General features: G+C 53.8%; 3 protein-coding genes across 4 annotated transcripts; 2 read left to right on the forward strand and 1 right to left on the reverse strand.

The window, feature by feature from the left end:
* Positions 1 to 5,114: 5,114 nt before the first annotated feature.
* Positions 5,115 to 37,612, forward strand: SIN3B (SIN3 transcription regulator family member B; the record flags this gene model as incomplete). 2 transcript variants are annotated; one of them, XM_080715817.1, is made up of 19 exons in its annotated part: positions 5,115 to 5,231; positions 5,379 to 5,485; positions 8,013 to 8,166; positions 15,214 to 15,414; positions 16,177 to 16,320; positions 21,698 to 21,820; positions 23,824 to 23,964; positions 24,270 to 24,388; positions 27,058 to 27,265; positions 27,986 to 28,102; positions 28,957 to 29,195; positions 30,481 to 30,664; positions 31,162 to 31,777; positions 32,250 to 32,419; positions 35,756 to 35,929; positions 36,003 to 36,095; positions 36,456 to 36,550; positions 37,081 to 37,285; positions 37,382 to 37,612. In XM_080715817.1, the coding sequence occupies 19 exons, from the start codon at positions 5,115 to 5,117 to the stop codon at positions 37,610 to 37,612; spliced, it is 3,438 nt and encodes a 1,145-aa protein (XP_080571943.1). The 2 variants fall into 2 exon arrangements, with proteins under 2 accessions (XP_080571943.1, XP_080571944.1); XM_080715818.1 differs by having other exon boundaries at positions 23,875 to 23,964.
* Positions 37,613 to 45,221: 7,609 nt separating this feature from the next.
* F2RL3 (F2R like thrombin or trypsin receptor 3) lies at positions 45,222 to 47,080 on the forward strand (the record flags this gene model as incomplete). The annotated part of the gene is made up of 2 exons (XM_080715415.1): positions 45,222 to 45,315; positions 46,020 to 47,080. The coding sequence occupies 2 exons, from the start codon at positions 45,222 to 45,224 to the stop codon at positions 47,078 to 47,080; spliced, it is 1,155 nt and encodes a 384-aa protein (XP_080571541.1).
* A 3,924-nt stretch (positions 47,081 to 51,004) lies between these two features.
* On the reverse strand, positions 51,005 to 121,656 carry CPAMD8 (C3 and PZP like alpha-2-macroglobulin domain containing 8; the record flags this gene model as incomplete). Its single annotated transcript, XM_080715416.1, has 45 exons — positions 51,005 to 51,107; positions 51,263 to 51,341; positions 51,725 to 51,967; positions 53,052 to 53,083; positions 53,198 to 53,306; positions 54,397 to 54,606; positions 55,916 to 56,026; positions 56,120 to 56,225; positions 56,977 to 57,051; positions 59,113 to 59,200; positions 61,712 to 61,929; positions 62,679 to 62,741; positions 62,819 to 62,974; positions 63,345 to 63,481; positions 63,570 to 63,656; positions 65,008 to 65,173; positions 65,493 to 65,567; positions 66,324 to 66,480; positions 67,477 to 67,558; positions 68,533 to 68,709; positions 69,881 to 70,106; positions 72,606 to 72,904; positions 73,550 to 73,601; positions 75,299 to 75,429; positions 76,583 to 76,736; positions 78,393 to 78,624; positions 80,236 to 80,298; positions 81,504 to 81,643; positions 82,487 to 82,648; positions 85,029 to 85,178; positions 86,200 to 86,372; positions 89,499 to 89,688; positions 93,351 to 93,479; positions 93,850 to 94,017; positions 97,288 to 97,515; positions 106,443 to 106,551; positions 108,461 to 108,545; positions 110,374 to 110,487; positions 111,362 to 111,416; positions 111,769 to 111,786; positions 113,026 to 113,078; positions 113,153 to 113,318; positions 116,738 to 116,760; positions 118,367 to 118,518; positions 121,568 to 121,656. The coding sequence occupies 45 exons, from the start codon at positions 121,654 to 121,656 to the stop codon at positions 51,005 to 51,007; spliced, it is 5,835 nt and encodes a 1,944-aa protein (XP_080571542.1).
* Between the last annotated feature and the right edge of the window lie 240 nt (positions 121,657 to 121,896).

Consider the following 121,896-nt stretch of genomic DNA (forward strand, 5'->3'; position numbering starts at 1 on the left):
GGCAATTCGAATGAAAATGCCAAAGAACTCCAGTTTATTGAGTTTTTATCCTGTTTAAGTCCAGCAGGTCCCTTTGATTTTTGGAGATCATGTTATACCTTATCGCCAGCCCCTGCTCTGCTTCTGTTATCTGTCCAGCTGGGTTTATGGCCTAAAGGGGGAGACATCTCTGTCTCCAAACACAGGCCCAGATTTATGGCCTGAGAGGCAGGCATCTCTGTCTTCAAACACAGGCCCCCAAACTGTGTTAAATTGTTCTTAGGAATGCAAGGACATGTTGGCTAACCCTGGCTTTCTTAGTAAAGAAGATATGTTTCAAGGTTGGACATCTTTCCCAGGATTGATACATTAATACTTTTTAAACTCTCTTCCCAATACCAGTACAACAACGATATTCCAGTTAACAGCCGACAGTGGGAACTTGGTGGTTGTGGTCCCCTAGGGTACGTCCCCTGGTGACTGTACAGCATCTTAGTTTGTGTAAGCACACACTATGACGTTCACACAACAAAACTGCCAGTGACACACCTCTCAAAGCTCAGCCTCATGGTGGTCATGACACTTGTAATCCCAGCACTTGGGAGGCTGAGACAGGAGAGTCTGGGTCCGCAGCCAGCCCTCAGCTACATAGTGAGGCCCTCTGTAACTTAGTGAGACCCTGTTTCAAGTAAAGAATAAAAAATGGGGCTGGGGGTGTAGCTCGGAGGTTGAATGCCCCTGGGTTCCATCCCCAGTTCTAAAAAAATAAAAAATAAAAATAAAAAAGTCAAAGCACAGCCTCGTCACAAAGAGACATATGGCCGTGTTATCATCTGCGCGGCGGTCACACGTACATATGTGTACACGTGTGAGCACAGCCCAAGAAGCACACGCCCCGGGGGGGAAGAGGCTTGTGGTTTCCTGTCCTGTGCCAGCCAGGGTTCACGTGGCCAACTGGGAGCGGACAGAAAGCTTTTCTTGGAGTCGGGAAGGACTGCACGTTTTTGCAGAGGAGGGGCATGGCTGCTGGCACGTCCAAAGAGGACACAGGCCACTGCTCCTCGAAGCCAGCAGGGCCTTGGTCTAAAGCGGACCGCTGTTCATCTGGCAGCCACACAGGGCCCCGCTGTCTTAACTGCTTTTCAGAAGAACTCAATGAAATTGAGCAGAAGCCCTTTCTGGGCTGGGAGCCACGCATCCTCGAAGCCTCTCCCTCCGGTTCTGCCTCCTCCATCCGGGCCCTCCCGCACCCTCTCCCGACCTCCACAGCCCCCAGGCAGGGGCTCAGCAGCCATCAGCCTCTGCCAAAATGATAACCCAGCCGCCCTCCCTCCCTCCCTCCAACTGGGACCCCTCCCACCAAGCCCCGCAGAGCAGCCAGACCAAGCGCAAATCCCCTCGCTCAGGGCCCGTGCGCAGAACCCCCAAGCAGAACCCCAAAGGTTTCCACCCCGTTAACGCCGAGACCCCACTCAGACTGTAAGATGCTGCGTGCTCTGCCCTCCTGCTCCCAGCGCCTCCGTTAATCTGCACTGTTTTTCTCCCCCCACCCCATCAGTGTGGGAACGCAGTCTTTTTCTTTTATCTGTGTGTGTGTGTGTGTGTGTGTGTGTGTGTGTGTGTGTGTGTGTGTGTGTCTTAAACCAAGGGAAGTTCTATCTCTGAGGTCTACTAGCCCTTTTTATTTTTATTTTGTTTTTATTTTGTTTTGTTTTTGGTTTTGGTGGTACTGGGGTGGAACCCAGAGGCTTTCTACCTCCGGGCTATACTCCCAGACCTTTTTTATATTTTATTTGGAAACAGGGTCTCACTAAGTTGCTGAGAGCCTCACTAAGTAGCTGAGGCTGGCTTCGAACCCGTGCGATCCTCCTGTCTCAGCCTCCCAAGCGCGGGGATTATAAGCGTGCGCCACCACGCCCCGCTTTTTATTTTTATTTTGCAACAAGGTCTCACAAGGTTGCTGAGAGTCTCAGTAAGTTGCTGAGGATGACCTTGAACCTGCGATCCTTTTGTTTCAGCTTCCCAAGTACTGGGATTAGAGGCATCTGCCACCATACCCAAGTCTTTTTGTTTGTTTTCTGAGGGGTGGCATTGAACCCGGGAATATTCTACCACTGAGTTATAACACCTCCAGCCCTATTTTGCTTTGTTTTGAAACAGGAGCGGCTAAGTTGCTAAGGCTGGCCTCGAACCAGTGATCTTCCTGTCTCAGCCTCCCAAGCACTATGGTTACAGGTGTGTGCCACGGGGCTGGCTCTGCTGTTAGAGAGCAAAGGCAGGCAGAGATATTAGAAAAGCAAGTAGGCTGTGCCTGTGTGCCAGTAAAACCTTATTTGCCAACCCCAAATTAGGAGTTTCACAGAATTTTCACTTTATGAAATAATATTTTTCTATTTCCTTTTTTTTTTTTTTTTTTTTGTGGGTCTGAGGGTGGAACCCAGGGACATTTGACCTCCGAGCCACATCCCCTGCCCTTTTTTTTTTTTTTTTTTTTTTTGGTGGTAATGGGGGTGGAACCCTTCTACCTCTGGGCTACACTCCCAGACCTATTTACTTATTTTATATTTTTTATTTGGAAACAGGGTCTCTTAAGCCAGTGAGGCTGGCTTCGAACCTGCGTGATCCTCCTGTCTGTGTCTCCCAAGTGCGGGGATTACAAGCGTGCGCCACCACGCCTGGCCTCCTCCCCTGCCCTATTTTTATTCTTTATTTGGGTCTCACTAAGTAGCTGAGGCTGTCCTCGAACTACGATCCTCCCGTCTCAGCCTCCCAAATGCTGGGATTACAAGCATGCGCCACCACGCCCGGCTTTCTAGTTCCTTTTTAAATTTTATTTATTTATTTATTTTGGTACTGAGATTGAACGCAAGGGTATTCTACCTCTGAGTTATTTCTATTTTTTTAAGCTATTCTCCACCTTAGAATAGCAGGTTTAAAGTCAGCCTCAGCAATTTAGCAAGGCTCTCAGCAACTTAGTGAGACTCTGTTTCAAAACAAAAAATTAAAAATAGAGCTGGGGGGGTACAGCTTGGAGGTCTTGCTAAATAAATAAATAAAAATAAATTTTAGGGTGGGAATTGGGTAAGGGCTAATTGAGGGATGTATGCATGTATGCCTCCACCATCTTGTACTCTATTAAGATGTATGATTACAATGCACCGATCAAAAATTTTAAAAATAAATATATATTTTTTGAAACAGGATCTGAGTTACTGAGATCCTAAGTTTCTGAGTCTCCCAAGTACTGCGATGGTGGGTATGCATCGCTAGGCCTGACACTAAAATATATTCTTTCCTTTTCTTCTTCCTTCCTCCCTCCCTCCCTCCCTCCCTCCCTCCATCTCACCCACCCTTCCTTTCTTTCTTTCTTTCTTTCTTCCTTTCTTTCTTTCTTTCTTTCTCTCTCTCTCTTTCTCTGAGGTGCTGGGGATTGCACCCAAGTGGAGCTCTACCCCTAAGCTACACCCCCAGCCTGCTATTATTTCTTTTGAGGCAGGCTCTTGCTACATTGCCCAGGCTGGCATAGAACCTGCAATCCTCCCGCCTCCCCCTTCAGAATGGCAAAGATTCTGCAGGTTTCTCCCCCATGTATGTACACATGTACAAACTATTCTCAGCTTGTGGGACTGTACAGAGAGAGGCAGTGGGTTTCGGTTGACCTGCCCTTCCTTTACGAATCCCTAGCTCTGGCTTGGTGTGGTGGTACATTGTAACCAAGTATGTGGGAGGCCAAGACAGGAGGATTGGGGTTCAAGGTCAGCCTCGGCAACTTAAAGAGAACCTCATAAACTTAGTGCGACTCTGTTTCAAAACAAAAGGGGAGCACGCACTCGTAATCCCCGCGCTCGGGAGGCGTAGACAGGAGGATCGCACAGGTTCAAAGCCAGCCTCAGCTATTTAGTGAGACCCTGCTTCCAAATAAAATATAAAATAGGTCTGAGAGTGTAGCTTGGAGGTACAGTGCCTCTGGGTTCCATCCCCTGGTACCGAAAAATAAATAAATAAATAAATAATAAAATAGGGCTAGGGGTATAGTTCCATTCCAAGGTAGAATGCCCCTGGGTTCAATCTCTAGTACCTCACATATAATTATAATTAATTTTTTTAATTAAATAGGGCTGGGCTTGGTGATGCATGCTTGTAATTCCAGTACTTGGGAGGCTGATACAGGAGGATCACAGGTTCTCTGCCAGCCTCAACTATTTAGTGAGGCCCCCCCACAACTTAGTGAGGCCCTGTTTTATTTATTTTTATATTATTATTATTATTATTATTATTATTATTATTATTATTATTATTATTTTGGTGGTACTGGGGTCCCTGGAAGCCCTTCTACCTTTGGGCTACACTCCCAAACCTATTTTTATTTTTTTTATTTATTTGGAAACAGGGTTTCTTAAGTCAGCGAGGCTAACTACAAACCTGAACCTGCGCGATCCTTCGGTCTCCACCTCCCAAATGCTGGGATTACAAGCGTGCGCCACCACGCCAGGTCTGTTTTAAATTAATGAGTAAGGCCGGGCGTGGTGGTGCACGCTTGTAATCCCAACATTCGGGAGACTGAGACCGGAGGATCGCGGGCAGAAGACAACCTCAGCTACTTAGTGAGGCCCTTTACAACTCAGTGAGGCCCGGTTTCAAAATAAAGAATAAAAAATAGGGCAGGGGGTGTAACTCAGAGGTCAAATGCCCCTGGGTTCCATCCCCAGACCCGCAAAAATAAATAAATAAATAAATAAATAAATAAATAAATAATAAATTAATTAATGAGTAAAAAACAGGGCTGGCTGTGTAGCTCAGAGGTAGAAAGCCCCTGGGTTCAACCCCCAGAACCACAAAAAATAAACAGGGCTCGTGTATAGCTTAGAGGTACAACGCTCCTGAGTTCAATCCCCAGTACCAGACACACACTTAAAAAAATAAATAAATAAAATAAAATCGCAAAACAACAACCCCCCCCCCAAAAAAAAACCCTAGTAATGATTCCAATGGTAGGATTAAAAAGGGCTTGGCACCAGCCCCTCCCCGCGCCCCGCCCTCGAGTGACGTCACTGGCCCCGCCCTGCGGGGCGCCACGCGCATGCGCGGTCCGGCCTCGGGCGGGGGCGGGGCGCGCCGCGGCTGCGACTCCCAACATGGCGCACGCTGGCGGCGGCGGCGGCGGCGGCGGCGGCGGCCCCGCGGGCCGGGGTCTGGGCAGCGCTCGGTGGGGTCGCTCCGGCTCCGCGGGCCACGAGAAGCTGCCGGTGCACGTGAGTGGCGCCCCGCGTCCCCCGCGACCCCGGCCCGGCGGCCCCGGCCTCTCCCCTGCGCACCCCGACCCTCGGCCCTCGAGGCCCGGGACCCCCGCCCGCCTCCCCGCGCCACCCCGGCCCGTCAGAACCGGCCCCTCCCCGCAGGTCGAGGACGCCCTCACCTACCTGGACCAGGTGAAGATCCGCTTCGGGAGCGACCCTGCCACCTACAACGGCTTCCTGGAGATCATGAAGGAGTTCAAGAGCCAGAGGTACCGCAGCCGCCCAGCCGAGCCCCCGGGCGGGACCCCTGCCGCCCCGGCCCCCGCAGGTGTCGGACCCCCCTGCAGCCTCCGCTCCTCGTAGTAAAGGAAAGCGGGAATGGGTGGCACCCATCCCGAGCTGATGTGGGGATTCCTGGAAGGAGCGCGAGGAATGGGGGAGGCGGGGAGGTGAGTCGCGCACAGCAGAGCGCGATCCTATCTTTTTTTAAAATTAATTTAAAATTTTTTCTTGTAGTACTAAGAGGTTGAACCCACGGACCTTCTACCTCGGAGCTACACCCCCAGCTGTTTTTATTTTTATTTATTTTGGTACAGGAGGTTGAACCCAGTGTTAATCCACCAGCGAGCTACCTATTCTCAGTCCTATTTTTTTTTTTTTAGTCTTGAAAACAGGGTCTAGTAGCTGAGGGAGGTAACTGTTACCTCTCAGCAACTTTAGCAAAACCCTGTTTCAAAATAAAAAACAAGGTCTGGGGTAGAACACCTAGGGGCTTGATCACCAGTAGAAAAGGGGCAGGAGCCGGGCACGCTGGCGCACACTTATAATCCCAGTACTTGACAATTGCAGGTTCGAGGCCAGTTTCCGTTACTTAAGCCCTCTGCGACTTAGTGAGACCCTGTTTCAAAATAAAGAATAAAAATTAACTGTTGAGGGACCTCACAGTTGCCAGAGCTGGCCTTGAACCTGCAGTCCTGTCTTGGCCTCCCCAATACTGGGATGTTCCACCACACCTGGTGAAATTTTTAATTTCAAGTAAGTCTTGATCAGAAAAAGATTTGAGGGAATTGTTTTGATTTGTTTTGCTTTGGGGAGCACTGCATTGAAATGTTTTATATCTTTTTTTTTTTTTTTTTTTTTTTTCTGGTACTGGGGATTGAGCCCAGGGGCATTGTACCTCCAAGCTACACCCCAGCCCTAATTTTTATTCTTTATTTTGAAACAGGGTCTCACTAAGTCGCAGAGGACTTAAGTAACGGAAACTGGCCTCGAACCTGCAATTGTCAAGTACTGGGATTATAAGTGTGCGCCAGCGTGCCTGGCTCCTGCCCCTTTTCTACTGGTGTTATCAAGCCCCTAGGTGTTCTACCCCAGACCTTGTTTTTTATTTTGAAACAGGGTTTTGCTAAAGTTGCTGAGAGACTTGCTAATTTGCTGAGGCTGGCCTAGAACCTGCCATCCTCCTGTCTAGGCCTCCTACGTACTGGTACGATAGGAGTATGCCACCATGCCCAGCTAAAATGTTACTTATCCTGATTGTGGCTTTTTGGCACAGTCTCCACCTTCAATCTTGTTCCCAAAGTGTCTTTTGGCTCCCCCTAAACTCAGGGCTACGTGGGAGTAAGTGGCATAAAGTGCTTAGTAAGGGGCCTGGCCTGAACAAACCGTTGAAATACAGAAGCTGCTCTGCAGAGCAAGAAATCAGAAGGGCTGGCGGTAGATAAGGTGCTTCAGGATCATGCCCTTGTTTTGTAGGATGGCCACAGGGGCCTGGAGCGGATATACTCACCATAATGGCAGGGATGGAGCTAGATTGCAAACCCTGAGACTCTTAGTGTTTTATTTTGTTTTGTTTTTGTATCTTGTAGTACTGGGGATTGAACCCAGGGATACTCCACCACTGAGCTATACCCTCAGCCTTTTTTATTTTTATTTTTTATTTTTTGGTACTAGAGGTTGAACCCAGGGGTGTTCTACCTCCAAGCTACATCCCAAGCCCTATTTTACTTTTTTATTTTGAAACAGGGTCTCAGTTGCTAAGATTCTCACTAAATTGCTGCAGCTGGCCTTGAACATGTAATCTTTCTGTCTCAGGCTCCCAAGTGCTAGGGTTACATGCCTGGCCTTTTTTTATTTTTTATTTTGAGATGGGCTCTCACTAAGTTGCCCAAGCGGGCCTGGAACTTACAATCCTCCTGCATTAGATTCCAGAGTCTCTGGGATAACATGTATGGACTTAGATTCTTACAGGCCATATTCCTGCCACATTGCTGTCCCCTCTTAAGAAGTGTGGCGGGACCATCCTGGTTTCCCTCCACAAATTCAAGGTGCTGAGGCCTGGGTGATGACAGCCAGAACAGAGGGAGCCCCCCAAACTTACTGACGTCCCACACTTGCAGGACCCTCGGTACTTATGCACCACAGTCAGTTTCTCAGATCAGAAATGTGTTTGTTTATCCCTAATTCATACAAAATGAGAGAATCTATCCTGGAATTTAGAGGACTCTTTGGCTTCCTGCTGTTTCCTGGACTCCTGGACTTAGATCCAAGTTAACGTGCTTGGAGTCTTTTGGGGAGCTGTGCCGTGTAGGTATTCTTTGGGTCTCACCAAGGGGGCACAAGGAGTCCAGGCCCTTAGGAAACAGATGGCTGTCTGCAGATGCCACCACGCGATGACATTTTAGGCAGTGTTGCTGGTGTGGCTTGTAGCACAGCGGTGTGGAGGGCATCGGGAATGCCTCGCTTCCCCTCTGCCTGCTGAGACCCTCTGCCCACTCAGCTTTTTCTTTCTTCCAGCATCGATACGCCCGGAGTCATCAGACGCGTCTCTCAGCTCTTCCATGAGCACCCTGACCTCATTGTGGGGTTTAACGCCTTCCTTCCCCTCGGATACAGAATAGACATTCCCAAGAACGGCAAGCTAAACATACAGTCGCCTCTGACGAGCCAGGTATGCTGGGCAGGGCTGGTTCTGATGGTCTGGGATCTGATGTCGTTGCCAGAGGTCTGTGTGAGGTCCATGCTTTCTCTAGAGGTGCTGATTGCTTCTAGTTGGGAATCAAAATAGATCCGAACACACAGGAGGCTGGAATTAATGTGTTTGGAAGGTTTAAGTAAAGAGGTCAAGGGTGTAGTCCAGTGACAGAGTATGTACCTAGAAAATGCGAGGCCGTGGGGTCTGTTCCTATTTCCACACACACTGGAGTGGGAGTTAGGGAGGCAGCCTCCTGACACAGAATTTTATGTAAAGTGAAAAGACACATTAACCAGGTATGGTGGCACACACCTGTGATCCCAGAACCTGGGAAGCTGAGACAGGACCACAGGTTCAAGCCCAGCCTCAGCCACTTAACAAGACCTTGTTTCAAAATAAAAAATAAAATAGGCTAAGGGTGTAGCTCAAAGGTAGAATTCCCCAGGGTCAGTCTCTAGTACCAAAAAGTAAATAGCCACAGCAGCCATCGGTAAGGGCTTGGCTTGCGGCTGTCCCCAGGAGCACACCAGGCCGGCTTACCCTCAAGCACGGTCATCTGCTTGTCTCCCTCTGTTGGCGCCAGTCTCTCTCGGTGCCACCAAAAAAGTATAGTATGTGTTGATGGACAGCTGTGACATCGCGTGCTTTCTTAATTGCTCAGAGCCCTTGGCCTGGCTCAGGCTTCCATGCCGTCCTTCTTGGGTGACAGGTCTAGCTCTTCTGGCCCTGCAGTTGTTCTTGCTAGAGTTCACCAGACTCTTTGAGAAAGAGAGAGCTCGTTTTTGTTTTGTTTTTTGTTTTTGTTTTTTTGGTTTGGGGTACTGGAGATTGAACCCAGAGGCATTCTGCCCTGAGCTACACCCCAAGCCTAATTTTATTTCTTATTTGGAAACAATCTCACTAGGTTACTGAGAGCCTTGCTGAGCTTCTGGGGCTAGCTTTTAACCTGTGATCCTCCTGTCTCCGCCTCCCAAGGACTGGGTTCACAAGCGTGCTCCACCACGCCCAGCCGAGAGCCCGTTTGAGCTTAACTTGTGTAAGTTAACAGTGTCTTCTCTGTCCATGTTTGCCTTTTAGGTTATGAGTCTTCCCGGGGGCAGGAGGCTGCTCAGTGAGTTGTCAGGTGTTAGGCAGTGTCTCTGGCCTCCTCCCACCAGACCATCACCCAGATGAGTCAGCCAGGCAGTGCATGCCGCTCCTGGGGGCAGAGTCACCCTGATTGCACACCTGTGGTCCAAGGGAGCCAGTCCTTCCCTCCTCCAGTGCCTGTCCCAGGAGTCATAGCAGAGAATGTAAAAATGTATCTTTGAGAGAGGAGATGGTGGCATGGGATGGATTGGGCACTTGGAATTGGGAAGGGAACAAGGAGAGGCGAGGTGGCAGTGACCGGTCCTGCTCTGAGGGTGGCTTCCCTGTGAATTCCGATCTTTCGCTGCGCAGCCAGCCCCATGGTCATGTTGTCTCAGGAAAGCATCTCAGTTCCAAAGAGCATTGAAAGTCTGTGGCTGTCAAATTCCAAAGAGCTTCTGGTTCACATTTGCAGGTGAGGATCCAGGGTAGGGCTCGTGCCTCCAGACCACCAAAGCCCTGGCAGGATTAAACTCGGGAACAGCCCCAGCTAGAGAGAAACCAGGCTGATCTGCAGCAGCAAGACCTGTGGGAGCATTTTGCAGCATCTGACCACAGTGTAGCTGAAACACTGCAATAAATTCTGCGTGCATCACCCTACCTGGCTCTCTAGGAAGGAGTGGGGCGGGGAGATGTGGCTTGGATGCTGCATGTGGAAATTGCCTTCCTGCTGTCCCTGCCCACGGGGGACCCCAGTCTCTAGGCTGAGTCTTTACAGATGCCACACTGTGCACATGTTCAGCATCGGGTCTTCCTGAAACCGGGGAGGGGCTCCTGCTGCTCGCGAGCTCTCTGGAGGGCTGTGACAGACAGTGAAGCAGAGGCCATCTTGCCCCGCCGTGGGTGGCTCGGGAAGGGTTCCGCAGGCACTGTCCTGAGTAGCTGCAGAACAGAGCTCTGGAGTCGCCTCTGGGAGCTCGTGCCCTGCAGGGTTCCCAGGCCCACTTGGTTTTAGTGGACAGCCTCGGGCTATCGAGAGCTGGGCCCCACTTCTCAGAAGTCCAGGCCATTACCTTCTTGGCCTTGTAAGAGGTACACACAGGACATTCTCCTAGCCCCCGGCCTCAGGGAGCCCAGAACATCCGGAAACCTTACAGGTTCCCCTGCACAGATGCCCCAGGGACTTTTTTCTTTGGATTAGTTTTTCTAGCTTAATTGTTAGAAACAACAGCTCTTCTTGTGTTTTTTTGTTTGCTTTATTTTTCATGAAGCTTGCCAACCAGGGATGAGGAAGAGGCAGCCCATGGGCACTGGGGGGACAGCCAGGAGTGTCCCTCTGAGGGAAGCTGTGGTGGGTGCATCTCCCCCAGGACCTGTGGTTGTAGCTCAGAGTTTAAAATGCCCTGGGTTCAATCCCTGGTACCACCACCCCCCCCCAAAAAAAAAATACACCATTTGAGGTGGATGGGTTTTATTGTGTCTGTGGTACTTGGGAGGCTGAGATAGGAAGGTTTCAGGTTCAAGACCAGCCTCAGCAACATAGACTCTCAAGAACCTGGCAAGACCCTGTTCCCAAGTAAAAAATTAAAAGCTGGGGGTATAGCTAGGAGGTAGAACGCCCCTGGTTTCAATCCCCAGTACTACCAAAAAAAAGTATAATCTGGTAGATTTTCGTATAGTCACAACATTGGGCCACCGTTACCACTAATTCCAGAACACTTACGTCTTCCTCCAACACAAAGCCTGTACTTCCTCATTTCCCCCTCGCCCCAGGCAGCCCCAGCCTGCTTTCTGCCTCCGGGTGGCCTCTGTGGGACAGCGCTCCTCCACACGGCCGCGCTGCGCGGCTCTGCGCTCGGCTCACCCGCGGTGTGCACGGATGCTGCCTGCGCCCAGCTCACCCGCGGTATGGCGCGGATGCTGCCCATATCTCCAGTGGCGTATTGTTCTCCACGCGATGCATTTTGTTCATCTGATGCACGCTTTGATTGTTGCCGCCTTTTGGTTACTGTGAATTCTGCTGCTGTGAATATTTGTGTATAAGGATTTATCCCAAGTCCCCAGTTCTTTTTCTGTTTTGTTTTGAGGGTTGCTGAAGATTGAACCCAGGGCGAAGCCACACTCCATGCCCTTGCTGAGGCTGGTCTCGAACCTGCGGTCCTCCTGTCCCAGCCTTTCGAGTATTGGGATTACAGGCGTGTGCCACCACACCCGGCTCTGTTTGCTTTTCGTTTTTTCCTTCACTTTTTATTGTTATGTTATAATCGTGTAGTAGTGGCCTGTTTTTAATTCTTTGGGGTACGTCCCGGCATTGCTGGGTTCTAGGGCAGTTCTGCATTAAATGTGTTGAGGAAGTGCCAGCTGCCCCCAGCCCCTCTGTCGCTGTCTGGCTCCCTTGCTGAGCCTGGTCTAGAGCGGTGGCTCTTTATCTTACTGTGGGCCTGGGATGCCTTCAGGGTAGGTGGGAGCTCCCAGTGAGCCCCTCTCTGGAGCAGCCACACCCTGCGTGGCCCCTGGCTCTGTCCCCGCCTGCCCAGCTGTGGCCAGGAAAGAACTCAGTGCCCACACAGGCAGCGGCTGCGCACACCAGGTCCCAGAACATTAGGAGTCGCCACAGCTCCCGGTCCCAGGCGGCTGCCTCTGCAGCTCGGGCCTCCTAGAACTGTCTGTACCCACTGTGTGGGCGCCGGTGGAAATACCCCATTCATCTGTTGGAGCCTTGGTACCAGTGCCTCAGAGCGTGGCTATACAGCCTATTTCACTCCCTCTTTGACCCCAGTCACATCAGATTTAACCAACCATCAGCTGAAAATACTCAGGAGGAAAAAAAAAAGTGCACTGTGCTAATCACACACAGATTTATTTTCTCCCTGGTGCTGGGACTGGAGCCCAGGGCCTTGTGCATGTTAGGAAAGCACTAACCACTGGGCTCACCCAGCCCCAGACCCTTTATACTGTCATGGCCCTAAACCTGCGGTGTGGCGTTTGTATCCTGGTAGGTATTCGAGTTACCTAGAGGTGGTTTAAAGTCCCTGGAGGGTGGTTGTGGGTTCTATGCAAGTGCTTCTCTCTTCCTCAGAAGGGCTCTGAGTGTTGGTGGATTTGGACACCTGAGGGGAGCCTTGCCTCATCCCCTGCAGTTACCAAAGGATGGCGGGATTCAGACACAGGGCCTCGGACAAGATCGCTGCGATCATTAGGGTGGCCCTAAGTAAATCTGACCCGTACCCTTATAAGAAGAGTTCGGCATATGCTTCTAATCCCGGCACTTGGGAAGCTGGGACAGGAGGATCAGTTTCAAGGACAGCCTCAGAAACTTAGCAAGACTATGTTTCAAAGTAAAAAATAAAATATGGCTGACTCAGACAGGCGTGGTGGTGCACACATGAAATCCCAGCACTTGGGAGGCTGAGACAGGAGGATCACACAGGTTCGAAGCCAGCCTCAGCTACTCAGTGACGCTCTCAGCAACTTAGACCCTGTTTCCCAAAAAAACATAAAATGGGTCTGGGAGTATAGCCTGGAGGTAGAAAAGCCCCTGGGTTCCACTCCTAGTACCACAAAAAAAAAAGGCTGACTGGCATAGAGCTCAGAGGTAGAATGCCCCTGGATTCAACCTCTAGTAACACACACACACACACACACACACACACACACACACTACACACACAGATGAGTTCAGGACAGACATAAACTGAAGAAAGACTGTGCAAGGGTGGTCACCAGGGAAGCCAAACCTTTTGACCTCAGCCTTGAACTCTACCTCTAGAACAACCAGGAAACTACATTTGTTGTTCAGACCACAAGGTCTGTGTGCTGTCAGGGCGGCCGGAGCTGGCGCGCCTGCCCAATGGGGTGCGGACTGCAGAGGTGCCGTTGCAGGGGCTGCCCGACCGTCCTGTCCAGCTGGTCCCCAGGCCAAGAGTTGGTGCTGGGGGTAGTGTCCAGTCCTCACGGCAGTAGAAGTGGTGAGCGGGTCCTCCTGTTCTTTCTAGATACCACCCTGCACTGGGGACACAAGTGCACCAACGGTAAAGTTTATCACATGTAGGCAGGTGCTAAGTGCTATGGAGAAAGAGCAAAAGAAGGTTTCTGCATCATTTTGCTTTGATGAAAGATGATGTTTCAGCTGGGCATGGTAGTCACACCTATAATCCTGGTACTTGGGAGGCTGATACAGGAGAATTGCTGGTTCTTGGCCAGCCTCAGCTACTTAGTAAGAACCTGTTTCAAAAACCCGGGTGTGGTGGTGCACGCTTGTAATCCCAGCATTTGGGATACTAAGACAGGAGGATCCCGGTTTGAGGACAGCTTCAGCTACTTAGCGAGGCCCTTTGCAACTCAGTGAGACCCTGTTTCAAAATAAAGAAAAAAAAAAATAGGGCTGAGGGTGTAGCTCAGAGGTAGAATGCCCCTGGGTTCCATCCCCAGTACCACAAGAAAATAATAAATAAAAATAAAATTTAAAAACAGTAGGGCTGAGGGTATATCTTGGAGGTAGAACACTCCTGGGTCTGGGTTCAATCTCCCATGCCACTAAAAAGAAAAGAAAGATGTGTCCAAAAGCTTCTCTGAGAACTTGCTCTCTGAGCCAGCACCCCAGCCAGGCTGGAGGGATCCTGGCCTGTGTGCCAGGGCTGAGCAGGGTAATTCTTCATTAGAAACATAAAATTTCCCTCATGTGCCACCATGAATCAGGATTCTGTATGTACTGGAGAGACATATTTGGTGTGTGTGTGTGTGTGTGTTCCTGGGGATTAAACCGGGGTGGGGGGCTCTACTTTCAAGCTACACCGCAGCCCTTTTGTGGGGGGAGTGAGTACTGGGGTTGGAACCCAGGGGCCTTCCACCTCTGGGCTATACCCCCAGTGCCATTTTATTTTTAAAGTAACAACTTAGGTCTCACCACTAAGTTTCTGAGAGCCTCACTAAATTGCTGAGGCTGGCTGCAAACCCGAGTGAGATCCTCTTGTCTTAGCCTCCCAAGTACTGGGATCACAGGCGTGCACCACCATGCCCAGCTTTATTTTTATTTTGAAATAGGGTCTCACTAAGTTGTGGAACATCTGCTAAATTGCTGCGGCTGGCTTCAAGAACCTGTAATCCTCCAGTCCGCCTCCCCCAAGTACCGGGATTACAGGGGAGCGCCACCTTGCCCAGCTCATTGTCTGTTTTTATCTGTAGCAACAGAAAAGTGAACAGATAAAAGATGTACTTGAGGAATGAACAAAGCCATCCTTTTCTCAAGCTACTGGTCACTGGCTCCCCACATCCCAAGTCCTGGGACTCCCCAAGGAAGCCAGAGCCCCCGGGTCTCACCTCGCACGTCTGACTTTCCCGCTGCTGGCAACAGAAGGCAGGCTCCCACCTGAAACCAGCCTCCAGCAGGCTGGGAAGGCGGGGGAGGCTTCCTTCACACACAGCCCGAGCTTGGCTCTGCAAAGATTAAACAGCCCTGTTTTGTAAATTGCCATGCATGCCAGTTTTGCAAATTGTACAGGGCTTGTTGAACTTGCATGTTCCTAAGCAGATCTGGGAGGTGGGGGTGAGTCGGTGAGGCTCCCTGGAGACTCGCAGAGCAGCCCCCAGTGAAGAGCCATTGGCAGGCTGTGGGTGAGCCCGCCCTGCTGCTCACACCAGGCCCCTCTGCAGCGATAAAAAACACAGCTCGTAACATTTCGTAATCCCAGCACTTAGGAGGTTGAGACAGGAGGGTCACAGGTTTGCGGCCAGCCTCAGCTACTTAGTGAAGCCCTAGTGAGACTCTGTTTCAAAATAATAAAAATAGGGCTGGAGTGTGGCTCTAGGTTCAATCCCCAGTACTGCCCAAAAAAACCCAGCGCCTGGCTGAAAGCGGGGTTTTGGCTGCTCTTGTGTGGCGCGTGGCCAGGCCCAGGGTTTGCAGTCTGTCCCCGGTGTCCCTCTGGTGATGATTCAGTATCGTGCCCTTGTCAGGAGAATTCCCACCACCACGGAGACTGTGCAGAGGACTTCAAGCAACAGATGCCATGCAAGGAGGACCGGCCGCAGGTGCCCCTGGAGTCGGACTCCGTGGAGTTCAACAATGCCATCAGCTATGTAAACAAGATCAAGACCCGCTTCCTGGACCACCCGGAAATCTACAGGTCATTCTTAGAGATACTTCACACTTACCAGGTAAAAGCCACAGCCGCTTGATGTGCATTTTCTGGTCTGACTTCCCATGAGAGTCTGCTTAGCTGTTTTTTCTCTTTTTGCATGCATGTGTGTGCGCGTGCGCGCATGCATGTGTGTTTTTTTTTACTGGGGATAGAATCCCCAGGGCGGTTTATCTCTGAGCTACACCCCCAGCCTGACTCTATTTTTTATTTTGAAATGGTCTCACTAAGTTACTGAGGCTGGCTTTGAACCTGCGATCCTGCTTCAGTCTCCCAAGTACTGGGATTACAGGTGTGTGCCACCATTTTTGTTTTTGAGGCGATCCACTGGGCTGCCCAGGCTGGCCTTGAACTCCCCGGATGGAGGTCTTCCTGCCTTGGGGCCATGTTTCTAAAGGCCTCAGGTCTGCAGCCAGCCCTGCCTTCCCACGCCCCCCCCCCTTGTCATTCTAAGCTGTAGCTTAGCTGCCCCTTCAGCAGCTCAGGGCTTGGTGCCATTGAGCCAGCAGGTCCCTCACTCCTCACCCCCTTCCTGTCAGCCCCAGCTCACTCTTCCCCGGCCTCCTGCACAGTCAGGCTCGTGCCTGCCTCGTTTCTTTGCTCGGACACTTGGTGTAACCCCCCACGTGCCCTCTCTCATCCCGGCCGAGCCCCATCCATGCTCTCAACAGACTTCAGGGGCAGGCACCCAGCCTGGCATCCACCGGTCTGTCCCTGCACCCGGGTGCCTCGGTCCTTGCCTCAAGTTTCCTCTTTCCCTTCCCCTTCCTGGTACCCGTAGAAGGAGCAGCTGCACACGAAGGGCCGGCCATTTCGGGGCATGTCTGAGGAGGAGGTCTTCACCGAGGTAGCCAACCTGTTCCGTGGCCAGGAGGACCTGCTCTCTGAGTTTGGACAGTTCCTGCCCGAGGCCAAGCGGTCCCTGGTGAGTGCAGGGTGCCAGGCCACAGAGAGGGGTGGCCCAACCCCATCATCCCCCAGGACACGCTGGTGACCCAGAGCTGTGCGTGCAGGCGTTCCACAGCACAGAATACTCGACTTGTCCCTTCCAGCAGGAACAGCTTCTTAGCACATTTTCCCTCGGGGATGAGGGGCTCAAGTGTGGGGCCTGGATGCCCTGCCTCCTGGGCCCGCCCTCCAGGCCGCCACCCTACCTGCACGAGGCCTATGGGGACCTGCAGGAGGGGTGGGTCACCTCTCCCTCGGCGGTGGGGCGCTGAGCTGCAGGGCGCGTGGAGGGTGGCTGAGGTGCTTCAGTGGCCCTGGATGAGGAAGGTCCTCGGATGGGGGTGCTGAGACCACACCTGGCTGCCCCGCACCAACTGTGACCAGGGCTGCCTTCTCCCTTCCTCCTTTATCTTTATGAACATAGGCTTTAAAAGAAATGGAGTTGAAATTCATGTAACGGAAAACTCATCATTAAGGTTCACGGTTTCAGCAGCATTTAGTCTTTTCACACGTTGTGCAGCCACTGCCTCTGTTCAGAACGTTTTCCTGACAGGCGGGAACCGTGCCCCCCTAGCTGTCGCTCCCCACCCTGCAGCCCCGCAGCTGCTGCTCTGCCTCGCTCTCTGGATTGCCGGTTCTGGACATTTTCTAGACAGGGAACGCACACTGTCGCTCGGTGCCACACTGTCTCGGTCCTTCCGTGCTGTAGCGTGAGCGGCGCTCTGTTCCTTCTGATGGCTGAATAATAACGTCCTGCTGCATGGGTGGGCCACATTTTGTTCCTTTAATCTGATGTACATTGGGGGTTTTCCACCTTTTTGCTATCGGGAATTGGGCTGCTGCAAACAATTGTGTAATATTGATTTGAACACCTGATTCCAGTTCTTTTGGACATCTAGAGTGGAATTGCTGGATCATACAGTAATCCATAACTTTTATTTTTTCTTTTTGTGGTACTGGGGATGGAGCCCAGGGGCATTCTACATCCAGGCTACGCCCCCAGCTCTATTTTTTATTCTTTATTTTGAAACTGAGTTGCAGAGGGCCTCACAAAGTAGCCAAGGCTGGCCAGGAACCTGCAATCCTGTCTCAGCATCTCAAATGCTGGGGCCCATTTAAAAGGACGCCCTACCTCTTTTCCACAGCGCCTGCACCATTTTGCATTCCCACTAGAAAGCTCCAGTTTCTTCACATCTCACTAGCACTTGCCATTCTCCATGTTTTGTTTTGTTTTATAGCTATTGCAGCTGGGCGTGGTGGCGCACACTTGTAATCCCCGCGCTTGGGAGGCGGAGACAGGAGGATGGCACAGGTTCGAAGCCAGCCTCAGCTACTTAGTGAGGCTCTCAGCAACTTACTGAGACTTTGTTTCCAAATAAAGTATAAAATAGGTCTGGGAGTGTAGCCCGGAGGTAGAAAAGCCCCTGGGTTCCACCCCCAGTATCAAAAAAAAAATTTTAAATGAATAAAAAATAAATATAGCTATTGCAGCCAGCATGGAGTTGTATCATGTGACTTTGACTGCATTTCCCCGATGACTAATTTTGTCCAGCATCCTTTGATGTGACTTTGTATATCTTCTTTGGAGAAATGTCTGTTCAAGTCTTTAAGTCTGTCTTTGTGCCGGGCATGGTGGCACACTTGTCATCCCAGCATTTGGGAGGCTGAGACAGGAGGATCCGGGTTCATGGCCAGCCTCAGCTACATAGTGAGGCCCTTTGCAACCCAGACCCTGTTTCAAAATAAGGAATTTTAAAAAAAATAGGGCTGTGGGTGTAGCTCGGAAGTAGAATGCCCCTGGGTTCCATCCCCAGTACTGTAAAAATAAATAAATAAAAATAAATCTTTGTTGCTAAGTTGTAAGAGTTCTTGATAGATTAGTGTGCACGTGTGTGAGAGAGCGGGGTCCTGGGAGATTGGATCCAGGGGTAGTCTACTACTGAGCTGCATCCCAGCTCTTTTTTTTTTTTTTTTTTTTTTTTGGTTTAAACAGGATCTTGTTCATTTGCTGAGAATCTCACTAAGTGGCTGAGGCTGTCCTTGAACCTGCCATCTCCCAAGTACTGGCGTTACAGGCGTGAGCCACCACTTCAGCATGTTGTTCTTTTAACGTCAACTCTAAGAAACCATTTCCAAAGTGAGGTCATAAAGATTTGCCCTTGGCCAGGCATGGGGACATATTCTTATAATCCTAGTACTTGGGAGGCCAAGACAGAAGGATTGCAGGTTCACAACCAGCCTCAGCTACTTAGTGAAGCCCTCCACAATTTAGTGAGGCCCTGTTTCGAATAAAGAATAAAAAAGGCTGGGATGTAGCTGGGAGGTAAAACGCCCCTGGGTTCAATACCCAGGACTGCCAAAAAAAAAAAAAAAAAAAAAAAAAAGAATTGCCCTTGTGCTTTTTCAGTAATTTTAAAGTTTTAGCTCTTATTTTTAGGCCATTTATCTATTTTGAGTTTAATTTTGTATATGCTATGAGGGTAGGGGTCCAGCCTCATTGTATTGTGTGTAGAAATCGGGTTGTCTCTGCACCATTTGTTGCAGAAACTGTTATTTCACCATTTATGGCCCTGGCACCTTATTAAAGGCGTGTGACTGCTTCCGGCGGGCTTGTTTCTGAGGCCTTGCTTCTCATCCATTGGTCCATGTGTCTGTCCCTGTGCCGGTCCCACACTGTTTTGGTCACTGTAGCTTCGTAATAAGGTTGAACGCAGAACTTGTGCGTCCTCCAGCTTTGTTCTTCTTTTCAGGATTATGTTGACATCCAGGGTCCCCTGCAGGGCACACGGATGTGGAGCTCTGCCTTCGCATGTGTGTGAACGAGGCCCTCGAGGTCGTGCTGGGGCTGCCCGGGGTCTGCAGCCATCGGGAGCGCGGCTGTCGGCCGTCCAGAGGTCGTCCCTCATTCTCTAGGCCAGTTTGTAGCTCGGTGGCTGAGGAGTCCTGCACCTCCGTGTTGAACTTGCTCCTAGGCGCCTTTCTGACGCATCATAAATGAGATTGTTTTCTTCCTTTCGGGATTGTACATCGCCAGCGGTAGAAGCACCACCGATTGGCCTTTGTTGCTCCTGCGTCTGCGCCTTTGCTGAGCGTTTTGACTCGCTTTAGTCACTTTTGTACACCCTAGGATTCTTTGTATCTGATAATGTCATCTGTGAACACACCTAGTTTTCCTTCCTCCTTCCTTTCCAGTGTGGACGCCTTTGGTTTCCTTTTTCTTCATTTTCTTCCCACTCATCAGAGACCGCCCTGACTTGTGTTTGGGGTCCATGTGTCTGCGCAGAGCGGAGAGTCTCGCCCTCCATGTGCCGGCTCAGCCCCAGGTCACAGGCTCGGGCTCCGGCCCAGCCGCCTCCCGCTCTGAGAGCCGCATCTGCCCTCACCACTCGGGGCTTGCCTTCAGTCTCATTATCTTGGGTCCAGGCTGTAACTGGGCCCTGGCCTCTGCTGAGCACCCGTGCCTGTGTGGAAGCAGTTATGTGTGTCGTCCTGGCCCTACCCGGCCATCACTGATGTTGGAGTGGTCAGGAGGGTGAGGAGAGAGTGACCCCGGGGCCTCCGGGCAGGCCTGGCCGAGTCTTGGGGCGGCTTCTGCTGCCCAGGAGGCAAAGGAGCTGGGGTGCCCTTTCTCGATGCCAGCCTTGAAGGACACAGTGGGTAAGGCTGCTCGAGCCGGGCTCTCGGTCGCACACCTGGCTCCTCTGTCCTGTCATTTCTGTGCACAGGATCCTGCGAGTCCCTTGCTCAAGCCCCACCCTCCTCATCCAGGAAGCAGCGATGTCGGTGCTCCCTGGGGTGAGCGGAGTGAGCCTCGGGGAGAAGCCAGCTGGCCAGCAGGGCCTCAGCGCCCGACTGGTCACAGGGTGGTCTGAGCGTCACTTGCACTGGGTACAGGCGGGACCCTCCTGCTGGTCACGGCCGTCCGCCCAGCAGATTTCAGTAACTGGAACCTGGGGGGTTAGTGGTGCGGGCAGCCGATGTCCATGAGTCCGTTTGGTGTAACTCTTCAGAGCTGCCAGGCTGGCCGGCCTCAAAGGAGGGTCTGCTGGAGACTGGCCCTCTGCGCTGTGACCCTTGTGCCCCTGGTGGACACGAATGGCATGACCAGGTTGGTCTCTTATTTCATAGAGGAAATAAGCAGTTCCCTCTGAAACGTGCCTGTGCAGGCTGGACGGAGTTCTGCACGCCTGTAATCCCAGTGCTAGGGAGGCTGAGACAGGAGGCTCACAGGTGTGAGGGTAGCCTTAGAAACTTAGCAAGTTATAGCTTAGAGATAGCTTAAGTGTCCTTCCAGAAATTTCCTCTCTCTATTCAATCAAATGCTTATCCCTTTCCAAAACATAACAGATGGCCAGGTGTGGTGGCCAAGTCTGCAATCCCAGTGCTTGGGAGGCCGAGACAGGAGGATTGTAGATTGGAGGACAGCCTCTGCAATTAGACTTTCATCAGCCTGGAGAGACCTTGTTTCAAAATTTACACACACACACACACACACACACACAGATGGCATCCCATGGGTCTATCCCGTGGGTTTGGGGTTTTTGCCTTTGTGTTCTTCTTTGCATGTAATAGTCCGGGACCTCCACTTGGCAGCACAGCGCCCACTCGTCGTGACGTGTCGCCTTCGCCCTGCCCTAGCTTTGAGCCGGCAGCGCCTCCTTCATGAGGCGTCTCTGCATCTGGCTCGTGGCACCTCAGACAGGGTGTGGCCCCTCCTGCCCTGCCCAGGTCCTGCAAGAAGGCTGCGGTCCGTCTGTCTTCCCCTGCCCACTGAGCTTCATGGAACAGTGCTGCGGGGCGAACCCTGAGCAGATTGCTCCGCAGTCACCTTTGTGAACACTTTGAGCTCCCTGCAGGTGCGGGCTCCGGCTGAGCCCCCGGCCATGGAGCCGGGAGTTGGGCCCAAGCCGTCCTGCCTCCGAAGTCTCCCCTTGCCCCAAGATGTGTGCGTGTCACCGCACACAGTAGCTGTCCGGGCCGGGCTGCGAGCCCATGCTGCCCGCCCCCGCTAGGCCACTCCTTGCAGCCAGGATTCCGCGCCAGCACGTGCGCGCGCCCCACCCTGCACTGCCGGGGCGCGCGCACGTGCGATGAGGACCCACGCAGGAGGTCCAGGTTTGGTGGCTCCTGTGCCAGGTGTCTCTTTCCTGAGCCCCTGGCCCTCCCCTCCTGGCATCCAGAGCCCCTCCTGCCTGTGGGACGATCTGACAGTTCAGGAGCATGAGTCTCTCCGCAGAGATCGTGCGCACCCATTTGTACGCAGAGCCCTGGCTTGGGGCAGACGGCAGCCAGGCCGCAGCCCAGCCGCACAGTGCCATAGGCCAGCGGAGACCGCTCACGCGCCGTGTCCTCAGTTCACAGGTGGCGGGCCGTGTGAAATGAACAGCGTGCAGAAGAACGGACACGACAAGAGCCTGGAACACAGCAAAAAGCGCTCCCGGCCCTCGCTCCTGCGCCCCGTGTCTGCGCCCACCAAGGTAACCTCGCCACGCGCATCCCGCCCTGCGGGGTCAGTCTAGGGGAGGTGGCCATTCTCCCTTTCTCCCGCCTCGTGAGTGGCTGAAGGAGGACGAGGAGCATCACTCCAGCCAGGGCTGGAGGGGGTGGGCGCGCCCCTCAGTCACTCCTCACCGCCCTGACTCAGTCAGGCTCAGGGCTGCCATGCACAGCCGTAGAGCTTGGGTGCCGCACCGCTGAGAAGCAGGGTGGCTGGCGTGCTGGGCACGGGCTCGCCTGTAACCCCAGGACTTGGGAGGGTGAGGAAGGAGGACCGCAGGTTCTCAAGGGCAGCCTCAGCAAGTAGTGAGACTCTCACCAACCTAGTGAGGCCCTGTTTCAAAATAAAATATTTTTTAGAAAGGGCCGAAGCTGGCTGGGCGTGGTGGCGCACACTTGTAATCTCTGCACTTGGGAGGCGGAGACAGGAGGATTGCACAGATTCGAAGTCAGCCACGCCGGCTTAAGAGACCCTGTTTCCAAATAAAAAGTATAAAGTAGGTCTGGGAGTGTAGCCTGGAGGTAGAAGGGCTTCCAGGAACCCCAGCACCACCACCAAAATAAAGAAACAAACGAAGGAAGGAAGGGAGGGCAGGTGGGCTAAAGCTGGGTGTGGTGGCGCACACTTGTAATCCCAGCATTTGGGAAGCTGAGACTGGAGGATCATGGCTCATGGACAGCCTCAGCTACTTACTCTGGCCTCCGCAACTCAGTGAGAGACTGTTTCAAACAATAAAGAATAAGGCTGGGCGTGGTGGTGCACACCTGTAATCCCCGCACTTGGGAGGCTGAGACGGAGGATCGCAAGCTTTGAAGCCAGCCTCAGCTACTTAGTGAGGCCTTCTGCAACTTAGTGAGGCCGTTTCCAAATAAAACAGAAAATAGGTCTGGAAGTGTAGCTCAAAGGTAGAGAGCCTCTGGGTTTCATGCCCAACACCACCAAAAAAAATTTTTTTAATGAAAAAATAAGGAATAAAAAATAAGGCTGGGGAGCTGGGCATGGTGGCACATACTTGTAATCCCAGCATTTGGGAGGCTGAAACCAGAGGATCACAGTTCATGGGCAACCTCAGCTACTTAGCGAGGCCCTCTGCAACTTAGTGAGACCCTGTTTCAAAATAAAGAATAAAAATAGGGCAGGGGGTGTGGCTTGGAGGTCAAATGCCCCTGGGTTCCATCCCCAAACCCACCAAAAAAATAAATAAAATAGGGCTTGGGGTATAGCTCGGGGGTAGGATGCCCCTGGGTTCCATCCCCAGCTGCAAACAGTAAGTAAAAAGGGCCAGGTATAGCACAGAAGTAGGATGTCCCTGGGTTCAGTCCCCAATACAAAAAAAAAAAGTGGCTGAGCTGCTGCCCCCATGACAGTTACCTAATTTCATCATTCTTGTCCATTTACTAGTTTCTACTCAAAAGAATTTGATCACTGTTGCTATTAAGCATCCCAGTACAGACTCCAGTTTATAATCTCTTGCCCGTCGCTGTTTCCCTTGATGCCCACGCGCTCGCTTTGGGCAGTGGGGCCTCTGCAGGCCAGCTCCTGTGTCCTCCTGACACACCCCCATTCTTCTCCAGCACACTCGTGCCCTTCAGACCCCCAAGGTCAGTGCTGCCCAGCATTCAGTCCAGCTTGCAGACGAGTATCTCCGTGAAGGTTAACCCTGACTGCTCCACGACCCTCCCAGCGCCATGCTGCCCGTCTGTTAGGCTCTAACCACAGAACACCGGAGCGGTGTCTAGTGTTGGTGTGTCCAGGCCAGGCGCCCCTTTCGACTCTGTGAGGCTGTCCGTCATCAAAAGCCCTGCTCTGGAGATTCAGATCCTGGACTAGGCGCGGTGTTGCTGTGGCTGCAGCACCCTAAGCAAACCGGCCCCTCCCTCAGGCGCTGGCCCTGAAGGTGCTGTAGGAGCTGTCTACGGGCCACCCATCGCCTCACTGAGCTCAAGTTAGCACTGCTGTCACTCGTGACCGTGAGGGACAGAGGACCGTGCACGGGCTGTAAGAGCACTAACCACACAGGGCTTCTCTCCACAGAAGAAGATGAAACTCCGCGGTACCAAAGACCTGTCCATTGCCGCCGTGGGGAAGTACGGGACCCTGCAGGAGTTCTCCTTCTTTGATAAGGTGAGGGTGGCTCCTGGCCTGTGCTCACCACGGGGGCGTGCGGGCCCCCTGGAGTGTATGGCGTGGCGGGCAGGAAAACCAGGGCTCAGGGACGTTCTCTGGCACCCTACCAGTAGGGTCTCCTCATCGGGGTGGTTCTGGGCTCCGGTAGGTCGGGTGGCCACGTGCACATGCAGACGCAGCCGCGCCCCACGCCGCATGCTGCCCCTGCTGCCGTTCACCCTCAGCCTGCAGCCGCTTCCTTCCTGTCGGGCTGCCGGTGCCGAGGAGCCGGGTTCCCAGTGGCCTGGACGCTCTTCCCGCAGGTGCGCAGGGTGCTCAAGAGCCAGGAGGTGTACGAGAACTTCCTGCGCTGCATCGCCCTCTTCAACCAAGAGCTCGTGTCTGGGTCCGAACTCCTGCAGCTCGTCAGCCCGTTCCTGGGGTGAGCCACTCACTGCAGGGCCTGGGGGCTGTGGATCCACCTTGGTTCTGAAATAGGGTGCATGCTTTCTCTGGTTTTACTTTTTGTTGAAGTTGTTATCAAGCTTATTGTAGATATGCGCACACTTGTGCCAAGAGCGTGGCTCTGGCGGCCTGCAGTCTCGGGGAGCGGCCGTGCTCCGCAGGGCTCAGCGTGTTGGGTGCAGCCCGTGTTTCCAGGCAGCGATGCCCCTGCGCCCCGTGGTTTCCCAGACACCACCGTCACAACCGAGGGCCTTCCTCACCACGGAGCATTGTGAAGCAACACTAGACGGTCTCGATGTGAAGCCACTGCTGTACCCCGAGGGTCTTTGTGTTGGCCTTACCTGCTCATACCCACATCTCTCCTGCTCCCCAGTCCTGGGCCCTTTCACTCACCTGTTCTCCAAGTCTAAAAAATATTTAGTGTCGCTCTGTGTTGCCCAGGCTGGCCTTGAACTCTTGGGCTCCGGCCACCCGAGGACCGCCTCGGCCTTCCGAGTCACCAGATCACAGGTGCAGGCCCGCCCTGGTTGCCATCCCTAAAGTTAGCTGCCGCACACAGTACAAGCTTCCAAGGTGGGCTTTTTTTCTTCAAACCCAACATAATTCCTGGACATTCAAATTAACACTTTAAAAAATTCTCACAATCCGAGATCACACCTCTGCTCCCACGGAGAGAGGCCGTCAGCGAGATGGGGGAGGAGCGGCTTCCAGCACTAGGGCCAACAGTTAGGCCCATGGGGCACGTGTGCCTGCCCCAGAGAGTCTCAGAATCAGCTGGGCCGAGCATGGCTTCCCACCCTCCAGGCCTGCCGCACATGGAGGGGCCGACCCCTCGGCCTGCGCCTCGCTTTGCTCATTGTGCAGGGGTGCAGGGTTTCTAGAGAGCTCCGAGTTGGTTGTGCATGGGCACCCCTTAAATAGCGTCTTCCAAAAACATTTCTTCTGTCAGAAGGAAAATGTGTCACAAATTGTATCTAGATAAGCTATCAGAATAATATGAAATATGTGAATATAAAAATTTAAGTAAAGAAAGTGTTAAGCTAGATGCGTGGCCGCACCTGTGAGGCAGAAGGACTGCGGAGTTTGAGACCAGCCTGAGCCACATACCATGCCCTAGCCAGAAAGCCCTGGGTTTCAGGCAGGGCAGAATGCCTTGATGTGAACATGTTCCACGTTCCTCTGAAGCCGGCGTCCTTCCAGTGGAAACGGCTCCACCCCCCACTCTGGGCTGTGCTCCTGAGTACTGATGGAGCCGTGGCCACTTGCAAAAGACAGTGGAGGGAAAAGGCACCTAGCACTGGGGCTCCCTGGGGCACCTGCGGAGGTTCAGGCTCAGCCACACAAGCTCGAGAAGGGATGCCGTGCTGCGGTGGCTGCAGCGGGAAGGTCCCCGGGCTGCGGTTACGACCACAGCGTGGCAGCAGAGGGGCACGTGGCCAGCCCTGGGTCCAAGGCACACCCTGCCTCCCCCCTTCTCTGTGGGCCTGTTTTTACGCTGGGCCAGTGGCCAGAGTGCCCTCTCCTGGGCTCACCGGGGTTACAGTAGAAGCACAGGGTGGAGGTGTGCGGGCTGGAGCAAGTGCAGAATTGGCGGGGTCACCTGCTGGGTTTCAATGTCCCGGCAGTGGGGGAAGACTGAGGTGGGCCTGGGTGCGCATGGCGCAGGCCCCATTGCCTGCTCAGGGCTCAGCACCCCTCTGTGATGTCGGCATCCTCCTCACTGCACCTCCTCCCCGCATTGCACCTGCCATGGTTTATCCGTGATCGCCGGCCAGGGTGTTCACAGGCTGCCGCGGCAGCACCAAATCACCAGGGGGCCGCTGGCAGGTCATGCGAGACCACCAGCCAGCAAAGCTGCACCTTCTCGGTTGGGCGTGATAGTTGAACAGAACTCTGGGCATCGTTGAGGTCAGCTGTAGGAAAATCCTCCTGCACCCACCAGCCACTATTCACGGTTATCTGAGAACTTCCACGAACACTCCATGCGGGGCAAGGTCTCCCCAGCTGAGGCGGGCTGTAGCTCAGGGTCCAGCAGGCTTGTGGAAGAGTCGCAGGGTCCCTGTGGAAACGACTGAGCTGGACTCTTGTCCTGCAGAAGCAGTGTAGGCCGGGGTTAGAAGTGAATGTCACTGTGTACCAATAAAACTTTACTTACAAAAGCAGGAGGTGGCGGGTAGGCTGGCCGCAGGAGGTTGGTCCCTGGCCTAATTCCTGACCTTTTCCACCCAAGGACAGTCTCTGACCCTAGGCTCCGGCCTCCTGGAACCCTGGCTTCTGTCCCGTTAGATCATTGTCTTGTCCTCCCAGACCTCAAAGCAGCAGTGGTGGGGGTCAATGGGAGAGGCCCCCAGGAGCACCCAGACATGGAAGGCTGGGGTTGCAAAGAGGAAAGCCCTTGCCAGCAGAGTGGCCAGTGCACAGAGATAGCCAGGGAGTCCCCGGGTGCCGTAGTGAGGGGAGCTGGATGAGGTCTGTGCGCGCCTGAGGTCGGCGAGGGCCCAGGGGCGTGGGGCGAGGGCCAGGCTCTCCAGCACTGAGTCCTGACCATCTCTGGCCTCAGCTGTCCATGTGAGGCCATCCCCAATCTCTGCTTTCAGAAGGCCTCGGGGATACCAGCTTAAGTACGGTCCATTTTTATCTTTGAAGGAAATTTCCAGAGCTCTTCGCACAGTTCAAGTCCTTCCTGGGAGTAAAAGAACTGTCATTCGCACCGCCCATGAGTGACAGATCCGGGGATGGGATCAGCCGGGAAATTGACTATGCATCTTGCAAGCGGATCGGATCCAGCTACCGGGCACTCCCCAAAACCTACCAGCAGCCACGGTGCAGCGGGAGGACAGCCATCTGCAAGGAGGTAGCGATCCTGGGCCAAGGTCAGCTTGACAGGGCGGCCCAGGCCTCTCAAACACACCATGTCCCAGCCACAGTGGAGACCATGCACTCGGCCCGAGGTGTGGGATAGCAGGTGGCTCTGGGATGTGCCCCACATTCCGCAGGAGCGGAGGGGACATTTCCTTCTTACCCTAGGGTGGTTTGGGCAGGACACAGTGTGGGTTGATGTCAGGGGCTCTCCCTTAAATATACTTATTGCTGCCAGGTTCCTGCGCTGTCCCCAGGTCTCTGGCCTCATTGTGATTTAATGTGAGCCTTGGACACTTGCCCGAGGTTCTTTGCAGACGATTGCTGCAGCTCCAGAATTCAGGAGTACCTGCTGGGTTCTAGGTTCTTCATAGTCCAGGATCTAGCCCATTGCCTGTGTTTGTGGGTAATGTTTTATTGGTACACGACCATGCCCGTTTATGGACACGTTGCCCATGGCTCCTTCCTCAGGACAGAGACCCCAGCGGTCCTCAAAATCTGAAATATCATCAGGCCCTTTACACAGAAAGTTGCTGACCCCCCAAAACAGTTATAAAGTGTTCCTTTAACCAAAGTCCTGTTTTCCCTTAAAATGACTCTAAAATCCTTTTTACTGTTTGCACAGTTCAGTGGTAGCCTGTAAGGTCAGGGTAATGTTTCGCACCTCCGTGCCCTCTGCGGCAGCTGCAGGGTTAACTCGCGGCCTCCCGTGCAGGTTTTGAATGACACCTGGGTCTCCTTCCCCTCCTGGTCAGAGGACTCCACCTTCGTCAGCTCCAAGAAGACGCCGTATGAAGAGCAGCTGCACCGCTGCGAGGACGAGCGATTCGAGGTGCGTGTGCCAGGCCGAGTCTCCACCTCCTCTGCTGCCTGCCACTCCCTCATGCCCTCTCCAGTAGCACCACGGAGGCCGCGCCCTCGTCCTTCACACCCAGTCTCCGGCGAGGAGTGGAGTGCATGCCCCAGTTCATTTTCCACTGCAGTCACATTTCTGCAGGCAGCGTCCTTCATAATGCACAGAAGCTTACTGGCTCATGGGTATAGGCCAAGGAGTCCAGTATGGAGGTATCAGCCTTTGGTGAGGGTTCTGCAGTGTCACGTGGCAGAAGGGAAGCAGGGCCGAGCTGGCCTTGTATGGCAAGCCCTCCTGCGTCACTCCACCCAGGAGGGGAGGGCGGGCGCTGCTCCTCACCCCGTGGCGTCCCACCACCACACACTGTTATACTGGAGTTAGCTTTCAGAATGGGTTTGGGAGGGACATTCAGACAGCAGAAATGACGTGTGCACATACACGTGAGTGGATGTACGTTGTGCGTATGCAGTGTTCTTGCCTGTGAACGTGCCTAGGCCCTGAACACTTCCAGTCCTGCCTGGATCCCTCGTGCTGCCCAAACTTGGACCACGCCTGCCTGCTTCCCATCCCCGCCCGTCCCTAACCCCTGGCACCCGCTCACCTGTCATTTCAAACGTTATCTGAATGGGATCACAGTGTGCCACCGCAGCCCTGGTGTGCACGTGGCCCGTGGCTTTGTGTTGCTGAGTAACAAGGCATCATGCCCGTCCATCTCTGCTGCAATTAGCTGAGCTCGCCTGTCCTCTTCAGGGCCACAGCTCCTGGCTCCTGGACCCCTCCCAGAAGCCTCCGAGTCCTTGCCAGCTGATACCTTCCCTCCTTGTTCTCCATAGTTAGACGTCGTCCTGGAGACCAACCTGGCCACGATCCGGGTGCTGGAGAGTGTGCAAAAGAAGCTGTCGCGCATGGCGCCAGAGGACCAGGAGAAGTTCCGGCTCGATGACTCCCTGGGCGGCACATCCGAGGTGATCCAGCGCCGCGCCATCCACCGCATCTATGGCGACAAGGCCCCCGAGATCATTGAGAGCCTCAAGAAGAACCCCGTCACTGCCGTCCCTGTCGTCCTGAAAAGGTGCCGTGGGCTTCCCACACTCCTCCCTGGGCAGGGACCCCTTGTGCAGCTTGTCGGCAGGTTCATCCCATGCCAGCGCCCTGGGACGGCATGGTTCATATGGTCACACCTAGACCTCCCTATGCCAGGGTACCAGAATCTCCGGATGCTCAAGTCCCTTACGTTATCAAACAGCATAGCAGGTGGGTGTGGTGGTGCACTCCTGTATCCCCAGTTCTCGCGAGGCTGAGACTGGCGGGTCACAGGTTCAAAGCTAGCCTCAGCAACTTAAGCCCTCTGTGACTTAGTGAGATCCTTTTCAAATAGAAAATAGAAGCCAAGTGTGCTGGCACGTGCCTGTAATCCCAGTACTTGGGAGGCTGAGATGGGAGGATTGGAGGTTCAAGGGCAGCCTCAGCAGTGGTGAGATTCTCAGCAACCTAGTAAGATCCTGTTTTAAAACAAAACAAAAAGGTCTGGGGATATATAGCTCAGAGGTAGAATGCTGAGTGCAATGCCCAGTACAAAAAAATAGGATTAGGAATGCAGCCCCAGGTTCAATCCCCAGTACCTAAAAAGCAAGCAAGAGCATAGCACATCCATAGAACTTACACAGCCTGCCCTGGACTGTAGACCATCTTTAGGTGTGCCTGACACAGTGTACGCGCTGTGTACAGAGTTGTTACACCAAATAATTCAAGAACTGGGACCTGACATGATGCAGATACTGTGGGCAGAGTTGTTACACTGTGTAGTTCATAGACTGGAGGTCCCACACAGTGTAAACCTCTGTATACAGTTGTACTGTGTCATTTAGGAAATCAGCTTAAGAAAAAAAGTTTGTATGTATTCAATTAGGGGCACAGATTTTTTTCCTTCAAATATATACAGCCGCCATTGGTTGAGTCTGCAGGTACAGGTACAGGACCTGCCAGTGCGGACAGCTGGCGGTGACCATGTCAAGCACAGGTGGCTGCTCTGTGGCACAGCCTGCTTCTGCAGCAGTGTGCCTTGAACACCGCCCCTTGCCAGCCAGAGTTCTGCTGTGGCCACTCAGGCAGGCGCGGCCCTGGGTTCTAGAGCAGTCGGGCCAGTGCAGCCACTTCTGCGAGGGCTCCGTGACCATGAGCCAGCCAGGCTGGCTCTGTGAGACCTCGCGCCCTCCCGACCTGTCCTCAGCATAGGTTAGGCTGTGTCTGGCCGTCCACCCTCAGGTCCTCCCAGGAGGAAGCTGGGCTTGTCCCCTGCAAGGTGGTCTCAGGGAAGGTGGCGGGTGCCCATGGGGCTGAGCCCCTCTCGCCTGCAGGCTGAAGGCCAAGGAGGAGGAGTGGCGGGAGGCGCAGCAGGGCTTCAACAAGATCTGGCGAGAGCAATACGAGAAGGCCTATCTCAAGTCCCTGGACCACCAGGCCGTGAACTTCAAGCAGAACGACACCAAGGCGCTGCGCTCCAAGAGCCTGCTCAACGAGATCGAGAGCGTCTACGACGAGGTGAGGCGGGCGGCGGGGGGCGGGGCTAGGCTCCTGGTATCCCAGCTGCGCTCCAAGAGCCTTCTCAACGAGATCGAGGGTGGGCGGGCGGCTGTGTGGGGCAGGGTTAGGTTCCGGGTATCCCAGGAGGAGAGGGGAACGCTGCCATTGCTGGAGCGGAGGTCCCACAGGTGGCCAGAGTGAGCAGCTCCTGCCTGGAGCCTCACACCCGCTTGTCACTCTGTGCACCCTGCGGTTTGCCCCGGCCTTGGCTGTGGAGGGTGGCCTTGTTGTGAACGTGCTGTGTGCAGAGCCTCGGGGCTGTCTGTCCCCAAGTGTGGCACTTGGCACCCTGCAGCTCTGAGACCACCATGGACTCCCCCAGCCCCACCACCTGGGGCCTGCCACTCTCTGGCCACGGCAGCACAGAAGCTGGGGCGAAAGCCCCTTCGCAGTAACTGCAGGTAGCTGTATCCGCTGGTGCTGGGCCGCTCCCCTGATGGCGCCTGTCTCCGCAGCACCAGGAGCAGCACTCGGAGGGCCGCAGCGCCCCGTCCAGCGAGCCGCACCTCATCTTCGTGTACGAGGACCGGCAGATCCTGGAGGACGCGGCCGCGCTCATCAGCTACTATGTGAAGCGGCAGCCGGCCATCCAGAAGGAGGACCAGGCCACCATCCACCAGCTGCTGCAGCGCTTCCTGCCCAGCCTCTTCTTCTCCCAGCAGCTGGACCTGGCAGCGTCCGAGGAGTCAGGGGATGAAGACCGGGACGGGCCGCCGGGGCAGGGCGCAGAGCCCGGCGAGCGGAAGAAGCCGACTGCCGGGCCGCAGAGCAGCCCGCCAGAGGAGAAGGGGGCCTCTGGAGATGCGCCGGCCGCCGCACAGCCGCCCCTGCCGCCGCCGCCGCCCCCGCGGCCACTGGACGATGTGTACAGCCTCTTCTTCGCCAACAACAACTGGTACTTCTTCCTGCGCCTGCACCAGACCCTGTGCTCCCGGCTCCTGCGCATCTACCGGCAGGCGCAGAAGCAGCTACTGGAGCACCGTGCGGAGCGGGAGCGGGAGCAGCTGCTCTGCGATGGGCGGCGCGAGAAGGGCAGCGACCCTGCCATGGAGCTGCGCCTGAAGCAGCCCAGTAAGCCCCGCCCCGCCCCACCGGGGATTGGTCCTCAGCGGCCCAGGGAGCCCCACTAGTCATCTGATGATGACTTGTTCACGGAGATCCACGTCTGCCGAGTCAGCCAGTTGCAGGCTGAAAATGCTTATATACCAAACACATACAGACTAATTATCCTGAATCTAGACAGTAACCACGCACATGCCATGTGCGTGAAGTTAGGTGATTTAAAGTCTACTAGAGGGTGGATAGTAGGTTCTCTGCAAACACTGAGTCATTTTATAGAGGAAACTGAGCATCTGCCAGTTTGGGGCCCGAGCTTCATCTGGGTGGCAGCTGTATGCATGTCAGGTCCTTGCTGGGGCTGGGGCCCCATGGTGAGCGTCCTGGGGCTCCCCGGGCTCCCAGGGACACTGGTGCAGGTGTTTTTGTTACCCCGGAGAGAGGCCCTGGCCTGGCCTGGGAGTGAGCCCCTTGCCCGTCTCCCCAGGTGAGGTGGAGCTGGAGGAGTACTACCCAGCCTTCCTAGACATGGTGCGGAGCCTGCTGGAGGGGAGCATCGACCCCGCGCAGTACGAGGACACACTGCGGGAAATGTTCACCATCCACGCCTACATCGGCTTCACCATGGACAAGCTGGTGCAGAACATCGCACGGCAGGTGAGGCTCCACCCTAGCTGGGGTTGGGGACATCGGTCCTTCCCCACTCCCATCCCAGGAGGCTGCCCCAGGGTCAGCACAGCAAACCTTCCCTTTTTAAAAATTAAGATGAAGGCCAGGCGTGGTGGCGCACGCTTGTAATCCCAGCGCTTGGGAGGCTGAGGCAGAAGGATCGCACAGGTTCAAAGCCAGCCTCAGCTACTTAGTGAGGCTCGAAACTTAGTGAAACCTTGTTTCCAAATAAAAGTATAAAATAGGTCTGGGAGTATAGCACAGAGGTAGAAAAGTCTCTGGGTTCCACCCCCAATACCACAAAAAAAAAAATTTTTTTTTGAGATGAAATTCAATTAAGAAGGCTAATCATTTTGAAGTACACAGTTGTATAACACTTAGTACGAGCGGCCCAAAAAAACTAACCCAGAAATCCGAAATTCTGAATGCTCCAAAGTCTAAAACTCAGCATCAACTTGACACTAGAAGTAAAAATTTTCAACTAGGTGTGGTGGCACACACAATCCCAGTACTTGGGAGGCTAAGACAGGAAAATCACAGGTTCGAGGATAGTCTAAGCAAATAGACTTTCATCGACCTAGTGAAACTGTTTCAAAATAAGAATTAAATAGGGCTGGGGATATAGCTCGGAAGTAGAATGCCCCAAGCAAGGCTCAGTGGCACATACCTACAAACCCCGTACTTGGGAGGCTAAGGCAGGAGGATCAAAGGTTCAAGGTTACCCTCAGCAACTTAAGCAAGACTATGTCTCAAAATAAGAAACACATAGGGCTGCGGGTTTAGCTCAGAGGTAGAATGCCCCTGGGTTCAATCTTCAGCATATCCCCCCCCCCCAAAAAAATTAAAAATCCACACCATGAAAATTTTTGTGTGTGTCTAGGGGTAGAACCCAGGAGTATTCAACCTCCAAGCTACACCCCCTTTCATTCATATATATATATACATATACATATACACACACACATAAATATATATACACACACACATATATACACACACATACACACACACACACACACACACATATATATATATATATTTTTTTTTTTTTTTTTTTTTTTGTAGTACTGTGGGTGGAACCCAGGGGCTTTTCTACCTCCAGGCTATACTCCCAGACCTTTTTATACTTTATTTGGAAACAGGGCCTCACTAATTTGCTGAGAGCCTCACTAAGTAACTGAGGCTGGCTTCGAACCCGTGCGATCCTCCTGTCTCGGCCTCTTAAGTACCGGGATTACAAGCGTGCACCACCACGCCCGGCTTACTCTTTATTTTGAAACAGGGTCTCACTGAGTTGCAGAGGGCCTCACTAAGTAGCTGACGCTGTCCGCGAATCGTGATCCTCCAACCTCAGTCTCCCAAATGCTGGGATGGGTTACAAGCGTGCGCCACCACGCCCGGCCCCCAGGACACTTTTTGTTCCATGCACAAGATTATTTAAAACATAGGAAATTGTCTTTAGCTATGCATATAAGTTACATTGAAAACAAATGAATTTGTGTCTAGACCTGAATTCCATCCCCAAACACCTCCTTACGCATATGCAATACTGGAGCATATGCATACTCCAGACTGAAAGCCCCACATCCAAAGCACTTCTGGTTGAAGCGTTTCAGGTGAGAGACACAGCCCGCACGTGCGTGGCGTGTCTGACTCCATTTCATCCCCTAGAAGGAGACCTGACCCACGGCAGCGGTCTCCCAGCCCTGGCAGCCGCTGCTCAGCGCGCTCCCCGGATGGCCCTTCCTGGACAGTCGGTGTCAGTGCACTCTTACTGTGGCCTTCGGGGCCGGCTTGTGTCACTCAGTCTCGCGTTTCCAGGTTGCCACAGCGCACGCGTCGCTGCTTGGTTCCTTTTATGCCCGAGTGATAGTCCGCTGTGGAGACCGCTGTGTTCTGTTTACCCTAATCCACCGTGGACACAGGTCATTGCTGCCGCGTGGGGTCGTGTGCTGTAGCAGACCTGTGCGCGTTCCGGGGCAGACTGACAGCGTGGCCCCCACGCGTCCTTGGCGGGACGTCAGTGACGGTCACCAACATTTTATTCCTGGCACGGAGCTGGCCACAGCCAAATGTCAGCCAGAGGAAGTGAGTTTTATAAAGGTAAACAGCAGAAACCCCAGCCTGTTGGATATGGCCCTGGGATGCAGGTCCTGCCTGGGCCGTGACCTGTCTCGTGGTCATTGAGCAAGGCTGTTCTTGTGAAGAACAGAAGCTGGGGACCCTGCTTCACGCCCCTCCCACCCAATCACAAGGAGCGTCTTAGAAAAGGTGGCCCTTTGGGCTTAGGAGACTTTTTTTTTTCCTTTTGTGGTGCTGGAGATGGCGGCCAGGGCCTTGCTCCTGCCAGACAAGCTCTAAGCACCAAGCTGTAACCCCAGCCCCAGGCACCTTATTAAAGTACACCTCCAGAAAAGTGCCCGGGCCCGCAGCAGACAGCACAGCGGGCTTCATGAGTGGGACTTCATACCCCGTGTCTCCACGGCCACCGCCGGACCACGGCACCCCACCTCATTTCTGTCCTGAAGCCTTGGGCCACGTGTTGGGGAAGCATGGCCAGCCCTGTCCTGGAGCCTCATTCTGTGAGACTCCTCCCTGCCGGGTACTGTCCTGTGCTCCCGGCTCCAGCCGCCTCCACTTTCCCTCCTTCCCGCCCTATCCACGTGGCAACTGCCTTGGCCGGTGCCGGGGAGAGCGGCGTGGGCATGCTGGGACCCCGGCCTGGGGGCTGCAGCCTTGTCTGCAGCGCCAGAGGGCTGCATCGGATGGGGCGTTTCAACTGTTGCTTAAGAAAAACCTCTCTCCATGGACATCTTTTGTTGAGCCTGTTAAAATCCCTAACAGCAAGCAATATGAACTGCTGCTGGCGCTGCAGTGGGGGCCGGCTGGCCTCTCGCTGCCCCGACCAGCGCCCCTGCTCCTCGCGTCTCAGCAAGGCAGCTCCGTGTGCTTAGCAGTAACTGCATCTCCTCGGTGCCTGTAACGGACCGCGCTCCTCGGGAGGCCTGCGCGGGCGCGGTCTCGTGTGGGTCCTCCGCCCAGCAAAGCGTCAGGAGGGTCGGGAGGGCGACACCTGTAGTGGCCTCGGGCTGCGTGCTCAGCCGGCGCCCGGCCCAGCTGTCTTCATTATTTCTTTCTTCATAAACATAAAGGTGGGATGAGATGTGCAGGTGCCCGAAGGTGTCGGGAGCGGAGCCCCGCAGCACACTCCAGCGCAGCCCGTCTGTCCTGGCACGCCGTCCCCCGCATCCTCTGGAGGGTGTGGTGGCCGCTGGGCCTGGCCACCCTGCCTTGCCACGGCGTCACACTGCTGTCCCTCCACAGCTGCACCACCTGGTGAGCGACGACATCTGCCTGAAGGTGGTGGACCTCTACCTGAACGAGAGGAAGCGGGGGGCTGCCGGCGGGAACCTCTCCTCCCGCTGCGTCCGCGCGGCCAGGGAAAGCAGCTACCAGTGGAAGGCGGAGCGCTGCATGGCAGACGAGAACTGCTTCAAGGTGAGGCATGCCCCGTGGACGGCAGGGGGCGGCCTGCGCCCTCCCCCTGCTCAGGCTGCGTGCCCTGCCACAGGTGATGTTCCTCCAGCGCAAAGGGCAGGTGATCATGACCATCGAGCTGCTGGACACTGAGGAGGCCCAGACGGAGGACCCCGTGGAGGTCCAGGTCAGGACCCCAGCCCAGAGACCAGAGGCTCCGAGTCCCCGGTGGCCCCAGGAGCCCTGGCCTCGCCCGCCGGTGACTGGGGGCCGAAGGTTCTGGGCTCGGGCTTGTGCGGGGCGGGGTGGAGGGAAGGTCACACGGGCTGCAGGCCCTGCCTGCCTCCGCTCGCTGCTCCTGTTCCCCTGTGAGGATCCCCTGTGGCCAGCACGGCTCCTCACGTATCCTGGGCTTGTCTGGTGGCCACGTCCTGGGTCATGGACTGCTGTCTGGCGGTCCCAGTTACAGATGAGGGCCCTGGAGAGCTGCTGGCCTTAGGCACCAGGTGGGGTCTGTGGCCGGCGGTCACGGTGTCTCCATCCCCAGCACCTGGCTCGCTACGTGGAGCAGTACGTGGGGACCGAGGGTGCATCCAGCTCGCCCGCCGAGGGCTTCCTGCTGAAACCCGTGTTCCTGCAGAGGTGAGGGGCTGCCCAGGGTGCCTGCCCCGCCGAGCGCTTCTTGAGTGCCTGGTGTGTGCTGGGTGTGGGTTGAGCGCAGCAGAGGAGTGGACAGGAGGCCCCGTGGCGTCCTGGTGGCCCTGGCTGCGGGGTTGAGTGCAGCAGCACGGTGGACAGGAGGCCCCGTGGCGTCCTGGTGGCCCTGGCTGTGGGGTTGAGTGCAGCAGCACGGTGGACAGGAGGCCCCGTGGCGTCCTGGTGGCCCTGGCTGTGGGGTTGAGCGCAGCAGCATGGTGGACAGGAGGCCCTGTGGCGTCCTGGTGGCCCTGGCTATGGGGTTGAGTGCAGCAGCACGGTGGACAGGAGGCCCCGTGGCGTCCTGGTGACCCTGTCTGTGGGGTTGAGCGCAGCAGCACGGTGGACAGGAGGCCCCGTGGGGTCCTGGTGGCCCTGTTCTCCTCGCCCCCCTGGGAGCAGCACAGCACACGCTGAACAGGTTGCTGGTCCACAACCCCTCTCCTTCCCGGGCATCCCCGATGCACCTGCTCCAGGAACCTCAAGAAGTTCCGGCGCTGGCAGTGTGAGCAGGCGCGGGCCCTGCGTGGGGAGGCCAAGAGCTCGTGGAAGCGGCTGGTGGGCGTGGAGAGCGCGTGCGACGTGGACTGCCGCTTCAAGCTTGGCACCCACAAGATGGTCTTCATCGTCAACTCCGAGGACTACATGTACCGCCGCGGGACCCTCTGCCGGGCCAAGCAGGTGCGAGGGTCTGGGCCCCTGACGTCCTGATGTCCCTCCTCGCATCGGGGTCCCGGGGGCGCCCTCGTGCACCTGGCCTGACGCCCCTCCCCACAGGTGCAGCCCCTGGTGCTGCGCCGCCATCACCAGCACTTTGAGGAGTGGCACAGCCGCTGGCTGGAGGACAACGTGACGGCGCAGGCGGCCGGCCTGGTGCAGGACTGGCTGATGGGCGAGGAGGACGAGGACATGGTGCCCTGCAAGACGCTCTGCGAGACGGCACACGTGCACGGCCTGCCCGTCACCCGCTACCGTGTGCAGTACAGCCGCCGCCCAGCCTCGCCCTGAGCCCTGAGGACCAGGCCATCCTGTGCCAAACCCGAGCCCTGCGCGCCCTGCCCTGCGCTCAGCCCGCCACAGGGCAGCGGCCAAGTGCCGAGGAGCAGGGACCTGCCCTCGCCCGCCAGTGCCAAATCCCTGACAGCGGTGGGCGCCACCTCCGCCCTTGGCTCAGATCGCTGGGGTGAGAGTGATGGGGTCCCCACCCCAATGAGAGAGGAGCTGGCCTGGGGCCGCTTGAAAAGCGAGCTCCGCCTGCGTCCGAGCCTTGTCTCGGCTTGGGTGTCGCCCGGCGAGCCCTCCAGCAGCCCCGCTCTGATTGTGCCCAGAGCTGGAGGCGGGCAGTCAGAAACGCACATGTATGCACACATATTTATTTCTGTACGCTCCGTAGTGGTCCTTGCCTTCTGCAGCAGCCAAGTCCCAGGCTTCTGGGGGTGAGTGCTCTTCTCGTGGAACCCCGCAAATCCCCGTTCCCTCCGCTGTCGCCAGGAACCACCTGCCTATCCAGGGGCCGGCCAGCTGCTCCAGGGTGCCTCTGCCTTCAGGAGCGGCCCTGCCGGAGCCAGAATCCCAGTGACTGGAGCAGGCACCAGTTCCTGACCCCTCCCACCGAGACCACGCTCCACCGGAGCTGGCAGGAGCCGCCCCACGGCCTCGCTGCAGCAGAGCTGTGCCAAACTTGAGATCCCAGGAAGGAAAGACTTGTTCTAGAAGTTTCCTGGGGACCACGGCCTGGCGCCCTTGACCCAGGCTGAGGATTCTGACCTGATGTGCACACCTGGGCCCTTCTGTGAACTCTGGATGCCTCCGTTTGCCAAGAAGGGAACTGGGCACAGGCCCCCGCTCCAGGCCCTCTGCCTCAGGGCTCTGGGGACACCCTGTGCCCGCCCAGGCCTCCCGTGACCCGCCCTCCCGCATGCATCTAGAGCGGCTCTTTCCGTTTTTGAGGACTTTCTGTTCTGGGGCTTGTCCTTTCTTCGCAGCTGTTTTGAATGTAGTTTTCCTTTTCTATTTATTTGCACATTAAACTTAAAAATTAAATATCAATGTAAAGCTAAAAGGCTCCATCGGGCATTTCTTATGAGGTGCCAGTGGCTTCTAGGGTGGGAACCTTTTTGGGGTTTTTTTGGTTTTTTTCTTTTGGTGGTACTGGGGATTGAACCTGAGGCATATCGCCAGCCCTCTGTGTGTGTGCGTGCGTGTGTGTGTGTGCATTTTTTTTTAAGGTCTTGCTAAGTTGCAGAGGCTGGCCTTGAATCTGAGTGTCCTGTCTCAAGCCACGTACTGGTATTACAGGTGTGTGCCTCTGTGCCTGGGTCCGGGGCCCCATTTCTGAAATCTAGAAGAATTAAAACAGTACCTCAAATGGCAAAACCCTCTGCCATTAATGTTCCCATTACGTTTCCATACTCATTTGAAATGAGAGCGTCTGCCTGAGTGTTCCTGCAAACCCAGTTCAAAGACCACACAGGAGCCAGGTGTGCTGCTCCGCCTTGACCCAGCCACTCAGGAGGCAGACAGGAGGATGGCAGGTTTAAGGCCAGCCTCAGCAAAGTAGCAAGACTGTTTACCAACGAAATTAAACAAGCTGGGCGTGGTGGTGCACACCTGTAATCCTTGTACTCAGAAGGCTGAGACAGGAGGGCCATGGGTTCAAAGCTAACCTCAACATCTTGACTCTGTAGCTTAGACCCTGTCTCAAAAAATGGGCTGGAGGTGCAGCATGGGGGTCCAATCCCCAGCATCACAAAAGATTTAAAAAAACCTTGCACCAGGCGTGGTGGCACACGCTTGTCATCCCCGCGCTTGGGAGGCAGAGACAAGAGGATCGCGCAGGTTCAAAGCCAGCCGCGTGCGCTGGCTTAGGAGACCCTGTTTCCAAATAAAAATGTAAAAATAGGTCTGGGAGTGTAGCCCGGAGGTAGAAGGGCTTCCAGGAACCCCAGTACCACCAAAAAAAAAAACCTTGCGACCACGATGCCTGCTCCACTCTGCCCCCACCTTTGTGTCCAGCGGCTCCTGGGCCCACGTACAGAGGCCGACGCCAATACCCACAAAGCCACGTCTGTGCTCCGTGCGCCCCTGCCTGCTGGTCTCCAGCCATGTGACCCTCTGCCCCACCCTACCCCGCCTCCCCTCGCCTAGCGCCACCCTCTTCCAGTGACACCCAGCCCCACTGTTACACAGAAACTGCCCAGCTGCCGCCTCGGCCCAGGGCACCCCGTGTGCAGCTGCCCTCCCCCACGTACCTCGGGGTCAGCGCCCCGGGAGTCTGCTGAGAGATGCTGGACACCGTCCTGTCTCCCAGCTGTAGCGCTCGTTGTTGGGGGGATCCTGGAGCCCCCCGGGCTGGCCCTCAGAAGAGCAGCTGGTCTCAGGTGGCCCCGGGCTCTGGCCCCAGCGTTTCACGCCCAGAGAAGCCCTCACAGCGGGTGGGGGGAGGCTGACACCTGGACAGTCAGCCTCCTGCTGGCCCTGACGTCTAGCAAGGGACAGCAGGGCCAGGAATGTCAGGTGGCCTCTGGCTGCTGACAACCAAGACCCCAGAGCACCCAGCGCCCAGATCCAAACCGCCCGCAGCTAAGGGGCCCTGCACACCCTAGTCAGCCTCGTGACGCCACAGCAAGGATCCAGCCACCCGTGTGTGACCCCGACACGCAGGAACAGGAGGCCATAAGGCTTGTTACCAAGCCACTGCGTTGCTGGAATTGTGCAGTGGAAGCTCGGCTGCAACGAAGGAAGCACCTGCGTGTCCTCACCACCACCCTTAAATACCCGGCAGGCGAGCTCCCTGGGGCACCTTGGGCTTGAGGTGTAGCTTGGAGGTGCAATGTTCCTGGGTTCCATTTCCAGTGTCGCAAAAATAATTTTTTTATTTTGTGTTTGTTTTGGGGGTCCGGGGGTGGAACCCAGGGGCTTTCTACCTCTGAGCTACACTCCCAGACCTATTTTATATTTTATTTGGAAACAGGGTCTCACTAAGTCGCCGAGAGCCTCACTAAGTAGCTGAGGCTGGCGTCAAACCTGGCCATCCTCCTGTCTCAGTCTCCCAAGCGCTGGTATTACAAGCGTGGGCCACCACGCCTGGCTACAAAAAAGAAAAAATTCTTAAAAGAGCTGGGGAGGCCTAGCTGGTGGCACACACTTTGTAACCGCAGCTCCGAAGGCTGAGACCAGAGGATCATGGTTAGCTACTTAGTACTTAGGACCAACTTAGTGAGACCTTGTTTCAAAAATAAATAGGGCTGGGGTGTAGCTTGGACGTAGAATGCCCCTGGGTTCCATCCCTAGTACCGCAAAAAATAAAAACTAAAAAAGAGCTGGAAGTTGCTCAGAGGTTGAGTGCCTCTGAATCCAATCCCTAGAACCACAAGAGGAGGAGGAGGGGGAGGAGGAGGAGGAGAAACTAGGCATGATGATGAACACCTGTAATTCCAGTACCTGGGAGACTGAGACAGGAGGATCACAAGTTCATAGCCAACCTCAGCAACAGAGCAAGACCCTATTTTTTTTATTATTATTATTTTTTTTTTTTTTTGGTGGTACTGGGGATAGAACCCTTCTACCTCTGGGCTACACTCCCAGACCTATTTTATATTTTATTTGGAAACAGGGTCTCTTAAGCCAGTGAGACTGGCTTTGAACCTGCGCATCCTCCTGTCTCCGCCTCCCAAGCACGGGGATTACAAGCGTGTGCCACCATGCCCGGCAGGCGTGGTGGCACTTGCTTGTAATCCCAGCATTTGGGAGGCTGAGACAGGAGGATCGATCGTGGTTCATGGACAGCCTCGGCTACTTAGTGAGGCCCTCCACAACTCAGTGAGACCCTGTTTCAAAATAAAAAATCAAAAATAGGGCAGGGGGTGTAGCTCAGAGGTAGAATGCCCCTGGGTTCCATTCCCAGTACTACAAAAAAAAAAAAAAATGGCTAGAGATGTAGCTTGGAGTTGGAATGCCTGAGTTCCATTCCCAGTATATATACAGTCTCAGCCTCCCAAGTATTTTTTTTTTGGGGGGGTGGTACTGGGGTTCCTGGAAACCCTTCTACCTTCGGGCTACACTCCCAGACCCTATTTTATATTTTTATTGGGAAACAGGGCCTCTTAAGCCAGCGTGGCTGGCTTTGAACCTGCGCGATCCTCCTGTCTCCGCCTCCCAAGAGCGGGGATTACAAGCGTGCGCCACCACGCCCGGCTTGTTATGTTTTTTGTTTGGTACCGGGGATTGAACCCAGGGACATTCTACCTTCAGACTATACTCCCAACTCTTTTTATTTTTTATTTTGAAACAGGGTCTCACTAAGTTGCTGAGGCTCTCACTGTCTTGGACTCCCCAAGATTAATTTTTCTCTCTTTTTTTTGTGTGATACTAAGTATTGAACACAGAGGCATTCTACCTCTGAGCTACACCACTACACCCTATTTTATTATTTTGAAACAGGATCTCACTAATTTGCTGAGTGCCTTGCTAAATTGCCAAGGCTGGCTTTAAACCTGCGGTCCTCCTGTCTTATTCTCCCAAGTACTGGAATTACAAGTGTGTGCCACCACGCCTGGCTTATTTCCTTCCTTTTTAAGGCTAATACAGTCTGCCTTTAAAAAAAATTTTTTTTTAAAGTAAGGTTTTTGTTTTGTTTTTGTGGTACTGGGAACAAAACCCAGGGGCATTCTACCTCCATTCTACACCCCGGCCAGCCCTATTTTTAATTTAATTTTATTTATTTCTTTATTTTGCAGTACTGGGGATGGAACCCAGAGGCATTCTACCTTCAGGCTGCACCCCAGCCCCATTTTTTTATTCTTTATTTTGAAACCAGGTCTCACTGAGTTTCAAAGGGCCTCACTAAGTAGCTGAGGCTGTCTGTGAACAGCAATCCTCCTGTCTCAGCCTCCTGAATGCTGGGATTACAAGCGTGCGCCACCACGCCCGGCTTTTTTTTTTTTTTTTTTTTTTTTTTTTTTTTTTTTTGTGATACTGGGGTTTCTCGAAACCCTTCTACTTCCGGGCTACACTCCCAGACCTTTTTTATATTTTCATTTGGAAACAGGGTCTCTTAAGCCAGCACGGCTGGCTTCGAACCTGCGCGATCCTCCTGTCTCCACCTCCCAAGCGCAGGGATTACAAGCATGCGCCACCACGCCCAGCTGCCCGGCTTTATTTTTATTTTAAAACAGGGTCTCACTAAGTTGATGAAAGCCTACTTGCTGAGGCTGTTCTCAAACTTGTGATCTTCCTGTCTCATCTTTCAAGTACTGGGATTACAGGCGTGAGCCACCACACTCAGCTAAAAATATGTTTTTATGACAATACACAGTACGGGAAATTCCAACAGCAAAAAGACGTGTGTGTGTGTGGAGAAAAGGTGGACCCTGGCTCCTCCTCCAAGGCAGTGGTACTCCAAGGTGGCCAGGCACAGCCTGTCACCATGGTGACCGTATCTTGGTTCTTACGGGTCGCTTTTGCTCCACTTTATTGGCCCTGGGGGACTGCTGACCCCTGCCCCCACTGTGCCGCCCTGAGCATCCTGGTCCCGACCTCTTCCTGTGCATGTGATTCCGAGACAGAAACTCTTGAGTCTTAGGGGATGTGTGTGTCACCGTTTCCATACACAATTCCCAGGCCTCCCTGCCGGGCAACGGAACTGTGGAGGCCCCTGGGTTCCCCTGCATGGATTCTTGCCTGTCCACATCCTCCAGCGCCGCCCTGCTACGGGAGGATTTTCCTGCATCACGCACTGGGGAGACAGGGGCATGGGGCTGAATTTGTCTTCGGTGCTGGTCAAGAACTAGAAGCCAGGCACAATGGCGCACACCTGCCATCTCAGTACTTGGGAGGCTGAGACAGGAGGATCGCAGGTTCGCAGCCAGCCTAAGAGTATACGTACATACATACATACATACATATATATATATATGGTTTTTTTAAAGGGCCAGGGGCATCACTCAGAGAAGACTGCCCCTGGGTTCAATCCCCAAGAGGAGAACGGAGAGGAGGAGAAGCTCAGAAATGTCAGGGAGCCCCTGGCCCCAGCAGAGCCCTCTGGGCCTTGGGCTGGCTCTGTCCAGAGCTCTGCTCAGTCACTTCCTGGCTGGTCCGAGTGTCCTCTATAGATTAAGACAGGAAATGGCCACGCAGGACCCTCCCACACCCCTGGTTAAGTTCATCCTCCTCGACCCCAATCAGCCCCTGGCTGGATCCTCCTGTTCCCAGACCCAACCGCACCCCACCCCTGAGGCCGGGCCAAGGACCCCAGGGTGAGCTCCCTGGGCGAGTCAGGTACAGGCCTCTTGCACTGAGGGATGCCGCTGAGGGGTTGTGTACCTGCCCCCGGAGCATCCATCAGCAGTGCTGCTGGGGTCCCGCAGAGCACCCGGAGCAGGGATGGAGGGGCTGGAAGAGGGGGGGCCTCCTAGGAAGTGTCACCCAGAGTCACCCCTCAGGTGCGAGCGGGCCAGGAAGGAGCAGAGGGGCCTTGGGGGCCGGGGGCCAGGGACCCCAATGGGGCCCAGTTAGGGTCCCCCAGGAGAAGGTGTTCTGGCTGAGGTGGGGGACCCCTTCCCCAGCTTCCTCTGCAGGACCCAGACCCGCCAAGGGGCCCTCTCCCCCTCCCTCCCTCCCTCCCTCCCTTCCTTTTATTAGGGATTGAACCCAGGGGCATTCTACCTCTGAGCTAACATCCCAGCCCTTTTTACCTTTCATTTGGAGACGGGGTCTCACTAAGTTGCTGAGGCCTCGAACCTGCCATCTCCCGCGTCACCTCCTGGGCAGCTGGGATTGCAGGCCTGCCCACTGCACCCAGCTAGATCCACCCCCTTATTTTTGCAGTACTGGGGATGGAACTCAGGAGCATTCTATTCTACCTCTGAGCTACACCCCCAGCCCTATTTTTTATTCTTTATTTTGAAACAGCGTCTCACTAAGTTGCAGAGGACCTCACTAAGAAGCTGAGGCTGTCCGCGAACCAGGATCCTCCTGTCCCAGCCTCCTGAATGCTGGGATGACAAGCCTGCGCCACCACGCCCGGCTTTCCCGCTTTCCTTGATCTCATTGCTTCTTTCCCAGGAGCAGAGGAGCTGGGGTATCCAGCCATAAGGCAGGGCTGTCCCCCAAGAGGATTTGGGGGTACTTTGGGGAAAGAGTCGCCCACCTGCTCTTGACCTCTGGCCGGGAAGGAGGCCTGGGCTCTTGTGGGGATGGCTTTGGGAAGGACTAGGAGCCCCGTGGGGGTCACAGAGGGCTGACCTGTCGTGAAAGCAGGAGCTAGGGACGTGACTGCCCAGCAGGAAGTGGCCACTCAGCCCCAGATGCTTCCTGGGCTGGATGGGACTGGGGGAGGGGGCTGCAGCCCAAGACCCTCCCCCTCCAGCTCAGGGCATGATGGCTCTTGGCCCCTGTGATGTGCCTCCGTGGGGCAGAGCGGCCTGGGGCTGCCAGGTTCCCACGGGCTCGCAGGCCAGCAGCTGGGCCCTGGTGGGTTCTCAGGGGCCGACCTGTCCTGGTTTATCTCCCCGTGGCCACCCCGCCTGCTCCTCCACCAGGCTCCTCCGGAAGCGGGCGTGGGGGCGGCCAGGCAGGAAGCTGCAGGCGACAGCAGGCACAGCATCGCGGGAGCAGCATGCAGCCGCTGGCGCTCTGGCCCCTGCTGCTGGGACTCAGCCTGGCGGGTGACACACAGACCCTCAGCACCTACGACGAGGGCGGAGGCGTGGGTGAGCGGCCTGGCCCCTGGTGGGGCACGGCATCCATCGGGATGGAGCGGGGACACGCGGTGGGGGGGGGACAGGGCACTGGGGGGCTTTGGGCTGGTCCACCTTCTACCCCAGCCCCCACCCCATGGGACTCGGCTTTTTTTTTTTTTTTTTTTTTTTGCGGGTCTGGGGATGGAACCCAGGGGCATTTGACCTTTGAGCTACAGCCCCTGCCCTATTTTTTTATTCTTTATTTTGAAACAGGGTCTCACTGAGTTGCGGAGGGCCTCACTAAGTAGCTGAGGCTGTCCGTGAACCGTGATCCTCAGGTCTCAACCTCCAGAATACTGGGATTGCAAGCGTGCGCCACCATGCCCGGTACCTGCCCTGTTTTTTATTCTTTATTTTGAAACAGGGTCTCGCTGGATTGCGGAGGGCCTCACTAAGTAGCTGAGGCTGTCCGTGAACCGTGATCCTCATGTCTCAGCCTCCAGAATGCTGGGATTACAAGCGTACGCCACCGTGCCCGGCTCTCAGCCATTTCTTTCTATGTCTTGTCCAGGGGTCCTCAGGGCTGGGGCTGGGACTATGAAGATCCCCCAGCTGGCACACACAGTACCAGGGGCCAGCTGGGGGATCTCAGGCAGACGGGGCTCCCCAGGCCTACCTGGCCCGCTCCATCCCTCGGGGCGGCCATGTCTGACCGAGGCTCCTCTCTTCCCTAGAAGGCACAGTGGGGCCCTCAGCCCGGCCCACGGAGAGGAGGCTGGACCGCACCGTGGGCCCCCGCGCCTACCCTGGCCACCCCCGCGCCAATGACAGCGGCACGCTGGACCTTCCGGCCAGCTCCCAGGAGCTGCTGCTGGGCTGGGTGCCCACCAGGCTGGTGCCCGCCTTGTACGGGCTGGCTCTGGCCGTGGGGCTGCCCGCCAACGGGCTGGCGCTGTGGGTGCTGGCCACCCAGATGCCTCGGCTGCCGTCCACCGTGCTGCTCATGAACCTGGCCGCCGCGGACCTGCTGCTGGGCCTGGCGCTGCCGCCGCGGCTGATCTACCACCTGCGCGGCCAGCGCTGGCCCTTCGGGGAAGCCGCCTGCCGCCTGGCCACAGCCACGCTCTACGGCCACATGTACGGCTCGGTGCTGCTGCTGGGCGCCATCAGCCTGGACCGCTACCTGGCCCTGGCGCGGCCCCTGCGAGCCCGGGCCCTGCGCGGCCACCGCCTGGCCGCCGGCCTCTGCGCCACCTCCTGGCTGGCCGCGGCCACCCTGGCCACGCCGCTGGCCCTGCAGCCGCAGACCTTCCGGCTGGGCGACACGGGCCGCGTGCTGTGCCTGGACGCGCTGCCCCTGGCCGCGCAGGCGGCGCACTGGCGGCCGGCCTTCGCCTGCCTGGCCGTGCTGGGCTGCTTCCTGCCGCTGCTGGCCATGGCGCTGAGCCACGGGGCCACGCTGCGCGCGCTGGCGGCCAGTGGCCAGCGCTGCAGACACGCGCGCAGGCTGACCGCGCTCGTGCTGGCCTCGGCGCTGGCCTTCTTCGCGCCCAGCAACGTGCTGCTGCTGCTGCACTACTCGGACCCCAGCCCCGGCGCCTGGGGCGACCTCTACGCCGCCTACGTGCCCAGCCTGGCGCTCAGCACCCTCAACAGCTGCGTGGACCCCTTCGTGTACTACTACGCGTCCGCCGAGTTCAGGGACAAGGTGCGGGCCAGGCTGGGCCGCCGGCCGCCGGGCTCGGGCCAGCCGGGCAGCCCCGGGCCGGCCACGCGGTCCTCCTCGGGGCTGTGATGGGACTGGGCCGGCCGCGGGACCTCCTTCCTGCGGCTGAGCGACTTTTATTTGGACTGTCATTTGCTAAGGCGAGGTCGCTTGGAAGTGGGGTGGGCCTTACAGCCAAGGCTGGTGTCCTTAGAAGAAGAGGAGGCACCAGGTGAGACTGGGGCACGAGGAGGATGACAGGTTCGAGGCCAGCCTCGGCCACTTAGTGAGACCCTCAGCGACTTACTAAGACCCTATTTTAAAATAAAATAGAAAGCCGGGCGTGGCGGCGCACGCTTGTAATCCCCGCGCTTGGGAGGCGGAGACGGGAGGATCGCGCAGGTTCGAAGCCAGCCGCGCGCGCTGGTTTAGGAGACCCTGTTTCCAAATAAAAATGTAAAAATAGGTCTGGGAGTGTAGCCCGGAGGTAGAAGGGCTTCCAGTAACCCCAGTACCACCAAATAAATAAATAAATAAATAAAAATAAAATAAAAAGGGCTGGGGACAGGCGTGGTGGTACATGCTTGTAATCTCAGCATTTGGGAGGCTGAGACCGGAGGATCACAGTTCGCAGATGGCTTCGGCTACTACTTAGTGAGGCCCTCTGCAACTCAGTGAGACCCTGTCTCAAAATAAAGAATAAAATATAGGACTAGGAAGCCGGGCGTGGTGGTACACGCTTGTAACCCCAGTATTTGGGAGGCTGAGACCAGAGGATCGTGATTCGCGGACATCCTCAGCTACTTAGTGAGGCCCTCTGCAACTCAGTGAGACCCAGTTTCAAAATAAAGAATAAAAAATAGGGCAAGGGGTGTAGCTCGGAGGTCGAATGCCCCTGGGCTCCATCCCCAGACACACACACACACACACACACACACACACACACACACACACCAAAAAAAAAAAAAAATAGGGCTAGGGGTGTAGCTTGGTGGTACAATGCCCCTGGGTTCAATCCCAGGACTACAAAAAAAGAAAAAAGGAAAAAAAAAAAAAGAAAGAATAAGCCGAGCATGGTGGTGCACGCTTGTAATTCCAGCATTTTGGAGGCTGAGTCAGGAGGATCAAGGTTAGACAGCCTCCGCTAATTAGTGAGACCCTTTGCAACTCAGTGAGACCCTGTTTCCAAATAAAGAATAAAAAATAGGGATGGGGTGTAGCTCGGAGACAAAATGCCCCTGGGTTTTATCCTCAGTACCACAAAAAAATTAAATAATAAAAAATAAAAAGATAGAATAAAATATAGGGCTAGGGCTGTAGCTTGGAGGCAGAATGCCCCTGGGTCCCTTCCTTAGTATCGCCAAAAAAAAAAAAAAAAAAAAAAAAAAAGAAGAAAGAAAAATTAGGGCTGCTCAGAGGTAGCTGGGTTCAAGCCCAATACTGCAAAAATAAAATAAAGTAAAAATAAAAATAAAACCCACAAGTGGCGCTGCCATCGCCTGGACACCAAAGCCCTCCCCGTTTCCCCAGTCCCCGGTCTCATGGTCCTCATTTTATGCGAACGTCACGTGGACAGAGAGGGGCCACTGGAGGGCGGACACGATGGCTCGGGGACTGCAGCCTTGGGACCCCACCCCAATCACTGCAGCCTCCTCAGCTGTGCTGTCAGGGACGCAGGCGTGTGCGCATGCGGAGCCGCACCCCCCCCCCCAGCACTGCAGCACCGGCCAATCAGGAGCCACCAAGGTGTGTGTGTGTGGGGGGGGGCTGGACCTGCCTGGGCAGGGAGGTGTGGCGCCATAGCTTGGCACCCAACTACACCTGTCTGATGAGCTGAGGCTTTGGGTACCTGGAAAAGAGGGAACCAAGCCAGGCGTGGTGGCACACTCTTGCAATCCCAGTCCTTGGGAGGCCAAGACGGGAGGCTCACAAGTTTGAGACTGGCCTCAGCAACGTAGCAAGAGCCTGTGCACAATAAAAAATAAAAAGGGCTGGGGGTGTAGCTCAGAGGTAGAAAGTCCTTGGGTTTAATCCTCAGTACAAGAAAATAAAAAAAAAAAAGAATTTTCTTCATCAACAAAAAGATTTATGTTCTGTGAAGTTTTCCTGGGAGGGAGGGGTGGGGAATCTCAGTCCTCCCTTGAATTCGAAGGAAGGAAGTGCCCGGGAGCAGGTGGGTGAGGTTCTGGGCAGCTCCTGTGAGCAGAGCTGGGATTCCCACAGACTCACGGGTGGGGAGGGGCGGCTGGAGCGCGGGTCTGTGGTCCAGATGGAGGGAGGAGGTCTCCCCGTGCTCAGCCCTGGCCACAGCTCAGCCGAGGAGCTGGAATTAGAGATGGAGCCGGCGTGATGGCGCACGCCTGCGATGCCAGGATTGGGAGCCTGAGACAGGAGGACCATGGGTGTGAGCGCGGCCTCAGCACTGTGTCTCTCAGCAACCTGGTGAGACCCTGCTTCAAAAGCAAGCCGAAAGCCGGGCGTGGTGGCGCACGCTCGCAATCCCAGCATTCGGGAGGCTGAGACAGGAGGATTGTGCAGGTTCGAAGCCAGCCTCGGCCACTTAGTGAGGTCCTTTGCAACTCAGTGAGACCCGGTTTCAAAATAAAGAATAAAAAATAGGGCTGGGGGTGTACCTCAGAAGTAAGAATGTCCCTGGATTCCATCCCCCAAAAAATTACCGCAAAAAAATTAGAAAATAAAAAAATCAAATAAAAATGGTTGGCCATATGGCCCCTGGGATCAATCCCCAGTACCCACCCCCCACAAAAGTAATAAGGGAGCCGGGTGTGGTGACACATGCGTGCTTGGGAGGCTGAGACAGGAGGATCACACAGGTTCAAAACCAGCCTCAGCTACTTAGTGAGGCTCTCAGCAACTTAGTGAGACCCTGTTTCCAAATAAAATATAAAATAGGTCTGGGAGTATAGCCTGGAGGTAGAAAAGCCCCTGGGTTCCACCCCCAGTACTACCAAAAAAAAAAAAAAAAAAGAAGAAGAAGAAGAAGAAGAAGAAGAAGAAGAAGAAGAAGAAGAAGAAGGAAGAAAAATAATAAGGGAGCGACCATGATGGCACATACTTGTAATCCCAGCATTCGGGAGGCTGAAACAGGAGGATCATGGTTCGTGGCCAGCCTCAGCTACTTAGTGAGGCCCTCTGCAACTCAGTGAGACCCTGTTTCAAAAAATAAAGAATAAAACATAGGGCTGGGGTGTAGCTTGGAGGTCGAATGCTCCTGGGTTCCATCCCCAGTGCTGCAAAAAAAGAGGCAAGGGGTCCTGGAAGGGCTGAGGACGGGAGAGCCTTCTTCCTCTGGGAGAAAACAGCGCACCGTGAGGCGTGGCGCTGAGCTGACGGCGCTCGGCCCCGGCTCTGCCCTCCAGCTGTGGAGCGTAGGTCACACTGCTGAGCCTCTGTGAGCCTCAGTTTCCTCATGCGGAAAATGGGGATACTGGTAAGTATACGCTGGAAACTCCTTACCTGAAACGATTGGCATTGGAGACACTTCAGATTTGGATATTTCTGGGTTGAGGAATATGTGTGTGTGTGTGTGTGTGTGTGTTACTAGGGATTGACCTCAGGGATAGTCTGCCTCCAAGCTACACCCCCACCCGTTCTTCTTTTTTCTTTTTTTGCGGTACTGGGGATGGAACCCAGGGGCATTCTACCTCCAGGCTACACCCCCATCCCTAGTTTATATTTTTTATTTTGTTTTATTTGTGTGTGTGTGTGTGTGTGTGTGTGTGTGTGTGTGTGTGTTACTGGAGATGGAACCCAGGGGCATTCTATCTCCAGGCTACACTCCCAGACCTATTTTATATTTTATTTGGAAACAGGGTCAGCTGGCTTCAAACCTGCACGATGCTCCTGTCTCAGCCTCCCAACCGCGGAGAATACAAGCGTGCGCCACCACTCCCAGCTCCTTCTTAATTTTTTATTTGGAGTCAGAGGCTCACTCAACTGGCCAGGCTGGCCTTGAACCTGTGATCCTCCTGCCTCTGCCTCGCAGTTGCTGGACTAATAGGCAGGAGCCGCTGGGCGGCGCCGGCTCCGGCTCCGCTGCGTCTTTGAATGGTGGGTGCAGGTTCCGCTGAAGGAGCTCGCTCTGCCCCGCCTCCTGCTGCCCACAGGACGCAGAGCCAGTGAGTGCGGAGCTGCGCTTTTATTCTCTAGGGCGAGTGCGGACCCAGGCTTCGGCTAGGGTTGAAGACTTGGGGTCTGTCCCTTCCGGTCTGGTCCTCAGAGGTGGCCCTTGCCAACAGCCAAGGACCCCACAGACGGAACTTTTTTATTGGGGAGGGGTCTTCGTGCTGCCGCAGGGTGGAGACCACAGAAGAGCTGAAATAAATAGCACCTGGGAGAAGACAAAAGGCTGGAGGGACAAGAAACAGGCGTTTCCTCTGAGGCTGCTTGCGGTGGCGGAGGGCCTGGGAAGACCCTGGGAGCCAGGAGCGCCGGCCTCCGCTCTGGGGCTGCTGGGAGGAGCAAGGCTCCAGGTGCCAGGGCCTGGGGCGTCGGGGCAGGGAGGCCCAGGGACTCCTCAGCCCAGGGCCCAGGTGGCTTGGGCGGGGGCCCAGGGTCTCCATGCCAGGACAGAGGACAGGAGACGGCACGGTCCTGAGGCAGCTCGGTGGCTTGAGAACCGATGAGTCCAGGGCTTGGTGTCGCAGAGAGAGAGGGCCTGTCGGTCTCAAGGGATGCAATGTGTCCCTAATTTGGTCTGACGCATCCTCTCACACAGGCCTTTGGTGGCCACGGACCCTTCCCCAGAATGCTCCTTCTCCGGGGAAGTCAGGCTGCGGATCTGCCAGGCCCCAGGAGGGGGTGCCCAGCCCTGAGCCGAGCTGGGGTGCCGGGCATCCACCTGTGGTGCAGAGGTGGGGCCACTGAGACGCGCCCCTCGGCGCTCCCTCCAGCGGCCAGCCTGGGGCAGGGCAGCCTCCGTGTGACTGTTCATGGGACATTTCGAGGCAGGCGTCACTGGGGGTGGGGTCTGTCACCCCGCTAGGCAGTCACCAACCGACAGGGCCGGGAGGCAGCCAGATGCTGTCATCCTGCTCGGAGCAGGTGGTGATCAGGAGGAGAAGCCGCTCTGACTGGCCAGGAGACAGAAGGAGCATCCATGAGAGCCAGCTCCCAGGACCCCCCCCACCCCAGCATGAGGCTCAGACCTGGCTCTCAGCTCCGCCTTCCTTGGGGGGAGGGGGTTCTGGGGACTGAACCCAGGGTCATTCTACCTCGGAGCAATACCCCGGCCCTTTTTTTTTTTTTTTTTTTTTTTGTGAGACTGGAGGTAGAATCCAGGGCATTCTACCTCCAAGCTATACCCCCCAGCCCTATTTTTTAGTCTTTATCTTGAAACAAGGTCTTAGTAAATTATAGAGGGCCTAAGTAGCTGATACTGGCCGTGAACCTGCAATCCTCTGGGTACTGGGATTACAAGCATGCACCACCATGCCTGGCTTATTTTTTAATTTTAAAACAGTCTCACTGAGCTGTGCATGATGGCCTGCGCTTGTAATCCCAGTACTTGGGAGACTGAGACAGGAGGATCACAGCTCACGGTGAAGCTACTTAGTGAAGCCCTCAGCAAACTGGTGAGACCTTGTTTCAAAATAAAGAATTAAAAATAGGGCTAGGGGTATATCTAGCTTGGACATAGAACGCCCCTGGGTTCTATTCCCAATATTGCCAAAAAAATGAAATAAAATGCTTTGTGTATGTCAAGCAAACCACTGTGCCATGTCCCAGCCCCAAAGCCCCCCTTTTTTGGGGGGTGGGTGGGTGCTGGGAATTGAACTCAAAGTCATTCTACTTCTGAACTACACTCCCAACCCTATTTTATTTTTATTTTGAAACAGGATCTCACCAGGTTGCTAAGAGCCTCACTGTTTGCCTATGCCGCCTTCAAACCTCCAAGCCTCGCAAATCCTTGGATTACAGGCGCGGGCCACCCCATCTGCCCCCTACAAGCCTCTTCTGAGTGTTCCATGACTTCTACCCAAGGACTCCTCTTCCAGGAAGCCCCCAGCCTTGCCCCTGACCACCCAGGGCACCTACTCACCTTCACCTCCTGTGCCCACATGGGGTCGCTGTCTGTGTGTTGGGCGGATGGAGTTCAGGAACAATGTACCCCACAGTCCCCAGAGCCCATTGGGCTGAGCCCCGTGAGCCCCGGGCAGGGGCGGGAGGTGGGGGCCCGGCTCTCACCTGTCCTCGGCCTCCCCCTCGGGATCCGAGTCCTCGGCCTCAAGGCCGGAGGGGTGCAGGTCCTCGTCCCGGGGCCGGTGCTCAGGATCCACGGAGGCCGCAACACCGTCTGGAATTACAGCCCATTTAGTCAGGGAGGGTGCTGCAGGAGGGACCTGGCTGGACGCGGGGACTCAGGGCTAGAGACGGGAAGGAGATACACACCCGGCTCAGAGCAACGGGGAGGGAGGAGAGAAGTCCCCAGACCAGGGGAAGGCGCACGGCACTAGACACCTAGACATGCCGCGGGGAGTGGAGAGGAGGGGGGCTTAGCAAGAATGAGAAAGACGAGGGGCACGACAGAAGGACAGAAGGACAGAGGGCATCCACTGGAATCAAAAGTGGGGGCAATGAAGAGCCGGCGTGGAGACGCGTGCCTGCGATCCAGGGCTGGGGAGGCTGAGACAGGAGAGTCCCGGGGTCCAAGCAGCCTTAGCAACTTATTGACACCACCACCCCCCCCCCCAGTGTAGTGAGACACTTTCAAAATTGGGCTGGAAGTGGAGCTCAGGGGTAGAGCTTGCTTGGGTTCAATCCCCAGCATCCCGAGGCAAAAGAAAAGGACTGGGTGTGGTTCAGAGGTAGAATATCCCTGGGTTCTATCCCGAGTTCTTAAATAAATAAATAGACAGATAGATGGGGTAGAGGTATGAGACGCTGGGGGGATCTGGGGAGCGGGAAGATACAAAGGGAGTCTACTCTGGGGCTGGGATGGAGGAATACCAATAGGGGAGGGCTTGGAAGCCAGGGACTGAGTCAGACTGCTGTAGAAAGAGGAAGCCGGGCGTGGGGGCCCACGCTGGTAATCCCGGCATTCCCGAGGCTGAGCCAGCCTCAGCTACTGAGTGAGGCCCTCTGCAACTCAGTGAGACCCTGCTTCAAAATGAAGAATCAAAAATAAGGCTGGGGGTGTAGCTCGGAGGTAGAATGCCCCTGGGTTTCATTCCCAGGAGACAGACAGACAGACAAACGCCTTAAGGGAGGTGGGTGGACACAAGTGTGTGTGAGCAGCAAGGAATCGGTAGACCCGGGCAGCCAGGACCCCTAAGTAGGGGAGGAGGGGAGGGGAGGAGCTGGAGAAGAGGGGGCAGGTAACAAGCAAGGTGGGCGATGCATCGGGATCGGGGCCCAAGGTGGGGTCCCCGAATCCAGGTCCTCACCGGGCGTGCAGCGCCCCCGGGACGCGGGCTCCAGGCGCCCGCGCCGGCGGCAGGCCGCCCCCCGCAGGTGACAGGCGCTGGGGTAGACCACTCGGTCGGAGCCGCACACCGGGTCGCCGTGGGGGCCGCAGTCTCGGGCGCAGCCGCAGCGCGCCATCCCCGCGCCCTCCTCCGGGGTTGCCCCGAGGCCCGGGTCGCCGGGGGACCAGCCTGGGGGACGGAGAGGGCTCGGCAGGGCATGGTGGACCCCACCCAAACTTTGCCCGCTCCCCTTCAGGGCATGGGTAGGGGAGAAGACCCTGGGTCAGGCCGCTCCTCCGCTGGGGTGGGGTGAGCGTCTGCGCCCGACACCGTGAAAGTCCATGTAGGTGCTGACCCAGTACTTACAAAAGTTGTTGTTGTTATTGTTATTGGTGGTGCTGGGATTTGAACCCAGAGGCCTTCTTTCTCTGAGCTATACCCCCAGCCCCATTTTATGTACAGCGTCTCACTAAGTTATGGAGGACCTCAAAATGTCGCTCAGGCTGGTCTCAAACCTGCAACCCTCTTGTCCCAGCCTCCGAAGTACAGGGATCACAAGCCTGCGCCACTATGCCCGGCTTAGATAAATGTTTTTAAACTTAACTTTAAATTGAAAACATCTGAATCCATTTTAAGAAATTTGGAAAGGTTTAAATATGTACCACAGCATCTGGGAGGCTGAGACCGGAGGATCGCGGTTCGCGGACAGCCTCAGCTACTTAGTGAGGGCCTCTGTAACTCAGCGAGACCCGACTTCAAAATAAAGAATAAAAGATAGGGCTGGGGGGTGTAGCTCGGAGGTAGAATGTCCCTGGGTACCGTCCCTTAGTACCGCAAATAAATAAATACGTGCTCTAAAGGGACCCTCAGCCCTACTCAGTCTTTGGCTGCAAATACTCTTTGCCCCCCCAAAATCTAGAAGCTGTGGGTAAGAAAGGCTCCCCCTGGGTTGCCCCCTCACCCCCCCAGTCCACATCTTCTCCTTAATCCCCTCCCCTCGGCCACGCCCCTGCACGCAAGCCCAGCTCATCCCCCCCTCCTCTAGGCCACGCCCACCAAGCTCAGCCCGCCCCCTCATGCAAATAACATCCACGCTGCTCGGCCCGCCCCTCCGCTCAGCCCCGCCCCCTCCGCCTGGGCTGCCCCGTTTAGTCTGTTTCCCGCCCCCCCTTTCCCTAAGCACCCCTCCCCTGAACACGCCCCTTCTCACAGGCCAACCCCGCCCCGCTCGGCCCCGCCTTCCACACCCCACCTGGATCAGCAGCTCCTCCACAGGGTCACCCCGCCCTCCTCGGCCCCGCCCCTCGCCCCGCCCCCTGCAGGCCCCGCCCCGCCCCTGCTCCGGCCGCCCCCGAGCTCCTGGCCGCGGGTCTGCGGGTGCTGCGCCTCCCCGGGCTGCGCTCCTTCGCGTGCCTGGCGACCCCCTCCTCTTTCTGATCCCAAGAAGACCCTTTTCGGGGCCCTCTGGGGGCGGGGCGACCGCGGCCCGCGGACTCACCGGGCGCCCGCGCCGGGGAGGGCTCCACCTCGTTGCAGGCGGGGCCGGTGCACAGCGCGCGGGCCAGGGGGCTGCGCGCGCTCACGTTGTAGAAGCGCGTGGCCTGGAAGGCTGCGGGCGGGGGGGTGCGGGCGTGAGCGTGAGCGCGCGCGGGGCTGCGGGGCGGGGGGGGCGGGCGTGAGCGCGCGCGGGGGGGGGGCCCACCCGGCTCGTAGTAGTCGTACACCGAGACCGGCAGCGCCGCCGTCCTGCCCACCACGAACTCGCGGAGCGCCTGGAACCTCACGCACGTCAGGCACTGGCTGGGGATCTGCGGGGGTCCAGAACTAGATGATCTGGGGGTACCCAGAAGGCGTGCCACCCCGAAACGCCGTGCTCTCTGTCCTCGGGGTCTCCAGCTTTGCTTATGTGCGTGGGCATTAATACGTCCACAGTGCTGTGCCACCTGTCTCCAGAAACGTCTATCCCTGCAAGGGCCCCCCCATTGATAGTCACACCCCTCTCCTCTCTCCCAGCAGTTGGCGATCACTGACTGGCTGCCGACTTCTGTGGATTCGCCTGTTCTGGACGTTGTGTGTCCGTGGAGTCACACTGTGCGGCTGTGTGTGTGTGTGTAGGGGGGGTACAGGGGATGGAACCCAGGGGCCTTCCACCTCCGGGCTACACTCCCACACCTATCTTATATTTTATTTGGAAGCAGGGTTTCATTAAATTGCCGAGAGCCTCACTAAGCTGCAAGGCTGGCCTCGAACCTTCGTGATCCTCCCGTGTCAGCCTCCCAAGTACTGGGATTACAGGCGTGCGCCACCACGTCCAGCTCTGTGTGACCTTTTCTGTCCGACTTTTCAGTCTGTCATGTTTTCAAGGTTCATCTATGTTACAGCCTGCATCTGTCCATTGTGCCTTTTGGTGGTTGACTAATATTCCACTGCACTCCCTCAGCCCCTTTCCCCAAGATCCTCTGCACCAGCTGAGGCTGGAATGTATCTCCCTGCGTCCCTGCCGTGCCCATCCACCCTCACCAACATGGGAACAGCGTCCCCCTCCTCCACCAGCAGTACCTCGTCAAAATAGAAGAGGACCCTGCGACCGGCCACCTCGTACCTCTTCATCCCCATGTGCTTGTCCAGAAGCAGCTAGAGATGAGACCAGGAGTGGAGGTTCATGTGATGGGCCCTCTGCCCCCCCTGTCCATCCCCTCCCGATCTCGGGGGCCGAGTGGAAACTGAGGCCCTGAGGCTTTCTGGGGCTCAGCCGTGGTCGGCCAGCCAGTCCCCATGGGCCAGGGTCCAGGTGATGGTCAGCGCACCCTTGGCCATGTCGACCCCCCACGCAGGAGAGGGTGCTAAAGACTGAGTACCCCTGCCCAGAGCACCCCCTCCTGCCCCTGAAGCCTCCCCCAACCCAGCCCCGGGCTCACCCAGGTCTCTGGGGCACCACCTGAGTCCTAACACCCCTTCCGGTCTCTCCTGCACCATTCAATCTGTCCCCAAAGCCCCACTCCTGCAGCACAAGGCCTCAGCGCTGACCCTGGCCCTCCACCAATCCTCACTCAGCCCCTCTCCACGCACAGACCTCCCACACCCAGCACTTGCTGCTTCTCCTCTTCCCCCAGCCTGAGCTCATCTGCGGCCTTGGGCAACAATGGCTAACCCCTGTGCGTCTCTTTCTTCCCCTACAAAACGGGTGTGTGGTGCTAATCTATCTTGAGTTTGTGAGGGTAAGAATCTCACACCTCCCCTTCCATCCCAAAACCCACACATCTTTGCCAAAGCCCTCCATGGTTTAATATGGTGGAGGTGAGCCAGGCATGGCGGTGCACGCTTGTAATCCCAGTCCTTGGGATGCTGAGACAGAAGGATTGCAGGTTCAAGGCCAGCCTCAACTACATAGTGAGGCCCTCCCCAATTTATTGAGACCCTGTTTCAAAATAAAGTATAAAAAACAGGGCTGCAGGTATGGCTCAGAAGTAGAATATCCCTGGGTTCAATCCCCAGTATCAATCAATAAATAAAATTAAAGGATGAAAGCGAAGCCGGGCATGGTGGCGCACGCTTATAATCCCAGTGCTTGGGAGCCTGAGACAGGAGGATCTCACAGGTTCGAAGCCAGCCTCAGCTACTTAGTGAGGCTCTCAGCAACTTAGTGAGACCCTGTTTCCAATAATTATATATATATAATATATATATATTATATATGTAGTATATATATATATACACACACATATATATATGTATACACACACACACACACACACACACACACACACACACACACACACACACACACACAATAGATCTGGGAGTGTAGCCCAGAGGTAGAAAGTCCCTGGGTTCCACCTCCAGTACCACAAATAAATAAATAAATAAATAAATAAATAAATAAATAAATGTCAAAGGTGGCCCAAGGGGTTATTTCCCTGCAGTTTTGAAAAGACCTCTTTCTGGTCCACCTGGCCCTGAAGAGGTACATGGCCCATTTTTCTCAGAAAGCTAAAACAAGTAAGAGACAAGCCAGGTGTGGTGCCACACGCTTGGAATCCCAGTATTCGGGAGGCTGAGACAGGAGGATTGCAGGTTCACGGCCAGCCTCAGCAGCTTGTGAGGCCCTCTACAACTCAGTGAGACCCTGTTTAAAAATAAAAGAATAAAACAGGGCTGGAGGGTGTAGCTCAGAGGCAGAATGCCCCTGGGTTCCATCCCCAGTATCACAAAACAAACAAACAGGCACCCCTTCCTTTGGGAGGTACTGGGGCTTGAACCCAGGAGCATTCTGCCTCCAAGTTACACCCAGCCCTATTTTATTTTTTATTTAGAAATAGGGTCTTGCTAAGTTACTGAGTAGATGTGGCCGCCTTCCTGTGATCCTCCTGTCTCAGTCTCCCGAGTACTGGGGTTACCAGTAAGCACCACCATGCCCAGCTTGCTCAGAATTCCTCCCCCTCCTTTTTTTTTAAACAGGGTCCTGCTAAGTTGCTGAGAGCCTCACTAAGTAGCTGAGGCCGGCTCTGAATCTGAATCTAATTCTCCTGTCTCAGCCTCCCAAGTACTGGGGTTACAGGTGTGCACCTCCATATCCCACTGCACCCACGCATTATACAGAGGGCTGAGCTGGACCCTCAGTGCCCAAACCCCCCACTCACTCACTGTTCACAGACCCCACCTGGCCCTGCACCCCACCCGGCAGCATGGCCTCACCTGCTCCAGGCTCTCGGTGTTGGCCCTAAAGCCAGACAGCAGCGGCACCTCCAGGACAGCCATGTTGGAAGACCCGGCATGCAGCCACCTACCAAGGAGAGGAGAGCGGGACTGGGGCACCCGCACTCAGGCCCCAAGGCGCACTGCACAGTCCCACTCGTCCCGTGTGGCCCCCTTGGCTGGCATCCTGGGGAAGTCTGCCAGGCCTGGCCAGCAGGACATTGCTCCCAACATCTTTGACCTGCTCATCTCCTAAACGCTTTTTTTGTTTTGTTTTGTTTTTTTGTTTTTCAGTACTGGGGATGGACCCCAGAGGCATTCTACCTCTGAGTCACACCCCAGCCCTATTTCTTAAAATTTATTTTGGAAGGCTTTTTTTGTGTGTGTGGTTCTGTTAATGGAACCCAGGGGAATTCTACCTCTGAGCTACACCCCAGCCCTATATATTTTTTTTGTTGTTGTTGTTATTTTGAAACAGGGTCTCATTGAGTTGCAAAGGGCCTCACTAAGTAGTTGAGGCTGTCCGCGAACCGCTGTCTTCCTGTCTTAACCTCCCAAATGCTAGGATTACAAGCGTGTGACACCACATCCAACCTGAGACCATTTTATAGCCCGGACCTGAAGGCCACAAGGAGAAACCTCACCCAAGTCTCTCGATGGGGGCCGTGTTCTATCCAGCACCCCATGCTGCCCTATGAGGGGCGATCCATGGCACCCAGTAGGTCTGAAGCAGCCAGACTGTGGGGCCCCATCCGCTGCGTCCCTCTTCCCCTGCCCAGTTCAACAGTGGCCACTGCCCTGCATCTTGAACCTCACTGTGAAGCAGAGAAACATGGATGGTGGGTCAGGGCAGCCACATGACCCAGGACGCAGGGCTCCGGGGCTTGGACCCGTCTGCCCTTTCTTCTCCAGAGCTTCTTAAGACAGGGACCTTGGACACATGTGGGCTAAGGGTTCAGGTCAGGGCTGGTGCTTCGGCAGCTCTGATGGCTGCAGGTACCATGACAACCACTTGCCCACCCACTATGGGCTCCCAGATCTTTGCTGTGGCAACAAGCATCCTTGTCACCATGGCTACAAGCAACCTCTTCAGGGCAAGGGCTCAACCTTGGAAACCAAGGGACCCGATGCCAGGCACATTCAGGAGTTTCCACCCAGCCACCCACTCCTGATCCTTGCTAGGGGCTGCTGTCTTTAATCAAAAGTATTTCCTTAGAGCCGGCCTGGTGGCGCACGCTTGTAATCCCCATGCTTGGGAGGCGGAGACAGGAGGATCGCGCAGGTTCGAAGCCAGCCTCAGCTACTTAGTGAGGCTCTCAGCAACTTAGCGAGACCCTGTTTCCAAATAAAAATAGGTCTGGGAGTATAGCCCGGAGGTAGAAAGGCCCCTGGATTCCACCTCCAGTGCCACACACACACACACACACACACACACACACACATACAAATAGGGCTGGGGGTGTAGCTCAGAGGTAGAAAGCCCCTGGATTCCATCCCCAGTACTGCAAAAAAAAAAAAAAAATGTATTTCCTTTATTCTCATTCATGTCAAAACCCATCACTGGGCTGGGGTAGTGGTGCATGCCTGTGATTCCAGGACTTGGGAGGCTGAGACAAGGAGAAGGGCAAGTTTAAGGATAGCCTCAGCAACCTGGCAAGACTCAGCAACCTAGCAAGATCCTGTTTTATTTAATTAATTAATTTATTTATTTATTTATTTTGCGGGTCTGGGGATGGAACCCAGGGGTATCTGACCTCCAAGCTACACCCCCTGCCCTATTTTTTATTCTTTATTTTGAAACAGGGTCTCACTGAGTTGCAGAGGGCCTCACTAAGTAGCTGAGGCTGTCTGTGAACCGCGAGCCTCCGGTCTCAGCCTCTCAAATGCTGGGATTACAAGCGTGCACCACCACGCCCGGCTGCAAGATCCTATTTTATTTTATTTTATTATTATCATTATTATTTGGTAGTACTGGGGTTCCTGGAAGCCCTTCTACCTCTGGGCTACACTCCCAGACCTATTTTTACATTTTTTAAAATTTGGAAACAGGGTCTCCTAAGCCAGCGCTCGCGGCTGGCTTTGAACCTGCGGGATCCTCCTGTCTCTGCCTCCCAAGCGCGGGGATTACAAGCGTGCGCCACCACGCCCGGCTGCAAGATCCTATTTTAAAACAAAAAATTTAGCGGGGTGTGGTGGCGCACGCTTGTAATCCCAGTCCTTGGGAGGCTGAGATAGGAGGATCACAGGTTTGCAGCCAGCCTCGGCTACTTAGTGAAGCCTTCTGCAACTAAGTGAGACCTTGATTCCATATAAAGAATAAAAAGAATAGGGCTGAGGAGTAGTATAGCTTGGGGGTAGAATACCTAGTACCTAAAAAAAAAAATTTTTTTTTAAGGGCTGGGAATGTAGCTCAGAGGTAGAATGCCCCTGGGCTCAGTTTCCAATACCAGAAATAAAGCAACACAGAAACCAAAAATATTACTGAGCATCTGTCTGATGAGAGCCGGGAGTGCACAGGTCTAGGGGGGTTGTTTCCTTCCACATGGTCCCCTTGGGCCCCCAGGTCAGCAGTGCCTGCCAGCGGGGCAAGTGGCCTTACCTGGTGCATACCTCCAGCGTCACCTTGTATTCCTGGTGATGCGCTTCAGCCTCTGGGTCGTCCTCATCAGCTGGGTACCAGGCGCCACCTCGGGGGCCCTCTGCTGAGGAGGTGGGTGCGGGGGACGGATGCTTCTTGACCCTGAGTTCCTGGAGGTTCACCAGCAGCTGGAAGGCCGGCTTGGCCACTGGGTCGGGCACATTGTAGGTGACGTCAATCTGGGGGTGTTGGAGGTCTGAATCTTAGGGGCCCCCAGCCCTGCCCAACAGGGGTTGGGTGGGGAAGGCAGAGATGGCCCAAACTAGGGTGACAATTCCAAGGACGACCCTCGCTCTTTCAGCCTCGGAGCCACGGCAGCGGGTGTAGATACAGCCGTCAGCCCAGTTTCCCACTTCTTGGGTGCAGAGCCGGGCTCCAATCCACACCTCCGTCCAGGGTCTCCCTCTTACCCACGGTGTAATCTGGGCTTCCATTTTAGAGCTGGGGATACTGAGGCTAGCGAGAGTCATGGCGTACAGCTTACTCCTGACCACTCCTCAGAACTTGTGGATACTCCTCTGCACCGGCCCACTTTAGGGCTAAATCTTGGCGGGTGATGAGGGCCGGCTGGATTCCAGGCTGAGTTTCCTGCCCAGGCCACCACAGGGGTGGGGGGTAACCCTGAGCCGGTGGGCAAAGCCTACAGTGGGTGGGTTGGGTCTGCTTATGAACACAGGCCACTAGATTGAGGGTCGAATGGATTTTCCTAGGAGAATTGCCAAAGAATATATACAAAGGGACCCACGCCACTTGCCCGGGCAGGGCGGGCTGCGGTATCGCTGGGCTGACAGCCCTTCCTGGAGTCTTGCCCACAGACATCTGCTTCATATGGCCAGGCCTGAGGTGAAGCTGGGAGCCCCCTCCCCGGCCACTGCCTTCCCCTCCAGGGGCCCCCGGGTTCCAGATGCTGCTCACCCCAAAGCCTTACCTGCAGCAAGCAGCAGCCATCCCCCTTGGCACTCACAAACAGCCCCGTGGGGAGGCTGGGGATCTGGAGAGAGAAGACCCGTGAGGCCCTGCCCGCCCCTCTGCTGAGACACATCCACCTGCCCGTCCTCAGGCACGCACCGCCGTCGTCCACAGGACCTTCTGGTTGGCTGCGTGCAGCTTGAAGGTCTCCTGGTAGTCCAGGTTGGTGGAAGCCAAGGAGACCGTGAGGTTGATGCCGCCGGCGTACGACAAGATGGCATATTCTGCCAAAGCCTGCAGAGCCACGCAGGTGTCCTGGGGACACCGAGGAGAAACTGCTGGGAGCCCCTGGAGGAGCCAGATGGCTGGCCAGCCCCTGTCTAGGGAAGCCTGGTGGGAGATGGGGCAGCCTCGGGGCTGGGTTGGAGAGCGAACCAGGTACAAGCAAATAGGTGTCTCCAAAGAGACCAGGGACGGGCTCCAGCCAAGGGTCCAGGAGCACCTGTCCTTCACACACACACACACACACACACACACACACACACACACACACACTCGTTCACTCACTCTTGGGCCCTGTCACCCCGAAGGCTACAGGAGAGCCCGGCCAGCTCAGAGCCACACAGCTGGACTCCAGTGACCCTACGCAGACCTAAGGCCCTCTGTCCGGTTCCACTTGGCTCACCTGGGTGGAGGAGAAGCCCCCAAGCGCGTTCCGCTGCTGGGAGAGCCACTTCACCACCGGCAGAGCCGCAGCCGCATCCCCCACAAGGGTGTAGGTCAACAGGGCATAGGCTGTCATCTCCACCTCCGCTGAAACCACTGCAGTGGAAAAGGCCATCTGGACCCAGGGCTCAGGGATACGGGGCCAGCACCAAGTTGGGCTCCGGGGGCTGGGGCAGGCCGGTACCTGACTGAGAGGCCCCGTCGCTGAAGCTCAGGAATCCATCCTTGTCCACACCCTGGGAGCCCGTCAAGCTCCAGTGGGTGACCCCATCTACAAGGACAATGCTGGTCAGGGGCCACCATCCCACCAGTGCCCCGTCTGCATCCCACAGTAGTGTCTGTGCACCCGGCATCAAGAAGGGATACTGAGGGGCTAAACCTCAGTGGGAGGAAGGTGCCAAGACAAAAACAGCTGGGACAGGAAGGGCCTCTGGCTACATTTTATATTTTCAAACACATAACAGCCCAGTCGTTCCTGTGCCCATGACATCATTAATCAATGGCTGCCTGCCCATGGCCCTGGCAGACATCACTAATCAATAGTTGCCTATCTGTGCACCTAACAGACACTACTGATAAATAGTGTCCTTCCTATGCCTCCAGCAGACATCACTAATCAATAGTTGCTCTCCAGCTAGACATGTTGGTGCATGCCTGTAATCCTAGTACTTAGGAGGCTGAGACAAGAGGATTCTAGGACAGCCTCAGCAGCATAACAAGACTCTCAGCAACCTAGTGAGACCCTGTTTCAAAACAAAAACTAAAATAGGGCTGGGGGTATTGTTCAGAGGTAGAATATCCCCCAGTACCACATATGCACACAAAAAAAGTTGTCTCCCCCCAGGCATGGTGGCACACACTTGTAATCCCAGCATTTGGGAGGCTGAGACAGGAGACTCATGGTTCACAGACAGCCTCAGTTACTTAGTGAGGCCCTTTGCAACTCAGTGAGACCCTGTTTCAAAGTAAAGAATAAAAAACAGGGCTCGGGGTTGAGCTTGGAGGTATAGTGCCCCTGGGTTCATCCCCCAGTACTGCAAAAGAAAAATAATTTGCCTTTCTATGTCCCTGGCAAACATTATCACTTATTAATAGCTTCCTTCTTGTGCCCCTGGAAGACATCATTATTCAATAGATGCTTTTTTGTACTCATGGAAGACATTGATCAACGGCTGCTTACCTATACCTACGAGAGACATCATTAATCAATAACTGCCTTCCTGTGCCCATGGAACAGATCATTGATCAAGAGCTGCCTTCTTATGCCCATGGCAGGTATCACTAATCGATAGTCACCTTCCTGTGCCCCTGCAGACATTACTAATCAAGAGTTGCTTTTGTGTTCCAAGCAGACATCACCAATTGATGACTATTTTTGCAAGCACCCCCTGGGCATCAGAGTCCCCTGTTTCACAGGTGGGGAAGATGCTCGGGCAGCTAAGACCTTAGACAAGTTCTTTCTAAAATGAAGTCACCAGTAGACGTAGAAACAAACGGCTCATACGATACACAAAAAATCAACCAGTGAGCTAGGTTTCCCCACAGGCTGGCAGGTGTCGCTGTGGGCCCCGGGGCGGCAGCCCCAACCCCGTGGCCTCCGCACCTCCGGCCGGGGCACCTACCCTGCGTGACGGCGAGGCCGCGGAGCTTGCGCAGTGCTGCGGGGGCTGCGGGGCTGCGGAGCAGGGTCAGCGCGTAGGCCGCGAGCGCGCAGCTGTAGGGGTCTGTGGCCAGGGGCCCTTCTGACTCCAGGAAGCACCTCGCTTTTGCAATGGTAGCCCTCTCCTCCTACAGGGTGGGCGACACAGAGCTCCTGAAGGCTGCTGGGCCCCATTCCAGCCACACCGCCACAGGCTCCTAGATGGCTCGCAGCCGCCCCCTTTGCATCCTTCTGTGGCTCCCACCGTCTGCCACTCTCACTTTTAAACTCCTCTCGTTTTATTTTCACTCAGTGCCCCTTTTTCCAAATGCAGCCCGGGAATATAACAGATCAATGCAGAAACACCGGGGAAGGCAGGATAAACTCTGCAATTAGGGGAGGACTGTCCCCCTGCTCCTCCAGCCCCGACCACTGGCCCCGAGCTCCCTGGCCTCCGCCTCCACTCACCTCCGATGCTGTGTCGGTCTCCAGGAGAGCAGCCACCACGTAGGCCGTCAGCGGGACTGCGCCATGCATGCCGCCCTGCAAGAGGAGAAGGGCTTTGACTGGCCCAAGGGAGACAGGCAGCTTCTCCCCGCGGTCCTGCCCCTCCTTGGCCCATCACCCAACACCAGCCTTGCCCCTCGCTGCTAGCCCAGCTTCCAGACCGAGCCACGCCCACCTCCAGCCGTGGCCCCGCCCCTCCCGCCCTGCTGCCCAGGCTCCGCCCATCACCAGCACTGGCCCTCCCTCTGCCCAGCCCTGTCTCCAGCCTTAGCCACGCCCACCTCCCCGCCCTGCTGCCCAGGCCCCGCCCATCACTAACACTGGCCCTTCCCTCCTTCTGCCCAGCCTTGGCTCCAGCCTCAGACCCTCCCCATCCCACACTGGCCCCGCCCTCCCAGGCCCCGCCCCTCCTCCAGCACTGGCCGCGCCTCCTCCAGTTGCAAAGCCTTTCCTCCAGCTCTGGCCCCGCCCTATCACAACCCCACCCACCACCCAACTCTGACCACCCTCTCGCTGCCTGCACTCCCTCCAGCCTTAGCCCCGCCCTTTTACTAGCTCTGGCCCCTCCCCTCCCTGCATCTCTGCGGTCCAGACCTCTTCCTATTAAGCCATGCCCCTGCCCACACCCACTACTAGCCACCCCCTACCATCCTTAGCCCCGCCCTGCCTCCGCCCCCCTCTGCTCAGCCTGTCCAGGCCCCACCTCCTGCCACTGGCCGGTCTCTTGGGGCCCATTCTGCCTCCAGGCTCAGCCCAGCCCTCCCTCCAGCTCTCCGGCAGGAGGTCGTCCACCTGGATGTCCTTGTTCAGGAGCCTGCCCACTGGCGGGAAGGAGCCATCAGCAAGCTGCTGCTGGATGATCCAGCCCTTGGCGGCCTCCAGCTCCTGGGGGTCGATGAAAATGAAGCTTCGAGCCTGGGCGAAGGACTTCAGGACAAAAGCCGTGAGCCTGAAAGAGGACCAGGCAAGGGGCAGCGTGAGGACAGGGCGAGACACGGCCGCACCCTGCGCAGAAGCGGGGAGGACGCGCATCTTCAAGGCACTAGAGGCTGAGCTAGCCCGGGCCGGCACCCCGCCCTGTGAGAGGCCACTGGTGTATGGTGAGAGAGGGAGCCCCGCGCTGGGCGCCAGAACTGCTCCCGCCGACATCTCGCACCTTACGCCGGGTTGCCCGAGCCCCGATCTTGTTCAGGATCCAGCAGCCACTCACGTGTGGTCCTTGGATCGCAGGAACCAACTGCAGGGATCCTGACTTTTGTTTGTTGTTGGCTGCAGTACCAAGGAGTGAGCCTAGGGGCACTCTACCTTTGAGCTACATCCCCAGCCCTATTTTTTATTCTTATTTATTTATTTTGGTGGTACTGGGGTTTCTGGAAGCCCAACTACCTCTGGGCTACACTCCCAGACCTATTTTTACATTTTTATTTGGGAAACAGGGTCTCCTAAGCCAGCACACGTGGCTGGCTTCGAACTTGCGCGATCCTCCCGTCTCTGCCTCCCAAGTGCAGGGATGACAAGCGTGCGCCACCACGCCCGGCTTACTCTTTATTTTGAAACAGGGTCTCCCCAAGTTGTGGAGGGCCTAAGTAGCTGAGGCTGGCTGCAAACCTGTGATCCTCCTGTCTCCGCCTCCCAAGCGCTGGGATTACAAGCGTGGGCCACAAGTTTTAAAGCTTCCAGGTTGGATTCTTGGATTCTGGACCTCTCAGGAACCCCACACAGGAGAGTTTCCAGGTCTCCTGGTACCAGCGGTCTGATCCACGCGCCTCCCTGGGGTCACCCTCCCCGCAGACAGTGGGCCCCGAAGCTGGGCTCTTGGTCGCCATAGTAACAACCATCAGCCCTGGCCAAGCCCGGCTGGCCCCTGCCTCCCTTCCTCTGAACCTCCGGGGAAGGGGATAGGAACCCCACCCCAGTTCCACATGCCTGGGGACGTGGGACTCACCACAAACTCCCAGAGGAATCCCGCTCCCCAAACGCGCTGTAGGAGCCGTCCTGACGCCTGTAGGTCAGCTGTCGCTGATAACCTACGGAGCCAGGAGAGGGGACCATGTGCTGCTGAATAGCCCATGCCAGACCCTCTGCCAGGTCCTTCAGCAGGGACTTCCCAGCAATGGTACGTCACAACTGGGGTCCTTGAAACTGCTTTATACCACATCTGGGCTCCTCGAACGGCCCCACACCAACATTTGGAGTCCTTGAAACCGCCCCACATCACATGTGAGTTCCTTAAAACTGACCACACACACTTGTTTTGTTTTGTTTTGCGGTACTGGGGATGGAACCCAGGGGCATTGCACCTCCAAGCTACACCCTCAGTCTCACCATGCCCAGCTTGTTTTGTTTTTTAATGGTACTGGAGATTGAACCCAGAGACGTTCTACCTCTGAGCTATTTTATTTTTATTTTTAAATAGGGTCTTTCTCAGTTGATGAGTCTCACTACTTTCTTTTTCTTTTTTTTTTTTTTTTTCTTTTGCAGGTCTGGGGATGGAACCCAGGGGCATTCGACCTCCGAGCTACACCCCCTGCCCTATTTTTATTCTTTATTTTGAAACCGGGTCTCACTGAGTTGCAGAGGGCCTCACTAAGTAGCTGAGACTGTCCTCGAACCGCGATCCTCCTGTCTCAGCCTCCAAATGCTGGGATTACAAGCGTGCGCCACCACGCCCGGCTTAGTCTCATTACTTTCTGAGGCTGGCTGTGAACCTAAGATCCTCCCGACCCAGTCTCCCAAGTACTGGGATGACAAGTGTGCGCCGCCACATGCGGCTCAGAGCCCCTGTGAAGATGCTCCTCCTCTCCCCAGGATGAGCACCAACATTCTGGTCTCATCCGAACCGCTGAGATCCCGAGCTCCCGCAGACAGTGACCAGAGTGGGGAGCCCGAGCAGCCTCTTCTGTCCACTTCCTCCCCGACTCCTGCGCCCATCCTGTGTCCACCCGAGCGGGTCAGAGAGCCGAGGCTGCCCCCCCCAACACCTGCACAGCTCCCCGCACACCTTGAACCAGGTACTCAGCTGTGTCCCTCTCCACCTCGGGGCTGAGCTGCCGGGTTTTCTGAAGATATTTCAGGACGAAGACATTGGGAGCAAAGTGGACCATGTTCTGCTCTCCACAGCCAAAGGGCAGCCGCAGGAGGCTGCTCAGATGATTCAGCGTTGGCCCCATGACGTCTCCTGGTGGGAAGGAGGGGCAGGTGGGGTGGGGGCTGTCCCTACCCCACAGAGCCTGGAACAGTTTTCTCTAGATATGGGAACCCCCGCGATCTTACCCCAGGCACCTGACCGCGGACCCCTGGTGCTGCCCTCTGGGACCAGACTGTACCCTCTGCCCACTCGGACCACCTCTGGACCAGCTCTGGTGACCATCTGCTCACCTCTCCTATATGCTGCCTTCTGTGTGCTGTGGTTTTAACATAGATGCTAGCATTTCATTATATTGAATTCATCTTTCTTTCAATTTTTTTTTTTTTTTTTTTTTTTGGTGGTACAGGAGTTCCTGGAAGCCCTTCTACCCCCAGGCTACACTCCCAGACCTACTTTATATTTCTTTTATTTGGAAACAGGGTCTCTTAAGCCAGCGAGGCTGGCTCCGAACCAGCGCGATCTCCGCCTCCCGAGCGCGGGGATGACAAGCCCGGCCCTTTCAAGGTTTTAAAGTTAACGCATTTTTCAGGCTATACATTGTCCTCTAAGTACAACTTTAGCTGCACCCCGCCAAAGTCAGGATGTCGATATAGCCATTCTTATTCTAGTCTAAATAATTTTTTCTAATTTCCAATATTAAATGTGATTTTCTCTGTAACCATGAGTATTTAGATTTTTTTAAAAAGTTTCCACACATATGGGATATTGTTTGTGCACTTTAATGGTCTCTCCTCCCTCTCCTTCCTGCGCGCGCGCTCTCTCTCTCTCTCTCTCTCTTTCATTTACTTATTTATTTTTGTGGTACTGGGGATGGAACCCAGAAGCATTCTATCTCTGAGCTATACCCCAAGCCCTATTTTTTTTTAATTTGGAAACAAGGTCTCACTAAGTCGCAGAGGACCTCACTAAGTAGCTGAGGCTGCCTACAGACCTGCAATCCTCCTGTCCCAGCCTCCCAAGGACTGGGGTTACAAGCGTGCGCCACCACGCCCAGCCTTTTTCCCTTGAAATTTCAACTCTTCTGTTTTTTTTTGTCCCTTTGGCACTCTGTCCTTTTCTCCTTGGCCTCCTGCTCCCAATTTTGTCAGGTGAGTGTATGAGAGGGTGGAGAACTCAAGAGCATGAGTCCCTAGGAAAACCCACGAGGCCGAGCCAGGGATGGACCTGGGCTGCTGCCCGTCCTCCTCTGGGCCAGATGTACCTATGACAGAGGCGGTGGCCCGCTGGGACCCGGGAATGGCGCCGTGCGGGATGCTCAGGGTGAAGGCCTCGCCATAGCTCTCGTCCACCTCCGTCTTTCTCCAGATGCGGAACTCGCCTGCAGAGCCCCAGCCCGTAGAGAAGCCGATGAACTTGACCTCCAGTGGCCTCTGGAGGGCCCAGGCCAGGATGACAGTGTCATTGGAGGGCTCTGGACCATGGCCAACCTGGAGGAAGAGACCAGGGCTCCTGGACACCAGCAGGTTGCACTGGCGGTACACCAGCTATCAAGTGATGGTCAGAGGCCTCAGCCACTCATAGTGCTGGCTGGGCAGGACCCTCAGGGCGTCAGAGGCAAGAGGAAGGTACTAGAGGTAGTCCTGTCCACTAAATGGTCAATGGAAATGCAAATGAGATGTCTGCAGGTTCCAAAGCGCCAGGCTCCTCATATCTAGAATATCATTCCTATTTGACCAAGTGACCTCCTACTCACACTTCAAAACCCAGTTTGGCTATGCCCTTCCTTTACGATGCTGTACATGTGATTCCTTTTTCTAGGTTCCCTTTCTTTGGCCCAGAAAGAACCACTGGCCCCCCTTTGCACACTCATATCTACTCTTTCTCCTGGACCAACCATCACCCCCTCTCCACGGCCAGATATTTGGACACTTCCTCTTTAGCACTCCTGCTACATCACCCCCCCCCCTTGATTACTGGGGATTAAACCTGGGGGCATTCTACCTCCAAGCTACACACCCTCCCCTATTTTATTTTTATTTTTGAGACGAGATCTCACTAAGTTGCTGAGGCTGCCCTCAAACATGCAATCCTCCTTTCTTAGCCCCCCAAGTACCGAGATCATAGGCATGTGCCACAATGCCCGGCTCTTGTTACATCTTTTCAAAGAAACTCCAGTTGGGTACGGTGGCGCACACTTGTAATCCCAGCACTTGGGAGGCTGAGACAGGAGGATCGTGGGTTTGCAGCCAGCCTCAGCTACGCAATGAGGACCTCTGCAACTTCGTGAGACTCTGTTTCAAAGTCAACAATAAAAAAAAAAAAAATTAGAAGCCGGGCCCTCTGCAATTCAGGGAGACCCTGTTTTAAAATAAAAAATTAAAAAAAAAGGCTGGGGGTGCAGCTCAGAGATAGAATGTCCCTGGGTTCCAGCCCCAGTACTGAAGAGAGAGAGAGAGAGAGAGAGAGAGAGAGAGAGAGAGAGAGAGAGAGAGAGAAGTGTAGCTCAGAAGTAGAATGTCTCTGGGTTCCATCTCCAGAAGAAAGGGGGGAAGGAGGGAGGAAGGGAGGGAGGAAGGAAAGAAGAGAGAGAAACTCTAGTGCCGGGTGTGGTGGTGCACACCTGTAATCCTGTAACTTGGGAGGCTGAGACTGGAAAATCACAGGTTTGAAGCCAGCCTCTGCAATTTAGAGAGGCACTCAGCAACCTAGCAAGACCCTATTTCCAAATTAAAAAAAAAAAAGCCGGGCGTGGTGGCGCACACTTGTAATCCCCGCGCTTGGGAGGCTGAGACAGGAGGATCGCGCAGGTTCGAAGCCAGCCTCAGCTACTGAGTGAGGCTCTCAGTAACTTAGTGAGAACCTGTTTCCAAATAAAGTATAAAATAGGTCTGGGAGTGCCGCGATTACTTCCTCTTCCTTGGCATCTGCATGAAGGATTTCCCATGCAGGAAATTGGCTGGCTTAAAGTAAGTGAAGCCCCTAGGGGAAGTGTTGTCTCTGGCCAAAGTACTCCCCCACTCTTAGATATTCTTTCATAACTATTATTCTTTTGGTAATGATTCTTTTAATTTTCCACACGAATTGCTCCGGTGATGTAAGATCAGGACTGTGAGAGAAACTGAGTCCGTGTAAAATAAATTTTCTAGTAATTTGTCTAAGCCTCTAAACGCCCTCGGCTTTGCTCAAATGGTAATAAAACCTAGTCAGAATTCAGATGCTGTGGAAGCCAGTCACAGCAATTACAAACGCAGATTTCCCCTCTATCTCTGACCTTCATTCTAATCATTAACCTATAGTAAAAGCCTTAAGAGTCAGCTGAAACCATTAGCCCTAAAAACTTGCAAGGGAGGCAACCGGTGCCTCTGTTTACCCCTCTCCTTGTGATCCGGTCTAGATACAGAGAAGAAAAACTTTGTGTATGACATCAAAGCAGCCTCGTTGATGAGCAGCTAATACTGCCCAAAACAATAGAGCCGAAGGCTAGGAAGATTCTAGACCTTTATACCCAGTGTGTGCGCTGCCCGAGACAGGGAGGCGCCACGTGGCTAAGAAATGAAAAAAAAAAAAAAAAAAGCCGGGCGTGGTTGCGCACACTTGTAATCCCCGTGCTTGGGAGGCTGAGACAGGAGGATCGCGCAGGTTCGAAGCCAGCCTCACTCAGCTACTTAGTGAGGCTCACAGCAACTTAGTGAGACCCTGTTTCCAAATAAAGTATAAAATAGGTCTGGGAGTTTAGGCCACCCCCAGTACGACACACACACACACAAAAGCCACCAGTCTGTGAGTGTAGTTGGAGGTAGAATGCCTGTAGGTTTGATCCCCTATATGAGAGAGAGAGAGAGAGAGAGAGAGGATGGAGGAAGGAAGGGCCAGCAGACTCCAGACAGACAGTGCGCCGCTGAGGCGCTCCACACTTCTCCCGTCCCCTTCTGCTCACAGATGAGGAAGCAGCACACCCCAGGGAGCCCGAGGCTCCCAGGCGGTACCTGGACGAGCCCGCCACGCCAGCTGATCCAGAAGGCTCTGAACTCCTCCCAGGAGAGGACCTTGGCTGTGGGCGCGCTGGCCGCGGGCTCGCCCATCTTGCTGGTGGAGATCCAGGACCTGGTGTTCTGGCGGCCCCCCAGGACGATCTCGACCATGCCGGCCGTGTCCCGGGGCCCAGGGGACAAGGCCACCCGAGCATCGTTGTGGGCTCGCACGGCCACGTCGAAATGGCTGAGGCGCCGCGGCGTCTGCACGTACTGGAACTCGTACTTGTTGGGTGTGGAGATGTGGATTCTCTCTGGGTGGAGGAAGAGAGGCGCAGCGTCGGGAGGCGCCCGGCACCTGCCTGGCCTGCGTCCAACGCAGGGGCAGGTCTCACCATGACAGGGAGGGCCGCGCTGGCTTAACGGAAACACCGACCGGGGTGCAAGAGAAACAAAATGCTAAGGGACAGATTCTGAGACAGGGTCTCACTACGTTTGTGAGGCTGGCCTCAGTCCTGCGACCCTCCTGTCTCAGCCTCCCAAGTACTGGGATTACAGGAGAATGCTACCACGCACAGCTCCATTGTTCTTTCTCCTCTTCCTTCTTTCTTTCTTTCTTTCTTTCTTTCTTTCTTTCTTTCTTTCTTTCTTTCTTTCTTCTTTCTTTTGTGGTACTGGAGATGGAACCCAGGGCATTCTACCTCCAAGTTACACCCCCTGCCCTATTTTTTATTCTTTATTTTGAAACAGGGTCTCACTGAGTTGCAAAAGGCCTCACTAAGTAGCTGAGGCTGTCCGCGAACCGCGATCCTCCTGTCTCAGCCTCGAGTACAGGATGACAGGTGTGTGACATGACCAGCTGAGTCCTGTCTTTGCAGCTGTCACACTGAGGTGGGGGGGCCCCAAGTCCTGACCCAGCCAGGTGGCCCCCACATGCAGAGCGGGGTCAGGGGACTCACCGCTGGGACAGAAGAAAGCGCTGTAGGTGTATGATCTGGGAGCTCCTTCAGGCTGAAACGGAAAAGCAGAAAACTGAGTGCAGGACGGGGGTCCACTCAGGGGGAGCCTCCGGGCCCACGGGGGCGGCGGCTCTGAGTCAGGACCACACACAGCGCTGCCCGGCCCAGGTGGAGCCCGCAGGGTGGCGCCCAGGTCACAGGTGCACAGAGGACCAGGTCACTCGCCTCCCAGGTCCAGGCAGGGATGCTGAGGACACGCCCTTGCTCCCCAAGCAAAACTCACTGACTACTTGGAGACTTACCCGGCTTCCCGCGGCACGCCCTGTCCTCCTGGCCACCCCCCACCCCGCCATTTCACGACCCCTCTAGATGCCCACAAGCACCCGGAAAAGGGCCCAGGTCTGCCGTGGCGAGCCTCGCCCACTGTCTGCACACGGCACCCTTTGTTCTTAACTCATCCACTGGGACTCCTGCACCTGAGTCTTCTGTGCAAGTCCGCTGGTGCTTAGAAAGGCTGCCATCTCATAATGAGAGAGAGAGAGAGAGAGAGAGAGAGAGAGAGAGAGAGAGAGAGAGAGAGAGAGAGATCCTCTCTCAATCTGGGGATTGAATCCAGGGACATCCTACCTCTGACCTACACCCTCAGCCCCATTCTGTTTTTTATTTTGAAACACGGTCTCACTAAGTTGCTGAGGCTGGCCTTGAATCTGTGATCCTCCTGTCTCAGCCTCCCAAGTACTGGGATTTTAGGCATGTGCCTCCAGGCCCAGCTGTCTTGTTCCTTAAAAGAGAACATGGCTGTCATCCCGGTACTTAGGAGGCTGAGACAGGAGGATTACAGGTCTGTGGCCAGTCTTGGCAGCTTAGTGAGGCTCTCAGCTACTTTGTGAGACCCTGTTTCCAAATAAGATATAAAATTGGGCTTAGAAGAGCCAGTTTCAAAATGAAAAAGTAAAAAAGCCTGTGGGTGTAGGTCAGAAGTAGAATACCCCTGGCTTCATTTCCCAATACGAAACAAAAAGGAAGAGAGAGAAAAGGAGAGAGAGACAGAGACAGACAGAGGCAGAGACAGACAAACAGACACCTAGGCAGGGAAGACAGCCAGGACCCCAGACTTCCTCGCCTGCAGTCAGGGCCGCCAGGGGGCTCCGCCTTTCCCGTTAGAGCCGCCCCATCGCGGGGCTCCCGGTGACACCGGTGTGCACAGCGCTCAGGACACGGGACGTCGGCGGGGTCTGGGGAGGGGCAGCTGGGCGCTCCGCTGGGCATCCCTGCACCCGAGGGCTGAACCGAGTTCTGAAGCATCCCAGCAGCCCTGCAGAGGGCGGCACGGTGGCCTGGCATACCCAGCCTCGTCCCCCTCTGGGGCACAGAGTGAGCCCCAATTTTCTGCGGGCCTGGAAAAGCCGAGCCCGCGGGTAAGCAGCAGACCCTGGGTAAGAGGCCCGGAGCTGCCCCGCTGCGGCCTCTGCGCCCCAAACGCAAGTCACAGCCCCCCAGCATGGCTCCGGACACGCACGCGAGGCACGGGGCCCTCCGCAATGGTCAGCCGGCCGGGACGCCCCTTCGGCCGCTCTGCCTGGCATCTCAGCTCTGCGAGGCGCAACCGGACCCCGGTTCTCCAGCCAGAGGGACCCCAACCCCAGCCGTTCCCGCGTCGACCCAGCCCCCGCCCCCACGCGGCTCCCCATCACCAGGTGCCCCGGGATGGCGCCTCAGGCCCAGCCCCGAGGCGAAGGCGAGGCTGACCTCCACCTGGACGCTGCGCCGGACGTGGTCCGTGCCCGCCGGCAGCTTGCGGTCCGGGGGGCTCTCCTCCGGGGGTCTGCTGGGCCTCCGGTCCCCGCAGCAGCTCGAGTCTCCGTACGCCAGGGCTTTGGCTGTGAAGATCTGATGGCTGGTCTCGAGCACGTGTCCGGAGCAGGGGGAGTGGACGCCCTGCCCTACCTCATCCCGGCGTCAGTGGGCGTGCATACATGCATCTGCCCGTGTGCATATATGCGCGTGTGTGTCCGTGTGTGTGTACCAGTGTGTGCACATGTGAGCATATGTTCCCATGAGTGGACATGAGGGGTAGTGTGCATGTATGTTTGTGCAGTTTTACATTTTTTGACACTGGGGATTGAGCCCAGGGACATTCTACCTTCAAGCTATATCCAGGCCCTATTTATTCTTTTTTCTTCCTTCCATTCTCTCTTCTTCTTCTTCTTCTTCTTCTTCTCTCTCTCTCTCTCTCTCTCTCTCTCTCTCTCTCTCTCTCTCTCTCTCTCTCTCTGTGGTACTGGGGTTCCTGGAAACCCTTCTACCTCCAGGCTACACTCCCAGACCTATATATATATATTTTTTAAGTGGTACTGGGGGTGGAACCCAGAGGCTTTCTACCTCCAGGCTATACTCCCAGACCCGTTTTTTTTAAATATTTTATTTGGAAACAGGGTCTCACTAAGTTGCTGAGAGCCTCACTAAGTAGCTGAGGCTGACTTCGAACCCATGTGATCCTCCTGTCTCAGCCTCCCAAGCGCGGGGATTACAAGCGTGCGCCACCACGCCCGGCTTATTCTTTATTTTGAAACCGAGCCTTACTAAGTTTCAGAGGACATATATTCCCAAGTGTGCAAGTAGCTGAGGCTGGCTGCAAAACTGCCATCCTCCTGTCTCACCCTCCCAAGTACTGGGATTACAAGCATAAGCCACCATGCCCAGCTTTATTTTTTTTATTTTTGAAACCAGGTCTAGCAAAGTTGCTGAGGCTGGCCTCGAACCTATGATCTTCCTGACTTAGCCTTCCAAGTACTGAGACTACAGGTGAGCGCCACCAGGCCTGGCTCCGCGCATGGGTTTCTTCGTGCATATGTCTGCGCACATGTACCTGTCCTAAATGCACTGGGCACCTTATCCTGGCACCGTCCAACCCTCCCCACCTCTGTCCTGCTGGCCCCAGCTGGTCCTCACCTTACCTGCTGCTCCACCCACCCCTCCCCCAAGTGGCATCAGAGCCTGGAGCCCTGGTGGCGGGGGAGGGGGCGTTCTCACCTGTGATGTTGATGAGCCCCAGGTCACTGAAGGACAGAGCGACCCAGGTGGGCTCTGTCTCCCTGGAAGCCACACATGTCTTCTTGGTCAGGTGGCGCTTGCCGGGGTGCCCCACGAACCAGACGCCCTGGGGGACAGAAATCTTCAGGTATACCTGCAGAAGACAGCATCTGCTCCTGGGGCGCAGCCTCCAGCACCCGCAGCGCCCCGCGCCCGCCAGCCGGGCGGGCCTCTCCAGAGGCCACGCTCCCCACTCCCCGCACAGAACAGACAACCCGCCTCGGCCAGCTGCCCGGTCCTGGGCCTTCCCTGACCCCACTGCATCCCAAGTGGGGATGGCACCCACCCTGGTGCCTTCCGGTCTGAGGGCGGCCTCTCTGCTGCCCCCCAACCCCACACGGACCCTCTCACCCTCGCACTAACACACCCATTCAGGCACAGAAAAATTTTCAGCTACTTTTGAACAACAAAAGCTAAGTTCAGTTGCTGGGACAGAGACCCTGTGCCTGGCCAAGACTGAAATATTTACTCTCTGGCCCTTTATAAAAAGCTCGGTTGCACCTGGGTACCTCCACCCCCTGCCCCAGGCCACAGAAGGCCACGAAGTCAGAGATGGCAGCTCCATTAACTCACCCTCCTGCTCCACTCCAGCCCACGTGCCTCTGCCCCCACCCCTTCCCGCTTAGTGCTTAGATGGCGAGTCCCACCCCTGCCTCCCCCGAGCCCAGGGCAGCCCCCTGCTGCGGTCTGAATGTGTCTCTTATGTGTGTCTATGGGCTCCATGTGTTGAAAAATTTTTTTCTCTTTTAGTGGTACTGGAGATTGAGCCCAGGGGCATTCTACCTCTGAGCTACACCCCTAGCCCTATTTTTTATTCTTTATTTTGAAACAATCTTGCTAAATTGCTGGATGTCTCCCTAAACTGCTGAGTCTCAGCCTCCCAAATGCTGGGATTACAGACTGCACCATCACACCCAGCTTCATGTGTTGAATTTTTTTTTTTTTTTTTTTTTTTTTTTTTTGGTGGTACTGGGGGTGGAACCCAGAGGCTTTCTACCTCCGGGCTATACTCCCAGACCTTTTTTTTTTTTTTAAACAGGGTCTCACTACGTTGCTGAGAGCCTCACTAAGTAGCTGAGGCTGGCTTCAACCTGCACGATCCTCCCATCTCAGCCTCCCAAGCGCGGGGATGACAAGCGTGCGCCACCACGCCTGGCCATGTGTTGAAATTTAGTTCCCACTGTGAGGTATTACCAGGGTGAAAATGTAATTCACCCGTGGTGTTTAGTGGGGATGAGGGTCAGATGTAGCTGTTGGAGTGGAGCCAGTACTGGTAGCATTCTAAGAAGACAAGAGAGAGTAGAGAACACACACACACACGCGCGCACACACGCACGCATGCACATGCACATACACACATGCATCTCTGGCTCTCACCGTGTGACACCCCACACCACCATCCCCAGATACCCACCCTGGAGCTTGGATCTCCAGAGCCATGGGCTGAACAACCCTCCGGGGCTGGAAGTATAGCTCAAACACAGAGCTCATGCTCCATATGTGGGAGGCCCAGAGTTCTACCCCCAGTGCCAAAACAAATAGATAAGTAAACCTTTTTTCTTTTCAAAGTTACCCTCAGGTGTTTTGTTACAGTAATGCAAAACAGACTAAGACACCATCGCACCCATATTTTCTTGATCACAGAGACGCTATCCCCCCCACCGCACCCTACCCTTTCTGCCCCATACCACCCTCGAAGGCCCAGCCCCACTCCAGCAACGGGGAAGGCCACATGTTCAGGGCGTGGTACCTCGGCGCAGGTGCTCATGTAGTTGTAGACGCTGAGTGGGATCTTGACCTGCTCCCCACGGATGACGAGGGGCGGGAGCGAGAAATCCACAAAGAAGGGCTTGAAGGCCGTCAGCAGGGCAGGCTCCGCGACGCCCAGGCCCCTCGAGGCGGACAGCCCCACGGCCTCGCCCACCCAGCTGGTGACAGAGTCGGGCACCTGCAGGCGGAGCGTCTCCTCCCCAGACGGGTCGCTGCGGAGAGACAGCCGACGCTGTGGGCCCTCTCCAGGGCCCGGCGGGAATGGACACTGACACCCCAGGAGGAGCCCGGGGTGGGGGGGGGCTCAGAAAAAAGCTCTTCAGGAACAGCAGAGTCCAGTGTAAGAGAGGACCACCATCCCAGGGACAGGGAGGCTGGGGAAGGAGGATCGCAGGCTGGCAGTGTGGACAACTTAGCGAGACCTTGTCTCAGGATGAAAAATAAAATGGGCTGGAGTGTAGTTCAGTCATGGAGTGCCCCTGGGATCCTTCCCTAATACAGGGGAAGAAGAGAAATAGAATAAATACAAATTTTAGCCGGGCGTGGTGGCTCATGCTTGGAATCCCAGTACTTGGGAGGCTGAGACGGGAGGATCGCGGTTCATGGACAGCCTCCGCTACTTGGTGAGGACCTTTGCAATTTAGTGAGACCTTGTTTCAAAATAAAGAATAAAAAAATCAGGCTGGTATAGCTCGGAGGTAGAATGCCCTGGGTTTAATCCCCAGCACCAAAAAAGAAAAAAGAAAAAAAGAAAAAGAATTTTAGCTTTTTCTTTTAATTTTTGTGCTACTTTATTTATTTATCTATTTATTATGGTCCTGGAGATTGAACCCAAGGACATTCTAACTCCCAGCTACCCCCCCCAGCCCTTTTATGTTTTTTTATTTTTAGTTAGGGTCTCATTAAGTTGCTGAGGTTGGCCTCAAACCTGCAATCCTCCTGTCTCAGCCTCCCAAGTATTGGGATTATAGGCGCAAGCCATTACATCCAGCTTTTTCTGCTACTTAAACAAACACCCAGCACGAAGTTGAGATCGATGCTGCATGCCTATAATCCCAGCCCTTGGGAGGCTGAGACAGGAGGATGGCAGGTTCCAGGTCCACCTCAGCCCTTAGAGTCATAGCAATTTAGTGCAGCCTCTTCTCAAACTAAAAGATAAAAAGGGCTGAGGGCGGCCGGGCGCGGCGGCGCACGCTTGTCATCCCCGCACTTGGGAGGCGGAGACAGGAGGATCACACAGGTTCGAAGTCAGCCGCGCTGGCTTAGGAAACCCTGTTTCCAAATAAAAATATAAAAAGTAAGTCTGGGAGTGTAGCCCGGAGTTAGAAGGGCTTCCAGGAACCCCAGTACCACCACCAAAAGAAAAAAAATTAAAAAACAGGCTCAGGGTATAGCTCAGAGGGACAATTCTCCTGGGTTCAATCTCTACTACCAAGAAAAAAGAAAGAAAAGCCGCTCGTTCTGTCTGGCGGGGGTGCGCAGAGTCCTGGCGGAGGGAACAGGGAGGTGAGAGGCGGGCAGGTTCAAGTTGACCGTCCAGGGAACCCCAGTCTTTCCAAAGAGCCCAATATGCACACAGAGCGGAGAGCTACCCCGGGAGCTGTGAGAAACACCGGCCCTCAAATGTCATTTTCGTGGGTAGGTAGCCAAGGCCACAGCGGGACTCCAAACTGACTTCACAGCTTTGAGTTTTCCACGTTAGAAAAGGATGCGCCACCGGGTCCCACTCAGATCTCGGAGGCGGGTCCACAGGCGACCCGGCGGGCAGCTCTCCCAGGGCCTGGAGGCCACCGCAAAGACAGGAGGGGAGGGAGTCTACCCACCTGATGCTGAGGCATCGCCAGACCCACGTCTCAGGGAAGAAGGTCCTTGTTCTCTTTTCTGCCCTGTGGAAAGAAAGGAAAAAAGGAAGGGAGGGAGGGAAAGGGGAGAGGAGAAAGAAGATGAAGAATGCAGAGAAGAAAGGAAGGGAGGATTAAATTTTCATGGATAAAGCCGGACGTGGTGATGCACACTTGTAATCCCAGCATTCGGGAGGCTGAGGCAGGAAGATCATGGTTCGCGGCCAGCCTCAGCTACTACTTAGTGAGGCCCTTTGCAACTCAGTGAGACCCTGTTTCAAAATAAAGAATATAAAATTAGGGCTGGGGATGTAGCTCAGAGGTAGAATGCCCCTGGGTTCCATCCCCAGTACTGCAAAAAAAAAAAAAAAAGGAAAAAAATTTTTGTGCATATAATCCCAGGAAGCTGGGGCAGGAGAATTGCAGGTTCAAGGACAGCCTGGGAAACTAAGCAAGACTGTTTCAAAAAAAAAAAAAAAAAAAAGCCAGGCACGGTAGTGCACACCAGTAATTCCAGTACATAGGTTCGAAGCCAATCGCATCCATCAACTTAGCAAGACCCTGCTTCAAAATAAAAAATAACGCTGGGCGTGGTGGCGCACGCTTGTAATCCCAGCATTTGGGAGGCTGAGCAGGAGGATCGTGGTTCGCGGACAGCCTCGGCTACTTAGTGAGGCCCTCTGCAACTCAGTGAGACCCTGTTACAAAATAAGAAATAAGCCGGGCATGGTGGCGCACGCCTGTAATCCCCACGCTTAAGAGGCTGAGACAGGAAGATTGCAAAGGTTCGAAGCCAGCCTCAGCTACTTAGTGAGGCTCTCAACAACTTAGTGAGACCCTGCTTCCAAATAAAAAATATAAAATAGGTCTGGGAGTATAGCCTGGAGGTAGAAAGCCCCTGGGTTCCACACAAAAAATAATAATAATAAGGAATAAAAAATAGGGCAGGGGGTATAGCTCGTAGGTCAAATGCCCCTGGGTTCCATTCCCAAACCCGCAAAAATAAATAAATAAATAAATAAATAAATAAATAAATAAATAAATAAAAACAATAGGCTGGAAGCCAGACATGGTGTCCCAAGCATGTGTCACCACACCTGGCAGAGGCCCTGTGTTCAAATAAAAAATAAAAATAAAATAGAGCTGAAAGTTTTCAATTCCCAGAAACACATACCCAGCCAAACACACACACACACACACACACACACACACACACACACACACACACACACCACAGCCCAGACTGTTACCTGGGGGGGTGCCTGGCAGGCGTCACTGCGGGCAGACTCCCCATGTGGGGCTGGAAGGCGGGGCCGGCCTCGTCGTACAGGCTGCCGTCCTGCCGGTGGTTCAGGCTCACTCTATCTGTCATCACCACCAGTCCCGTTTCCTAGGCAACAGATACCCAAAGCAGCACTGGGGGAGGAGGAGGAGGGAAGGATGCTGCTGCCGCCTCCTGCTCACTCTGGGGCTGCTCCCTGGACCAGCTCTCGGCTGGTGGCATCGGCTCGGAGGTGCTGAAACCCAGTGACCATCCAGCACAGAGCAGAGCAAATTGTAGTGACACGTTTGAATTGCGGGTCAGAAGCCGTGGGCTCTGTCATAAAAGGCTACATTTTGTGCGACTCCATTGATAGGAAGCGTGGGTGCCGGAGCAGGGGTATGGCTGCTCTTGGGGACGGTCTCCTTTGGGGAGGATGGAAATGTGCTGGGTCTAGATAGACACGTATCTGAGGACGAAGCCGTGCCGTGGAGCCCTGCAGGCTGTACAGAATTCGGTTCTCCTCTGTTTTGACATCAGAGGGGGACACTCTGCTTATCTTCAGGGTAAAAGGAAATAGAATTATGAAAGTAAAGAAAATTGAGAAACTCATGCTGGGCGTGGTGGCGCACACTTGTAATCCCCGCGCTTGGGAGGCTGAGACAGGAGGATTGTGCAGGTTCGAAGCCAGCCTCAGCTTCTTAGTGAGGCTCTTAGCAACTTAGTGAGACCCTGTTTCCAAATTAAAAAAATATAAAATGGGTCTGGGGGTATAGCCCGGAAGTAGAAAGCCTCTGGGTTCCACTCCCAGTACCACCAAAAAAAAATTTTTTTTTTAATTAAAAAAAAACAAAGAAAAAGAAAATTGAGAAACTTGTGCTCCAGCCCATCTCTGTCCCCCAGGCCCTTCACTTCCAGGCAAGAGGGGCTGAAGGTGGGAGGAAGGATCAGAGACCATCCATCTCTCCTTACGGTGAAGGCGAACCCAGAGTCCTTGGTGAGGGCCCAGGACCATGGGAAGACTGGAGAGCGCCGGCGACGTCGGGTCGACGGCCCAGCCCACCAGAAGGGGCCATCCTCCCTGGACACCCCGAAGGCCTCAGAAACATCATAGCGTTCCAGTTCCCGGGAAACCTGCAGCAAGAGGGGGTCAGCAGAAATTCTCAATCCATCCAGCAAAAGGGCTCCAGCAAGCTCCAGCCCAGCCTCTTCACAGCCCGGCTCACCACTGATTCTTGATTTTTTTCATATTTCTTTTCTGGTTCTCGGGATTGAACCCAGGGGCATTCTACCCCCAAGCTGCGCACACAGCCCTTTTTATTCTTTATTTTGAAACAGGATCTAAGTGGCAGAGGGTCTTGCTAAGTTGCCGAGGCTGGTCTTGAACCTGCCATCCTCCGTCTCAGCTTCCCTAGTACTGGGATCACAGGCGTGCGCCACCGAGTCCGGCTGCTTGCTGACTTTCAATGGGGTCGCAGTCCTACAAACCCACTAACGGTTGGAAACATCATATATCAAACCACATGGACTTCTTATAATCTACGGAGCATCCCGGCTCAGCCTCCAGGCATGCTGTGGAGTGCCAAGGGTTTCTCTCTAGACTCTCTAGTCTACAGAGTCTAAAGTCTAGTCTAGAGTCTAGTCTAAAGTCTAGTCTAGAGTCTAGTCTAGAGTCTAGTCTAAAGTCTAGTCTAGAGTCTAGTCTAAAGTCTAGTCTAGAGGCTAGTCTAAAGTTTAATCTAGAGTCTAGTCTAGAGTCTAGTCTAAAGTCTAGTCTAGAGAGTTTAGTCTAAAGTCTAGTCTAGAGTCTAGTCTAGTCTAGAGTCTAGTCTAGAGTCTAGTCTAAAGTCTAGTCTAAAGTCTAGTCTAGTCTAGAGTCTAGTCTAAAGTCTAGTCTAGAGAGTCTAGTCTAAAGTCGAGTCTAGAGTCAAGTCTAGAGTCTAGTCTAAAGTCTAGTCTAGAGTCTAGTCTAGAGTCTAGTCTAGAGTCTAGTCTAAAGTCTAATCTAGTCTAGAGTCTAGTCTAGAGTTTAATCTAGAGTCTAGTCTAGAGTCGAGTCTAGAGTCTAGTCTAAAGTCTAGTCTAGAGAGTCTAGTCTAAAGTCGAGTCTAGAGTCGAGTCTAGAGTCTAGTCTAAAGCTGCTTCTGCTTCTGCTCAGCCCTAAGAGCATGGAACCGCACATCGCTAGAGGAGGAAAGAATCCAAATTTGCAATGCCAAGTCCACTCTCTACTGGATGTATATTGCTTCCACACCAGCATAGAATTGAAGACATTCAAGCTCAATTCTCGTAAGGGAGGAACCTCTGAGTGTGGAGGCGCAAACCTGTCATCCCAGGACTTGGGAGGCTGAGACAGGAGGATTGAAAGGTTTAAGGCCAGCCTCAGCAACTGAGGGAGACTCTCCCTAAGTAGAGAGAGAAAGAAAGAAAGAGATCTTTTTTCAAAACAAACAAAGAGCCGGAATGGTGGCGCACACTTGTAATCCCTGCACTTGGGAGGCGGAGACAGGAGGATCGCGCTGGCTTAAGAGACTCTGTTTCCACATAAAAATGTTAAAAAATAGGTCTGGGAGTGTAGCCCGTGGGAGTGTAGCCCGGAGGTAGAAGGGCTTCCAGGAACCCCAGTACCACCAAAAAACAAACAAACAAAAAAAAAAACAAAGAAATTTTAAAAGGGTTGGAAGTGTAGCTAAGAGGTGGAATGCCCTAGGCTCCTTCTTTAGTACCACCAAAAAAAAGCCCCAAACAAATAATATAATTTTATTTATTTATTTATTGGTGGTACTGGGGTTCCTGGAAACCCTTCTACCTTCAGGCTACACTCCCAGACACCTATTTTTTATATTTTTATTTGGAAACAGGGTCTCTAAAGCCAGTGAAGCTGGCTTTGAACCTGCATGATCCTCCTGTTTCCGCCTCCCAAGCACGGGAATTACAAGCATGCGCCACCGGCTAAATAGTATAATTTTAAAAATAGACAATGAGAGATCACTTGTCTATCACATCGTGACAGCCTTAGGCAAGAGGCACTGACAGTACTGGTTCATTGGAAGACAGGCGAATGGGGCCAGACATTGGACCTGCTCTAATGTTCATTTTGCACAGGCCCGATGACCTCAACCCCACCATCTGTCCACGCACAGAAACAGTGACAGGGAGCCGGATGCAGCGGCCCGTGCCTGTGATCCCAGCTCTTGGTGGGTTGAGACAGGAGGATCAGAGGTTTGAGGCCAGTCTCATCAATTTAATGAGGCCATCAGTGACTTTATTTGGAAAGAAAAAGATACAATAGGGCTGGGGTTGTTGCTCAGAGGTAGAACACGCCTGAGTTTAATCCCCAATACCAGAGGAAAACAGGGTTGAGGATTTATTAGACACCCAGCAGGTCGCCCGAGAAATGGATCCCGTGGAAAGAGCAAATCTCCACTCACACCCAGATCCTGGTTTACTGGAAAGGGGGAAATAGAAAGGAAAAGCTAGAGGGCCACCCCCACAGAGATGCCGAGATGCTCACCTGCGCCGGAGTCAGCCGAAACCCAGACCGGAGCAGGTAGATGCTTTTATCCACCGCGGCGACACACACGCAACTGCCCCTGGCAGCCCGGACGCGAAGGTCCACAGCCTCCCCGGGACGGGTTTCATTCACTGTAAACATTAATGAGACCTGGACGGACACAGACCAAAGGAATCAAAAGCCTGGTCCAGAGCCAGGTGTGGTGGCACACGCTTGTAATCCCCGCGCTTGGGAGGCGGAGACAGGAGGATCACACAGGTTCGAAGCCAGCCTCAGCTACTTAGTGAGGCTCTCAGCAACTTAGTGAGACCCTGTTTCCAAATAAAGTATAAAATAGGTCTGGGAGTATAGCCCTGAGGTAGAAAAGACTCTGGGTTCCACCCCCAGTACCACACACACACACACACACACACACACAAAATCAGGCTGGGTGTATAGCTCAGAAGTCAAATCCCCCCGGGTTCCATTCCCAGACCCACATACAAAAAAAAAAAAAAAAAAAATACGGCTGGGGGTATAGCTCAGAGGTGGAATGCCCATGGGTTCAATCTCCAGTACCAAAAAATAAATAAAAAATAAAAAGAGCTGGGAGTGTGGCTCAGAGGTAGAATGCCCTTGAGTTTAATTCCTAGTTTCATTTAAAAAAAAAAAAAAGTCAAGCAAAAAAGGAAAAAATTTTTTTTTTCAGGTCTGGGGATGGGACCCAGGGGCATTCGACCTCTGAGCTACACTCCCTCCCCTATTTTTTTTTTTTTCCAGTACTGGGGATGAAATCCAGGGGCATTCTACCTCCAAGCTACATCCCCAGCCCTTTTTTTTTTTTTTTTTTTTTTTTGCGGGATGGAACCTAGGGGCATTTGACCTCCCTGCCCTACTTTTTATTCCTTATTTTGAAACCGGGTCTCACTAAGTCGCAGAGGGCCTCACTAAGTAGCTGAGGCTGTCCACGAACCGCGATCCTCCGGTCTCAGCCTCCCAATGCTGGGATTACAAGCGTGTGCCACCACGCCCGGCTCCCATTATAATCTTATGGCCGGTGGAGTATATTGGTTTGTGATTATGTCGACTATATTCCCAGTGGCAGAGCAGCCTCTAGGAGTCGTACCTGTGAGGTGGCGTCTGAGGAGCCCCAGACACCTGCCCCGCGCCCCGCCTGGCCCTGATGCACTACCTTGTTTTCAAAGAAAGTCCGCACCGCAAACTGGAGGCTGTCGGCCACACCTTCTCCATCCTCCCTGACATAGAAGGCCAGCAGGCGGCTGAGGGGAGCCATGCTGGGGGTCACGGTCAGCTGGAGAGAGGTCACGCACACGTCCACTTCGGCCGCTGGGGCTGGAGCAGGCTCTGGGGTGGGCAAGGCGGGGGGAAGGCCCTGAATTCCTGTCTCTCCTGTACAACCCGCGCCATCGAGGGGCTCCCACACTACGCTCCTGGCGCCAGGTGCCCAGCGCCCTTGACTCTGGAATGCCTGTCCCCTGCTGGGTCCAGACCACACTCACTGGCTCGGCTCTAGAGACCTGAGGCTTACTGCCACTCTCTCGCCCAGCCCACGGCCTCCATCAGCAGCAAAGCCCAGGCAGGGCCATCGCCATGGAAGGACCCTGCTGGGCCTCGCAGCCCCTCACTGTCCCTCTGGGGTCGGGCAAGTTGCAGATTAAGTCATTGTTGGTTTCCTATTCCCTTCCCTTGGGCAAAGACCCTCACAGCAGTGTGTGTGTGCAGATTTGAGGCTAGCCTCACCTATTTAGTGAGGACTTTTACAACTTAGTGAGACCTTGTTTCAAAATAAAGAATAAAAAAACAGCACTGGGATTGGAGCTCCCAGGTAGAATGCCCCTGGGTTCCATCCCGAGTACTGCAAAAGCAAACAAACAGCCAGGCGTGGTGGCGCAGCTTGTAATCCCAGCATTCGGGAGGCTGAGACGAAGATCGCAGTTCGCGGACAGCCTCAGCTACTTAGTGAGGCCTTTTTTTAAAAAATATTTTTATTGGTGCATTGTAGTCAAACATCACAAAGGAATACAAGGCTTGTGAGAATATCCAATCACACATCATCCATTTAGCCTTTACCCAATCTCCATCCCACTCCCCCCCTCCCTCAATCCCATGCTTGATTTAGTGATTAACTTTGATATATTTGGTTATGTACATCATGTTTTAAAGAGATTCCATCTTCCCCTATCCCATCCCCTCTAATTGGTCACCATAATTGCTCCTCCATAGAGCCCTTTCTTCAACCAGATCTCCTCCTATTCCCATTTCTTTCTAGTTTTTGCATATTAGGGAAAGCATCTGATTTTTTATTTTCTGTGATATTTCTCTGTGTATGCCGCATTGCAAGTTTGATCCCACCCTTGAAGCCCCCGGCACTGGGCTGTCCACCCGGAAGACTCTGATCCCGGCCTCGCTGGCTCCAGCACTGGCCTTGCCTCATGCCAGGCTCCGATCCCAGCATTGTTGGCCCCGGCACCCGCCTCACCCCTCCGCAGGCTCCGATCCCAGCCTCCGAGCCCCCATCACCGGCCTTGCTTCAAGGCAGGCTCCAATCCTGGCCTCCGAGGCCCCAGCACCAGCCTTGCTTCACGGCAGGCTCCAATCCTGGCCTCACTGGCTTCGGCACCAGCCTCACCCCTGCACATGCTCCAATCCTGGCCTCAGAGGCCCCAGCACCAACCTTGCCTCACAGCAGGCTCTGATCCTGGCCTTGCTGGCCCCGCCACTGGCCTCACCCCTCGGCAGGCTCCAATCCAAGCCTTGGAGGCCCCAGCACCAGCCTTGCTTCACAGCAGGCTCCGATCCTGGCCTCGGCACCAGCCTCACCCCTGCACAGGCTCCAATACTGGCCTAGGAGGCCCCAGCACCGACCTTGCCTCACAGCAGGCTCCAATCCCGGCCTTGCTGGCCCTGACACTGGCCTCACCCCTCAACAGGCTCCTATCCCGGCCTCGGAGGCCCCAACACCAGCCTTGTCTCATGGCAGGCTCTGATCCCAGCCTCAGAGGCCCCAGCACCGACCTTGCCTCACAGTAGGCTCCTATCCCGGCCTCGGAGGCCCCAACACCAGCCTTGCCTCATGGCAGGCTCCGATCCCAGCCTCGTTGGCCCCGGCACTGGCCTCACCCCTCAGCAGGCTCTGATCCCGGCCTCAGAGGCCTCAGCACCTGCCTTGCCTCACAGTAGGCTCCAATTCTGGCCTCGGAGACACCAGCACCAACTCTGCCTCATGGCTGGCTCCGAACCCGGCCTCACTGGCCCCGGCACTGGCCTCACCCCTCAACAGGCTCCTATCCCGGCCTCAGAGGCCCCAACACAGCCCTGCCTCATGGCAGGCTCTGATCCCAGCCTCAGAGACCTCAGCACCGACCTTGCCTCACAGTAGGCTCCGTTCCTGGCCTTCGAGGCCCCAGCACCGGTCTTGCCTCATGGCAGACTCCGATTCCGGCCTCGGAGATGCCAGCACCAACCCTGCCTCATGGCTGGCTCTGATCCCGGCCTTGCTGGCCCCAGCACTGGCCTCACCCCTCAGCAGGCTCTGATCCCAGCCTCGCTGGCCCTGGCACCAGCCTTAGTGAGGCCTTTTGAAACTCAGTGAGACCCTGTTTCAAAATGAAGAATTAAAAATAGGGCTAGGGGTGTAGCTCAGAGGTAGAATGTCTCTGGGTTCCATCCCCAGTGCCACAAAAACAATAAATGAATAAGTACAAAAACCCTACAGTGTGTGCGCAGGATGCCCCCACCACACAGAATGATCCAGCCTCAGATGTCGGTGGTGCTGGGGCTAAGAAACCCTGCCATAGTGAGAGACCTTTTCTCTCTACCTATCAATCTAGCCACCATCCAACCACCCATTACTCCACCTCTCTACCTACCTACTTGCCTGCTATTCTATTGTTCTATCAGTCTATCCATCCATCTATCCACCCATCCCCCCATCTCAGTGATTCTACCACAGTGACTTTGACCGCCAGGGACAGTGTCCATCTCTGGACACTTTTTGGTTTGTCACACTGTCTGGGGGAGAGGTTGGTACTTCTGGCGTCTGGAGGAGGCCTGGGACACCGCTCGGCGTCCTACAGCGCACAGGACACCCTGCCTGAGAGGACATGTGGCCCCAGATGTCGGCGTGTCCCGGTGGTGGAGAAGCTTTGGGCAGAAGGACCATGAAGAGGAAGGGGCTCTGGAAGCCCGTGGGGGGCAGGCGGGCCTTGTGGGGAGCTTTGGGCGCCTGGGAGGGGGAGGACTTATAGGCAGGGAACAAAGGCCCCACAGCCCCAGGTAGCCAGCTTGCCAGCCCCGCAGAGAAGCACTGAAACTAGAGTCAGCACATGCAGAGGATGTCGCCCCGCTGGGGCCCTGTGCAGGCAGCTCCTATCTGGGCTGGCTCTCTCCTCGGCCCCCTAGCTGGGGTACCTATCTCAGACTCAAGGTACAGAAGGAAGAACGGGAAACGCCACCCACCGCCCAGCTCACCGGTCTGAGAGAGGTGTGTTAGGCGGACGGGCTTCTCTCGAGTGGGGGCCGCCTGCTGGCTTTGCCGCTGGGTGACGTGGGCGGGCTGCTGGCCCGACAGCACGATATTGCCCCGCGCGGCCACCTCGTAGTGCAGGGTGAAGTCGCAGGGACACGTGGACTTCACAGAGAAGGAGGCTTTGTCCCCTACCTAGGGGAGACAAGAACATCAAAGGCCCTGCCTGGGGAGGCAGCCAATGGAGCCTGGCGCGGGCCAGGATGGTGAGGGAGATGGAGCCTGGCGCGGGCCAGGATGGTGAGGGAGGGGACACTGCTCAAGGTGTCAAAACAGTGCTCAGTCCCCTGGTGCAGAGCAAACGTGATGACAGCGCGGGAGCCCGAGGTGAGAGGTCCTGAAGAAAAAGGGTTCAACCCGGTGCAGGGCGTGGTGGTGCACACCTGTGATCCTAGCACTTGGGAGGCTGAGACAGGAGGATCACAGGTTCGAGGCCAGCTTCCCCAACTTAGCCAGTCCCTTAGCAACTCAGGAAGATTCCATTTCAAATACAAAACGTAGCCGGGCGTGGTGGCACATGCTTGTAATCCCAGCGCTTGGGAGGCTGAGACAGGAGGATCGTGCAGGTTCAAAGCCAGCCTCGGCTGGTTTGAGACCCTGTTTCCAAATAAAATATAAAATAGGTCTGGGAGTGTAACCCAGAGGTAGAAGGCCCCCTGGGTTCCATTCCCAGTACCACCAAAAAAAAAAAAAAAATGTATAGGCTGGACTGGGGGTGTAGCTGGCAGGTAGAACATCCTGGGTTCTGTTACAGTGAAAACTAGTTACGGGGGTCCTTGTTGGGCTCCAAAACTCTAACAGTGAGATGTAGCCACGGTTCTTGTTCTTAGCAATGTGCAGAAAACAATAGCCAGAACTCCCTTTTTTTCTGGAAGCTTAAGCAATTTTATTATTACAAAGATAGAAAGATAGGACAGAACTTAGAGCACTACGTCACAGAGGGTGGCATATTGGGGGGACTTGAAAATCAGTCACCGAAGGTTTTGGATACAGCACAGCTTTATAGATACGCGGTCCCTCATCTTGCTCCACCAATCACCTTCTGCCCCGACTAGACCCGCCCCTTCCCCGGGCAGGTCTTTTGATGTGGGGATTCCTTCCTGCGGGCCTGCCCTGTACAGACCCCAAGAGATCCAGTCTGGGATCTCTTGAAGGCTTCTGGCACCATCACCCCCCACATCTTTGGGAAATTTTGCTTGTCTTTAAAATGTAAAAGATAGCCGGGTGTGGTGGCGCACACTTGTAATCCCCGCGCTTGGGAGGCGGAGACGGGAGGATCGCACAGGTTCGAAGCCAGCCTCGCTGGCTTAGGAGACCCTGTTTCCAAAGAAAATATAAAATAGGTCTGGGAGTGTAGCCCGGAGGTAGAAGGGCTTCCAGGAACCCCGTACCCCCCCCCAAAAAAAAGACCCTGGGCTCCCTCTATTTTCTTGCTAATCACCCCTGGTACCTGGGACTCTGCAGGTCCCTTCCCCGTCTGAGTGCCTGCCCACACCTTAGCCCTGGCTTTCTAACACCAAAGTTATTTTCAAATACATTTTGAAGCCATTTCCCAATACCAGCACAGCTTCAATCCCCAGAACCAAAACAGAAAAAAAAAAAAAAAAACCACCAAACCCAAAAGAATGTACACTAAAAGAGTGAAAACTAATGTATTCTATGGGTTTCAGTTAATAATAATGTATCAATATTCATTTCATTCATTGGCCGGGTATGGTGGTGTGCTTTTTTTTTGGGGGGGTGGTACTGGGGTTCCTGGAAACCCTTCTACCTCCGGGCTACACTCCCAGACCTAATTTTTAATACTTTTAAAATTTGGAAACAGAGTCTCTTAAGCCAGCACGGCTGGCTTCAAACCTGTGCGATCCTCCTGTCTCCGCCTCCCAAGCGTGGGGATGACAAGCGTGCACCACCATGCCCGGCTGTGGTGCGCATTTATAATCCCAGCATTCAGGAGGCAGAGACCAGAGGATCACGGTTGGCAGACAGCCTCAGCTACTTAGCAAGGCCTTCACAACTCAGTGAGACCCTGTTTCAAAAAATAAAAAATACATGCCAGGCGTGGTGGCGCACGCTTGCAATCCCCGCGCTTGGGAGGCAGAGACAGGAGGATCGCGCAGGTTCGAAGCCAACCACGCGCTGGCTTAGGAGACCCTGTTTCCAAAATGAAAATGTAAAAATAGGTCTGGGAGTGTAGCCCAGAGGTAGAAGGGCTTCCAGGAACCCCAGTACCACAAAAAATAAAATAAAATAAAATAAAATAAAAAATACAGCCAGGCGTGGTGGCACACGCTTGTAATCCCCACGCTTGGGAGGCTGAGACAGGAGGATGGTGCAGGCTCAAAGCCAGCCTCAGCTACTTAGTGAGGCTCTCAGCAACTTGGTGAGACCCTGTTTCCAAATAAAATATAAAACAGGGCTGGGAATATAGCCCAGAAGTGGAAAGCCTTTGGGTTTCACCCCCAGTACCACCAAATAAATAAATAAATAAATAAATAAATAAATAAATAAATAAATAAATAAATAAAAATTAGGACTGGGGGTGTAGTTCAGAGGTACAATGCCCCTGGGTTCCATCCCCAGTACTGAAAAAAAATTCATCAATTTTAACATGTATCATTAATAATGTACCAAGCCGAGTGTGGCGGTACATGCTTGTAATCCTAGCATTTGGGAGGCTGAGCGAACAGCCTCAGCTCCTTAGTGAAGCCCTTTGCCACCTAGTGAGATCCTGTTTCAAAATAAAGAATAAAAAATAGGGCTGGGGGTGTAGCTCAGAATAGAACACCCCTGGGTTCCATCCCCAGACCCGCAAAAAATAATATAAATAATATTATATATAATGAAAATATAATAATAAAAATAATAATAATAATTGAATTCATTGAATGGGGCATGGTGGTGTGCACCTATAATCCCAGTACTGGGGAGGCTGAGACAAGAGGATTACAGGTTCAAGAACAGCCTCAGCAAGTAGTGAGACTTTCATCAATCTAGCAAAACCCTGTTTCAAAATAAAAATAAAAATAAAAAAAGCTGGGCGTGGTGGCGCACACTTGTAATCCCCGCGCTTGGGAGGCTGAGACAGGAGGATCGCACGGGTTTGAAGCCAGCCTCAGCTACTCAGTGAGGCTTCCAGCAACTTAGTGAGACCCTGTTTCCAAATAAAATATAAAAATGGTCTGGGAGTATAGCCCAGAGGTAGAAAGCCTCTGGGTTCCACCCCCAGTACCACCAAAATAATAATAATAATAATAATAATAATAATAATAATAATAATAATAATAATAATATAAAAATAAAACAGGGCTGGGGGTGTAGCTCAGCGGTAGAATGCCTCTGGGTTCAATCTCCAATATTAAAAAATTTAAGTTCATTGATTTAAGTAAGTTATCAAGTCCGTGAGCACACCCCTAACAGACCCCGGAGGAATAAGTGTGAGATACAAGCCTGTCTCCCCTGCTTTGCACCCAGCACGAGCAGGTGGAGGGAGTCCTGGGGCCTTTGCACAGGAGAGAGAAGGCCAGCCATGGCGGGGACCCCGCCCTCCAGCAGGGGCGCCGTCCCAGGCCTGATAGCAGCTGCACCCGGGACACGGGTGTCCATGGCAGTCAGCAGACCCTGAGGCACAGCCAAATGTCCACCCAAACAAAAGTCTGTGTGTGTGTTCTGTGTAACAGCCCTTGTTGCAGATATAAAGAGCCCCCGGAGCCTGGGTGCTAGCTCCCCGGGAGCTCACGCACCCCTTCCTGGCTCCACCCTGCCCAGGAGCGGGGTGAGCTTGCAGAATCCCTTACCTGCAGGGGGCCGGGGGGCGGCTGCAGCTGCAGGTAGCACTGGCTGGGGGCGTACCAGCTGCCCAGGGAGAGGTAAGTGGGCAGGTACTGGGCCCCGGCAGCCTTCCCGTCCAGCGCGGTCACCTTGGCCTAGGAAAAGAGGGCACTTGGTCCAGAGCAGAGTGCCCGACCCGGGGAGGGGTCTCGGCTGAGCCTGCCTGGCCCAGCGGCGGCACGACACTGCCAGACTCCAGTTCCCCTCGACTGCGAGCGCAGCCCCTTGAAGCCCCGCGCCTCCTGCGAGCTGCCCGGCTGGCCCCGCCCGCGCTCAGGACTCTGCCGGGCCAGCGGCTCCTGCGCCTGCCAGGGGGACCGAGCCAGGAACCCACTCCCCTGCTGGCCCTCCGCGGGGCTCTGGGGTGACCAGCTCATCAGCCCCACTGTTGGGCACCTTCCTGGGAGCCCGGGAGCATCACCCCCGCCTGCTGGCTGAACGACAGGGCCCAGGGGACTCACCTACCTCCAGCCACACCTGCTGGGCCGCCATGGGGATGGAGGGGATCTCAAACCGCACCAGCCCACCCTGCGACACAAACGCACAGGTGTAGATGTCCTTCGAAGACAGCTCTGCTTTGACCTGCACTGTCACCCCCTCGGCTGGGCTGCCATCTGGGTAGGACAGCTCCACCTGGAAGACGTCAGCGAGGACTCCAGTAGGGGTTAAGGTGGCCACACACCCCGCCTCCGGTGTCCCCCAGAAAGGAGACTAGCTGCTTCGCGTGTGTGTGCGTGTGCGTGCGTGTGTTTGTTAGGGATTGAAGCCAGGGCCATGTTACTTCTCAGCCACACCCCTGCCCTATTTTATTTTTTATTTTGAAACAAGGTCTCGCTAAATTGCTGAGGCAGGCCTTGAACCTGCAATCCTCTTGTCTCAGCTTCCCAGATACTAAGATTACAGGCATGGACTGCCACGCCTGGCTCCTTCTCCTCATTGTCTTTTTTTTTTTTCTTTGCCCTCCTCCTCCTCCCCCCCTTCTCCTCTGAGCTACATCCCAGCCCTATTTTTATTTATTTATTTATTTATTTATTTATTTATTTATTTATTTATTTTCGTGGTACTCTACCTCCGGGCTATACTCCCAGCCCTATTTTCTATTTTATTTGGAAACAGGGTCTCACTAAGTTGCTGAGAGCCTCACTAAGTAGCTGAGGCTGGCTTCGAACCTGCACCATCCTTCTGTCTCAGCCTCCCAAGCGCGAGGATTACAAGCCGATCACACCCGGCTTTATTTATTTATTTATTTGCAGGTCTGTGGATGGAAACCAGGGGCATTCGACCTCAGAGCTACACCCCCTGCCCTATTTTTTATTCTTTATTTTGAAACAGGGTCTCACTGAATTGCAGAGGGCCTCACTAAGTAGCTGACGCTGTCCTTGAACCGCGATCCTCTGGTCTCACCCTCCTGAATGCTGGGATTACAAGCGTGCGCCACCAAGCCCGCCTGTTATTATTTTTGAAACAGGAGTGATGAGAGTCTCACTACTTGCTGAGGCTGTCCTCAAACCTGTGATCCTCCGTCTCAGCCTCCCAATCACTGGGGTTACAGGCATGCCCGGCTATTTTTTAACTTTTTAAATTTATTTATTTGCTTTTTTTTTTTCCAGTACTGGGGAATGAACCCAGGGGCATTCTACCTCCAAGCTACTCCCAGCCCTTTTTTTATTCTTTATTTTGAAACAGGGTCTCACTAAGTTGCTGAGAGCCTCACTAAGTAGCTGAGGCTGGCCATGAACCTGCGATCCTCCTGTCGCAGCCTCCCAAGTACTGGGATTACAAGCATGTGCCACCATGCCAGCTTTTTTTTTTTTTTTAAACATGGTCTCACTAAGTTGCTGAGGGTCTCACTAAATTACTGAGGCTGGCCTCAAACTTGCAATCTTCCCATCTCAGTCTCCCAAATACTCGGATTACAGGTATATGACATGCCGCTTGGCTGTAATATGTAAATTTAATTGTATCTATTTGGGGACTAGGGATTAAACCCAGGAGCATTCTACCTTCAAGCTGTACCCCCCCCCAGCACTTTTTTATTTTAAAACACAGCCTCCCTGCCTTGCTGAAGGTCTAGCTAAATTTCTGAAACTGGCCTCAAACCTGTGATCCTTCTGCCTCAGCCTCCCAGGAACTAGAATGGTAGATGTACACACACCATCATGCCCAGCTCCGGAGATGGCCATTATAAAATGAGAAAGTCAAGCTGGGCAGGTGGCACACATTTGGAATTCCAGTACTTGGAAGGCTGAGACAGGAGGATCAAAGGTTCATGGCCAGCCTCAGCTACTTAGTAAAGCCATCTGCAACTTAGACTTTATTTCAAAATAAAAAAAATAAAATAAAGCTGGGCGTGCAGCTCAGAGATAAAATGCCCCTAGGTTCCATCCCTAGTACCAAAAATAAATAAAAAATAAAAATAAAAGCTGGGCCTGGTAGCGCACGTTTATAATCCAAGTACCTGGGAGGCTGAGACAAGAGACCACAGGTTTGAGGATACCCTCAGCAAATGGACTCTTATCAACATAGTGAGACCCTGTTTCAAAATAAAAATAAAATAGGACTGAGGGTGTTGCTCAGAGGTAGAATGTCCCTGGGTTAATCCCCAGTACCAAAATATAAAATAAAATAATAGGAAGGGCAGCCAGGCGTGGTGGCGCACACGCTTGTAATCCCAGCATTTGGGAAGCTGAGACAGGAGAATCACAGTTTGAGGCCAACCTCAACTACTTACTGAGGCCCTTTGCAACTCAGTGAGACCCTGATTCAAAATAAAGAATTAAAAAATAGGGCTGGAGGTGTAGCTCAGAGAGAGAATGCTCCTGGGTTCCATTCCCAGTACTACAAAAGGGAAAAAAGAATAGAAGTGGACAGGTGCAACTCAGTGGTAAAATGCCTTAGGTTCGGTCCCCAGCATTACAAAATTTAATTAAATTTAAAAATTCCCCAAGGACGCCTTTTTCAGACTATATGCTCGTCGGAGGGAGGCAGGATTTGTCTCACTCTGATGAAGAAAATGCCCATGTGGGACGTGCTGGCGCACGCTTGTAATCCCAGCATTTGGGAGACAGAGACAGGAGGATGGCAGTTTGTGGACAGCCTCAGTTGCTTAATGAGACCCTTTGCAACTCAGTGAGTTGCAAAAAACAAAAGAATAAAGCCAGGCATGCTGGCGCACGCTTGTAATCCCTGCGCTTGGGAGGCTGGGACAGGAGGATAGCACAGGTTCAAACCCAGCCTCAGCTACTTAGTGAGGCTCTCAGTGACTTATTGAGACCCTGTTTCCAAATAAAGTATAAAATAGGTCTGGGAGTATATTTTGGAGGTAGAAAACCTCTGGGTTCCACCCCCAGTAGCACCAAAAAAAAAAAAAAATCAAAAAACAAAAGAATAGCCAGGCGTGGGTGGTGGCGCATGCTTGTAATCCCAGCGCTTGGGAGGCTAAGACAGGAGGATCACACAGGTTCGAAGCCAGCCTCAGCTACTTAGTGAGGCTCTCAGCAACTTAGTGAGACCCTGTTTCCAAATAAAGTATAAAATAGGGCTGGGAGTATAGCCTGCTGGGTTCCACTCCCAGTACCACAAAAATAAATAAATAAATAAAAATAAAAGAATTAAAAAAAATCAGGATGGGGGTGTAGCTTAGAGGTAGAATGCCTGAGTTCCATCCCTAGTGCCACCAAAAAAAAAAAAAAAAAAAAAAAAAAGCCCATGCCCCAGGTCTTGGGATGCCAGTCCCACCATACTTAGCAGGGTGGCCCTGGGTCCCAGGAGCGCAGGCCCTGTAGGGGCCTGTGTTCAGTATGGTCTCGTACTGGAGGCTGACTCCCCCACCTCGCTGGGTCTGTGTGTTCCTCCAGTGGGAGTGGTGGTGGAGAAACTCCAGAACATGGTCCCCAGAAGTACCTTGCCCTCATAGGCCAGGCCCGGCTTGAACTGCTTCCTGGTGTCCCTGGAGAAGCGGATGTCCACCAGCTGCCTCTGGACAGGGGTGGAGTCATCAAAGGCCACCTGGCGGCTCCCGTCCCGGCTGATCACTTCAGCCCAGATGCTCAGCCTGCCCCGGAAGTGCTCAGGGACGTCTGCTGGGATCATGCCCCTCACGCAGATGTCGAAGTCCTGGGAGCCGAGGATCTAGAAGGAAGAGAAATGCGGGGCTTGGGGCTGCAGCAGCCTGAGCGGCGGCTCACAATGCACACTGGCGGCCAGGACTCTAGGCTGATTGGAGGGCCGGATGATACTCGGAAGACGCCCAATCTGTGCCTACCGCCACTGCGAGGCTGACCCTGCCCCCCTTTTTTTGTGTGTGGCACTAAGGATGGAACCCAGGGGCATTCAACCACCGAGCTACACCCCCAGTGTTAGGATAAGCAGCCCAGTCATGCCAAAGATGGCGCCTCTCTGGCTTCTCTTCTGGATTGTGCTGATTACCTCATAGCCAGCCAAAGGGGGCACGGGATGCCCAACAACCAGTCCCCTGATAACACACTCACTGGGGTATGAGCCACCCAATCAGTAAACGCCCCGTACTTTGTGCAATCTTCCGCTGTGAGTGGAAACCCCCTCCTCCCAGCTGCCTGATATAAAAGGGAGCTGGGTTGTCTTAAAAAAGCTTTTGCTTGCTTGCTTATCTCCGATGGCTGGCCTTGGGTCTTTCCTGCACCAACCCTTCATTGGTGCCAAAACCCAGGAGGGAGACCCCTCTATCTAGAGGACTCCCTCCTCCTGGCTCTCCCCTGGCCGGCCGTCCTGGTCCTCCGTTTTGGGCGCTCGCTCTCCGCACCCACCACCACCGGCCATCCCGACCATCTCTGTCACTCTGCCAGCTGGGTAAGTCCCCCTTAGGCTATCTGCCTGAGTCTGGCTATAGCAGGGTATCTGACCGTGATCGTCCGGCTCTACCCTGACACCAGGCTGGGGGGGGGGACTGCACCCCACCACGGCCTTCAAGGCTACGGTAGACTCCCATGATAGTCTACTGCTTCATTTAATGATGAGATAACGGGAAGGAAGAACAGGCCCTGCTATTCTTTCCACTCTCGTCCCTTCCTCCTTCTAACACTCTCCATTCTGATAACATTCTGATACCATCCGTCCGACTGATAAAGTCCGACTACTGTCTGTCTGAAAATCCTGGTGCTAGGTGTCCCATGACCTCCAGCTCCGGCCCAGGCAGACTGTTCTCGGGTGACGACCTGAGGACGTCTTCAGCCTATCTGATCCTACTGGGTACAGGGAATAATCGGCCATCTGGGGACGCCCATTTTGGTCCTTTATTCCTTTACTGGTCCGGGACTTACTGTTTTCTCTCACCCACACCTTCTCAAACACCAGAACTCTTCTCTCTCTCTCTCTCTCTCTCTCTCTCTCTCTCTCTCTTTCTTATCCTTATCTAACCCTCTCTCTTTTAACCTCTCCCTCCCTCTTTCATAACCTTTCACCATGAGAGCCTCTTCTTCCATCCCGGATACTGCCCCTTTAAGGTGTCTACTTAATGATTTAAGCCGTCTGTCCCTTACCCCTGACATTAAACCTAAATTGGCCTCATTACTCTCTGGACAGTAACAACCATTGACCCCCCCCCCTGGGATCCCTTGACCCTCTACTCCTCCGTGATTTAATTACTGTGAGCGCGCAAAAGGGTGGAAGGAGATCTACACTCTTACCCCGATCTGTGTTCTTCCTGTACCTCCCAGAAAGTTCTTTTAGCCTGCAAACCCGCTGAAATTCCCTCTAAAAAACCTTCCTCTGATATTCTCCCTGAGTCAGATATTATAGGCGTGCGCTTTCAGCACAATCGTCTTTTTCTCAGCCGTCTGCCTTCCCATAACCACCCCCTCACCACAAATTCCTCCAGCGTGCTTATCTCTTTCTCCGTGTTCTGCTCTCCCACAGACTTTACTCCCTTCTTCACAAACCTCAACACCTCCCGGGAAACCTTCATCTTCTCGTCTCTACCTCCCCCGTTTCTCAGATTTCTCCCAACCAGCCTTTAGTCCTCCGTTAACAAGATCTCGTGCTCAATCTCACTCTCCTCGGCCACCCCCGTGTCTTCGATCGTGGCTCCTCTCTGTGAGGTGGCTGGGACCAAGGACATAATCAGAGTTCACATCCCCTTCTCCATGGCAGATTTGTCCCAGATTCACTCCAAGTTGGGTTCCTATACCTCCAACCCTGATATCTATATCAGAGAATTCTGTTATATCACTCAAGCCTACAGCCTCACTTGGCATAAGCTTTAAAAGTGTTTGTCTTCTAACATTCAGAGTTCAGCTGGGATAACAGCCAACTTTTAGCTGACCAAGGTCAACACTGGCTGAAGCTCTTGGCTATCAGAAGTTTACTCTTATTACATATTAGTTCATGTGGCTTAAACTTTTAAAGGTTTAAGTTTATTAAAAATTTCAAAATTGTCACTAAAGATTAATACACTTTGTTTTCTTCAGGCTAAGGCAACTACCAGTGGCTTCCTGGTAATAGATGTTTAAATTGTAATATTGTTCTGAGAATTTATTTTGTTTAAATGATGGTTTAATCTATTGGCTGATTATTAAGATTCAGAGGAGACAAACGCAAACACAGGGACAAGCCCATTTGATAGCCCTGCATTGGGTAATAAGTCTTTGCCCCCTCAGAGATACCAAAGGCTTCTCATACAGAGAGAGAAAGGGGCTAATGGCTTGGTACCTGCCGGTACAACGTGCCTGATTTCCTCCACTCCTGAAAGGAGTCCATCTGCATCTGGGCTGTGCCATCTCTGTAAAGAGAAAAATACTGGAAAGCATGTTGCCCTCATCTCTGAAGGGAAGTGAGGTCGTCTGCTCCCACTGTGGCTGGCCTTGAAGACTAAAGACTGAAGATGCCCTAGGCTTGGCAAGGCCCCTCTGATCAGCCCTCTAACCAGCAAGAGAAAGTCTGGGTAGCTCTTGAGGTGTCAGGCAGAATATTGACTTTTATACAGGGCTTAGTTCTCTGCTTGCTTTGTCTCTCCTAGAGTTCTCTTCTATGGAGACCTATTCTGTTAAAAATTATGCAGAAAGGCATTACTCTTAGCCCCAGCTTTACACCTGCCAGACCAAAAAAAAAAAAAAAAAAAAAAACCTTTATTCTATACATACATGAAAGGGGAAGACAGGGCCTCGGAGTTCTTGGTCAATAGTATGGGCCCACCTTTGCCCTGGTCACATATCTATCCAAATAACTAGATACCACAGTTAAGGGTTGGGCACCTTGTCTTCGTGCCCTGGCAGCAGGCCACCTTCTACAAAAGGAAGCCCACAAACTTACTTTCGGAACACCCTTAACCATTTTATCTCCACATCATCTTCGAGACTTGCTTACCTATAAAGGCCTACAGACTTTACCTTCCTCTAGGATCTTATCTCTCTTAGTTTCCTTCCTCCAAAATCCCTTCCTTTCTTTTGAGGCCGGCCCACCCCTAAATCCTGCCTCCTTGCTACCAGAAGCCACAACTGACCATCCTTCTCCCATACACAATTGCTGTGAAGTTTTAGAAGCCTTTCTTCCTTGTCCCTCAACCATCTTGAGAGAGGCATTAATGGATCCTGATCTTACTTGGTTCATTGATGGGAGCTCATTCCTTCTGGATGGGATACAGAGGGCGGGCTACGCCATAGTCTCATCCATCAAGATAATTGAGGCCCATCCTCTTCCTGTTAATACCACCAACCAACAGGCCGAGATAATGGCAGCTATCAGAGCCTGTACATTAGCGGCACAGAAAACTCTCACCCTGTACAGACTCCAAATATGTTTACCACATCTTAGTTTCACATGCTGCAATTTGGAAGGAACAAGTTCTTCTCAATTCTAAGGGAAGAGACACTATTAATTCTAAACTGATAGCCAAACTCCTCCAAGCTTCTATTCTCCCACAGCAGTTAGGCATTGTTCACTGCAAGTCTCATCAGACGGACCCATCCCCAATAACCCAGGGAAATTCTAGGGCTGACCAGGCGGCACGGGAGTCAGCCCCCAAAATTTATCAACCCCTTCCCTTCTTATTGTTATTACAGGATGCTGACGACACTCCCTCACCAAGTCCTAATACCTCCGACTCCCCCTTTGATTCCGACCATTCCCATTCTGACCTGCGGTATCTGCATTCCTTATTTCATTTAAACCCACAAAGCCTTGAGTTATTCCTACAATTGTTCTTTGTTCTCACACCCAAGGACAAAAAATTTCTTCATCAGATTATATCTAATTGTATCATTTGCCAAAGAACAAACCCAACCACTCCCCTTAGACCTCAGGCCTTTCCAGCCCACCAGGCGAGGGGACATACTCCACCTGCTGATTGGCAAGTGGATTATACCAATATGCCCAGGGTTAAGAGATTCAAATACCTTCTCTTCATCGTCGACACTTTCTCAGGATGGATCGAGGCCTTCCCAACCTCCAATAAAAGGGCTTCTACAGTATCTGATCTCCTAATTTCTCAAATTATCCCCCGCTTTGGCATGCCTTCCTCTTTACAATCTGTTAATGGCCCTCAGTTCACTTCCCAAATAACTCAATCTGTAGCCCGAGCTCTATCTCTGCCTTGGCATTTTCATTGCCCATACCGTCCTCAAGCATCAGCAAAAGTAAAGCGTTCTAATTGCACTCTTAAAGAAATTCTCACAAAGCTGTCTCTGGAAACACATTTAGATTGGATAAAATTACTTCCCCTGGCTCTTTTACGCGTTCAAGCCTTACCAAAAAACCCTCCCTTTTATCTCCCTTTGAGATCATGTTTGGTCGCCCCTTATTTCCCCCAGGAATTTCTCCTCATTCCAATGTCTTTCCTCCACAAATAGCCTTTCCGCTCTTATCCCATCTCAGATCAGAACTCTGGAAATATCAAGACTGGCTATTCCCAGATCCTCAGCAGACCCCCACCATTTCCTCTTTAACCATAGGACAACAGGTCTATTTCAACCCCCTGGGAGACAAACCTACCTCACAACCTAAATGGGGTGGCCCAGCTTAGGTTATCCTATGTACTCCTATGGCTGCTAAACTTAAATTAAATGATAGCCAATATACTCCCTGGATTCATATTTCTAGGCTCAAACTGGCTCCAGAATATATCCAACCACCTGATTCAGCAGCTTCACAAAAAACACGGATGCCTCAAGATAATAGACCAACTTATATGTCCACTATCTCTCCCATAATCCTCTAAAACAACAAATATCTCGACTTTGCTTGGATTCTCCCATACCTGAAGATGAATAACTACCTTTTTGTATTCACTAGTTTCATATGCTTTCCCATAATCTTTTCCTCCCCTTTTGTCTGGAGATTCAAGGTTCAGCAAACCTACACCGAAGACAATACAACGGTCACTGAACTAGCTGCAACGGCTGATTGCCCCCTGATGGGATGTTCTCATAGTATATAATTAGCCTTCTCTCCTACCATTAAGCTGTTTCATCAAGATATCTGCCCTTATCTTTGTTTTCTTTTTGACCAAACTGAAAGTTTTTGCCGCAACCCAAATTGGGATAATGTATATGGCGGATGCCCATACTGGTCATGCACATTCTACAATGCCTATCTAGGACAACCAGAATCAGGAAATTTTAAATTCAATTCCAAAACTAAAACCTACCTCTATACTATTCCTGGCCCTTGGGACCCAAGATGGGCTTCTGGAGTCATAGCCAAGGTTTACTGTAACGGATATGCCTCTACCCCTTGTGGTTCACTTTATTTCTTCCATAAATATATATATATATATATATATATATATATATATATATATATATATATATATATATATATATATATCTCCATTGACACCCGAATTTCACAAGTTCCCACAGATATCCAACATTCAGCTCAGGTGATACTTAACTCTTTCCGAAAAATCTCTGACTCCGCTCCATCTTCCCCTGCATATACGTGGCTTCAACTGATTGCCAAAACTCTGTCAGTTCTAAATCTCACCTCTCCCTCCTTGAGCCCCTCAAACTGTTTCCTTTGAGCATCGCTAGCTTGGCCCTTGTGAGCTGCAGTTCCTATAAATGCCTCTCAGTGTGCCTTCGCCTCTCAAACTAATTCATTTCATATTCTCCAAAATATTCCCTTATGGGAACCCAATGACAACAATATCACCCAGCCAAATAGAGTTTGCATTTTTGTGACATTACCTTCCTCCTGAGATCCCACTTGTCAGTACAATATCACTCTTGCCAGTCCCAGCTATACCCAACCAGGCCATTTCTTCTGGTGCAACGGGACCCTCAGCAGCGTCATATATACCAACCCCACCACTCCCTGTTTCTTGGTCACGATGGTCCCACAACCGATTCTACAGCTATGCTGAACTACAATATCTGATTACCCCACCCAAGCTTACAAAAGGACTGCTTTTCTCCCTATTGTGGTTGGGGTATCCTTGACCTCCTCCCTCACTGGGAACAGGCTTGCGGGAGGGGCCCTGGGCTATGCCTTACGGGCCACTGATGATTTGGGCAATAAACTTCAAGGTGCCCTCACGTCGACTGCCGAATCACTGTTGGCCTTACAGAAACAGGTTACCTCCCTGGCCCAAGTAACGCTTCAAAACCGCAGGGCCCTTGATCTCTTGACAGCTGAAAAGGGTGGAACCTGTGTTTTCTTACAGGAAGAGTGTTGCTATTATGTTAATGAATCAGGCATAGTAGAGCAAAATATACTCAGGCTTAATGAGTTAACAATAAGATTAAAAGGATCTCAAAAACATCCCTTTCCACATGGTTTCAGTCCCCGATACGTACATGGATATGGCCCATCCTGGGTCCACTTTCTTTTTTTTTTTTTTTTTTTTTTTTTTTGGTGGTACTGGGGTTCCTGGAAGCCCTTCTACCTCTGGGCTACACACCCAGACCTACTTTTACATTTTTATTTGGAAACAGGGTCTCCTAAGCCAGCGCGCGTGGCTGGTTTAGAACCTGCGCGATCCTCCTGTCTCTGCCTCCCAGGCGCGGGGATTACAAGCGTGCGCCACCACGCCCGGCGTGGGTCCACTTTCTATTATATTTGTTGCCTGCATGTTCTTACTCTGCGTAACTAAGCTCATACAAAACCAGGTAAATAAAATATCTAATCAGACTTTTAACCAGCTTCTTCTTAGAAACTACCAGCTTTTAAATTCAGAAGATACCGATTCCCAGGGATGATTGACAGCGTGCCGAGATGGATCCTTCACGATGGAGACTTATGATACAAGCCCTCGTGGAAGACAGCTGGATGATACCTCCCATTCACCATCCTGATGACTGGCTCATGTCCCTGTGGGATCTGCAGCTTCAGGGAACATTCGTCGACTTTCTCCCGGACCAATTTGCCATTTCATGGCCTGGACTTGGGGGCTGCTTTCCCTACTCCTCCCGGCCCCTTCCCATCGCCGCCCCCTCTCAGCAGGAAGTAGTCAGAACGATTATCCGACACCCCCTGCCCTAAAAAACCAAAAAGGGAGGAATGTTAGGATAAGCAGCCCAGTCATGCCAAAGATGGCGCCTCTCTGGCTTCTCTTCCGGATTGTGCTGGCTACCTCATAGGCAGCCAAAGGGACCACGGGATGCCCAACAACCAGTCCCCTGATAACACACCCACTGGGGTACGAGCCACCCAATCAGTAAACGCCCCGTATTTTGTGCGATCTTCCGCTGTGAGCGGAAGCCCCCTCCTCCCAGCTGCCTGATATAAAAGGGAGCTGGGCTGTCGTAATACAGCTTTTGCTGCTTGCTTATCTCCGACGGCTGGCCTTGGGTCTTTCCTGTGCTGACCCTTCACCCAGCTTTTTTTTTTTTTTTTTTGGTGGTACTGGGGTTCCTGGAAACCCTTCTACCTCCAGGCTACACTCCCAGACCTATTTTACATATTTTTTTTTGGAAAGAAGGTCTCTTAAGCCAGCGAGGCTGGCTTCGAACCAGCACAATCCTTAAGCGCGGCGATTACAAGCGTGCGCCACCATGCCCGGCCCCCAGCCCTATTTTTTAATTCTTTATTTTGAAACAGGGTCTCATTGAGTTGCAAAAGGCCTAAGAGGCTGAGGCTATCCTCAATCCTCCTGTCTCAGCCTCCCGAATGCTGGGATTACAAGCATGCGCCACTATGCCTGGCTCCTTCTTTTCTTTTTGGCGGGGGGGGGGGGGTGGGAGATTTTAACCCAGAGGCATTTTACCTCCAAACTACATACACTTTTTTCCTTTTTTGTTTTGAAACATGGTATTGCTAGGTTCCTGAGAGTCTTGCTACATTGCTAAGATTATCCTCAAACCTACGATCCTCCTACCTCAGCCTCCCGAGTCTGGGATGACAGGCTTGTGCTACCACGCCCAGCTCCTTTTCTGTATTTTCAAAGTCTCCGTGTTCCGTCGTTGTGGCGCACGCTTGTAATCCCAGTCCTTGAGGAGGCTGAGACAGGAGGATCACAGGTTCGTGGACAGCCTCAGCTACTTAGTGAGGCCCTTTGCGACTCAGACCGTTTCAAAATAAAGTATAAAAGATTTAGCTGCGGGTGTAGCTCAGAGGTAGAATGTTCCTGGGTTCAATCCCCAAAACCACAAAAATAAAAAATAAAAAAAAAGTGGGTTGGGGTGTGGCTGGGAGATAGAACGCCCCTGGATTCCATCCCCAGTTCTGCTACAGTAACAACAAAGTCTCTGTGTTTTGCTTACAACAATTATATCATCAGAAAAATTCCCCAAATATATATATATATATATATATATATATATATATATATAATATATATATATATATATATATATTTTTTTTTTTTTTTTTTTGGTGGTGCTGGGGGTGGAACCCAGAGGCTTTCTACCTCCGGGCTATACTCCCAGACCTTTTTATATTTTATTTGGAAACAGGGTCTCACTAAGTTGCTGAGAGCCTCACTAAGTAGCTGAGGCTGGCCTCGAACCTGTTCAATCCTCCTGTCTCAGCCTCCCAAGCGCTGGGATTACAAGCGTGCGCCACCATGCCCGGTTCCCAACTATATATCTTTTGGGGCACTGAAATAAAATCTGTGACTGCGGGAGGGATGGAGCGGGCCAGCGGCTCACCTGCGTGGTCCTCAGGACAGGTCTTCCCACCTCATGGCCGTAGTAGCCCACACCATTGACGGTCATGTTTATTGTTAAGGTCCCTGACACGGGTTTCCCAAAGGTATACCTGCAATGAAAGGACATTCCCAATTTCTTTTTTCTTTATCTTTTGTTTTTACTTATTATTATTATTATTTTTTTTTTTTTAGTGGTGCTAGGGATTGAACCCAGAGACATTCTACATCCGAGCTACACCTGCAGCCCTATTTCATTTGTTTCTTTATTTTATGTTACTACAGATTGGGCCCAGGACCTTCTATATCTTGCACTACACCCCCACACCTATTTTTTAATTTTTATTTTGAAACAGCGTCTCAGTAGGTTGATGAGTCTCACTACTTGTTGAGGCTGTCCTCAAATGTGCAATCCTCCTGTCTCAGCCTCTCATGTACTGGAATTACAGGTGTATGCCACCACGCCCACTTCTTTTTCTTTTTTCCTTTCTTTTTCTTTTTTTTCTTTTTCTTTTTTTTTTTCATGTGTGTGTAGGGGGGTTCTGGGATATTCTACTTCCAAGAGACATCTAGACCTATTTTTTTTTTTCTTTTTGCAGTACTGGGCATGGAACCCAGGAGCACTTGACCTCCGAGCTACACTCCCAGCCCTATTTTTTATTCTTTATTTTTATTTTTATTTTTTTATTTATTTATTTTTTTGGTGTTACTGGGATTCCTGGAAGCCCTTCTACCTCCGGGCTACATTCCCAGACCTATTTTATATTTTTGAAACAGGGTCTCTTACGCCAGCGCGGCTGGCTTCGAACCTGCGCCATCCCCCTGTCTCTTTTTCCCAAGCGTGGGGATTACAAGCGTGCGCCACCACGCCCGGCTTTATTCTTTATTTTGAAACCGGGTCTCATTGAGTTGCAAAGGGCCTCACTAAGTAGCTGAGGCTGTTCTCATACCACGATCCTCCTGTCTCAGCCTCCCAAATGCTAGGATTACAAGTGTAAGCCACCACACCCGGCTCTTATTTTTCATTTTGAAGCAGGATCTCATTAAGTTACAGAGAGCTTTGCTAAATTACTGATGCTGGTGTTGAACCTGTGACCCTACTGTCTCAGCCTACCAAGTCTTAGAATTACAGGCATGCACCACCATGCCCAGCTTCCCAGTTTCCCAAGAAACCCCAGGTGGGGCAGAGGAAAAGAAGTCAGCCTCACACAGTGTGGCCACAGCATTGCTGAAGCTGGCCTCAAACCTGTGATCCTCCTGTCTCAGCCTCTCAAGTACAAGATTACAGGTGTGCACCACCACACCCAGCTATTTATTTATTTGTTTGTTGTTGTTGTTGTTATAGTACTGGGGATGGAACCCAGGGGCTTTGACCTCAGAGCTACACTCCAGCCCCTTTTAAATATACCATGATACGGGCACGGTGGCGCACGCTTGTAATCCCAGCGCTTGGGAGGCGGAGACAGGAGGATCACGCAGGTTCAAAGCCAGCCACGCTGGCTTAAGAGGCCCTGTTTCCAAAAAAAAAAAAAATTTTTTTTAAATAGGTCTGGGAGTGTAGCCCGGAGGTAGAAGGGTTTCCAGGAACCCCAGTACCACACACACACACACACACACACACACACACACACACACCTAAATATACCATGATGATAGCAATAATAAATGAAATGAAACATTGAATGTAGCCAGAACCACACACAGCTGGAAGGCCTGGCTGGGGAGGCCGCAGGGCAGGAGTGGGAGCCCCAAGGCCGCACCTGATGCCCTTCAGTGACTGGGCTCGGTCGCAGGCTGCTATCAGAGGCAGCCTGGTCCAGGACCCCTCTCCGGGTAGGGGGCACGGTGGCTGTGGGAAGCTGCTCTTGCTGCCAGCTGTGGGAGGGCTTTGGAACTGGGGACACCCCAGGTAAAGCCCTGGGGGGGGGGTGCTGAAGGGGGCGGCTCAGTGTCAGGGACTCCACAGGGCAAGGGGGAGGGCGATGCCGAGGGGAGGGCGATGCCAGGGGAGGGCCTCCTCACCTGGCCCGCACCGTGCCGGTCTCACAGCCATCCAGGTCGCAGATGTACCGGGGAGGGTGTATCCACAGCTCAAACTTGGGCAGCACTGAACAGAGAAGGCAGAGGGGCGGCGTGGGGGCCCTTGTTCCTGAGGCCACCTCCCAGGAGGGACAGCAGAGCCACCGCGGTGCCAAGCCTCGCCAAGCCTTCTTGGACAGCGGTCCAGTGCAGGGCTTTTTTTTTTTTTTTTTTCGGTACTGGGGATGGAACGCAGGGGCATTCTACCTCCAAGCTGCACCCCCAGCCCTATTTTTTATTTTGAAACAGGGTCTCACTGAGTTGCAAAGGCCTCACTAAGTAGCTGAGGCTGTCCGTGAACCGTGATCCTCCTGTCTCAGCCTCCCAAATGCTGGGATTACAAGCGTGCGTCACCACGCCCAGCTTAAATCTGGGGATTTTGCTGGACCAACTATTTCCTACATTTGAGGGATCACAGATCCAGTTTCCGGGAGGAGACACCTCCCCACTTTTTTTTCTTGGTACTAGGGATGGAACCCAGGGGCAGTCTACCTCTGAGCTACCCCCCCCAGCCCATTTTAGTTTTGTTTTTATTGTAAAACGGTCTCAAAACCGGGCGTGGTGGCGCACGCTTGTAATCTCAGTACTTGGGAAGCTGGGACAGGAGGATCGTGCAGGTTCAAAGCCAGCCTCAAGCTAGTTAGTGAGGCTCTTGGCAATTTAGTGAGACCCTATTTCCAAATAAAATAAAATATTTTTAAAAATCTGGGTCGACCCTGTTTCCAAATAAAATGTTTTTTAAAAACTCAGGGAAGAAAGCCCCTGAGTTCCATGAGTTCCATCCCCAGTACCACACACACCCAAAAAAAAAAAAAAAAAAAAAAAAAAAACCCCAAAAAAAAAAAAAACAGCTCGCTAAATTGCTGGGGATAGCCTCCAACCTGTGATCTTCTGGGATGGCAGGTGTGTGCCACCATCCTGGCTACTGAAATCATTTCTAATTTTTTTTTCTTGGTGGTACTGGGGTTCCTGGAAACCCTTCTACCTCCGGGCTACACTCTCAGACCTAATTTTATACTTTTTTAAATTTGGAAACAGGGCCTCTTAAGCCAGCACGGCTGGCTTCGAACCTGCATGATCCTCCTGTCTCTGGCTCCCAAGCGCAGGGGTTACAAGCGTGCGCCAACACGCCCAACGTTGTTTTTATTCTTTTATTTTGAAACAGGGTCTAAGTAGCTGAGCTGTGATTCTCCTGTTTCAGCCTCCCAAGTACTGGGATTATAAGCGTGCACCAGCACACCCAACTTCTAATTTTTTTCAGTTTGGGGGGAAGTATTGGGGATTGAACCCATGGACATTTTACCTCTGAACTACATCCCTGGCACTATTTTATTTTTATTTGGAAACAGGGTCTCACTAAGTTGATGAATCTCACTACTTGCTGAGACTGCCCTTCAACCTGGGATCCTCCTGTCTCAGCCTCCCGAGTATTGGGATCATAGTATGTACGCCACCACACCTGGCTACCGAAATTTCTTTTCTTTCCTTTTTTTTTTTTTTTTTTTTTTTTTTTGGTGGTGGTACTGGGGTTCCTGGAAGCCCTTCTACCTCCGGGCTACACTCCTAGACCTATTTTTGCATTTTTATTTGGAAACATGGTCTCCTAAGCCAGCGCGCGCGGCTGGCTTCGAACCTGCGCGATCCTCCTGTCTCCGCCTCCCAAGCGCGGGGATTACAAGCGTGCGCTACCACGCCCGATTACCGAAATAATTTCTAAAAAAAACAGCTCCTGGCACCAAGATGGGCCTTCAGAACATGGGGACCGGGGTCGCCGTTCTCCTTCTCTGCAACTTCTTCCCTACATCTGAAGTTTCTCCCCAGCGTCAAGTTGCAGGGTCCTGAGACCCTCCACTTACCATACTTCTGGACTTGGAAGGACTTGTTGTACACGTGGCCCTGTGTTTCCACAAACACGAGCCACTCCCCCAGCACTGGCTGGTCAGACAAGGGGAAGCTCATGTTGGTGACACCTGCGTGGAGAGACGCCCTTCACATGTGGGCACGGCGGTGAGCGGACAGTGCCCGCAGCCCGCACTGATGTTGAGAAAGGGAATTCTGGGAGCCGGGCGTGGTGGCGCGCGCTTGTAATCCCAGCATTTGGGAGGCTGAGATGGGAGGATCGCGGTTCGCAGACAGCCTCAGCTACTTAGTGAGGCCCTTTGCAACTCAGTGAGACCCTGTTTCAAAATAAAGAATAAAAAATAGGGCTGGGGTGTAGCTTGGAGGTCGAATGCCCCTGGGTTACAACCTCAGTACCAGAAAAAAAGGAAAGAAAAGAAAAGGAATCCCCAGGGCCTGCAGCTCCCCAAGGGATCTGGATCCCAGGAAGGTCAGCAACCCACACCAGGAGGAAGGTGGGTACAATGCCAGGAAATAAGGCCTCAGTAAACCCCAGAGCTTGTGTTAATAGGCACGAGGCCCCGCTGGGTCCTGGCCACTGAGGGACCGAGGCACAGGAGGGGCGAACTCCTGGCCCCCAGGTGGACAGAGCCTGCCCCCTGCTCCTCCTTGGTCCCTCCTGCTGGGGCAGCATCGGGGGCGCAGGGAGGAGGGCGCCCCAGACAGCACATCCTGGTGCATGTATGTGTGTTTGTTACTGGAGATTGAACCCAGGACATTCTACCTCTGAGCTACACCCCCAGGCCTGTTTCATTTATTTGTTTGTTTATTTTGAAACAGCTGAAGCTGGCCTCAAACCTGAAGTCCTCCTTTCTCAGCCTCCCAAGTATGGGGATTACAGGCGTGAGCCACCATGCCTGTCTTATACAACAAAAGTGTGTTGTATCTGCAGCCCCCAAACTGCCGCTGCAGGAGAAAGTTGACGGGGTGGGAGAGTGGACTGACCGCAGCATAAGGCCGTCAGGTCTCTCCATTCCATCATCTGGGAGCCGCGGGGGTCCTGCAGGGGCCGGTGCAGGCTGTGAGCTCAGGGTGGCCCAGCAGGAGCCCAGCGCCAGGCCCTTCCCAGCCCCCCCTCCTGGGCACTGGAACCGAGAGTGGAGCCCAGGTGGGGAAGGGACGGATGGAGGAGCTCTTCCTTCAGGGCCCTCACGCGATGACCACGGAGACACGTAGGCAGATCCCGGGACCAGTCAGGACTGGGCAGGTCACGCCGGCCCCGCCACCTTGTGAGGTGTGGGGACCCGTGGGGAGCGACCCAGGAGGTGGATAGTGAAAACAGACCCGGTCTTACAGATGGTGGGCTGTGGGGCCTCAAATCAAAGTCAAGGATGGGGGTGCGGATCACTTACCAGGACGTAGGCGTCCACCTGCAACACAGACATACGCGGCAGTGACCTAACTTCCAGAAAGTTCCCAACCGCTCCTGCATGATCCACCTTCAGGCAGGTGCCTGTGGTCGGCTAAGTCCCCCCTCCCCCCCCCCAGATATGTATGTGGAAGACTTCTACAGTCAGATGTGGTTTTCCCCCAAAAAAAACTTATGTTGAAATTTAACTCAATGTAATGGTGTCAAGAAGTCATGGGGCCTTTAAGAGGTGATTTGGCATGGAGGCTTCACCCCCCTGTCTCCGGAGTGGATTCGTTCCTGAGGATGTCATAGAAGAATAAAAAAGTCAGATGTGGTGGTGTACACCTGTAATCCCAGCACTGGGGAGGCTGAAACAGGAGGTTCGCGGGTTCGCAGCCGGCCTCAGCTACTTAGTGAGGCCCTCCACAACTCAGTGAGACCCTGTTTCCAATAAAGAATAAAAGTGAGCCGGGCGTGGTGGCGCACGCTTGTCATCCCCGCGCTTGGGAGGCAGAGACAGGAGGATCACGCAGGTTCGAAGTCAGTCGCGCGCGCTGGCTTAGGAGACCCTGTTTCCAAATAAAAACGTAAAAACAGGTCTGGGAGTGTAGCCCGGAGGTAGAAGGGCTTCCAGGAACCCCAGTACCACCAAAAAAAAAAAAAAGAATAAAAGTGGTGGTGCACACTTGTAATCCTAGTACTTGGGAGGCTGAGACAGGAGGATCTGGGTTCATGGCCAGTCTCAGCTACTTAGTGAGGCCCTCCAGAACTTAATGAGACCTTGTTTCAAAATAAAGAATTAGCCGGGCGTGGTGGCGCACGCTTGTAATCCCCACGCTTGGGAGGCTGAGATAGGAGGATCGCACAGGTTCAAAGCCAGCCTCAGCTACTCAGTGAGGCTTCCAGCAACTTAGTGAGACCCTGTTTCCAAATAAAATATAAAAAGGTCTGGGAGGATAGCCCAGAGGTAGAAATCCTCTGGGTTCCACCCCAGTACCACCACCACCACCCCAAAAAAGAAAGAATTAAAAATCGGGTTAGGGGTGTAGCTCGGAGATAGAATGCCCCTGGGTTCCAAACCAGTACCACAATAAATAAATAAACAAACAAATAAATAAAGGCTGGGAGTGTAACTCAGAGACAGAGACAGACAGACAGGCAGTAGTGTTTTAGGGTCAAGGGGGAGCGGCAGCCATGGGTGGTGGCCTGGCCAGGTGTCCCCGGCAGGTGGTGAGATGCAGCCTGAGACCAGCCTCACCTTCTCGTCGACGGGCCTGAGGTCAGGGCCCACCGTGAAGACGCCGATGTGCACTGGAAGAGAGAAGAGGCCAGGGAAGCTCCAGTGCCCCGCAGCCCGCCCTCCCCGCCAGCCCGCCGCCACGCACCTCGGTGCAGGGGCCTGTATACCGGCTTGTCCAGCTGGATGAACACAGAGGCGCCCCGGCCGTCCACGGTCACCGACGTCTGGTTGTGGAAGAGGGGACCCTGCTCTGCCGGGCCGCGGAAGCCCCACACCTTCAGGAGCGCCTGGCCCTGGAAGCCCACCGGTACCTACGAGCGGAGCACGGGGCTATGGGGCTCGGAGTTGCCCCAGGGAAGGCTGGGATGCTGGGGAGACATTAGCGGGTCCAGAACAGCCGGGAAGACCAGGCATCCTTCAAGGGATGCTGGGCCATTTCTGGAGATGTTTGGGGTGTCGCCATGACGACGGGGTGCCACTGGCGGCTAGTGAGCAGAAACTAGAAATGCTCCTGGTGCCTCACAGGATGGGCAAGTGGGCCCACTCTAAACGCCAATGGTGCTGAGGCTGAGACACGGCTCTCCTTAGAGCTACGCAGCCTTCCCTGTGACCTGCAACGTCACAAAGGTGCTCGCACCGATCACCTGGGAAGAGCGAGGAAATCTTAGAACAGCCAAGGGCATTTACAGGTGGAGAGGAGACAGACCCTCCCCCTCATGCATATGTGAATGTGCGGGCCACAGACCCGGCCCCCACGCATCTGCTGATGTACATGTGCGCAGGTGTCTCCGAGATGTGTTCCAGAACTCCCCAGGGTATCCAAGTTCATGCATCTAGAGGCTCTCCTATAAAACACCATCATCCTGGAAGCGGGCGTGGCGGGCACGCTTGTAATCCCGGCATTCGGGAGGCCGAGACAGGAGGATCGTGGTTTGCAGCCTGCCTCGGCTACTTAGTGAGGCTCTCCGCAACTCAGTGAGACCCTGTTTCAGATTAAAGAATAAAAAATAGGGCTGAGGGTGCAGCTCAGAGGTAGAATACCCCTGGGTTCCATCCCCAGCACTACCCACATAATAATAATAATAATAATAATAATAATAATAATAATAAGGCTGTGATATAGCTTGGAAGTAGAATGCCCCTGGGTTCCATCCCCAGCACTACCCACACAATAATTAGTAATAATAATAAAAAAAATAGGGCTGCGTATAGCTTGGAAGTGGAATGCCCCTGGGTTCCATCCCCAGCACTACCCACACAATAATAATAATAATAAAAAAAAAATAGGGCTGCATATAGCTTGGAAGTAGAATGCCCCTGGGTTCCATCCCCAGCACTACCCACACAATAATTAGTAATAATAATAAAAAAAAATAGGGCTGCGTATAGCTTGGAAGTAGAATGCCCCTCGGTTCCATCCCCAGCACTACCCACACAATAATAATAATAATAATAATAATAATAATAATAATAATAAGGCGGCTGTGGTATAGCTTGGAAGTAGAATGCCCCTGGGTTCCATCCCCAGCACTACCCACACAATAATTAATAATAATAATAATAAATAATAGGGCTGCGTATAGCTTGGAAGGAGAATGGCCCTGGGTTCAATTCCCAGCACAGCCTTTCGGATCGGCCATCCGCGACGGAAGCACCGCCAAGAAGCAGATCCTCACGAAAGCCCTTACAGAGAAGACCATCCCGCTGGAAGCTGAACCTTCAGATACTGAAGAAAGCGTAAAGGCCAAGATCCAGGGTAAGGAAGGCATCCCCCTGACCAGCAAACATTGCTATTTGCTGGTAAGCAACTGGAAGATGGGCGAACCTTGTCTGACTACAGCATCTACAAGGAGCCCACCCTCCATCTCGTGCCGAGGCCTCGTGGTGGTGCTGAGGAGAGGAGGGAGCCTCACACCGCTCCCAGGAACAGTCAGCATAAGAAAGAGGAGGGCAGGCTGGCTGTCCGGAACGCTCTAAGGTGGATGAAAACGGTTACTCGGTCGCCACCACGACAGCTTCTTTTTAAGTTTTCTGTTGTTTTAAAACAGAGTCTCTTGCCGGGCGTGGCGGCGCACGCTTGTCATCCCCGTGCTCGGGAGGCGGAGACAGGAGGATCGCGCGGGTTCGAAGCCAGCCGCGCTGGCGTAAGAGACCCTGTTTCAAAAATATAAAATAGGTCTGGGAGTGAAGCCCGGAGGTAGAAGGGCTTCCAGGAACCCCAGTACCACCAAAATAAATAAATAAATAAATAAATAAATAAATAAATAAATAAATATAAAGAATAAAAGAGTCTCACTAAGTTGCTGAAAGTCATGCTAAATTGCTGAGGTTGGCCTTAAACCTGCAATCCTTCTATTTCAGCCTCCCAAATACTGAGATGACCATCATGTGTCATTACATCTAGCTCCCATACATTTTTTTTTTTTTTTTTGGTGGTACTGGGGTTCCTGGAAACCCTTTTACCTCTGGCCTACACTCCCAGCTCTATTTTATATTTTTATTTGGAAACAGGGTCTCTTAAGCCAGCGCGGCTGGCTTTGAACCTGAGCGATCCTCCTGTCTCCGGCTCCCAAGCGTGCGCCACCACGCCCGGCTATCTTTTAAAGACTATTTTCAAGCTGAGAATGGGAGGCTGAGGTAGGAGGACTGCAGGTTCAAGGCCAGCCTCAACAACTTAACAAGGCGATCAGTAACTTAGTAAAACTCCATTTGAAAATTAAAAAATTAAAAATGGGGCAAGGTATATAGCTCAGAGGTAGAATGCCCCTAGGTTCAATTCTAATACCACAAGAAAAAGATTGCTTTTTAGTATGTGTGCTGCTGAAGTGAGCACAGAAAAGATTGCTTTTTAAAGTGAATCTAGGCTGGCCATGGTGGCTTACATTGTAATCCCAGCATTTGGGAGGCCGAGACAGGAGGATCCGGGTTCGCGGACAGCCTCAGCTACATGGTGAGGCCCTCTGCAACTCAGTGAGACCCTGTTTCCAAATAAAGAATAAAAAATAGAGCTGGGGGTGTAGCTCAGAGGTAGAATGCCCCTGGGTTCCATCCCCAGTACCACAATCAATCAATCAATCAATTGGGTCTGGGAGTGTTCCTCCATTATAGGGGTGCACCACCATGCCCCACCCTTCTTTTCTAATTTTCATTATTCTTTTTTTTGGGGGGAAAGGGGTTGAACCCAGGGACATTCTACCTCTGAGATACAACCCCAGCCCTTTTTATTTATTTTAAAACAGGGTTTTGAAAAGCCGGGTGTGGTGGCGCACACTTGTAATCCCCGCGCTTGGGAGGCTGAGACAGGAGGATCGCACGGGTTCGAAGCCAGCCTCAGCTACTTAGTGAGGCTCTCAGCAACTTAGTGACACCCTGTTTCCAAATAAAATATAAAAAAAAAAGGTCTGGGAGTATAGCCCGGAGGTACAAAGCCTCTGGGTTCCACCCCCAGTACCACAAAAAAAAAAAATAATAATAATAATAATAATAATAAAATAAAATAAAACAGGGTTTTGCTAAGTTGCTGCAGCTCTCCTCAAACCTGTGATCCTCCAGTCTCAGCCTCCCGAATACTGAGTGTACAGGCTTGTGCCACCCCATCCTGCCACTATTCGTTTTTTACATCACCATTAATGGTTTTTGTCACAACACGTGATTTCTCTTATTGCGTGAACAATTCGGCCCTCTGTTTCAAGGGTGAGAAGGTTTACGATTTTTAAAACTCACGGCTTACCTTGAGTTTGACTGTCCCTTTATCTAAAAATGAAAATAAAATGAAAAACAGTTAAATGGGAGCCGTGTTTTCTCGCCTCCCCGAGCTAGTCTTTCAAACAGGAATGTTGCCAACCCAGAAGGGCTTCCTATAAACAACACACCCTGGCGGGACTGGCTGGTGTAACACTGGCCTGAGCTGACGGTGGCCGAGGACCGACAGCCGGAGCTGTTCGGGGGAAAGTCCTCCTGCCTCCCTACTTCATACACTGCACCCCGGCTCAAAGTAAGCCAAACCCCAGGGAAGAGGGGGCAGAGGGCGGAGGGGAGGAAGACGAGACCACTGTCCCCCTGGGCCTGACAGGCCGTCCATCAGCGCTGGAACTTTTCTGGCCTGAGTGAGTCGTTTGCGGTTCTGACACCTGTCCTGGGCTTCGTGGCCTCCAGGTCTTGATTAGACATCTTCTGTAATTCCTCCCTAGCACACATTCCTTCATCTTCTGCTAACAGAACTCCGTTTCCCTAGGGCAGGCCACTGGCCCGATTCGCACTCAGCGTGGCTCAGAGTCTATACCGCTCACAAGGAAATCTGTGCTCATCTGCATAGGCCCTCCCCCTGGCCACGGGGATTGGTTGAGGGTTGAGCACATGACCTAAAGAGAGCCAATCAACACAGGCCTTCTCCCTTGGTCGCACTCATTGGCTCAGCGTTGAGTCCGAGACCCGAGATCCACCAATCAGAGGGAATCTAGAGGTTTCCTCCACTAGTCTCGGGGAAACTGGTACTTATTCTCGTCTTTGAAAGAGAAACTTTCGCCGGGCGTGGTGGCGCGCGCTTGTCATCCCCGCCCTTGGGAGGCAGAGACAGGAGGATCGCGCAGGTTTGCGCGCTGGCTTAGGAGACCCTGTTTCCAAATAAAAATGTGAAAATAGGTCTGGGAGTGTAGCCCGGAGGTAGAAGGGCTTCCAGGAACCCCAGTACCACCAAAAAAAAAAAAAAAAAAAAGAAACTTTCCATAGAGGTTTGGGGCAAGGAGCCTGCCAGGCTGCTGTGGGCTTTCTTTGACCTTACAAGAGCCCATAGGCTTTGCTGCTGCTGCACCCAACTCGAATGGGATTCCAGCTGCCCTCCCGCCCTGCTGGGACCCCCTAGCTCCGCACTCCAGAGGAGAGGGGAACCCGTCTCTCCACGCCCCTGTGAGCAAAGGATGCCCGCACGTGGTCTGAGTTGTCCTCTGTGAGCTCCGGATGCAGGGCCCCACCCCGGAAGCCGGCGCCATTGCTTCTGGGTTTGTCCAAGGGGAGAGGGGAGATGGGCTGCGGCTGAGCTCCACTCAGTAACAGACCCTGATCCCAGGTCTGGCTTTAATGGCACAGGGGTGCGGGGTCTGAAATGGCACAGAGGTTGCCCTGACTCTTTCCAGATCTGCACCGCAGACAGGACCTCTAAGGATACTGTCCCAAGGCTGCCAGGTGGCTGGCCTTCCTGGCCTTCCTCTGTCCACCTGCCGAATGCAGCGGAGACAACCTGCCCTCGGGGCTCCCTCCCTCCCTCCCAGGAAGAGAAGCCAAGCCCCGCCACGATGCCCCAGCCCTGAAGCCCAGTGGGGCCACCATTTCCCAAGGGCGGGGAGCCTTGGTCAGGACCTACCCAGGATGGCTCCCTGGCTCTGGGCCACCACCTGGTCCCGGGCCACCAGCTGAGCCTGGACGGTGACATCCCTCAGGGAGTTAAAGATGGTCACGCTGATGACTTCCTCCACCCCGGAGCGGAAGACTGAGGGAGCAGCAATCAGATAGCCCCTGCAGGAAGAGAGTGGAGTAAGGATCTGATGTTCCCACCCCCAGACAGACCCTCACCTTCCCCTGACCACCCCTGACCTAGGCTGCAGCACCAGAGGCCTGCTCGGCCTGTCACTTGTGAAGCCCCATGCCGGCTGAGAATCTGGTATCGCTGGAGCCTCCAAGCACCGCACCCCACCCCTTGCTCTGACCTCTCTCCGGATTTTCATAGCTACTTCCTTCTGCCTCAGGACATTCGCACACATCACACCCAGTGTCCAAACTACCCTCCTTCACAAAGCCCTGATGAGACATTCCATTTCATCCTCCCAGCTACTCTGAGACGTGCTAACATTACCCCCACTTACAGAGTCCAGAAACCCCAAGCCGGTATGGCAGCACACACACCTATAAATCCGGTACTTGGGAGCCGGGCGTGGCGGCGCACGCTTGTAATGCCGGCATTCGGGAGGCTGAGACAGGAGGATCGCTGTTCGCAGCCAGCCTCAGCTACTTAGGGAGGCCCTCTGCAACTCAGTGAGACCCTGTTTCAAAATAAAGAATAAAAAAATAAGGCTGGGTATGTAGTTTGGAGGTAGAAATGCGCCTGGGTTCCATCCCCAGTACAATAAATAAGTAAATAAATAAATAATAAATAAAATCAATAAATAAAATGCAGTACTTAGGAGGCTGAGACAGGAAGATTGTAGATTTGAGATCAGCCTCAGCAACTCAGTAAGACCCGGAGCAGATTAGAGTTTCAAAATAAAAAATATAAAGGGCTTGAGAGGTAGCTTGGAAGTAGAACTCCCTTAGGCTCAATCCCCAGAACCAAAAAAAAAAAAAAAAAAAAGCCTCGCATGGTGGCGCATGCCTGTAATCCCAGTACTTAGGAGGCTGAGGCAGGAGGATCACAGGTTTGAGGACAGCCTCAACAACATAGTTGTCATCAACTCAGCAAGAACCTGTTTCAAAATAAAAATAAAATAGGGCTGGGGTTGTAGCTCAGAGGTAGCAAGACCCCCCAAAGCAAAAAAGGCTTTAGCTACTTAGCGAGACCCTGCATTCCAGAGGCTGAGACAGGAGGATCTGGGTTCAAAGCCAGCCTCAGCTACTTAAGTGAGGCCCTTTGCAGCTCCGTGAGGCCCTGTTTCAAAATAAAGAATAAAAAATAGGGCTGGGGTGTCACTTGGAGATAGAATGCCCTGGATTTCTGATCCCATCCTAGGTCTGTGCCCAGAGGTGACCTTAATATGGATTTTTAGGGGCATTTTTTATTGCTTTACCATCTTTTATGGGGTGCAGGCGGGAGACTGAATTCAGGGGCATTCTATCTCTGAGTTATACCCCCAGCCCTTTTCATTTTGAAACTGGGTCTCACTTAGTTGCTGACGAGCTCGACAATGTGCTGAGGCTGGCCTCGAACCTGTGATCCTCCAGTCTCAGCTTCTGGACTGCAGGGATTCCAGGTGTGCTCCACCCCGCGGGCTGAACTTGGCAGTGTTGGTGGTGGTGGGAAACCGTCCTGGACATTTGCAGTATGTTTATGAGGGTCTCTGGCCTCTACCTGGTAGACCCCAACAGAAGTGTCCCCCTTAGTTGCCACAACTAAAAACTGCCTCAGGGACTGAGAGCCCTGATTCTGCCAGGTGCCAGTTTTGAAAGAAATATTAGCACATTAAGTTTGCCTGGTCCCACCAGGTGTGGCGGGCTGGCTTGTAATACCACACTACTCCAGAGAGGCTGACACGAAAAATAAAATAAAAATAAAAAGGAGCCGGGCGTGGTGGCGCACGCTTGGCATCCCAGCATTCGGGAGGCTGAGACCGGAGGATCGCGGTTCGCGGACAGCCTCAGCTACTTAATGAGGCCCTCCGCAACTCAGTGAGACCCGGTTTCAAAATAAAGAATAAAAAATAGGGCCGGGGGTGTAGCACAGAGGTCGAATGCCCCTGGGTTCCATCCCCAGACCCGCAAAAAATAAAATAAATAAAAAAATAAAATAAAAAGGGCTGGGGTATAGCTTGGAGCTAGAGTACCTCTGGGGTTCAATCCCTACTAACCCACCGAGATCCCTGGCAGCAAACTGTGGGCACTTTTCAAACTAGGGTCAGGACGGGCAGACGCTGGCCGAGGACCACCCCTGCCCTGCTGTTGACGTGTTTTCGGGAAACTCCTCACAAGGGCTGTTTGAGCCCCGCGGGGTCCCAGCCCACGGCCCTGGGGCGGCTGGACCTGGAGTCTGGAGCCAATCCCTGGGAATCCAGCTAATGGGGCTTTTTCTCTCCAGGAGCTAGTTAATTCCCTGTGTCAACCCACCAGGAGCTCTGTAAGCAAACTCAGAAAAATGTCTAAGCAAAACAAACATTCCCTCTCCCACTGCCGCCCACCCCAGGCAAACAGCGGCAGGGCGCCTCTGCTTTCCTCCTCCTCCTCCTCCTCCTCCTCTCCTCCTTCTCCTCCTCCTCCTCCTCCTCCTCTCCTCCTCCTCCTCCTCCTCTCCTCCTCCTCCTCCTCCTCCTCCTCCTCCTCCTCCTCCTCCTTCTTCTTCTTCTTCTTCTTCTTCTTCTTCTTCTTCTTCTTTGCGGTACTGGAGATGGCACCCAGGGGCATTTGACTTCCGAGATACACCCCCAGCCCGATTTTTTATTCTTTATTTTGAAACAGGGTCTCACTGAGTTGCAGAGGGCCTCACTAAGTAGCTGAGGCTGGCCTCGATCCTCCTGTCTCACCCGGCTTCTCGGCTTCTTTTTTGGATTGACCTCGAGGGCATTCTGCCTCTGCGCGAGCTACACGGTCAAACCCCCCCCCCTTTTTTTTTTATTTTATTTTGAAATTGGGTCTCTCTAACTTGCGGAGGCTGGCCTCGAACCTGCGATCCCCCTGTCTCAGCCTCCCAAGAACCGAGCTCGGGTACCGGCGTGCGCCCACGCCCGGCATCCTCCCCTCTCGGCGCAGACGCGCCCGCCTCGCCTTTCCTCGCCCGGGTGCCCGGCTGGGGGGCGGCGGGGCAGCCCCCGCCCCTCGGGCCGTGAGGACCGGACTCCACGCCCGCGGGGCGGATACTCACGGGGCCTGGGGCTGCGCGGCGCGCACGACCCTGGGCGGCAGGAGCTGCAGGAATCCGAGGAGCAGCGGCGGGAGCAGGGCGCCCCCCATGCTCGGCTCTGCGGGGCCCGGGCTGGGGTCCTGGTGCAGCGAGCGCGCCGACCCCCGGGCTCTTTGTCCGCAGCCCCGGAGCTGTGCGCCCCGCTCAGCCGGGGACAGAGCTGGACAGCCCCGGCCCGCCCTCCCGGACGCCCCGCCCTCCATCCCGCCGGACCCCCTCCCAGGCCCCGCCCCGCCCCTCCGCCCCCACCCCCTGGCCCAGAGCCTCCCCCCTGCGACCCCGCCCCGACG

The sequence above is a fragment of the Muscardinus avellanarius genome (assembly GCF_963383645.1).
Source record: "Muscardinus avellanarius genome assembly, chromosome: 18".
Lineage (NCBI taxonomy): Eukaryota > Metazoa > Chordata > Mammalia > Rodentia > Gliridae > Muscardinus > Muscardinus avellanarius.